This window comes from Mya arenaria, chromosome 6, assembly GCF_026914265.1.
Source record: "Mya arenaria isolate MELC-2E11 chromosome 6, ASM2691426v1".
Classification (NCBI taxonomy): domain Eukaryota; kingdom Metazoa; phylum Mollusca; class Bivalvia; order Myida; family Myidae; genus Mya; species Mya arenaria.
In genome coordinates this window covers 31,748,775-31,853,647 of record NC_069127.1, presented here as the reverse complement: position 1 = coordinate 31,853,647, position 104,873 = coordinate 31,748,775, and the positions used below count along the sequence as shown (strand labels likewise).

General features: G+C 34.4%; 2 protein-coding genes and 3 long non-coding RNA genes across 13 annotated transcripts; 2 read left to right on the top strand and 3 right to left on the bottom strand.

Moving 5' to 3' along the window:
* Positions 1-2,093: 2,093 nt before the first annotated feature.
* LOC128237361 (anoctamin-1-like) lies at positions 2,094-49,119 on the bottom strand. Of its 9 annotated transcripts, none has more exons than XM_052952812.1 (26): positions 49,010-49,119; positions 46,143-46,232; positions 43,316-43,390; positions 35,987-36,051; positions 35,127-35,291; positions 34,280-34,375; positions 33,689-33,733; positions 32,275-32,289; positions 28,137-28,285; positions 25,518-25,636; positions 21,814-21,869; positions 21,206-21,309; positions 20,361-20,495; positions 19,268-19,428; positions 18,436-18,518; positions 17,629-17,778; positions 16,579-16,779; positions 15,721-15,869; positions 15,093-15,147; positions 13,676-13,776; positions 11,377-11,519; positions 8,175-8,327; positions 7,186-7,238; positions 6,463-6,626; positions 6,120-6,243; positions 2,094-5,524 (listed from the first exon to the last, which is right to left on the bottom strand). In XM_052952812.1, the coding sequence occupies exons 2-26, from the start codon at positions 46,195-46,197 to the stop codon at positions 5,231-5,233; spliced, it is 2,910 nt and encodes a 969-aa protein (XP_052808772.1). In that variant the 5' UTR covers positions 46,198-46,232; positions 49,010-49,119; the 3' UTR covers positions 2,094-5,230. The 9 variants fall into 9 exon arrangements, with proteins under 9 accessions (XP_052808772.1, XP_052808770.1, XP_052808773.1 ...); XM_052952810.1 differs by lacking the exon at positions 13,676-13,776 and adding an exon at positions 12,825-12,925; XM_052952813.1 differs by lacking the exons at positions 13,676-13,776; positions 32,275-32,289 and adding an exon at positions 12,825-12,925.
* Positions 49,120-49,226: 107 nt separating this feature from the next.
* Positions 49,227-55,270, top strand: LOC128237363 (uncharacterized). The gene is made up of 4 exons (XR_008261586.1): positions 49,227-49,360; positions 49,746-49,813; positions 50,166-50,240; positions 50,557-55,270. It is a non-coding gene; the product is annotated as an uncharacterized LOC128237363 (long non-coding RNA).
* Positions 55,271-55,413: 143 nt separating this feature from the next.
* Positions 55,414-62,355, bottom strand: LOC128237362 (uncharacterized). The gene is made up of 3 exons (XR_008261585.1): positions 62,088-62,355; positions 56,344-56,496; positions 55,414-56,167 (listed from the first exon to the last, which is right to left on the bottom strand). It is a non-coding gene; the product is annotated as an uncharacterized LOC128237362 (long non-coding RNA).
* A 6,655-nt stretch (positions 62,356-69,010) lies between these two features.
* On the bottom strand, positions 69,011-71,732 carry LOC128238526 (uncharacterized). The gene is made up of 4 exons (XR_008261718.1): positions 71,600-71,732; positions 70,186-70,319; positions 69,508-69,605; positions 69,011-69,225 (listed from the first exon to the last, which is right to left on the bottom strand). It is a non-coding gene; the product is annotated as an uncharacterized LOC128238526 (long non-coding RNA).
* Positions 71,733-71,740: 8 nt separating this feature from the next.
* LOC128238525 (CUE domain-containing protein 2-like) lies at positions 71,741-83,483 on the top strand. Its single transcript, XM_052954529.1, has 9 exons — positions 71,741-71,864; positions 74,750-74,857; positions 75,692-75,835; positions 76,628-76,677; positions 78,199-78,335; positions 78,922-79,107; positions 79,318-79,388; positions 80,687-80,747; positions 81,526-83,483. Exons 2-9 carry the CDS (start codon positions 74,778-74,780, stop codon positions 81,670-81,672), a joined length of 876 nt encoding a protein of 291 aa, XP_052810489.1. The 5' UTR covers positions 71,741-71,864; positions 74,750-74,777; the 3' UTR covers positions 81,673-83,483.
* The last annotated feature ends 21,390 nt before the right edge of the window (positions 83,484-104,873 follow it).

The window sequence follows — 104,873 nt, the reverse complement described above, 5'->3', positions numbered from 1 at the left end:
CAATAGTCTGAAATTAAAAGCGTTCAAAAGTGATTTCATGATTGTTACTCCGAAATGTTATCGCCCCAGTTATGTTATACGAAGGGCCTTAATGGGACTTGCTCATGGTTTGTAAAATGCTCTTTTTTATTACGAAAAAAGTGTGGCAACTCATAAGGAGTGTTGAAACTAAGACACTGACAGATGAAACCCTTCAGCAAATGTTTATATTTTCCCACATATCGTCTTTGATGACCACAATTGCGTTATTACGGCATCGGTTTCACTGCTGCGTGATTGGTTGATTGACAGTATCATGTGATGTTATCAATGTATTATTAAAAAGGTCAAATATCCACCTACTGTTGTATAAGTTCTTTTGGCCGAATTGATAACGACAATACTTTTATTGTATTTTTTCTGTAATTTTGATATCATAGAGTAAAATAATGACAACATAAGTGTTTTCAGATGCATTCCCAGGAAAACTAATTTTGGTGTAAAACATGAGCGAGTCCTTTTAAGATGTTAAAGTTGATTTTACACTCAAAATGGTCTGTGATTTTTCTTACAAAAGTTCTTTGTCCAGAAATGATCGAATAATTCTCCGATTCTCCATTTCAAACAAGCTGTCTTTGAGATGCATAAAGCACATGTAAATAACATTAACTGAAGTAATTTGCAACCTGATATCGTCCGTGGAATTGCTATATCATCAGGAAACTCATCAGTTGTACAAGACGGATATTACTTTGACAGGCGAATGATATTTGTTATTAGCAGTAATTATGTTTTCAAAGAAGAACATTAAAAATTCATGTTAATACAATTCCACGTACACATGTACTGAAATCGCGCAAGATGCATACTTTAGAAAAATATATTTCATTACAGTTTCTTTAAATATTGCTCAAGTCCATTTATTTTATAGTTTCTTTGTGCAGTAAAAGACAAGGACTTAAAGAAGATATGAGAATAGATTGTTTGTCAATACCAGAGCTGATATGAATAAGAAGGACCGGGTGAACTTGGATTGGATTTACTTGAGACCAACAATTTGACCAAATTTCACCAGGATAGTGCCGAAGACTTCCCCTCTAGGGTTTAAAACTATTTTGTTGTATGATTTGATCTAAAGCGAAGTGACTCGGTATCAATTTTGATCGAGAAAAAAGACTCGACTGAGCAGATCGAACCTAGAGACAACAAAAGCGCCGCGGAGCTTACACCAACGCATGTCGTTTCAAGTTGAACAACAGCAACAGTTGGCAACGAGTACCAAGTTTATTTTGAATACCAACAGTTCTTAAGGCCAGAGTTGTAGCATGTGAACTTTGTTCTAGGCAACCTGTATCAAGTTCATTTTGGATATCTTGATCAGTTTTTTGAGTTATGGCCAACGTTAAAGAAAGCACACGGCAGACACCTAGCCTCTCCCAGCACATCTATCTCATCAAAATGCGGCGTCCATAGACATATATCATGGTGTAAACGAGGGTTTTCTCTTAAAATGTTAAATAATGACGATGTTTTTCGCCACAGGTGACCAAGTATTCAATACATATGCTAATGATATATGTTTGCTAGTCTATCAGTCAATCAAGGGTCATAACTGACATTAATTAAAACCTTAGTTACTGCCGTTGATTCACATATGAGCACATTGGCACACTGGTAACATATGTACCAAGTTTCAGAAGTTTTGAAGTAAAGGGTTATGACCAAGTATTTGCACAATCACTACGTCACCATGGCAATGACATCAACTTGCCTTCTGTACTTTGAAAACTGACGTGGTTGTCAGCAGGTTAGCGCAGTGGTTAATGTATTCACTTCTCAATTAGGGCGATCTGGGTTTGATTCCCAGCCTGGGCGCATGTGAGTTTAATTAGTAGATAAAGTGGGTTTTCTCCGGGCACTCCGGTTTCCCCTAAAACACAAGACCACACTCTCACGCAACATCGTGCCAACGAGAGTGACTTAGTACAAATTATCTTAACTTTCTTCAGAATCGTTGTAAAATATATAACGTTTAAACTAAAACCGCCACCGACAACCTTAAAATTTCAACCAAGCACTTAAAAGCTCATGAGACCTAAAAACAACAACACAAGTTTGCAATGTTTTTATAATTCTATTATATTGTATAAAATATAGGTAATAAATCCATTGTGGTAAATACGAGATTCATACACATGTAAAAATGGCAAAGAAGGCTTGCTATGGAAAGACAAATGCTTGGCAGAAGACCAATGGCCAATGCATGCTTAATTAAAGGCAGTCATTTTAATGAAATTCAAGTTGTATCTTGAAATTATCTTAGCATCATATATTTTATACTGCTAGTTCATGTGAAACTTAATCAATTAAAGTTTTTTAAAAATGAGGATATCGAAAAAAACAAAACTTGTTGCACCATGTGGCGTCCCTACAAATTTAGAGTATTTGAAGATACAACTAAAGATTATGTATTGAAATAGGGCCCAGGGCTCCATTCTGTAAGGACATGGGGGCCCAGGGCTCCATTCTGTACGGACATGGGGGCTCAGGGCTCGTAAAACAGTATCTTAATTGAAGAACTACACTTAAACACATTTCCCAAAATACTACGAAGGGAAAAAATGGTTTTATGCATGGACAAAGGTAATTCAATGTTTACAGAAAAATGTCAATGATTTAACATGCATACATTACAAATATTTCATAGCCTACTTACATGTATCTACCAGTTAAATGGTATTTAAAATACACATCTGTTAAAATCTACATTATAGTACAGGTATACTAAATTGAATACCATAATACATAATACAAGAAAGATAGCCAGTGCAAGAATGTCATTTTGGCAAAATTTAAGTGAAATTGTTTGTCTTAGACCAGGTGCATAGCTGACTGTACGCTAAATTGCAGATGCGAAATGAAATTTTGACAGGTTCAAGATTTTGTCCTACCAAAAACCCCAAATTTGGAATACCCCCTCAAACATCAACCTCCAAGACATCGATCTGCCTAATTTCAAATTGGCCCTAGCTACGCGCCTGTAGACAATATTTTGTTGTTCATTGGTTGATAACAAGAACGTACACTAAAAGTATGAAACTGTAGAAGACTATACAAATTACAAAAAGACACTGCTTTTTATTTCCAAGTTTCCATCATGCAGTGGTTAGCAAATGGGGAAGACAAATCACACACAATTGCTGAAATGCTGAAATCAAGATGGGAATTTAGGTATAAATTACAAAAAAAAAAAAAAAAAAAAAAAAATCAGCATAAAATTGCACAAGAATATTAAGCTGCTTTCAAAAAAATTACAACTTTTGTACCAATTCAAAACTGAACAAAAGAGGAAAGTATCACGTGAATGTATTTCACACTAACCTTCAACAATGTCTTCAAAAATGTGTTTTATTTTTACAAAGGTCAAAGCAACAAAAAGAGGACCCGTATCCAGCTTTAACCAGATTGCTAACAGAAATTGGAGCATTGCTTATTTGATCAATAAGGTCATACACAGTAAAAAACAATCAAATATTACTTAATCTGCAATATATTTTCCTCTTCGTTTGAACATCTAAAATCAAATAATTACGGTATAAAAAACGATATGGTTAAAATAATATTGCACATGATACAAGTATTAAATACAAGAGAGTTATATATAGACACTTTGAAAAATGAAAACATTAAAAATGCAATCAGAGTATCTAAATACCATATACAGGCCATTGAGTCAACTTAGCAAAATACAACAAAAAACACATTTGGTCAAAAAGGTTTTAAAGAGACTAGACACAAGATTGTCCAAAATTCCGCAAAAACATTATTTCCTCAATACAAGCCTAGAATTGTCAATTGGAGGAAGTAGAAGGCTGATAATACATCATTTTACATGATTAAAATAATAAATGCATCAATCATGTCACTGTCTCATCTGTGTTTTTCTTTCTTAAAAATAGCGCAAAATGGTTTCCCATTATATCTGTTTATGAGTACAAATAAATATGCCCATGCTATTTTTAAACTTAATGGAATTTACGTGGTAGACATTTATCCAGGTAAATTTCGAAAAGGAAAACTGCGCAAAAACTGCAAAGATCCATGTGTAATAAGCGATGTCGTACATCTGTAATTAAGATTCAATGCGTTGTACACAATGATGTCAATTTTATGTAAATGTTTGACAATTTTCCATTTTTCTTGCAATTGTATCATCTGGTGTCTAGTCCCTTTAACAGTGTTAAAAAATGTAAATATCAAAGGTAAAACTCAGTTTCCAACCCAAGAAATCTACCTAGTGCCATACATGTAGTTATGATAATATCATGAAAACAGAAGTTTTAAAAAGTTGACAGAAACATATAAATTACGAAGGCACTACCTATTCTAATCACAAACTTCATGAAATTATAAAGTCACATAACAATTGAAATTCACACTATCTGAATCAATTGATCCCACTTCCAGTTACAACACCCAACAGTGGATTAAGGTAAGCCATTCATCATTAATACAAAAAACTCTACTGGTAAAGTTGCAAAATGTTAAGTTTGAATATTTTAAAATTTTCACCAGAAGCTTTTATTGATATACTAAGGTTTCATGTTATTGAAGAAACAAATTCATTAAATTGCTTTATAACCATAGCAAAATTTTGTTTTGTTACTTCCCTTGAATATATCGTATCATAATTGTTGCGTCATTATGATGTCATTCAAAAATGTAATTCATGCAAAAATTATATAATGGTTAATCAACATAAATTAAACAAAGAAATAATCTCAATGTTAATATCTAATAAAATATATCTTTGCATCCTAATGATGGCTGGCTTATCATAAATGCACTGACACATCTCTGCATCCTTATAATGGATGACATACCTTTATAGACATAAGGACAGACTAAATGCAGCCCTATAATATCCACAAGACATGTACATTGTAAATAAATCGGTACAAGAACTTAATCTAAAGTATTATTACACAAATTAATTGTTCATAATATTGCCAATACGATATATATATACTGACTTATTTATAACATGGAATATTGGGTATAAACTGATTTAGACAACACTTAAAATACCTTAAACCTTACTCAACTTACTGTCATAAATTTCGCGATACCACACAACTTTAGGTTATCACACAACCCTGACGAATTGAGCCGTATCACACAAGGTATGGGTAAAATCGACTATAACAAATTCATAATGACCTAACAAATATCTCCTCCGCTACTCCTTTTATCAAATGTTCGACACAGATACACCAGTTTCATCCACAGTTTGAACCTCCCCTGTCTTTTCATTGGTGCGTTTACGTAACTCCGACCCGTTACCACTGCTCAAACCCTTCTTGAACCTAGCAGCGAGGCTTCCCAGCACAATGTCGTCAACGCTTTTGCCCCTCGCCTTATCCAATTCGGTCTTTATGACAATCTCACTGGAGACGTACGCCTCTCGTCGAATCTGCTTCTTCACCTTCGCTGGGACGTCAGGGATCGCGTATGCCACAAGGCTTGTCAGCACAACCACTAAATTCTGAACACGGGAGAAAGAATATATTAAAAAAAAAATCTGAAAACAATTACAATTTGAAAGATTTTTAAATTTTAAGAAAATTCTACAACATTATATAAGAATATCTTTAGCCAGTCATGTTATACAAGATAACTGTTTGTTTCAAAGTATGATTGATATGAGCAGCTAAGATTATAAATGTAATCTGCTTTTGGAAGCATGCATGCCTAGGGTTTTAGCCAAGTTTTATTAATAATTCGGACTATGAATTTGAAAGAACATGTTATTAAACTTTTTCTATTTAAAAGATGGTGCGACACACTTCCAGAACTTATTAGCTAAAGTGCAAATTCATAACATACATTTATAATGTACAAATTACATGTATAGTCAAAACTCGCTGGCTCAATATCCCAGGGTCCAGCCAAAAAAATTGTTTGAGCTTTATAATCAAGCCAAGCGGGAATACTAACAAAGAGTAGAGCAATATCGATCTTATATATCCAGTTCGAACAAACGATGAAATCTAGCAAAGAGATATTGAGCCAAAGGATTTCGACTGTACTTAGCCAGTACAATATACATGGGTCAGTCATTCACTTAGAAGTACACTTACTTCAAAGAGGATGACAAAAGCGAATCTAGCTGCAAGGACGTGCCAGTGTTTATCGGAATACTCGTACTGGTTCAGTTGCCCTGCGTCATCAACATGACCTGGAGGGTAGCGGAAATCCTTGTACCTGTGAAGCAATAAAATAAATATACTCATCAATAAGTACACAAGCTTTAACTAAACATGTTTTTTTCTTAAAGTATACTTGATACAATAATGTGAGTTTTGGATGACTTCTGACTCCATATTTAGGTTTCATTTGAAAGTGTGTGCAGAGTAGAAAAAGAAATATGTAAAAATTTATACTGAAAGTATGTCTTTTAGCACTATAAGTTGGTGTACTGACCAGCACATGTCAGCACCCGACACATATTTGTCCGGTTCAAAGTGTGACGTGTTGAACTGTGACAGTGACCACCTGGTGTAGCCAATCATGGACTTGTCCTCGCTGTACCCATACACATACACCAACCGTGGGATGAAGTCCGACGTCAACGCTATGATAAATGCCTGGTAGGGGGAGAAGTCAACATTTTAATCAAGCTTGTCAGACCTGTACCCATACACATTCACCAGCCGTGGGATAATTAAGTCAGACGTCAATGCTATGATGAATGCCTGGTAGGAGGAGAAGTCAATATTTTAATCAAGCTTGTCAGACCTGTATGCATAAACATTCACCAGCTGCGGGATAATTAAGTCCGACGTCAACGTTATGATAAATGCCTGGTTGGGGAGAAGTAAATATTCTAACCAAGGTCATCTGTATGCATACACATTCACCAGCCGCGGGATAATTAAGTCCAACGTCAACGCTATGATAAATGCCTGGTGGGGGAAGAAGTAAATATTTTAATCAAGGTCGTCTGGACGCATACACATTCACCAGCCAAATTTTTATTATGCTTTCTGAATGTTTCTTAAAATAAACCTGTATGATATAATTGATATCCTAACACTCTTGTCGAGCCATAATACAGCAAAATGCGCTTGGGCAGACCTTTATAATCTCTTAAACAACAATAGGACATAGGTAATCATTTAAATATAAACAGGAACAATTACTCACATTGGAGACTATGGCTAGCCGGGATATCGAGTAGAGAATCTCGTACCAGATACCTGCAATACAGAGCAATGGTTTAACAAAATTACTAAAAACATCATACAAAATTACCAAAACAAACATCAATTAACATATTTCACTTCGAAATTAAAATCATAATAAACAAGTGTTCAATTTAAACATCTTCATGCCAAAGATAACATAAACAATTTTATCAATGTTTCTTTGAAAGTCAGACAAGTTAATACAATACACTAAAAAATTGCAAATTGAAAATGCTGTTTCACAATATTTACTCTTATGAACTACCGTCCAAATCTTCTAATGTTAAAGCTACACTCTCAAAGATTGAACGTTTTGACAACTTTTTAATTTCTTGTCTTGGAACAAGCCAATATTTGTGAAAATCCATCAACCAGTTATATAAGACTGCTGATAAAAAATTAGATCGCAGATTTTCATATTTAAATTCAAAAATTGATGTTTTATGCATTTTTCTTAAACCGTTAGTAACAGTTTAAGCCATAAAACATTAGTTTTGGAACAGAAATATGAAAATCTGTGATCTAATCTTTTGTCAGCAATCTTATATCATTGGTTTGCAGATATTTACGCAAAAATTTGCTTTTTCCAAGACAAAAAATAAAAAAGTTGTAATAATGGTAAATCTGTGAGAGTGCAGATTTAACAATGGGCTGATTGTTTAGATCTTTGATAAAGTTATCAACATTGTTAACATCATCATTGTTAACATTTAAATCTGTATTGCTCTGGGAATTTCATGGATAAACTTATGATCTACAGATAAAAAAAATATAATGAGACAACAGTTACAGATTAAGCTGTGCTTGTTTTAATCAAATATATAAGCACATCATATCTTATTTCCCCTTTTAAAGATAACAACGATGCCGCTAATCATAGTTGTTAACTTAAACAAAATTCTGAACAATCGGCCCATTGCTACTTTCTATTCTATAAGCGAGGCTAACCTATATCTGAAGCCCTCTCAGCGAGAGGCCTGCGCAGATCGGTGGAGAACTTGAGAGCATCTGCTCGAATTTCAATGATGTTGTTTAACAAGCAACAAAGGGGACCCAGGGGGAACGCAGCCACGAATATGGTGAGGAAACCAAACTGTAGCACTGAAAATAAACAGAAGACATTGAAACAAGTCTTTAATGCAAGATGTTGTTTGAAGATCTTAGTCCATTTTAATTGTAATTTGAAATTACCTTAGTGTCATAGTTTCATTATTTTGTTACTTATACAAATAGTTCATATTTATTTTTTGGTTAATTATTTTTCATACATCACCTGTTCAACTTGCAAAAAATAATTTATTTAAAATCACTTGCTAATAAAAATTACATAAACATGTGCAGATTTTTATTTCCTTTCCAAATATGTAATCTTCATTGGGTCTTAAACCAATAATAAACAAGTAATCAGTGTTTATACAACACAAGGGTCATATAAAGTCAGATGGCTTATCAGTTATTGGAAAATGCCCAGATATTCAAGGTATCATATCTAACTGGGTCTCAGAATGAGATGGGCTAAGCGAATTGAACTTTATGATTTATGATAAATGAACACAAAGTTGAGAAATATTAAAGAAGCCAGTATATTGCCATTTGTGACATCTATACAGATTTATGATAATTAAGTTCATTTTGAAGCCAAATATTTGACAGATTCCTTTAAAAAAAGTTTATTTGAATGTTGAAGTACATTGTACATTTAACTTTAAATTGTAACACTACTAAATCAGGAATGTGATTGACCTGGCCGTTAGAAGAGCTGAAACCATTTTGGTGATGGGTTTTAGCCAGACCTTCAGTCCCAAAAAGGGGTCAAAAGAGGACCCTCCTGCAGAAGCAGAACTGACTTTATAGAAGCCTTTTTGAGGGCTCTCCTGACTTCAAATTTGAATCCAACTGGAGTGTCTATCCTAACAAAAAATAAAGTATCAACCAAAATCTTCCTCTTTTTTTTTTATTAGTTTTTTTTTGTCCCTAGAGCCATAAGATCCGTGGAAATCCATGAATCTGCAGGCAAATCACTAGGCAAATCACATGCCTGTATTTTTATAACTCATATCTGTTGTATAACTTCTAACCCACCCATTTCTAGGTACTTATGATAGAGCGAGGTGTGTTCTCAACTGCTACATATATCTCATATCTGTTGTATAACTTCTAACCCACCCATTTCTAGGTACTTATGATAGAGCAGGTGTGTTCTCAACTGCTAAATATATCTTATATCTGTTGTATAACTTCTAACCCACCCATTTCTAGGTACTTATGATAGAGCGAGGTGTGTTCTCAACTGCTAAATATATCTTATATCTGTTGTATAACTTCTAACCCACCCATTTCTAGGTACTTATGATAGAGCGAGGTGTGTTCTCAACTGCTACATATATCTCATATCTGTTGTATAACTTCTAACCCACCCATTTCCAGGTACTTATGATAGAGCGAGGTGTGTTCTCCACTGCTAAATATATCTTATATCTGTTGTATAACTTCTAACCCACCCATTTCCAGGTACTTATGATAGAGCGAGGTGTGTTCTCAACTGCTACATATATCTTATATCTGTTGTATAACTTCTAACCCACCCATTTCTAGGTACTTATGATAGAGCAAGGTGTGTTCTCAACTGCTACATATATCTTATATCTGTTGTATAACTTCTAACCCACCCATTTCTAGGTACCGTAAATGACTGGGTATTGGACGCAGTTTTTCCCCTCAGATTTTGATGTAAAAAAATGCCTGCATCTAATAACCAGTAGCAAGCCTATAATTTTTTCTCAGGTCGATTTCAGGCGGAGTGTTTGTTTAGACTTATGTAGAAAGGGATGTTACTCGTGTCATATCGATCGAGTATATACGGGTTAAAACGGCAGTTGAAAATCGGGATACGGTATATCGTAAGATGTTTATAATTAAAAAAAAATATTGTATGATTAAAATTATTAAACATTATTTCAAATATAACAATAATTAAACATGCATATCAAGAAGCAAAGCTGTGCACTGTAAAAATCCTTTTTGTCAGTTGTATAATAAGGTGTGAAAAACTCGCACTGCCTTTAAGCTGTTTAACATACCAATACTTCAAACTGTTGTGATAATGGTCTTGTTTTTTCGCACTTTGCCACGTTCTTTATTCTTTTCTGTAGGTGTTGACATTTGAGAACAAACCCGTACAATATAAGGTTTTTCGCATTACTAAACTTTTCATTCTCGACAGGTTATTGGTTACGATAAACTGTCAGAAAAAAATCTTACAAATTGTCATAAAAGGTACTTTTCAGTGCCATTCAGATACAAATTTTAAATAATTTGTTATGTTTTTATATAACATGAAACAAATAAACTATGAAACATTTTGCTTTGTATTAGTATTGTAAAAAACATCACCATTTTCACGATTTTTTTTTTTCCGTTACTGTCAACAAACATGGTGGCCTCGAGGCAGACGATTTTGACATTTTTTCTATGTGTCCTTGAACCCAAAACATATATTAAAAGTTTTTGGCTGGGATTTTTCACGGATTTTTTTACCTGCATCTTATACACACTATCGTCTTATATCCAGTCATTTACGGTACTCATACTAGAGCAAGGTGTGTTCTCAACTGCTAAATATATCTCACATCTGTTGTATAACATCTACCCACCTATTTCTAGGTACTTATGATAGAGCGAAGTGTGTTCTCAACTGCTAAATATATCTTATATCTGTTGTATAACATCTACCCACCTATTTCCAGGTATTTGTGATAGAGCAGGTGTGTTCTCAACTGCTAAATATATCTTATATCTGTTGTATAACATCTACCCACCCATTTCTAGGTACGCATGATAGAGCGAGGTGTGTTCTCAACTGCTAAATATATCTCACATCTGTTGTATAACATCTACCCACCCATTTCTAGGTACGCATGATAGAGCGAGGTGTGTTCTCAACTGCTAAATATATCTCACATCTGTTGTATAACATCTACCCACCCATTTCTAGGTACGCATGATAGAGCGAGGTGTGTTCTCAACTGCTAAATATATCTCACATCTGTTGTATAACATCTACCCACCCATTTCTAGGTACGCATGATAGAGCGAGGTGTGTTCTCAACTGCTAAATATATCTTATATCTGTTGTATAACATCTACCAACCCATTTCCAGGTATTCATGATAGAGCGAGGTGTGTTCGGCCAGCTGGTAATCTTTCTCCCAGGCGGACATACGTGCCTTCTTTTCATCTGTCTCCTTCATAATCTTCTTACGGTACATACGCTTCAGGAACTTGATGGTCTTTCTGAAATATCAGGCCAGTCATCGAAATCAGAAATTTTTGAAGAAGAAGACTGAATTCATGTTCTAATGCTTGGCATTGATATTTATTAACAATCCGTGCCATATAAAATTGAAATCCAGAATTTGAACAAGTCTGTATAAGTAAATAATTTGTGTTGAAGTTGGACTTCTTTAATTATCACAACAAGTCTGTAGAGCACTTGACCATTTCAGGGCTTGCAGGTTTGTGCTAATTTCAATAACTGTCAGGCAAGCACACTCTTTACATTTAAAAAATTGTACCATTTTTTCAGATTTTCATATTCTTATACATTGCAAAAAACAAAACAAAAAACATTGTACTCATATACATGTATGACTTATCGTAGGCAAAAATTGTATCCTTGTAATTCACAACCAGTCAGGTAAAACATGTTAAAATATTAAGAAAATTGTGTATTACTAACCATATAAATTAACAAAAATATCAATTATTTGGACACATGCAGTTAAGATATATTTATTAGGGACTATGTTGAGGTGACATAAAATAACAGTCTATGATGACAGCATACATGTAGCATTCCTACACATGATAATAAATAATCATTCCAAGGCCTGAGTCAGGATTTGACCTACATTTTAAACTGATAGAATAGCTTATGTGACTATAATTTAAGTTTTAAGTTATCATTAATATATGTCAAAATACAGCCGAAAAATATCTATGATTACTCCAAATTTTTTACTTATTACCACTTAGAAATGTTTTATAGATAAAAAAAATTCAGCTTGATTGTTAAGACACATAAATGCCGACATGAATCACTTTTCAGTCCGTTTCCTCAATAGAAAACAGTACTGATGTCCCTTTTAGTTAATACCAATTTTCTTCAGCTTGATTGTTAAGAAAGCTCACAGCTTATCTTAAACACTCTGGAGTCCTGTTACTGGGTCATTCTCACCAGTAGAGTGTCCATGTGAGAGGCAACCAGAACATTCCTCGACTGGGGATCGAACCTGGAACCACTGCAGACGCTCTCCCTTATCTTAAACACGCTCCAGTCTGCTTACTGGGTCAAACTCACTAGTACTGTGTTTCCAAGTGAGAGGCCACAAGAACGTTCCCCAACTAGGGGTTTACCCAGGACCTTTGTTGGGAGGCGGACACTCTACCTCTGGGTCATCCTGACATGTCACATTTGAGAGGCAATGAGAATATAACCCTCAAACCCACAACCTCTTCAGTGAGGGGCGAACACCTGCACCACTAGACATCTCTCTCCCCTACATTTCTACTATCTCATTACAAACTTAGGTGACTTACGGCAGAACAATTTCAAGGAGATTATTCTGAATGATCTGTTTTCCAGCCATGATAATAGCCAGCTGTAGACACAGCTCAATCAGGCATCCTCCTGCACCGCACTGCAATGAAATACACCAAAAGATGCAATACTAGTGTACTATATAAAGTGGCAATCTATCAACTGTATGACCTGTCTGTTACGGCATATCTTTTGTGTGGATCGGTTTCAGTCTCTGAAAAGGGCCAGTGATTCATTTTCAAATCTGCTTGAATATGTCCCATTTGACTTGAATTTTTCTTAACAATGTGTCCTATGCAATAAACTGAGAGTCCCAGTTATAGTTTTATGCACAAGATGCTAGTGCATATGTTTAAGATTAAAATATCCCAAAGGGCCATATTCAATATCCAACTTATTATCCACCAGATATAACTTATGTTTACTGAGTTTTGATTGGACTGTAAATATAACTGGCCAATAGACTGAATGAAATCACTGAGGCATATCTAAGCAACAGGAAAAGAATAAAATTAAATACTACCCCTCAACCAGTATTCAATATTGATCTTATCCTTATCCTTAGACATGGCTCAGTGATTCCATTCGGCCTATTGGTCAGCTTGATATACAGGCAAACAAAACACTTAGTCTCTAATTTTAAATTCAAGTTGGATCTAGGTTGCTTATTAAATATGGCCCCTAGACATTGAGTATAGGACTTGGGATGCAGATAAAAATGAATCACTGTTATTTGGGGATTATTTTGGGATGCAATTAATATTTATACTATACAAAACTACATCCCGACCATCATGTTAGTGTGATATACAATAAACATGCTACATCGAGGGTGCCTGTCCAGACTTACGGCAGAATGAGTTCTTGCAGATTGTTTTTGATAATCTGCTTTCCAGCCATGATAATAGCAAGCTGAATACACAGCTCAATTAAGCACCCTCCTGCACCACACTGTAATGTTACACACGTGTTTTGAAGCACTGTTCACAACATAATGTTAAAATTAACATTAAAAACAAAAAGCTAACTATTCAGGGCTCTCACTAGGCTGAAAATTTTGGGAGAAGTGACTTCTCCCTTCAGGCAATTTAGGGAGAAGTGGGGAGACTTTAGGGAGAAGTGATACTTTTTATCGGCGAAGTCAATGTCGCTTTGAAGATACATATGGGCGAAGTCTGGGAATTTTAGGCGACCACTTCGCCCAAGTCGCCCCCCTCGCGAGAGCCCTGCTATTTATAAAGCCTTGAAATATTTAAATGTAGCTTACACAGCTTTATTAAGCACACTTAAGGACCACACTAAATAACACATTAATGTTTTTGTCTCTTGAAGCAATGTAAATAATACATGTAAAAAAAAGAAAATGACTTTTACCCCCTAATGCCAAATGCTTTTCAAAAATGTACAGTAAAGTACATGCATCCCTGGAAGCAGTGTTATTAACATATGTTTAAATGTTTAAAAGCTTTTAACTTTTTTCCACCCAAAAGGTACCGGTAAACCATTTCCAAAAGCCAGTGGTATTTCGTACATTTTTCAACACCACCACAGAATACATATCTCTTGAAGCAGTGTTAATAACACAGAAGTTAAAACATCTTAAAATCTTTTAACTATCTCCAACCAAGAAGCAAACCATCTCCAAAAGCCAGTGGCAATTTGATCAAGTACATTTCTCAACTAAACCACAGTATACATCTCTCTTTTAGCAGTAATCATAACATATCTTCAAACGAAATACTTTATACAGAATTTATCCTGAAAAATATTCATTCCAAAACCTTTTTCTGCCATGAAAGATAATGATATCAAATTTCATCACTTCTTTGAGCCAGTCATGGGGTGTAACCCAGTAAATACTTGAACAATATCATTTTTAAATCAAGGCTCATATCCTAACAAAGCCAACTATGATGCCAACAGCAAAAGAACAACAGCAGAAGATATGCGTATTAGCTATGTACATGTATCAAATTTTCCCAAGAGCTTACCATTTCCAAAAGCATTTAAACACAGTAATGTTTTTTGTAAAACATATCAATTTCATATTTGATATTGTACTGGTGATATTTTAATACTTCCACATAAAATTACTACCAACAAATACATTAATTTTTTCATTTATCTATTTAATGAACTAATATTTTTTATAAGCATATATAAAATACCTGCTTTGAAAATCTATTAAGGTTAAAAGACACTATATCTCAATTACATTTATTTATTCACTTAGGGACGTAAGTTTTGAAACAAAAGAAATCACATACCTCTTCCTGTCGGGCACCAAACGCCATGTTGTACATCCCTGGTCTGCCAACAAGTCTGAAATAATGTGACAAAGGACATTAAATTAGGCCAAATTTTATCCTGAACAACTTCATTTAAACAGGTGTAAGGATAATGCCTCAAACATGATGCATACATAAGCAAAACGCACAGTGACCCACTGACAATTATATGTTGCAAAATAAAAAATAAAAATTGTAAACTAGAACACTTTCACATTGTGAAATTTGGTGATATGAAATTGGAATTCCAAAATTATTTACCTTTCTTGTTATTTATATTACTAAAACCTATACACCATTCCGTACACTTTAATATTGGTGAAACATCTGCAACTCGTAGGTACCTTTTTCATTCAGACACTATTTCTGATTTTATAAACAACCAATTGACACTCTTTTTTACCACACACCTGGTACTAAAGCACTAGCATACTTGAAAATTTACCTGTTTCCCTGAAAACCCCAGGACCAAGCTTAATTTTGACTAAGTCTCTGTATTTTCCTAGCCACAAGCATGAATTTAAAAAAATCCCAGACATTGGTATTTGCCTGTGTCCCAGTTTGAATATAATTCTCCTGAACAAGTGACATGACCTTTCTTTCTTACCTGCCCTTGAAGAAAGCGATGTAGATGATGGAAGAGTAGTAGTTGACAAACTGGAGTGAGAACAGCTTGATGTTGATGCTGTTATCGTAAAGACTCTGGGTCCGCAGGCACTCAAAGTCTGTCAGCCAAACCGCCACACGTGAGTAGATCTGCAACCAACACATATTGGATTGACATGAATGCCTATCAGTCATAGCCACAATACTACTCAAACTTTATATAAAGCAATTCTATTTCTTTTTCAAGGTACAAGAAATAACAATCTGTATTTAGGAGATGGCTATATTCTAACAAGAAACATAAGCTCAATGAGCTATTTTCCAAAGGTATTCCCTTTCTTAAAAGTGTCAATTTTATACGTTAGTAATAGCAACAGCACCCTAAACCCAAGTTATCAAAATTATATATGCATGTGTTCTTCAGCTCAAGTATATTATTTCAATCACGAGGGAAGTGTGGGACTTTATGGTAATGGCCATTTTTCGAAGGAAAGAATTTGAAGTCTCCATAACTCAATCATTAGCAAACATCAGCAGCTAGTCTTCAACCAGCAGTTAAATCCAAATGTTTACAAAAAAGCTGTGCAGTCAAACCCTATTGGGTTGAACTCCCAGGGACCGGCGAAAATACCTCGAGCCTCGGAAAAATCAAGCCAAGCTGGAATGCTTACATTCAGTAAAATGAAATCAGTCCATAACATCCAGTTCGAGTCAACAAGGAATTCGAGGCAAGCGAGTTAGAGTCAACAGGGTTCAACTGTTGTTGATTTACATTTCACTAGATTTCTAATTCCTTATCTTGCCAAAATTAAACACTCACAAAATATAACAAATTCTACAGTAATTCTTACTAACATACCATGTTCAGAATGATAATGAGAATCAGGTTAATACACGCTGCTGTGATGGTGGTGATGATGCTGGCATTCTCCGTTATAAGGTGCTGAGTCTCTGCGAGCGTCCCATTAGTTTGCTCTTTAGACTCAAGCAGCTGTAGGGCAGCCAGCGTTGACACACGGTACGCTATCACTCCCACTACACCTCCTATAGCAATCGCCATCTACAGGAAAAATATACAGGATATTCCATGAGGTTAATTTTGACAGCTAATTTATTAGGTTTCCATTAAAGCAAACACGTGTCTGCAATAATTGCCCCTCTATATTCCCTTTGACTTTTACCTGTAAAATTGGGAATATTTGAGCTGTTTTCACAATATTTGGCTGAATATGCCTGAATATACTACAATACTGTTTTTTATACCATTTATCCTGTATTTGTAGGCTATTATAACTTCAACAACAATTAGATTCAGGTTTTCAAACAGAACTTCTTCAATAATAATTAAAAATAAAATATGTTTTACATTTGGGAAAAAACATACTTTTTGGTTTGGGGAACATAAATGAATATATAAAATTCACTGAAAACACAACCCTGCTCACCCAAATTTACCAAAGAGGTAAGATTCCAGCCTCACCAGGGTATATTCTCTTGGCTTCTCAATATCGATACTGGTGCACATTTCCTCTCCGGAATTGGACTCAAGTAATAGTTAGATGACATGAATAAAAGTCTTAATGATTAAGAATAGCCAGAATGAGCATAGTGAATGAGCCCTTCTTATTCATTAAGAAATTATTTCAGGTCGTCTGACTTAGAAAACAACCTCATTTGCTAATAAATTGACAGCACAAAATCTGACGCAGGGACTGTTTATCTGATGAGTGGCAGTGGGCGGACCTTTAAACACCACCGAGAGTTGAAATCCTTAGTGATTAAGGCTAGTACTTAATGATTGCTTATCTGCATTAAATGTAGCTTGTATTCTAAAAGTGATTTCATATCACCTTCCAGCTGTCATCATAACTGAGCTAGATTAAAACAGACTAAACTTATCTCTACTCACAGTGAAAAGCATGAACCCATATGAGAGCATGAAGATGGGTAACCGTCTCCTGAAGAAGGGCAGGTGGGGCTCCTTCATGCCGGTTATTGGGTTCACCTTCATACGCGGGTAGTTGGCTAACCTGGCCAGGTACTCAGGCCGCGGCGGCTCCTGTCAAGGGGGAAGAAATAAACTGAACATTAGTATATGTATTCATACACAGGCAGTTGGCTTACCTAGCCAGGTAATCGGGCTGTGGTGGCCCCTGTCAAAAGGAAGGTCTAAACATTAGTATTTGTATTCATACACAAGCAGTTGACCAGGCGAGCACGGTACCCTGCAGCTCCTGTCAGAGGGAGGGGCAAGGGCTAAAGCAATATGTCTCCCTCTGCATAGCATGGGTGTGGAAATGTTTCCTCAATTGATGTGATGCTGAACCACCCTAGTATAAATATTCATAAGTTGTACAGCCATGGACAGATTCACTTATCCCATGATAACTCTTGACAAACAAACGCACATGGACTTGGACTCAATACTATATTTTTTGTGATACAAATAAGGCAATTATCGACGGAGGTCATAATTTTAAGCGTCATTTAGATCACAAAGTGACCACATCAGATAGCCACTTAATATGAAAACTAGTAATGGTTTTCTACCGAAGTAATTCATGTAGACTCAAGTCAGATTCATTTAAGTATATATTTGTATAGGCTATCAAGCTAAAATCACAAGGGATTACAGCCTGAAGGTACAACGACCTAAAATATTTTTTTGTAACTTATTAATTTGGTGATAATCTAAATCAAGAAATATTTATCCCACCTCTTCCTTGACAAACTCAACAAGGTCCCAGTTGTACTGGATAACAGACTGCTTCCTCTTCCAGAACTCCAGGAACAGTGTACCTGTATGTAGAAATACGAGCAAAGGTTGGTGGGGAGGTAACAGGAGTTTGAATATAACATGTCAATTAATGAAAGGTTCAGGGGTTCAATAAGAATCCTAACTTTTTTCTTTTTTTTAACAAGTCCAAGATGTTATGCCCATAAACATTCAAATCGGTAATGGTTGTACAATGACTTCCAAAGTAATTGATTGAACCAGACCAAATTGAGGTTATTTCTGTTATAAAAGGGCGATAAATCATAAGTGAGGCGAGCAATATGACTGGTTATGGAACTTATCCAAGGTATTATATCAAAACACATCATGACAAAATTTTGATTGGACAAAATCTTTTAAAAATTTGACGGGAGAAGACCAATTTTAGGTCATTTCTATAATTAAAGAGTTGTAACTGTTGAGTGACTTAAGCCATATAGTTTGTTAACAAACTTGTCCCAGATATTATGCTTATACAAATTCTGATCAAATTAAATGATATTTTAAAGAAGGCTTTTAAACTTATTTATTTGCCCGCCCTTTCCTCCTTGGTAAAAAATCTCTCTTAGGATTTTTAAGAAATTCAATAAATATTTTCATTTTTCTTCATCTACAGAATCTGTATTTAATTAAAAATTGGAAAATATCATGAGTTTTTGGGGACAATGAACACTTTTTGGCAAGGGGAAACAGCCTATTGAAGACAGTAAATTGCACCAAAAAATCACTGCCAAGAAATAGCATAAATCTCCAGCCCCTATTCACGTCTTACCCCATAGGGCCATAAATATGGCAAAGAACACTGTGGCGTTGTTATCAAACATGCGGGAGTACGTGGAGTCTCCGCATGAGGCATTCAGCTTCCAGTAGCCACACTTGTAGTCACACAGCGGGCACATTGTCATGTTTAGGGAGGGATCACAAATCTCCTTGCTGAAACAGACAGACATACCACCTATTCATTGTTCAGTAATTTTTTATGATATTTTAAAAACATCCACTACATTATACTTTGTTTCAAATGGGGAAGGTCACAATTTTAACATTAGCATTGTCAAACTAGTTTAACCTAAAAACATATTCAAGTTTGAAACCAAGCCAGTTTGCTTTAATATCATAACATAAAGCAGTACTATTTTTTTACCCATTAAACTCTAACATGTACACATGCACAATTAACAGCCATTACGTTTTGTATTAATCAGGCATGAATAAATTGGCAGACAAAAAGTTTTGCCGACCTTTGCCTACCAATAGTGGCGCTTAACAAAGTCTCTTAATAAATGTGAAAACATTCCTATCTCGAGCAGTCTTGATATCGTAAGACAAAAGCTTTTTATTAATTTATCCTTATTTCTGTTTTTAAAATTGTGATGAAAGCCAATAGTGACTGAGTGGATATGAGTACTGATAATTTTGAGATGCCATTAGAAAGATGAAAATTGAACCCACAACTTTATGCATGAGAAGCAGACCCCTATAACCAATTCACCACTCTTATCAATGTTTTCTGCAATAAAACCTGAGTCCAAAATGGTTTGATAGAGTTAAACCCTTTTCAAGAACAGGTAGGGTAGGTAGGCTTTTTTTATTTTTCTATTAGGCTTTATGTGAGAATGTTATTGTCATCATTGGAGAATTGTGTTAAAGTAATACTCTGTATAAAGCTTTAAAGGTTTTAATCCACATATTAAAAAGACAGATTTTTTTTGCATTTTTTTTACCAACTGACTATAAAAATGGTACGGTTGATGCCTATTTCGTAGGTAGGGTTGGGTAACCTGAGCCAAATGTTTTGTTTTTTTAGGCCTTAGCAAATCAGCATACCTTACCTCATTGGTAAACCCTTAGAGCTCTTTGCTTACCTTGGGTAGCTGTCGTCCATGTAGATGATGCCGTACAGGAAAATGGCGAGGCCGAGAATTGATGGGGGAATGAGGAACTGGGTGTAGAAACCAAGCCAGGCGAAGTACATGGCTATCTGGGAACCGTAGTAGTTCCTGAAATATACCGAGTAGATAACACTTAAGATATAGTGATATTAAACAATGATGTATTAATTGATCTTTATAAATTGTTTATTCTTTGTTTAAACTCGTTATATAATATAATGTTTTATTAAAAAAAATTAAATATTAAAAATTTAACCTGATAAATTTTGCATTGGTCACAATGCCTAGATACAAAGGCAATGTTTAAATGTTTCATATAAAAAGACAGGAGAAAGTCTAACGCAACTAGAATAACGTTATTTACATGTATTATATTCTTTCTGGTGGTTTATAGAAATTTATAAAAGAAATAGAAATTATATTTTAATATTTCAAACAGTGATAATTTTAAATTGATACTTTCCAGATAGAACATTTCAGTCCGCTATCATGTCAAAATCGAACACCAGCATGCACAGGGCTTGGACACAATTTTAATAATGGTCTTTCATAAATGACATTAGTTTTACATTAGCCCAACAATTTGGCAAGCTTTTCAGCAAAATTACATTTAAATGTCATTTAACATCCTTTTTAGGCATATATGTTTTAGTGTAAGATCACAACTAATTTCACCTAGTGAACACCAAAAGTCAGGATTAAACTCATGGCATAGAGCACTGGTGAAATACTCATGAAATATATCTTATGGTGCTCAGTCAGTGAAATATATTGCAATCTTACACTGAACAAACAATCATCCTCTATATTTTACTGACCTGATGTATTCAAGGGGCTGCATCTTGAAGCCCTTTTTCCAATGGGCCCAGTTCTCATACAACAGTTTACGGGTGTTCATAGCTGACCCAGCTTTCCAGTGACCCTGTGTAAAAAAAAAGTTCATAGTTATATATATATACTGTATACATTTCAATATTTAATTGGAAAAAATCGAACCATTCTTTTTTTAAGAATAACCAATACCCTTGCTTTGTAAAAATTGAACTTGAATATCATTGAAATACTCATCTAAAATTTTATTTCCCATGACCAGTGTACACAAAACATCTCAAGTCATTTCCGAACTTAAGTTGATTTCTTCAAATGTTCATTATGGTCTAGTAAATATACATTAGTATACCGGTACAGTGTTTAATAATAATGTTTAATAATATATAAAAGTATGAAAATTGATAATTAAGTCTATAAATATAAGTAATTTTGACATTACGGAGAACTTACATCATATCACTAGTGAGACACTTAAATTAGGAAAAGAACTTAAGTTAAGGAATGACTTAAGATGTTTAATTAATAACCGCCCCTGTGCTTTAATGGAATAACTTTGATTTGGTGGAAGATAAAGCTTCACAATGCCTGTTCTCACCTCGTGTAGTGGGTAGGCAGCAGTGTAATATTCGTCTGATAACATCTTCTTGATGCCTGAAATACACATGTATATGGAATGTAAACAGTTTTTCAAACATACTTTACAATTACCTGTCTGCTGAGGCGATTGATAAAACACTAAAAATCAGATTACCACTGTTTTTGATAATTACCGACTTTGTTTAACAAAATAATATATTGAATTCATGACTACATGCAGTTGTTTGTCCAGAGCTGTTGGTGACCTGTTTAAAACTCAATTGGTTAAATAACAGTTATGAATATTTATATCAGGGTGGTTCGGTGTCATTTCAGTTTCCTGGGGTCAAATAAAAGATGAAATAATCTTGGTCTTTGAAAACTATTCCATACTAACGTAAATATAAACATATTTCATATCACGTGAGGTTTTTTTTTTCAAAATATTCTGGCAAACCTTGAAAATCATTCTATACAAACATTCATGCGAACATATTTCATATAACTGCAATGAGTTTTCGGCAAACATATATGGAATTGTTACTCATCTTCATTTAGGTCTATCTAATTAATGTGCAATTATAATAATTGATCTGTTTTACATTATATAGGAAATCGCAACACAAAGGGAACACCCTCTCTTTAAAGCCAAACAGCACTTTATTCCTGAAAAGTGATAATTGTAGTCGACGGAAAAATCCCGCCCCCTTGTAGACAAAATCCCCCTCAGCATAGGCAGACATTTTCATTTTCAAAGGTTATTTACCATACATTTTGTTTGATTTGTATTGCATTTCATTTTATAACAGTAAACAATTTTTATCTCTTTAACAATATTTAAAATAGAAGAAAGGTAGGGAAGGGGCGTATATGTCTATGCACAAATCTATGGGGGGATTTTTGTCCCACACTCAGGGATGGTTATGTTAATGAAACTAAAACTCAAAGAAATTCTACAGGCATTGTTTTTACAATAAAGGACTGAAAAATTGTAACACACACAAAAAAGAAATAGGTACATGATTATTCCGTATTGGCAACTATTTTCAATCCATGCAAAATCAAGACAACAGCAATTAACATACATGCCATATCCTGAAAGGATTCCAGTGTTGTTGTTTTTTGAAACTTCGGCTCCATTCACAATTCCAGAAAGTAAACCTTTTTTCACAATATTTACACTTAAAATTAGAAAAATTTATAATAATGTTTTATTTCAATCTCAGGCATTTAAAATTCCTCGAACTCAAGCTTAAACAGGGCTTTGCTCTTTTTTTGTTTGTTTGAAATACACTGTGGCAAACTCACAATTTTAGGCATTTTGCGGCCATTTCACAATTCTATGGGCTCTGCCACCTTTCACAGAGATAAAGAAAAAAAGCACACTGGATTTCCAGGGGAATTTGCTCAGAAACCCAGGGGATTTTGACTTTGACCAATGGATTTTCATCGAATGTCTTCAAACGCTCAGGCGGGGCGGGGATGGAGCATATTTCAAGGGACTTCCCCCTTCCCCCACCCCCATCAAGTGGATATGGCATGTATGCATTTGATGCAAAACAAGAAACAAAACTGTGGAGAAAAAAATCGAATAATGTCACAAACACATGACTGCGTGTACCACATATTTCAACAATAGCTGCGGAGATGAAAGTAACATGATAAAACATAAACTATTCTCTATGAAGAAATCCCTCTCAACAAAAATCTTTATTTGAAAATTTGCATGACAGGTGGACAAACACCTCTTTTTTCTTTAACATACAAAAACATATTAATGAGAACACAGAAAAATTCCTGTCACCGAAACATTCTTGTACACACTTTTTTTATGAGCAAGTTTCAAAATATGGTCTATAAGTGTGTTGTATCGGGGGGGTTTGAAATAAAATTTAGGACGAAAAAAAAATCACATTTCCATTTTGATCCATGAAAAAAAGGATATTTTGTATTCAAGGGATTCGTTCTACACATCAAGTATATAACCACATTTAAATACCTTGTAAATGAACTTCCGACGTTTCTCCAGAATGCCCTTTGCAGAAGGGAAAACTTATCTAATGTTATATTCCATACCATATCAATAATACAATGGAAACTACTGGGATCAGCCCAGAGGTGGGCTTCAATAAGATATCTATTTATAAACCTTATGCTGTTATTTGGGAAACCCGTATTAAATCGGGCAGAATCTATAAGGTAAACGATCCTACGACATTTTTACTGAAACACAGTTTACACCCAAAATGGGGTTATCCTTTGATATTTACAATCTTAAGCCTTTTGATCTTTATCAAAACAGGGCTCAGTAGGCTAAAATCTAACCATGATCCAGTTTTAGGTGATCTATCCATAATTGACGATATTTCAAATACCCATTAAACTAATTTTATTATATTTTCATAAACGCTATCGATCCAGTTTAAGGTACCATCCATCAATTGCTATATACTTGAAATTCACATAAACATGTAATATTCATAAATGCTATCTTATTACAAACTTTTTTCTAAAATTAAAGGAATTTTCAACTACTATTGAGCAAAATATGACAACTTTATTATCATAACCGTATATTTTTGAAAACAGAACACATTCATAATTTAATACCAGAGTAATGCTCACGTACATTATTTCCTTCTTTAAATAAAAAATATTCCATTTTTTATGGTTCTGTTAAGTCCATTGGGTGGAGAAATAAAATAGAAAATATAGACTCAAGGCGAAAGGTTCATCAGGTCACAAAGTTGTTAATAAGATATTTAGAAACTAAAAGTTACTGTTAGGGGTCTATCCATGTCAAGCAGGGAAAGCGTGAAAGCCTGCGAATGTCTACAAGTCCAAACTTTGTTTTATACCTATACGGTGAGATTCTAAATACCCTGCGAATGTTAATAAGATATTTAAACCTTTATTTCTACATAGACAAACAAATTTTCGAGTAAAATATTTTTTCAAGCTTTTTTTATGTTTACATTTTAATTTGGACAAACATGTATATGTGTTTTTTTTTGGTAAAAATGTGCAAGACTAAATACAGGGAAATCAATTAACCTAAGTGCATGTTAAATACACTTTTCTACATCAGTTAGAAAACAAATAGGCATCATTATTCATTCCATCATCTGATACCCCCCGGTACACTATAGCACTCTGCTTAACTGAGTTCCATGGGACATTTCTCTAAGAAAATCTCGTTATCGTGAATATTTTATGAGGCAGTTTCATTGATGCTTGATGGGGCCCTCTTCAGAATCTAAGCATATGAAATAATAGTGTGTGTTTTTTTTATATTTAGTAACAAAACCCTGTATTTAATCATGGTTTATAAATAATATTCTAAGTTTTGTTCATACTAATTTACTGTTGCACAATTGTGTATATAGACTGCTAATAGCTGATACGAATCACTATGGAGTCAGTTTCCTGGGCAGAAACCAGAACTGTGTCCTTCGTGGAAGGCCATGAAAAAGTACCCCTGGCGGGGTGTGAGGCAGACACCTAAACCACTAGACCACTCTCATCCCTATACCTTCTAAATTGAACAGTACTTAATTGTAACATGATATTTCATCTGAAGAAAAGTTTTCTCCCCTTCCTCACTTATATTCATGTAAACAAGATTTTGTCAGTCAATTTTCCCATGGTACCACTTGAGGGTAAATGTAAAGTACCGCAGTTGCCGACGATGTACTATCACATGTATTCTTAATCTCAGCTTACCAAATGTAAATGCCTCATTTTTATCCTCTCCGAAAGCTTTCCTTCTCAGGATGAAGTCAACAATTCTCGATCTTTCAGAATTGTTGAAGAACAGTTCACGTCGCTCCGGAATGTCAAACCTAGTAATAAGAAATATTGTTTGTCACAAAAAGTTATTGACTAACATTTAGAAGAAAAATCAATGGCTTAGGCCACAGTTAATAAAAATATTGTTAGGCAATGTAAAATCCACATTTTAACAGGTGGGCAGGTAAGTTTATTTTTGTGTTTTTTTACCTATACGGGGTTAATTCCGTAACAAACAACAAGAGGCACATCAGTGCCTGTGCTCCACTGGCCAAAAGGTTCAAGCAAAGACCACCTAACGAACATTTTCGTCAAGTTTCATAGAAATACAATCATCAATTTTTGAGGAGAAGTTATTTAAAAATTTTTTTTACTTTAATAGCTCTGGCTGCCATGTTGTGCAGTGGACCGAAATGATTTGGGCAATTTGAGTAAAGGAGCACCAAACAAACATTTCTGTCAAGTTTTATCGAAAAAAGGTCATCGGTTTCGACGACAAGTCGTATAAAGTTTTTTTTATTTTTTAGCTCTGGCAGCCATGGTGTGCAGTGGACTGGAACCATTTAACAAATTTTGGTTAATGACCATCCAAGGAACATTTCTGTTAAGTTTCATCAAAATCTGATCATCGGTTTCTGAGAAGATGTTCTTTAAAGGTTTTTCTATTTTTTTGCCCTGGCAGCCATGTTGTGCAGCGGACCGGAACCATTTGAGCAATTTTGGTTAAGGACCACCCAAGGAACAATTCTGTCAAGTTTCATCAAAATCTGCCTATCCGTTTCAGAGGAGATGTCGTTTAAAGATTTTGCTATTTTTAGCTGTGGCGGCCATATTGTGCAATGGACCAGAACCATTTGAGCAATTTTGGTTAAGGACCACCCAAGGAACATTACTGTCAAGTTTCATCAAAATCTGCCGAACCGTTTCAGAGGAGATGTCGTTTAAAGATTTTGCTATTTTTAGCTCTGGCGGCCATATTGTGCAATGGACCGGAACCATTTGAGCAATTTTGGTAAAGGACCATCCAAGGAACATTTCTGTTAAGTTTCATCAAAATCTGATCATCGGTTTCTGAGAAGATGTTCTTTAAAGGTTTTTCTATTTTTTTGCCCTGGCAGCCATGTTGTGCAGCGGACCGGAACCATTTGAGCAATTTTGGTTAAGGACCACCCAAGGAACAATTCTGTCAAGTTTCATCAAAATCTGCCTATCCGTTTCAGAGGAGATGTCGTTTGAAGATTTTGCTATTTTTAGCTGTGGCGGCCATATTGTGCAATGGACCAGAACCATTTGAGCAATTTTGGTTAAGGACCACCCAAGGAACATTACTGTCAAGTTTCATCAAAATCTGCCGAACCGTTTCAGAGGAGATGTCGTTTAAAGATTTTGCTATTTTTAGCTCTGGCGGCCATATTGTGCAATGGACCGGAACCATTTGAGCAATTTTGGTAAAGGACCATCCAAGGAACATTTCTGTTAAGTTTCATCAAAATCTGATCATCGGTTTCTGAGAAGATGTTCTTTAAAGGTTTTTCTATTTTTTTGCCCTGGCAGCCATGTTGTGCAGCGGACCGGAACCATTTGAGCAATTTTGGTTAAGGACCACCCAAGGAACAATTCTGTCAAGTTTCATCAAAATCTGCCTATCCGTTTCAGAGGAGATGTCGTTTGAAGATTTTGCTATTTTTAGCTGTGGCGGCCATATTGTGCAATGGACCAGAACCATTTGAGCAATTTTAATAAAGGACCACCCAAGGAACATTACTGTCAAGTTTCATCAAAATCTGCCGAACCGTTTCAGAGGAGATGTCGTTTAAAGATTTTGCTATTTTTAGCTCTGGCGGCCATATTGTGCAATGGACCGGAACCATTTGAGCAATTTTGGTAAAGGACCACCAAAGGAACATTCCTGTGTAGTTTTGTCAAAATCCGCTTATCAGTTTCAGAGGAGATGTCGTTTAAAGTAAAAGTTTACGCACGCACGCACGCACGCACGCACTCACGACGGACAATCTGTGACGACATAAGCTCCATGGCCTTCGGCCAGTGGAGCTAAAAATTAATAATAGAATATTATGACCACTAAAAATGCTATGAAAACTTTCCAGACGACACCAAGGCTATGGCAATACTTAAACTATGTACTGTATAGTTCTGATAAAGAGATAGTCAAAATTGAAACTCTGTGGACACTGCTGCCCCAAAAGACAACTTGGTGTACAACAAGTTTATAATTATAAGCCTTGGTGAACTGTTTCAATAAAGGTCTTTGTTGATTTTTGCCGATAATCATTCATCTCACATGAAGCGCCATATTTTTGTTCTCTTGTTACATATTTGTGCAAGTCAAACTTTAGCCAGTATTAAATATAAACACAATAATGACAAAATAAAAAAATAAAAACTTTTTTCCATTTGTAAAGTTTATACAGATTTAAGATTATTGAAATAACAACTTACTAAGATCCTTCAATAAAACAGAGCCCAAGCTTATGTCATTGTTGTACATATGAATTTATTTCATTTACTATTTTACAAGGAGCTGTAACTTACAAGTACTCCTTGTCTCGGGAGTACACGAGTGATGGTTCCTTCGTAATCTCGGGCAGCAGGGTTTCGTCCAGTTTGAACGGGGAGAGACAAACGTCTTTCACCTTCAAGACGGAGTTCCACAAGGTCGTGCTCACAGCCTTCACAGGATTCTGAAGAGGATGAGAAGGGTCAAGGTCAGAGGTCATTTTCAATCATGTGTGAAGACTTACAGGGTCTAGGCCATTTAAAAAACATCTGCACTTCATAATCTAATGAAATTATAGTAAATTGTCTAAAAGCAAAAGCTTGGTGGTGAAAATTACAGTATTTAATCATATATATATCAAAACATGCAAGTCTTATTTACATTTCTATTCTTATTTAGCTTATGAATATCAAAACAGTCTCATCCACAATTTGCATTTATTTTCAGATTACCATAAATATTGTAATAATCAATGCCGAACACAATCCTTGCACAATGCAGCCCAAGGTAAACCATCTTCTTTTTTTACGACAGCAATCAAGTTCTATATGTGCAATTAAAAGTGTTAATTCTGCACTATCTCTTAACTTTTGCAACAAGCTAATGTTATCTGGTGCCAATTAAGAATCAAAATGCTTTTAGGAATAGCTGCTGATATTTGAATTTTCTATATTATGAGTAGGGCCTAAATTAATTAATAGTTGGGCCTTTCCCCGACTGATTCACAAAATTACCCACCTCCCAAAGTTTTTTAGCTCCTCCAATGGTCATATTTTTATTTTCCATTAAAGAATTAAGGGGTATGGAAAGTACAAAAAATACCCAACAAAATTCATAACTGCCCTGCCCTACCCTGCCCTGCTCTACCCCTCAAAATGATCAGTGGGTAGGTCCAAACAAACTGTTAATTACGGTTGGTGTGGGCTAAATCATTAAATTTTGTAATATATATATATTTACTACAAATTCTTGATATATATTTAAGACTTCTATGAATAACTTTAACAAAAGAATTAAGTACATATATATTGGATATTATCTAAACTCAAATGTGTGCCAAAGTGTTAACACTCTTTTATAATACCCCGTGTTCATCCGTCTTCTACAAATCAAGACAACAGAACAGTGCATGACACAGTGAAAAAAAGCATAACAAAGTTTCAAAGTTCACTGCAAAATCATTCTAGCTAACAACATGTGTAAAACAGTGGAGTGAGAAAGTCAAGAATCAGAAATAATGTACATCATGAAAAGGAAAAGTTCCACAAATACAAATGCCTTCTAAAAGTGAACTAAATTGTTATTTTTTTTATTAAATATCAGTCTTTTTAATCAAAGGATACATATTAAGATAAAACTAGAAATGTGTCCATAGGACACGGATGCCCCCACTTCGGTTTTTTGTCACAGAAAATAAGCCATAATGATTTTTGAAGTATTTTTGGCAAAAAAGGGCCGTAACTCCTAAATGACTAAAGCGATTTCCATGACTATCGAACTTGATCAAGATATTATGGTCACAAACATGTGTTTAAAGTTTGGTGAGGATTGGACAAACAGTTTTCAAGAATTAGATCGGAAACAATCTTCGGGACGTATTTTTCAAGTCTTTTTTTGCAAATAAAGGGCCGTAACTCCTAAATGACAAAAGCGATTTCCATGGCTATCGAACTTGATCAAGATATTATGGTCACAATCATGTATGTAAAGTTTGGTGAGGATTGGACACATACTTTTCAAGAATTAGATTGGAAACATATATTTTTGAAGTATTTTTGGCAAAAAAGGGCCGTAACTCCTAAATGACTAAAGCGATTTCCATGACTATCGAACTTGATCAAGATATTATGGTCACAAACATGTGTTTAAAGTTTGGTGAGGATTGGACAAACGGTTTTCAAGAATAAGATCGGAAACAATCTTCGGGACGTACGTACGTACGTACGTACGGACAGACGTACGTACGGACAAGGGCAACCCTATATGCCGCCACTTTGTGGGGGCATAATAATCTATTCAAGAAATGGCACAGACCATTGAGAGCCTTCTAGCAGTATTATAAAGTGACCAGTCAGCTCACAAACATTGAATGGCTGAAGCAAATGGCTGTCAGGTCCATGCAATGCTTGTGGCCTGATTCTTGTTGGTCATCATAACTCTAGGAGGTCCAAAGTAGTCTTCACTTTTTTAAAATTAAACAGAACTTACAGAGAAAGTTTTTTTTACAATGAAAGACATTTTATTCTGTTGAACTCTCAAATTCTAATTCAGACTAAGTTCTGATTTGTAAAACAAACAACTAGTATCAACAATCAATTATTTTTTAAATAAGGCCACATAATTAAAATTATGCTGTTAAAGGCCCGCTGATACTTATAAAAGTAAAGAAGAAACAAAATTAGGGAAGGTATAATATAAAAAGTTACGAGGTTCATAAGTGACCCGATATGGAATATACAGGGCAAAGGAAACTACATTCCCTCTCGCCCAATTATGGTTTCCTACACCCTGTATAACCCAAATCGGGTCACCTACTAACTCCTTAGCGTAAATATCACGTCAACAAACTGTTTAAATTGAAAAATGTTTCATTTATTCATCAGAATCGGAAAAAGAGGCCATTTTGGTATGATATTAATATTAGTGACCCAATATGGAAAAATATGGGATTACCGAGGGACTCAGGGTCACCATGTGACCAGTCCTGGACCAATGGCAATGTGTCATTCATATTTGAGGCGTGATATAATATAATCATGTTTACTTCAAGGTACATGACATTGTATATGACTGTGAATATTAACATGCGTATCATTTTACAGTAACCCATTAATGAGTTTCATTGATGATTTCTATATTTCTATACAACATTTAATGCTTACAAAATACGTTGAGAAATAATAGATATATTTAAGGGCTTACCGGTATGTTTAGAAGGTAAAGTGGGAAAGAGAAAAAAACAAGGGAGGGATAAAATGGATTGTTTTCTAGCAAAGGGTAGGCTCTATTTCATTTCACTTTTAGGAGTACAGCTTAAACAATTTCACCACAGCTATATGACAATATCACTCCTCCTTATTATGTTATTCCAAATTTGGCACAGCAATGATTTAGTCACTCACTAATCATCAATCATACATACATACATACTACTGTCGAAACTGGTTGGCTCGATATCCCAGGGGCAGGCCAAAATACTTCGAGCCTCGCTAATATCCAGCTAAGCGGTAATGTTTACAAAGAGTAAAACAAAATCAGTCCTTAATATCCAGTTCGAGCAAACAAGGAAATTGATAAAGGCAATATCGAGCCAACAGGTTTCGACTGTATAATATACGAGCCAATCCATCCAGAATAAATATCATTACAAACAATTACGGTTACTCTCAATCTATATTTTAAACTTATAATGCTCTTTCCATGTCATACATATACTACCATTTACAAATGAACTTCATCATCATCAATGAATTAATGAAATCACGTTCACAATATAATTTTTTAGTACAAAGCGACAGTCGATCTGTACTGCCCCACAAGCGGTTCCGAACATTACCTTTTCGGAATTTCAGAGAATTCCTATGAACCTTGCTGTCCTTGTGAGTGTTATTTAAAGCAACCATTTAATTGGTCAGTTGGTTTAAATGAATGCAAGCTGTTCATGTATGGCTGCTTTGGAAGGGTTTGAGCCTGCCTCTCTAGTAGTTAGTTTATGATGATACATTCAGGTTAATGCCAAATTGCTTATGACAGCAGTTGGTTTCATTTGATGTGGGAATTTTGATCTAAGGCTTCAGATGTTTCTCTTGATTTGAAATTCATTTGTCAAATTTGGGCAGAATGAAAGCCACAATGTTTCAATGCATCGAAGACATTCAATGCTAAGTTCATTTGCAAACAGTAGTGTGTATGAACATGTACACATCAACCATTCCCATGCGAATATTTTACATACATGTTCTTTTGTTACTTCAATAATATTGTAGTTTCATTTACTTTTCGATTAATAAATATGAATCACATTCACATTACATTGCACATACATGTACATCCATATGCACAATGCCAATTTGCACGCATTAACCATTCACCAAGGTCAAACTCATTTAAAGGTCAAGGTCACACATTCAGAGCAAGGTTGGGGGGACTAGCATGGTTACTATGACAACTTACCATTTCAACCGACTCCTGTAATACAAAGCTTACACAATGTCTACACAGTAACAGCATTTATTGGTGCCCTTTGCCACAGACAATACAAAATACTTCATATAGTTATAAATATTAAAGGTCCATTAATCTGTCAGATTGATTAGGCCTAAAAGAACAACATTTGGTTCAGCGTTACCCAACCCTACCTAGGAAACAGGCACTGACCCTACCGTTTTTATATTCAGTTAGTGGAAAAATATAAAATTCTCCAGTGACAATAATATTCCCACATAATGCCTCAATTTACTACATGTGTTCAGATCTAACTCCATAAAATTGAAAGAAAAAAACATGTTGGATTAGAACTGTTAAGAGACACTTTTACCGATGGAAATGAAGTGCAAACATCAAAACAATATTCTTTTTTGAATTGTGACAAATATATTTTTCACTTGCATAATTATGCTCTGACAGAATGGACCTTTAATTGTGCAGCATGCTAAAAAGTTAAAAATCAAAAAGTGCAGCAAAATATAAAAAGAACATATTAACCAAAATTTCACCAAATCATGCTGCATAGTTGAAAGCCTATTTCTATAACATATGTCATTTGTAATGTTGACAAGCTGGTCCATGATCAATGTTTCACATAAAGTAAGAATGATAGTTCATTTGAATCTTAGTGAATATCTGACTCAGGGGTTAACACTGTTACAGTTGACAATTGTCAATCCTTAATAAAAGATTTGTATATACATGTATATATATATACCGGGCCCCGATTTCTCGAAACTTCTTAAGCTTAACAGGCTTAAGTAGCTTATTTCAAATAGTCAAAACACATACTAAAATGTGATTTTGGTAAATGAAATATGGTTATTTGTGATATCCATAAAATAAATTCCTATTTAAGGTTGAATAACTCTAAATGATGTTTATATTACGCGAATTATAGACAAAGAAAAATAGTGTGATTAGCTTAATCCTGTTATAAGGGACTTAAGAAGTTTCGAGAAATTGGGGCCGGTATATCATGTGTCCATAAAATTGTTTCCAAAGTTAGTTATATTTATTTCAAGGTACTTTTACTGTTTTTGATACAAATCTACGTTAGCCTTAAACTAAAAGCTTTCAATCCTGAGTTGAAGATAAATCCTTAACTATCAAATCCAGACTGACCCTTAAATCTGTAAAATAGGGTTGAAGGAAACCGAGGAACAAAGAATAAGGTATACTGTATATAGGTCAAACAACTTCAATACTAACTGAACTGGTATGTTCAATATCTATAATGCATTTCACCAAATTAGGGCATAATAATTTGTTTTAAATGAACTGAGAGAAAGGTTCACGGACGGTATTCAAGGATGTTTATACTATGTGTAGGTCCCTCCACATGTACAAGTAACTACATCCAACACCTTCATAGCCTTACCTCCCACTTGGAGTACTTCTGTCGAATGTCTTCCGCGATGATTGTCTGGAAATATAGCAGTGAAAAGTTGTACTGTTATTGTCTTGTAATTGTAGTTTAGTTTATGTTAAGTTATTTTAGCTTGATTGATATAGCAATGAAAGCTGATAGCTTATTGAATCACTCTTGAGTCTATTTCCTTGGCAGAAACCATTACTAGTGTCCATTTTGAGAGAGCACTTGAAAGTATCCCTGGTGGGGATAGAACCCCGTCTTTGTTGAGAGGAATTGTTGGTCTACTTTTAAGGGTAAAAAAGCCTTCTCAAAAAAGCTTTCTATGTTCAGCAAGAGTATTCTGTACTTACATACTAAATTCACATTAAACTAAACAGAACAATTTCTGAGATCAATGTATTTTAGAGATAACTCGTGACCATTTTCATTAAATCAATAACAGCTTCCTCAAAAAAGCTTTCTATGTTCAGCAAGAGTATTCTGTACATACATACTAAATTCACATTAAACAGAACAACTTCTGAGATCAATGTATTTTAGAGATAACTCGTGACCATTTTCATTAAATCAATAAGTCAGTGTGACAAACAATTATACCTTCTTCATCTTCATCTTTATTTTGAGGATCTCGGCGTACCTTGTGAGAACCTCATAGGGAGCGTGTACCTTCACAAATTTTACATTCTCTTCACTCTGAAACATGGAAAGATTACCATAACATACAAGATAATTACCTAACTGTGTTATCTATTGTTACAAAGACATACTCATTGGAAATCCATCATCTTGGTTAAAACATATTTTATTGAGCAAAATTAATCAACATTTCAAAACAAGTACATAATCAAATTTCAGGATTGGAATGGAAGAAATAAACTAATAGAGTTCCTTTCCCTGTTATGATAATTTACAATTGGCATTTGAGGTGGATATTAGTGATGAAGTTATAATTATATTAATATACAACCTAAATTAAATCATGTTTTAAATACAGGTGATTGAATGATAAGATGCAATTACCTATATTAAAGAAAACAATCTTTATTCTAAATTAATCAACTGTATTAAAGTATCATCTTCTTATACCTCATTATATATATAAATCATATATTTTTAATAAATATTTTCTAAGGTGAAATGAATTTTGTAAAAACATCTACATTATGAAAATAGTTTCCACCATTTTCTTTATAATTCATTTGGTTAACCAACAGCACAATACTACAACAGTGGCCATTAAAGTGTGGACAACAGCTTAATTATAAACAAATATTATTGCAGAATCATTCAGATTCAAAACATAATCCCAATACATTAGTTTACATCAGAACTACTCACTCAATGTTCTATACTAATACCACATTGAAGATATATCCTGCCTGTGTATACCTGTCAGCCTGCAAAAACAAAGGCATGTCATTTAAGTACCATTTACCCCACCCACCTCATTGTCATACTCCAATTGGAGGCCCTCCTCCACAAGGTTTTTTTCAAAGTTTTCCCGCGCACTCTGGGCCCTCGCTGATTTCTCGTCCTCTTTTTCCGGTACCTCCCACACCAGCACATAGTCCACTCGCTTCTCCCCATCTGTGAAAAACAGGTTACGACCCTGAAAACACGGCATTGTAATTATGTATTGCAAACACCTGTATTGCAAACACCTGGTATTACACCACATTCAATATCTAGGCCGACCTGATACCATACCATACAAATGTTATAATAGTGATAGCACTTTATACTAAGATAACATATATTATCTACAATGTTTTTGTAACTTTTATATAAAAACTTAGATGATTATCAAATGCAGGCTAGCCAACATGTACCTACAAATTCTTCTTTAAATTGAACAAATACATAAAACAAATCAAATACAATTTTAAAATTATGTTCTACCTTGGCTATTGCAAATTATGCATTTAATTTTATTTACAAGGATATTCAATAAGGATATCACTATATAATTTTGAGGTTGGAGACAAAAAAAAATCATAAAGATGGACAATCAGGGGATCTAACAGGTTATAATAATTGTCAATCTGGAAAAACAGCTGGGGATCTTTTTGAGTCAAAGGATTCATGCCCAAAACAGGGTTAAGAGAAATACTGTTTTGAAATTGTTTCCCAAATCATTTTTATTCATTTCAAGGTACTTCCTAATGTTTTTGATGCAAATGTCTGATCAAAAAACAATCCTTTCGACTTACTGTACAATAGTCTGAAGTTAAAAGCTTTTAGTCCTGATCTCAAGATTTATCCTGAACTTAAGTACCCAAGGACAATAGACATACTGCACAATACCTTTATTTTCCTCCCGAAACCACCCTGGCCGCTGGGGTCTGGAGACACACTGCTTGCACCATCATCTGAACACAGAAAATATACATCATAATTATCATGTGAAAAACAAGAGAAACACAAGTCAAGGTGCCAACACTCCTCCAGTCTATCAAGGGCCATAATTCATGATATATTTAAGCCACAGTTATGGGACCTTCTGGTCATGTGCCCATTGTTTATGTTAACATGACAGTGTACCAACTTTGATGTTTATATCAATTGTCAAATTATGGTTCTAGTTTTAAAAGTGTTTGCAAGGTGCCACTGTCCACATCATGCAAGGATAGTATGACAACGTCTCGATTTCTTTCCTAGAAAAACAGGCAAATAAAAACAATCAATGAAATACATATGTCCAGCATGGTCCCCAGTGCTGGGTTTCTTCAGCTAGTGGGTGATATGTTTTTGGCTGAAAAAAAACAACACTTTTAGATGATTTTTGCAAGAAAACATTCCAATTGACAAAGACAAGAAGTTGAGTTTGATTTTTTAAGATAAATTTAAAAATATAAATGTACATGAACTCTGGCAACAATTATTAAAAGTTGAATGCTTGGCTTTACTCGACCCTGACATTCCTAGATCTGGGTAGAACAGAAAGGATTTCTCTTAACTTCCTTGGATAATCTCTTAATTCCATAACAAGAAATGAAAATATAAAATCATGACCATCAGATGGACACAAAATCTATCAGTTCTTAAGGCGTATTTTTGTGAGTCGGTGACGAGTAACGTAAAACAAACTATTTATCAATTGTTGTCACAGAGCTTATATTTAACTGAATATGAAAGATAGACAGAAGAATGATTGAAGAGCTGTACTTAGAGAATAATAGCATGTACTTGAATGATGACAATATTCAAGTATAAAGTAAAATATAATGAGTACTCCTGATACTTGAATTGAAAATTATCACTGCCATAAAAAAAAAACACCTCACAATAAACAAGGCACAGTGGTGTTTAACTATTGATAACAGACAATGCACGAGGAAGTGTAACTGTTAATGTATTCGTTTCATTTGTAAAATCTTTTCAATTCTGAATAATTGACACAAAAAAAGCTATTTAAGGGAAACGTTATAATGTTAACTTCATAAAGAATAGCTGATCAGATAAATAAACAAAACAATATTATGTATAAAAGCACCTTGTACATACATGGTACTACTTTTTAACAATTTGACATGCAACACTTTTCATTATCACACATGACATACATGTACAATACAAGATGGACATGCTAATATCAGATGCAGGCACGAAATCATAACAAGCAGGTTAGGGAAATCAAGAAAACTTCCTTTCCCGCAATGTTCCGCTAGACTAGTTTAGCTGAACAAATTGTGTGTATTTTCACATAGAAAATGTTAAAGATGCACTCTCACTCCCAAACAAGATTCACCTTAATTAATGTGTTAATTTAAGTGTCTAAATATACCAAAAGGCTGAATAAATTTCAAAATCAATGGTTCTTATGAAGGATACCGCGTTAAATTTGATAGAAAGGTGCAGAAAACATGTACTTCTTTCTTATGACTATGAGACGATAGTAGGTTACATCAAATCTTTTAGCATTCATCAATCATTAATATTTTTACGTTTTCAGCTATGAAATACACATACACGTTCAATCACATTATCAGTTGTTTGTTTTTTTCCATAAATTCATATTTAATTAGTAGTTAAAGGTTTATCACCCAAAATTTATGTTGTTATACATGTGTATGTATTGATTTCGAATAAGGGTGTCACTTTCAAGATAAAGAAAGAAATTTGCAGTAAACCAAAATGATATATTCACTGAATTCAGAGCTGTTGAGAATCAGGAAGAAATCTAAAAAAACGATACAAACATTATCTCAATATTCCATCCTTAGCTGTACCTGCCTGCTGGATCCCTTCTTCACCATGATGAACAAGCTCTAACGTATCCATGGCAACAAATTCCACAAAAAATTGGGACAATGCAGTTTGACCCTGCTTAAAGCTTACGTTAGTTACCAGTACAAAGACAACCTAATTCAGAACTGTTGAGAATAAGGAAAAAATATAGAAAAACAAGAACATAAAAATGATCTTAAAATTCCATCAAGAACTGTACCTGCCTGCTGGATCCCTTCTTCACCATGATGAACAAGCTCTAACGTATCCATGGCAACAAATTCCACAAAAACTGGGACAATGCGGGTTGACCCTCTCCAAGGCAAATGTAACAAAAACCACTACAGAAAACCGCCCACATATTCCACCCTCATCATATGATGCACAATATAATTATGCAATCATCGTCTAAGCGTGGGCTGATAACATTGGGCATTGTTACTGTAATAACGCAGGTTTCAAGGTCTCGAATAACACCCGGCAAACACATAAAAAAAACACTTATACACCAATAACGTTTTATGCAAACTTCTATAACATGTCAGGCTTCACTTGTTTATAATGTAAATATAAACTGAATATACGATCGCTCAACATGACAAGAGAACTTAAAATACATTTTATGATCAAATGCAAGTTTGTAATCCATGATGTATAAAGCACAAAAACTTAACCCTCACTTTCCTTTACTTTATTACTTAACGTTCAATCTCGAAAATTCACCAGGTTTTGTTGTAATATTCGATATACAGCTGAAGTAACATATTGAGGCGATTCATCAAAATTCATGACATGGTATAATGGTATATGAATAAGATGTTCAGATTGATGAAATCAAACTCATAATTACATTGAACATATGATAAACAAGAGTGTTGCGGAGAAAACATCAACGCCCGTCTGTTTTAAACTGTTGAAAAGGGGCTTAACTCAACAATTATTACAGTCAGAGTTAGGGGCCTTGTTTTAAATGCGTGTATTGACTCTGGGGACATGCGTTCTAAGTTTTATTTAAATATATTGATTGTTTTTAGTTATGGCTACGGTTCAAATTGGACAGATGATAAACAAGAGCGCTGAGTGTTGAACATCAATGCCCGTCTGTTTTATACAGTTCAAAACGGGCATTACTCAACAATTATTACAGAAAGAGTTAGGGGCCTTGTTGTAAATGTGTGTCAGTCATTGCATAGAAATCATCCATTCTCAAATTTTACCAACAAACCAAAACACAGAACATTTTATCAAAACTGAGCATTCATCATGTGTAGCATGCATCCAACCAAATGAAGAAATCAAAGTTTAAGATGCAATATTACTCCCATATAAGATTTAAGAAATTTAATACAATTGTTTAAATATACCACAAAGGATGAACAAATGTCGAAAACAATGATGCTTATGAAGGAAACCGAGTTTAATGAGAAAAGAAATGTGCAGAAAACAGGGTATAGTTACCTAATGAAACCATAGTATATACTGCAGTAAATCTTTTAGCATTCACCAATCATTTAATATTTTTGCGATTTTCAGCTATTAAATGCAGGTTATAATATTGATAGTAGTGATTAATATTTTCCATAAATGCATTACTTAGTAAGTAGTTGAGGGTGTATCACTCAAAATTTATGTTTGTTATACATGTGTATGTATTGATTTTGAATAAGAGTGTCACTTATAAGTGTTTATAATTTAAACATTAGATGAAAATGAAGCTCATGGTTTTCTGGTTGTGCTTAATGCGACAAACAGAATGCCGTGTAATACTCCAAAATATCATCCAATGAAGATTTGAATAATACTTCATTCAAACACCCTATTTCAGAGTACAATAAGCCAACAGCGCTTTGTAAATGTCACTAAGTTATTTTAGGGACCAACTGACTATTTTATTGGCAAGTACCGTTAACTAAAATTGTGTAAATTCATTAATAATATATGATATTTATTGCACACAAAAGAGTATAATATAATGACACTGAAATGGTGGCAGCAGGTCATGGTTGTAGGCTTATATATATAATGGTGCATGAAAGTTTTAGGTTACATGTATTTCCATGTTGGATGTTGGTCAGTTACCTGAGGGCAGTGATAGTTTGTCCATATCGTCGAAAGTCATCATCTGTTTGTATGAGGTTCGGGCCCCAGGCGACCACTCCGCCAGGGGCTGAGTCCCCTCCCCTCTCGGCATGATGTGTTAATTCAGTTTTAGCTCACACCTTGTCCACAATACATGTAACAAAGTCCAGTGGTGTATGTCCACGGAGTTTTAAACACTACATGTCCTTTAATCCTTTTTGAGCTTTAAACAGTTGTGATAATTTAAAACGCTTTGTAAATTCCTTGTCATCAGAAAATAGCGTCAACTTCTTCACATTGATAACAAACTCTATAAACACGAAATCCGTTTTGCAAATACTCAAAAGTTTTGAGTATTAAGCAAATACTCCAGTCATAAATATCTTTTAAAGCCCAATGTTATCAGCCCACGCTTAGACAACGATTGCATAATTATATTGTGAGCTCAAATGACTCAAAAACATCGATGGAGGTGAAAGTTCAAGTTCAATTCACTTTGCTATTATTTTGTGCACTTTAGTTAACATTAATGAATCATTTCTAAAGTGAAAAGGTAACAATCAGAAAATGAAAGACCGTTTATTCGATGTATGATGGTATTTAAAACCCATCTCAAAATATTTTTGTTTCATAGGCAATGCTTTCTTGAAATGACTTGCTTTAATCTTGATGTATTGGATGTCAAAATTTCATATAAAAATATTGTACAAGGCAATGAGACCAGTAAAAAAACTCAAGTAAATAGGTCAAGCCAACAGCATCCATCTTCAGAAATATACAAAAAGAGGAAAATTAATTCATTAAACATCTACCTCAATCGATAAAATGTATTAAACAGTTTTCTTTAGAATAAAGCCTTGATATATATCATAATATTATTATTGATAAAATGAATATTATAAACCAGTCTGATTCACTTTTACTGTGTTAACATAGTATAGAAATCGATACATCTGAAAATTACTGTACCAATAAAGGATGATAGAAAACCTATTTTATAATTTATTAAAAAAACCAAGACATTGAATTTTAACCCTAATTTACCTATTCTACCAAATTGCAAGGTCAACTCAATACGTGAGAATGTGAATGATACATAATAAATTTAGCTGACCATATAAAATGACACCTGACCTGCAGTTTACTCCGTTCACTCATGTATATATACAACTATCAAGGTAAATAAACACAAAAATATCTAGCAACAACTGGAGTGGAACAACCATACTGGCTATCATGTGTATCACGATTTATTGCCCATAATATCATGTGACAGTTTTCATTTCATTGGCTGCTGTATCAATGTGAATAATAAATGTGAATTTGGACACCACAAGGGCATCAATTGTTAATGGCTATACATTGTTTTTGGTATACCGTGTTTAGTTAAAGCTGCACACTCACAGATTGACAGTTTCAACATTTTTTTTAATTTTTGTCTCAGATTCAGCTGATATTGGTATCAATGAATTTAAGCCAGTCTAACTTACACTAGAACAGATCTCAGCTGTCGAAAAAAAGTCCGAAATATTCAATTTTCTGAAAGCGTTAGTGACGCTTTTAGCCAATTTTTTATCATAAATATGAAAAACTGCAATCTAATCTTGAGTCTGCCTTCCTTTATCACTGGTTTTTAGACATATACGAAAATATTGGCTCATTGCAAGACAAAATTTAAAAAAGTTGTCAAAGCGATCAACCTGTAACAGTGCAGCTTTAAAGCTTTGAAATGATACAGTTTCAATCTAATTCATCTTACATTTTGATCTTAAATGTACTTGAAAAATAATGCTCAAATGGCATTGACAGTAAAAATGCGGAGAGAAAAAACTTTTTTTTCACATATGGGGATTGGGTATTTATAACCTTACAAAATATCACTTCAACATTCCATGTGTTTGACACAACAGGTTGCATTTATAATATACATCCTTTATGTATTTTGTGCATAGAGTAAATTTTTATCCCAAAAAGTCTCTGATTTCATCTTTACTTTAATCTTCAAAAGTATGTCAAAAGGCACAATAGCTATTATAACAGGTATGCTTGATATTTGGTATAAAGTAATTCAGATGATACTTGTCAGAGGCTGAACGAATAGATTTTTTAAGCAATAATTGCTGCATGCTTTTGTTTTAATAGAATTGTGATTGACAAGTTAGTCAACATTTTAATGTTGGACTACAGGTTCAACTTTTAATTTTTTTCCTAAGATAGTTTAGTGTGTTGTTTTTTAAATCTAATTTAGTTTTGATCCCGGAAAATTATGCTGAAATATTGATGCTCCAGACTCTTTAAATATTTGTTTTCATTAAAAAAAAAATCTGAACTATCAACCCCATTTTACTTTGCATAGCAAGCAAGCTATGATATTTGCATCACCTTAAATAGTTCACTCAGAAGTCGTAAAATGCAATAATCATTTATAAGCAGCATAATAAGATATTATTTGAAATAAGTATCTCTTTTTACCGGTATGTTGCAAAATTATTTCATTGGCAGACAACAACATTTCTTGTGCTAGGATGTAAATTTTGTTTTCGTGACAATGAATATGAGTATATATATATTGCAAGAAAGTATTAATGTATGAAAATGGTCCAGCTAATGATGAAATATGAAATGCTTGTTGTTGCTGCTGTCACTGCTGACACTGCTGCTGATAACTATGATGATCATACATATGGTCAGAAAGCTCTAAACACTATGAAAAGATGATATAACGCAAGTGAAGAACACAACACAATACATCCAAATGCTGACAGTCCGAATAAGTGCAAAAGAAATCACATTCACAATGCATAAGCTGGCATAAACACTGGGCCTCAATATGAATTTTTGTACCAATTATCTTTATGATTTGCCATTTGTTTACACAAAACGAAAAACTACTAAGTACAATTCATGAAAACTATGAATAAATGTAACAAGTGTACCCAAGTAGATGCCATCAATGCTCCTCCATTTTTACCTCATATTGGTTAAGGGGCATAAATTGAAATTCGTTAACAAGAGTTATTAAGCCCTTCTACAAAGACACGCTTTTCAGTTTTGTAATAATATATGCACCAAGTTTCATGTTATTATTTTGAATGTTTCTGAACTTAATCAAAAGGTTAAAGATTTTTCATGATAAGCCAACAATGATGACTTCCAGATCAGGTGACTTTTTACCTTCAAAAAAAGAGAAGATAATAAAGTTTGAAATAAAACAAGAGTGGCCAGCCTACATTAATGATTTGGTCGGTCCAGTGTTCAAGCCAGCGGGATTCTCTACAACACACAATGCACAAAACACAGAGCAGAAAGGGTGGGTGGGGTATTTACCCATGTAGGGGTCAGTGAAGACAAGACTTCCCGTTGAGCTGAACTGGGGCCCGGTCAGACTGCCGACATCTACATCTGAATAGACAACACACAGGCTAGGCCTTACTAGCAGAAACAAGCAGATAATCAAGGAAAAACTAGCAGATAATCAAGGACAATCTAGCAGATTATTATTTGACTACAAGGTTCCAAGAAGATAAAGTTTGAGGGAGAGTAAAAAAACAAGCAGAATCTGTACAGCAAAGTCATTCAGCACAATCATATATAAGAAGTATTACACACCACTGAGGTTCCTATGACAATATAAGGACAGGCCAGTCAGCCACTGTAGGTGTATATGGACTGAGGGATATTACACCAAACATTTCATATAAACCACTTTGCTTTTTTATTTAGCCTGACCTTGTTCACATGCGACAATTTTTCGTTGTTGTGAAAATCGCAGTTGTATGATGTCAGTCCATATTTTATTTTTTTGGACATCTCTTGACCAGCCAAAAATACTATATGGACTGCTGACATCATAAAACTGGATTTTTTTATTAAAATACATTGTATACAGACCGATCAACTTTATATATACAAAGAAGGGACACATTAATGTAAGGTATAATATATACATATATATATATAACATGACTCAAACTGTTTTTTTTACACAATTGAAATAAAATGTGTTAAGCCTTTAACCCCGAAGAAATGAGATTAATGATGTTATAACATTTACATTCCAAACACACATTTATAAGTCAATGGTAAAATTACGTGTGCAAAAAATATTAGAATTTAATCAAGTTTGCCTTGTATTCAAATAGGCAGGGTTTTTTACAAATAAACAATGGTGAAATATATCAGTTCAAGTCCTGTGATTATAAGAGTATAAGATTCAAAATAATTTAGTGCAAATTTGTCAATGTTTGTACAATCAAGCAAACTTCAGTGTCCTTCTGTTGTCTTCAAAATTGTTAAAGTGCATGTTATTTTTTCAGAAATGCGACATGTTTATATTTTCCTAAAAGGACACCTGATTTAATCATAATATCATTTTTGCCATTAATAATAAATGATGTAGTATCTGGCCTAAAACTGACAAGCATCTGTTTTAATCATTAGAAACAGGACAGTCCCAAATTAATGACATTGTGCCTTATAATGTAACACGTCCCTGACCGTATTTTGAAATGGGGCTATACAATAAAGCATTATTAATAATTCATACATGTATGATACTAGATAATAAAGGCATGCAGCAAGCAATGGGCATCTTCAATACCTTTAATTGAGGCCGAGTCAGCCTGCTTTACAACTGGCGATCCTTATAGAGAAAGCATGAAAGTATAGCATAATACATGTAGAATTCATAACAATTTGACAGAAAGCTTGGATATGTGAATTAATTTCAGATACAGTACACATTTGTTAACCTGTATTAAATGTATCTAAGCAAATATTAGTCACACTAATCCGACGATCGCATTTTAGGGCCATTTTATCCATCTTTGCCATAGCAGATACATGGCTACTTCCCCGAAGGCAAGAACCTGTTTTTTCCCTACAATAACCACTGAAATTTCCAATTTTAAATAATAATAAAAAATTTTTTACAGTATATAATGAAAATCTCACAATTTATAAAATGATGTTTTTGAGTGATATATTTACTGCCTTATTGATATTTTACCCCACTTGTTCCCAAAAGTTTGAAAAAAGTAATGTGTGTTTTTCCCCACAAAGAGGGCTATGGTGCCTTCCCCATAACTGGTAAAAAGGCCCTGCATTCTATCCAACTATCAATGTAAAAGCATTACAGAGGCATGTTAAACATGACCTATCAAAGCAAATATATGCTGAAATAGGATACTTCTACTATCATGATGACGCACACAGATTAGTATTATAAAATCTTTATATTAAAAGCTCATCCCTCTGTACCACAGTCAAGAATATTCATCGTGGATTTGAATTTCATCATCACTAATCAGTTAATATTAAACTATTTGAAATACATGTACATCTAGGTCTGCATTTTAGTGTCGCTAATGCCAGACAATTGAGAATCTCACATAGTACAAAATGTAAATGTCGGTAATTTGTTGTCTTTACCTTTATTTTAACAGATTTTAACATGTCAATTAATCAACATTATTGTTTCTACAATATCATAACTCTCCCATGAACAAAACCAAATGTTTTGTAGAGGAAATTCGACAAATTTTAATGTCAAGGTCATTTCAAAGTCGCTCACCACTGTCAACTGATTAAGCACAAAAATAAATGTTTTTAATGATCAAATCATGTCTCTAGGAATAAATGCTTCAAAGTCCATGTACATGTACTATATGGCAGAAAGTACATGTTCTTTGGGGGTAAAAGGGAAGACAAATTATGGTCACAGACCATCATTTTTTACTTATGCAGATCTTGGATTTACTCCCTACCGTTTAACAGAAATCAAAGTAACTTTTTCACATTTCATAGTGTCAGAAATTAAAAAATAAATAAGAAATTTGACAAAAGTACTTATTTCATTGATAAAAAGGTCATCGAAAATTTTCAATTAAGAGCTCATCAGTGTTCATAATTTATTAAAATGTGACTAAAAATGCTCTATTTTGCCCAAAACTTTGATACTCTGATCAAACTAGTATCTAGCAGATGTTGTTTAATATTTGATCATAAAAGTAAGAAGAATAAACTCAAATTCAACATCTTTAGTAACAAAAATATGTGCCAACAAAAGCTGTGAACGAGTCCCTTTCATATGTCGAGAAAGAAAGACTACATTGATAGAAAAACTCAAGGCTAAGGTCATGTCAAGGTCACTTACCGTCATCCTGGTCCTTGAGCATCTCCAGCTTCACATCCTTGTCCTCAGTTGCCATGGTAACCTGAGATCACTCCCCTAACCACTCAAAACCTGTAACAGTCAGAGGTGTTTTAAATGCACATCCAGAATATGTGTGTATGAATATATATTAATTTATCATATTGTAAGGTTGCTATGTAAGATCCACATCTGAAACATTACAGCGGTTAATTGTCATCTGTCAACTCCATGTAAATAATGACAGCCTTATAACTCTGTTAATTGCAAAAGCACATTATTGATAGTGTATGGAAAACCTTTAGCAATACATATTTCATTAAAACCATCCTCAGGGGTTCAAACAATGAAAATTGGTTTTCATCCTTTATTTATAATTATAATCCTAAAGCATTTTTTAAACACTTTACATGTATGCCAAAGTGACTCTTGACAAAATCATATTCAAAGTATCACCATATGCTGTTCAAGCACTCGGACCACAGATGTCCTCAACTGTAATAAGCAGTGTATGGCACACTGGTTTTCATCGGAATGGCAAAAATGGGGTTAAGCTATCAAATGAACCAGGAATGATATATTTTATGAATAAATAAATGTACAACAACTGTATCAAGGTGTATAGCGAGGTCTTTGTAAAAGGTGTATGGTTTATTTAATCTTATCTCCCAGTTCAAGTAGAAAAATGACAAGCGGACAAAGTTGATTTTTTATATGCTAACAGCCTAACACTAGCATTTATTTTGAATAAATTACCTCAAGCTCATCCTATGAAAATCTTCAAAGATCAGTATTCCTTTATATCCAAATGCTGAACAGAAAGCACCAAAACTTATAGGAATGTTTAAAGTTGCTTATAACATTTTCATTGATAATTATCTGAAACCACATAAGCATACTATAAGTATGTATAAGTGAATGAATGGATGTCCAGTGAAGCAGATCTTGTTTTAAGACGTCTGTGTCGTACAACATTGTTGACATAGCACATGAATAGAAACTTGTGTAAAGACTTAAGTAGCCAGTGCCTATAAAATGGTGTGATGTAACCTTATTATTACCCAGTCAGGTGTGATGTAACCTTATTATCACCCAGGGGCAACTGCACTGAATAAATTAATGTCATTTACGTGTGGATAGATTTTGTACAACATGGGGTATAATAGATAATATATTTTTTTAAATGTTGTGAATTGCCTTTGCATATGAAATTCCTGCATTCAAGGCACCAACTTCCAGGCAGATTCCAAAGTGCCAATCACCAATAAAAGACCAATAATAAAAAAAGTATTATTTTCACAACAAAATGTACTAATGTCTGCCCACCCAATATGATAAATGGAAGAATATAACATGGAATGTGTAAACATGGCTATGCTGAAAAGTTCGCAACTAATAGGGATGCATTTCATCAAAATCTGGCTACTTCAACTCGTTACAGGGATAATGACAGAAATGATCAAAACATTCTAAAATTTGAATTATATAAAAGCGATATTATAACTGTGAAAAAGTTAATCAACAAGCTAGCTGGTGATAATGATGTTCATTAATGTTTTTACATTTTAGCTGAATAAACAGAAAATAAGTCGAAAGTCATCAAAATGGAGGGTTTTTTTCAAGTGGAAAAGTCAAAGATAAGGGCCATAATGTAATCACTGTCAGTGCATATTCACCCAATTCAAACATTCAGTCAAGGAGTCGGTTATTAAATATGCCTACAAATTGATGAATTCAAATACATTGAAGATTTCAAAATGAATCAGGTTAACTTTATTTCATTTTATATTATACAAGAAGATATAAGGTTTCATGTGACACAGCCCAAAGTCCCCTTTCCTAATGCCATTTCCCCACTGACAGACACAATCTTAGCAAAGTTAAGCATATTACAACTGCAGTACTGGTAGGCCATCATAAAGAGTCACCTTTTGAGTGCAAAAGGGGAAAAGTTGATCTGACAATTAGATTCTGCAAAGGCTTTTTCCATTGGTTGGTTCCAATTCACCATATAGATCACAATTTTTCACAAAAACGAAACAGTTACTGTTGGTGACAGAAATTTATATAGTTAAATAATAAAATACATTATTTTGCCATTGCGATTAATACCAGGACTTATATTTGGAACGTTTGTTATTAAGTTAATGGCAAAAAGTTCATTCATAAAGAGCATTTTTATTTTTATGATGTACTTTTATCAACAAATACAATTCTTTGCAAATCATTTGTTCTCTAAATACTTCTTATAATTTACAAATTTATTACAAGTAGAAATCATATTCTATCAAGGTTGAAATTATCATTGTACATTGAAAGATTTTTTTACGATTTTTTATATGGCAATGAATTTTTGATACGGCAAATACTTCACTAAGATAGGGATTGGAAGAATCCTTTATACTAGCGGGTATTTAGATTAGTCATTCTAAAATGCCTGGACAAATATCATAAAAAAATGAAGCCTTGACGGCATTTTAGAATGACTTGTATTTAAATGTACCATGCTAGCATATGAATTCCTATTGCATTTGAATTCCTATTGCATATGAATTCCTAAGTCATTCTAAAATGCCGTCCAGGCTTTTTTTTAAATGATGGCTAAACATCATTAAAAAAAACCTGGACCGCATTTTAGAACGACAAATGAATTCCTATCATGATGATGAACTGTTAACACAATCATAAAATAATTAATTTCGATAAAACATTCACTCTTAAAAATCTGTTTGTTTTTTATTTAAAAAAAGTAAGCAGATATTGAGATAAGGTAACGTCTAACGGGACAGATTTAGGCCAGTGGAGAGGTACACTTTTTTGGCCTAATGTAGATTATCATAAAATAAGTTGTTTGAACAACAATCAAATACCTTTATCACAGTTTAATCATTTAAACAGTTACACAAGATATAATTTATATCGTACGGCGACAAGGTTGACAATGGTCGACGTTATATTCTATACACGCTCACAGTCTGACCATTGGAATCTATACAGCCTTAAATTTTTCCGTAAAGTAAACCAGGAAACTGTTGACTGTGACCATTTCAACTAGTTTTATTTCCGGATAGCACTTTAAGCTCCCGTTTTAGTATAATAACTCTTTTAAGGATTATAACTTGGACTTCCAATATGTCGACATTGATAAACAGCCTCAAGTCAACTTTGTAAGAGCCCCGTCACCATGATGTGTCGCTGTGGTACGAAAGGATTGGGATCAAGTATGCTATCAGTAAAAGATACATGATTTTACTTTGACGTTTGAAATATCAACGACGAATATTTGAATGATATTTTATGTATGTTTGGTTCATAATGGTACTTTGTCAAGTGTTTGTGGTTATAAATGACTGGTGCATAACATTCTAAACGCAATGTCAGATTCTAATTGAGAGAATTGCTCCCATTTGTCCTAATTTTATTTTCATCAATTGTGGCAATGAAAGCAGATCAGATGCATAGTTAAGATTTTCCTTTTCTTTTTGTAATATATCTTGAAGAATATCAAAGACTGTGGGAACTGAAAGGTTTTATACAAAGACTTACAGTCATAGTTGATAATGACAAAGTTATCAAGTATATTGCATTATTCAAATATAATTTCAGGTTATGCAGATTGTTGAGAGCAATATGATGAGGGAAGGCAGGAAAGAGTACCTGAGTCTTATAGTCTGGTAATGTTAACAAGAAATGTTTAAAACACCTTCTTTTTTAATCATGATTTTCCAATATGACATCAGGTGTATCGGATCCTAAAATTGGACTTTTCTCTTTATTGGATTTTTAGGAATATTTAACTGCTTCAGACTTTGAATTATTTATCATGACAGTAAAGCAAACCACAAAGTATGTTTTAATATATTTTGCCTAATACTATCGTACAGGCCATCCATATAGCATACTTTTGTTGTAAAAAAAAATTCTTAATATTTGCACAATAGGTTTTAAGACTTTGATTTTTTGAAGGTGATCAACAAAAGAAAGATTTTTCAAAGAATTTTCTTTTATATTATGATTTAATTACAGTATGTACTCATGGCAAAATGGTGTTCGAGTGGTGGCGAATAAGGATTTGCTTGCAGCATTGAAGAACAATAATATGTATGTTGTATTTGTTTTCTTCTATATATGTGAATACTGTGTTAAACTTTAAATCTTGCCATGAAATAAGTATCATGTATTCCAATTTCAATTTGCCAGTACTATCATATCATAATCCTAAAAGATCCTCTACAACTAAACTTTATGCAAAAATGTTTTTTATACATTTGAAATTCTTGTAATTTCCTGCTAACAGCATTTATTCCTGTATTGCATATAAACTGTTAAATGCCCAAGATTGCCAAAAAAATTTGCTAACTGCTGATCTTTGATAAATGGGGATGCTTTTAATCTATATCTTTATTTATTTTTTCAGGCAAAGAACAGAAAGAAAGGTTCTCTTAACATAGAAAGTAAAGAAATAATGAAGTTCACACTACAGTTGACAATCTGGATGTGTTTCCTTTGTTATTTGAACATGATTTATTTTAACTTAGGCCAGAGTTTTTTTATCTTTAGATTTACGGGAGATTTTTCAAAAAGTTGGGTAAGGAGGAGGAAATAAAAATAAAAATAAAATGCATAAAATGTCCCGAAGGAGAAATAAATAAAAATAAAACAGATTTTTCTTCGATTTTTTTTATTTTTTAAATCTTCTTATATCATAAAGACAAAACACACCTTACTTGTGTCAGTTTTTTCATAGGCTGAACAAAGGGTGAAAGATCACCATACAGTTTCAAAAGCATAATTAAAGATCCTTTTAAAGACTGAAAATATTGACCTTAACACAGTTCAAGCGCTTATTGAAATTAATGCACCAATCAATTGTAACCACGGCCCCTCAGGTCCGTGGAATAGCGGGGACTTTGACTTTCGGTCAAGCCAACTCCGGGTAAAATCCTCGCCCTGCGGGAACGAACTGATGGTAAAATCCCTGCCAAATGCCCCCGCACCCCAGGGACCCTACGTAAGGCCCATTCCCCGCTATATTTTGCGCGAAGACAAAACCACCGCATTCACCCAGCTGCGGGGCCACCTGGAAGGTAAAAACATGGCCCATTTCCCCGGCTATCCCCGGACCTGGGGTCGGGGGGTGGGGGTGCTGTGGTTACAATTGACTAGTGCATAATTGTTAAGTATATATTTGTTCAAATGCATCTATGCATTTATGCATACATGTGATGCATGTATTATCAACCCATTGATTTTATGAAACATGTCAGTGTAATAAAGAAGTTGAAATGGCCATTTCTAACCTGTTGCCCACAATATAAGCATTTCCTTTTAATAGTGAAGTGATCAAACATTGAACAAAGTTTAAGACACGGAAAGGAGGTCAAATGGTTTTTTATGTCTTTAACATATAGCACCGTGACCATTTACTGTAATGTGGTTTTCATATAGAAATATTACCAAATAAAGTCTAAGCCCTGATGGATATACCTATTCATTTCAAAGTTTGACAGGGCTTACGGAAGCATAAACAGTCAAAATCTGTAAACTACATTAATTTTATATACTTCACCAAAGAAAATGAGCATTAAAATAAACTTGCCAAGTGTAATATATTTCAAAATATCTGGTTAAAAACTGATTTTAGAATTGATCCTGAACAATATCCTTCTAATTCCAGCTATTGGGATGCCCTTTGACACATGAGCAACTGATCAGTTTGACTTCTTGCACTGACTGCCAAATATTATCTTATGTTCCATTTTTTTCTGTCTGGTCGGAACAAACACAATGTTATTATTAGCTCATTTTCAGTATTTTATAAATTCTTATTATTTATTAAACAAATTAACAACTACAAACGTAAGAAGATACCTTGTGTTTTTCGCTTCAAATATGTGACCGTGAGGCAGTGTGTTCAATGCTCCTCAGAGTCAAATTCAGAAATATATATCTATTTTGACTATGATGAACACGATATCATTTTGCGGTTTGTGTTTGTCAGAAGCTTTGCATATTTGCGCTGTAATCCAATTCATCCTTTTTAATATACGACGTGCGTCAACGACTTTTTTATTTACAAACACAACCCACAAATTTCTGTCTCCTTATTTTGACCGGAAGTTGCGCAATCATTCCACGAATCGCGAACAACATACTAGATCTACAAAAAATGACAATATACACGCCTTAAGTTAAGTTATCGACGGTTTGATTTAAATAAAGTAACATAAATATCGGAACGTCTTGGTAGTAAAACCTTTCTATAAAGCTGCAGATATTGCGAAAAATAAGTGATATGACATTGACTCGCTTCTTACACTTTTGACAGGACGTTGTTATGGTTACGGGTACCTGTTCTGTTTCCCGCGTATTTCCGACTGGTTTACGTATTATTGAAGTAAAAAGACCGATAATGAATGACAATTAGTACACCAGTTGCTTCTGAGATATGGGTTATAGAACACTAATTTTATTTTATTCGTAACATTGGATCAACGTTCGTCGGAAAAAATAAAACTAGGAAATTTTATTTTATTTTTATTTGGGTTTTGCAATATTTAGGTACGGCGCTCCCGTAAATCTAAAGATATGAAAACTCTGGCCTTACATAGCAAGTATGCACTACAATAATGAATATCTATATTAATAGTAATGATATTCTATTAAACATGGATATGGAAAAAATATTCTTTGACAGTGCAAGATAAGATAAATCCAAACATAGTGAAAGTCTTCAGTTAACTTGGATGTGTTCCATTTGTTTCATCCACATACTTGAAATTTGTCTTGTAACTACATGTATTTTTATGAGGTTAAGTGGTGAGTAATCAACCTTTATCATAACATTTTCTTATTTGGGGATAGTATGTATTTATGTTGACACTGTGTACCTTCATTCTCTTCATTTTTCTGTACAAAACAAGACCAAATGTGTCATTTTAGTTTAACCATTTTAAACTGTATTTATTATACTCTTCATTGAATACCCATTCGTATATTATCAAACATTTTAACAAATTTAAATTTGTTATTTTGATTATATTGTATTGGTGTCATAGGGTACATGTACATGTCCATTCCTAGCCTTCAAGATAGAACAGATATATTCTTTGTTGTAAAATGTGTTTTTTATGCATATATATACATATAGAGTGGCTACAGAGAACTCAACATTTTTCTTACAAAATATCTAAGAGTTTCCCTGCATGTGATTGCTACATTCAGTGTACCTCATGTTATATAATACATTATATATGATCAATAAAACAGATTAAGAACCAAAGCTGTTGCTAAATACTTTTTAAAACCTGTATATTTACAAGACAATACTGAGACTGTATAGACACCAATGTTTGTCCTAACTTGAAGATGTATTGATTCCAATGATTGCCTTGAGTTGAGGCTGTGTAGATTCCAATGTTTGTCTTAAGCTGAGCCTGTATAGATTCTAATGTTTGTCTTCAGTTGAGGCTGTATAGATTCCAATGTTTATCTTAAGGTGAGGCTGTATAGATTCCAATGTTTATCTTAAGGTGAGGCTGTATAGATTCCAATGTTTATCTTAAGGTGAGGCTGTATAGATTCCAATGTTTATCTTAAGGTGAGGCTGTATAGATTCCAATGTTTATCTTAAGGTGAGGCTTTATAGATTCCAATGTATGTCTTCAGTTGAGGCTGTATATATTCCAATGTTTGTCTTAAGCTGAGGCTGTATAGATTCTAATGTTTGTGTTCAGTTGAGGCTGTATAGATTCCAATGTATGTCTAAAGTTGAGGCTGTATTGATTCTAATATTTGCCTTCAGTTGAGGCTGTATAGATTCCAATGTATGTCTAAAGTTGAGGCTGTATTGATTCTAATATTTGCCTTCAGTTGAGGCTGTATAGATTCCAATGTATGTCTAAAGTTGAGGCTGTATTGATTCTAATATTTGCCTTCAGTTGAGGCTATATAGATTCTAATGTTTGTCTTCAGTTGAGGCTGTATAACGTTTGTCCAAATTTTAGGCTGTATTGAATCCAAGATCTCTCGAATTTGTAACTTATTAGGTTCCAATACCTGTCTTAATATAAACTGTATACGGTCCAATGTTAGTGCTACGTTGGAGTTGAAAAGAGTCCATTGTCTGTCCTACGGTGTAGCTGTATCGATTCCAATGTTTATAGAACTTAGGAACAGTGAGATATAATTGTTTATTTCCTCGAAAAGTATTTATTTTATTTAAAATTGTCATCTTTTCTTAATTATTATCTGAAATCTCAACAAGAGCACCGCGAAACGGAGCATTATACGCCCGAAGAAGATTCGGCTTGAGGTCTTTAATAAACATTTAGGCTATAAATGCTAGTATACTGCTTACTAGGTGTGAAGTGTTTACAACAAAGGCTTAAACTTCCAATATTGAAACTTTAATGATACTTAAGTTAGCAGTGCCTGGCCTGGACATGGAATTGCTTACGTCCCCCCCATGGTGATTCTAGTGTTTGAGGTATGGACCTGGAAATTGCGCGCGACACATCCTTTTAATGTAATGATGCTTTGTATAAAGTTATTTGAAAATGACTTTATTAGTGACCAAGTTGTGGCACGGACACGGATTTGCTAACGCACCCGCATGGTGATTCTAGTCTTTGAGGTATGGACCTGGAAATTGCGCGCGACACATCCTTTTAATGTAGTGATGATTTGTATAAAGTTATTTGAAAATCGCTTTATTAGTTACCAAGTTATGGCCCGGACACGGAAGTGCTGACGCCCCCCCAGTGAAATGAGCCTTTGAGGTACGGACCTGGAAAGCATGCTTGACAAATCCTTTTAATGCAGAGATGATTTGTATAAAGTTATTTGAAAATTGCTTTAGTGGTAACCCAGTTATGGCCTGGACATGGAATTGCTAACATCCCCCCCCCCATGGTGATTCTAGTGTTTGAGGTATGGACCTGGAAATTGCGCGCGACACATCCTTTTAATGTAATGATGCTTTGTATAAAGTTATTTGAAAATGACTTTATTAGTGACCAAGTTGTGGCACGGACACGGATTTGGTAACGCACCCCATGGTGATTCTAGTCTTTGAGGTATGGACCTGGAAATTGCGCGCGACACATCCTTTTAATGTAGTGATGATTTGTATAAAGTTATTTGAAAATCGCTTTATTAGTTACCAAGTTATGGCCCGGACAAAGAATTACTAACGGACGGACAGACAGACGGACAGACGATGGAGGCCATAACATAATACGACCCTTCGGGCGTATAAAAAATGTGGATAAAGAAATTTTCATATATTTTACGACATTTCAATGGGGGTGTATAGATTCCAGTAATCAGACCGTGAACGTGTATAGAATATAACGTCGACTGTTGAGACAATGAAGGGTAGCACTCAACACTTCTTACAAGTAGACGCCCTTCCGGTCTGATAACAGCAGCAACACCAACAAAGACAACAACAAAAACAAGAACACAAACAACAAAAAAACAAAAAAATAATAATAATCATCCTAATAATAATAATAGTAATAATGGCTGTCACACTATTTAACCCCTTGAAGGGCTAGACTAAGACCCCCCCCACATAAATCAACTTTTCAACCCCTAATAGATGAACACTTTTCAGCACCTAATTTCTCACCTTTTAAAGTTATTAACTGCGTTTACAATACTAAAATTGTTCTTTTTAATACGTAAATTCAGAAAAAATACACATGGAGATAAATAAAAAAATGTATGTCTGATCAATTAGCTGTTTAGACCGTCTTAGCCATAAATCTCCCCTATCTCCGAATGGAAATCCTCGCAAAAGATATCATGCACGTGTCGTACTGCTACAACAACTCTTGTTTGCGTGTGTCCATGTCTGAGTATACCTCACGCCTTTTTCGTTTAACACTACCAGCTTTGCCTGGAGTGGAAAGAGCTTCGCCGCGTGGAAAGAGCTTCGCCGCGTCCCTTCAGTAGAACCAAAGCGAAACGTTAAAGCCGGAGTTTTTCTCGACCTGCCCTCGAATTCATGCGTCGGTGCAATTCTAGATAAAAAAGAAATATAAATAATGTATATTTTAAATATGCATTTGTTTTTTTAAATGAACGATAATGGTAAAAGTAAGCATTGACCCAATGTGCACGTTAAATTAAGCTTAAATATAAAATTTATACATACTATGTATATTATTATTTATGTCGTTTAAATATAAAAACTAACCTTCGTTAACGCTGTTTGTCCGGACTTTTTCATGCAGACAGATCACCCGTCAAGTGAGTTATCAAGCCACTCGTCGCACACGTACTCGAACAGTTCCCGCAGCTTCTGAGAGCTGGCATCTGATGAGCGGTCCTGATGAACGCCTTGTGGACACTTTAAAAGAACGCAAAGTTGCTGAGGTAACAAAAACGTATTCCACAATATCCTAAGTTTTTGCTACACAGATCTTTTCCGAAGCGGGAAGATATAATCACACACCAAAAATATGAAATACTGTGTACATCATGTTATAATATTTCATTGAAACAGACTATCCTTTTTCTTTTAGAATGTCCAATAAACAATACACTTAAATGAGTTTAAATTCAAATACAATTCTTCATAATCATTCAAAATGTCTATATTTAGCAGACAAAGTTTTAAGTTTAGTTTCAAAGTTTATTTCCTTATATTCAATGAAAACACAGTTAACGGAGAAGAGGAAATTAAAAATATAATGTATAACGAGGCTTTATACAGGTACGTAATAAATACTAAAGTATTCACACAACATTATGAGTATAAATGTACATTGAGTATACAAATTATGTTAAAGTGATCCGATATAAATCATACATTGAGTTTCAAATGCTGTCAAATTACAAATATAATTTTAACAATAACATATTTATTTTAAGATGGTAATTTTACACAGTTGTATAGTCTAACAATACATATAAACACAGTCCAGTATTCAATAAAGTCAACATCTTAGTTACAATGTGGTCATCTATTTAAAACGAATAAAATAAAGTCAATCAACGAAGACAATACATTTTACATGGATTCTGAATAACATTTGTATGTACATAATATCTGTTGGTAATTAAATATATTTTAAAGTCGGTGATGTTCAATAAAAAAGAAATGTATAACAGCTATAAACCTATTTAAAATTGAAAGTTATACCAGTATTAATTTCACACAAAAAATAGTCACATTAACTAGCGGTCGTACGCATAATTAATGTTTATGGAGATTATTTTCTGGCATCTTTAAATTAAACAAACTGCGTATGTTCAGTAAATATTTCTTGCATTTTTATTTCTGCAGATTGCTTATCTTCAGGTAAAAGCAAAAAGAGTCTGCTATAATAAGTTAATGAGAGTTCAATGCGCTGTGTTTTACATAAATGTTTATGATACTACATGTATAATTTTATATGACACTAATTTTGGACAATATTGCAATATCCTTTGAAGTTGATCGTAAATTTCAATTTTCATTATTCGAGAAATTAATCAGATCTTTCATATATTCAGGTCATTGGTTGCTTTTAAAATGCTTCATGATGCAAAATAATGCCTGTATCTAGGAGTAGGATTAATTATTGGTCGAAGATGGTAGTTGATTCGGTTATCAAAAGTCAAGCAAGCCAAAAACATTATAATAGATCACATTTTATCAATTATAGATATGCTGATCACGAATAAAAAAATTTAATACGGCAAAGAATTCTTGCCAAGGGATTCGTAGAAACCCTAAAATTGTATGATTGTTTAAACTAATGCTTAGAGGGGGGGGGGGGGGGGGGGGGGTACCGAATTAAGACATACAATGTTAAGGTTTGTATCAGAGCATGAACGGGTAGAATTTAGACTGGGTACCCGTTCATCAATTATTCGCGGGTATCTGGGTACCCATATATGCATTTCAAACCGCAGAATAAACCCGTCATTTACTAGTAAATTTAATTACACTATTTGAAGTAGCGCAAAGTAACCATGACGTCTACAATAATAAAGTACTATTGAGTTTTTATCGTTTGTCAAATGACAAGACGAAATGCCTTCTCTTTTCAATTCAAACCGGTGGCGGAACTTCAACTATGAAAAAGCACGTGAAAAGAAACATCCATTCCATTCATTTCAACCTGCATCAGGCGACAAGATGGTAATGTCATATTGGTCGGGTACTAAAAAGCTACCCATGCATTCGCAACGTGACCACCCGATGACCAAGGCATTTTAAATTATACAAAAAATAAGTTAAAATATCTTTGTGTATATTTATCATCGATTGCAGGAACATTCCAAACCTATATCGCAAATTACTTTCAACCATATTTTATTAAAAAGGTTTTGGGTAACAGGCAGTAGAGACAAACAAATAGTTAAACAAATTGACGCAGCAAACCTATAAAAAAATATTATCACGAGTGGCGAAGTAGACATATAGTTTTTTATGATCACGAGTGAAATAAAAAAAAAATTCTAAATACCTCGTGTTATGTTTTAATAAGTGTTATCTACGCCGTTATTTAGATGCAAATACGCGGTGTCGTAGAAACTGAAACCGATGATTTTTGGCCAATTGTGGACACATAACTCGTCTAAGATGTATAAAAACTAATTGGATACAATGAAAAGTGCGATGATACCAATAACTTGATGATGCACTTTATTGGAAGAAAAACGAAAACTTTTGGTAAAAATATCCAAGGTTAAATTGAATCAATAGTGTTTTTGTATCTAAAGTTTATATTAGTGGGCAAGGGGTTAAAACCGTCTTGGAGGCTTTCTGTGTTCTTACGTATATGATACTTTTTCACCATCCCTCACAGATACTTCTATCCATTCGTATAGATTTTTAGACACCTCTCTTTGAAATGGCCAAACACCATACAGCAAAGCATTTTAGTTGTTACAATAAATGTATTATAATATAAAATTGATATCAGCAGACTGACGCCAAAAACGGGAGGCGGAAAAGTATTTTTGATTCCCTAAAATATGACAACTAACACAATTTTGATGAACCATTATTTCCTAACAAACATCGAAAAATATTTTATTATTTTGACATGTATGTTATTTTACCATTTCATGCATTTATTATTATTAATTATTGCATGGAAAGTAGAGAGATAACTGTCATATAAACCCAAAAGTTTGCATTATGATAGACAATCTCGCAGATTTTAACAAAACTGAGACACATTCGTATACGAACTGGCAGAGCTGGTTTTCGATCCGTCCTTAGAGCTATTGTTCGTTCGCGTGGTCGTGCATGGTACGAGATCATACATATTGTCTGTCGAACATGCGTACATGTATATGTATGATGTATGAGAACTGTCAACCCTTGTATCTACCCCCCCCCCCAACTTAAGTTTAACCATAAATTGGCATTTTATTAAACGTACTCTCTTCCAATACTATTTTCCCCTTCCCTCAGTCCATGCACATATCCTCCCTTTTCCAAATCTCTCTTTTTTCCTTCATTTGTTCACCGGGATTTTGATAGGTCTGGAGAAGCCGCCACCCAGGCAAAAAACCTGGCAGGATATTTTTCGTCAAAGGGTTTAATTGCATAGAATACTTCTAATAAAATGGATTTTTACGTGTTTGTCTGCTCTTTCGTTGAGATAAAGATGTGATTTATAATTTTATACCTCCCTGTTCGGTTTTTACGGATCACGAGATACAAGTTGTTTACTGCTTCATAAAATTGCGCATGCACATTCGACCGGTGCGGGGTCATACACATTCGGAGCTCCTCGGCCATTTAAAAAATATATATAATAATTTGTTAAAAATTAATGAGTTATGAGTGGATTTCACGTCTGAAAAAGTGGATTTCACTTGTCAAAATGTGGATTTCACTTCGATATCCGATCTTTTTTCAAAATAGGTCTACAACTTTCTTATTTATGGATCAGTTTAAATAAAATTTCTAATATAAATCCATTATGAAGCCTTTTCAATTATTTGTTTAACAAAAAAATAATTTATAAAAAATAAATGAGTTATGAGTCGATTTCACGTCTGAAAAGTGGATTTCACTTGTCAAGATGTGGATTTCACTTCGATTTCCGATCTTTTTATGCCCCCAAAGGTGGGCACATTAAAATCGCACCGTCCGTCCGTCTGTCCGTCCGTCCGACTCAATAACTCAGAATATTATGATCAGATTTTAAAATAACTTGCCACATGTGTTCGGCATACCAAGACGACGTGTCACGTGCAAGAACCGCGTCCTTACCTCTAAGGTCAAGGTCACACTAAGGTCTTTATTCCCAAAAGAATGCTGCATTTAAGGACATAGAGTATAGGTTGTCGTGTCCGGGCTGTAACTTTCCCTTCTATGGACAGATTTTAAAATTATTTGCCACATGTGTTCAGCATACCAAGACGACGTGTCGCATGCAAGAACCGTGTCCCTACCTCTAAGGTCAAGGTCACACTTAGGTGTTTATTCACAATGGAATGCTGCATATAAGGACATAGAGTATAGGTTGTCGTGTCCGGGCTGTAACTTTCCCTTGTATGGACAGATTTTAAAAGAACTTGCCACATGTGTTCGGCATACCAAGACGACGTGTCGCGTGCAAGACCCGTGTCCCTACCTCTTAGGTCAAGGTCACACTTAGTGTTTATTCACAATGGCATGCTGCATATAAGGACATAGAGTATAGGTTGTTGTGTCCAGGCTGTAACTTTCCCTTGTATGGACAGATTTTAAAATAACTTGCCACATGTGTTCGGCATACCAAGATGATGTGTCGCTTGCAAGAAACGTGTCCCTACCTCTAAGGTCAAGGTCACACTTAGGTGTTTATTCACAATGGAATGCTGCATATAAGGACATAGAGTATAGGTTGTCGTGTCCGGGCTGTTACTTTCCCTTGTATGGACAGATTTTAAAATAACTTGCCACATGTGTTTGGATTACGAAGACGATGTGTCGGGTGCAAGACCCATGTCCCTACGTTTAAGGTCAAGGTCACACTTAGTGTTTATTCACAATGGAGTGCTGCATATAAGGATACAGAGTATTGGTTGTTCTGTCCGGGCTGTAACTTTTTCTTATATGGACAGATTTTAAAATTACTTGCCACATGTGTTCGACATACCAAGACGACGTGTCATGTGCAAGATCCATGTCCCTACATTCTAAGGTGAAAGATACACTTTGTGTTTATTCACAATGGAATGCTGAATATAAGGACATAAGAATGTAGGTTGTCAAGTATGGGTGGTATTTTTTATGTTCAGAGGCAATTTAAAATAACTTGCAATATGTATTTGTTTGATCTTTAACTTTTCATGTACTGACCTTGTTCATAGGTCAATGTCACATTCGGGGGAATTCGTCACATACTGTGACAGCTCTTGTTTCAAAATAGGTCTACAACTTTCTTATTTTTGGATCAATTTGAATAAAATTTAAAATATAAACCCATTATGAAGCCTTTTCACTTATTTGTTTAACAAAAAATTAATTAGTTAAAAATAAATGAGTTATGAGTGGATTTCACGTCTGAAAAAGTGGATTTCACTTGTCAAGATGTGGATTTCACTTCGATTTCCGATCTTTTTTCAAAATAGGTCTACAACTTTCTTATTTTTGGATCAATTTGAATAAAATTTGAAATATAAACCCATTATGAAGCCTTTTGAATTATTTAACAAAAAAAAAATAATTTATAAAAAATAAATGAGTTATAAGAGGATTTCACGTCTCAAAAAGTGGATTTCACTTGTCAAAATGTGGATTTAGTCCAAAATTATAGACTCCAATCCCTAACGTCTAAACGGGAATGTGCAAAAAACGGGGGTGTTTTAAAAATATTGAAATTGTTTTAAGTGAAGGTATTTTATGGTTGAAATTGATCATAAAGAGTTAAATTAATATTTTACCATGTAAGTGAAATGTTATTTTGCACTAAACAAGCATTTAATGCATTAAAACAAGTTGATTACCTTTCCAATAAAACGAAAGTTGACTGACACAGGTAACAATTATGCGAAGGGGAACAACTCGATACAATCCCTGAAGCCTTGCAGGTGCCCTTCATGTATACAATCGTTATGTTTTGACAGAATGAAATGAAGAAAAGCCGTCAAACTCATAATCATCAGTTGGATATTTATTTTTTGTGTACGGAACTAATATAAAATAACATTATCTGGTAATATTTCTTGTTTTTATGATATTTTATAGACTCTATATACTCCTACGGTCAAAACGTCCCCATTTTGGTCAAAACGCCCCCACCTAAAGTCAAAACGTCCCCATTAGCTGGTCAAAACGTCCCCACCAGAATTATTGTTTTATATATATAATTATATAAATGTTAAAATAAAACTAATAAAAGAATTATGTTTCATATTTCAGCAAAACATGTGATCGCGATATAGTCAAGGGCGACACAACAGGCCATTATCATGGGCGACACACCAGGCTCTGTTCTTTTTTTGTATTATATATGAAATAAACGATTTATTTACTTTGTTTGTTTTTTCTTTTAATTTCTTTGATGTACCTTAATAAAATAAGTAATAAATAATATGTACCTTATTGATAATTATGTATCATTCAATGAAAGTAGCCGATGTGTTTGATGTACGTAATTGGATTAAATTAAAGAAGTGTGATTTATCTATTAATGTTAAATGACGTTGAAAATTACTGCGACAGGTGGGGATTAAAAATAAATGTATCAAAGACTAATGGAATTATTTTTGAAAATGGAAGTGCAACTCATATATAGACTTACAGATTTATGGTAACCCAATAGAAGTTGTTAATTCCTTTAAATACTTGGGAATCAATTTGTTTAAAAATGGCAACTTCAATAAGTCTCAAAAACTGATTGCTAAGAAAGTTATTGTTTCGTGAGATAATAGTTTAATTCATTAATGAACATGGTACGCAGATATCAATAATTCACCTAGATTAAGAACATACGCCTTATTTAAACGTTAAATAAATTTGAATCCATGTTAAGTTGAAACACGAAGAATATTATTTCTTTTATACCTGAATTGCTGTTATTTAATGTAATTATACTAACAAATTTAGCTATATTTCTATTTTTATAACGACACTTGAACAACTGTAGGATGTTATATCATTCATCTTAAATTTCTCCAGAAAATTGCGCGACCTCCTCTGTGACACGGCCGGCTACTCATATAATGTGAAAGTAAGTGTAAATGAGATCAAATTAAATGAAATCAAAAGATATAGTTTGTTTTGTATATTAATGTTTAAATACGTCGTTAAAAATATACATTTATGTACATAAAGGTATTATTGTATTGTATCGTTTTTATTTTTATGTACATAAAGGTATTCTTGTATTGTATCATTTTTCATCTGTATGTACATAAAGGTATTAATGTGTTGTATCTTTCAGGAACATTGAAGTTGAGTATAAATAAAAAAAAAATGGAGACGTTCTTGGGGACGTTTTGACCAGCTACTGGGGACGTTTTGACCAAAATGGGGACGTTTTTACCATAGGACGTTTTGACTGTAAATCGTTTTTATGATATTTTATAGGTCTACGCTATATGCTTTAACCCGGAATCCTGATCGGAACAACTACCCACTTTTGATACTAAACAATTTGTACGTGAAGGATTTGCCATATCAAAAATCTAAAAAAAATCCGTCAACGTACAATTATTTGGACTAAATGTGGATTTCACTTCGATTTCCGAAAAAATGCTCTAACTTCTTTATTTTTTGATATATTTCAATAAAATTTGAAATGTAAACCCTTTATTAGGCACTTTGCGAAATGTATACAAAAATAAACATTACTAATTAATATAACTGAGTTAGGAGTGGATTTCACCTCGATTTCCGATCTATTTTTGAAAAATTGCTCTTACTTCTTCATTTTTTGACCAATTTCAATAAAATTTGAAATATAAACCCTTTATGAGGTACTTTTTAATAAGTATACAAAAACACAAAATTATTTATTAAAATTAATGAGTTATGAGTGGATTTCATTTATCGGAATCTGGATTTCACCTCGATTTCCGATCTATTTTTCAAAAAAAATGAAAAATTGCTCTAACTTCTTTATTTTTGACCAATTTCAATAAAATTTGAAATATAAACCCTTCATAAGGCACTCTCCAATATGTATACAAAAAAAACAATAATTATTAATTAAAATAACTGAGTTCTGAGTGGATTTCACGTTTTGAGTGGATTTCACGTGAAATCCACTGGATTCCTGTATCGGCTACCAGACAAATCGGCCCCTTACCAAATCGGCCCCTAGCTCAAACGGTTACCTTTTCGGCCCCTTACCAAATCGTCCCCATCCCGTAGACGTTTCGGTCCCTGATCACCGAGACGTTTCGGCCCTTATTATTTTTTGTTTTTATTTCTAAATATTTTTAAATATAAGTAAAACATGTAATTTCATTTGTTATTTTTATAGACAAAGCTATATACATGCATACAAAGGTATAGATAAAAATAGATTTAAAGAAAATATCTGTACACTTGAAAACATTTTTTTTATTTTATTTCTAAATATAAGTTAGAAACTTTAATTTCATTGTTTTTTATAGACAAAGCTATATACATGCATACAAAGGTATAGATAAAAATAGATTTAAAGAAAATATCTGTACACTTGAAAAATATTTTTATTTTATTTCTAAATATAAGTAAGAAACTTGTAATTTCATTTTTTTTTTTATTTTAATAGACAAAGCTATATACATGCATACAAAGGTATAGATAAAAAGTTTAAGAAAATATCTGTACACTTGAAAACATGTAAAGATTTATTCACGAGATAATTTTATAAAACGAAATATGAAGAAGAAATGTTTAAACTTCATTTTTTTTTTAAATAATTTTTAAAAATTATACATAATTATGTTGCTAATGTTATGTATAATGACATGTCCATTGTCTAACATCAGTCTTGACCAAACACCTATCGCCCGCCGTAGATGGCACCAACATTTTTTCAGGAACTCCTCGCAGGCGACCCTATGGGAATCGTATGAGTCCCACTCATCCATGATCCTGGCGTTGATGTCTCTGTAACACTCTCGACATACGTTATACATTTTATGAAATTCAGTTATTTATATTCAAATCAGGCAAGGATGAAAATAACTCTTATTAATCTTATATTGAATACGTATGCAAAACCATACTGGCTTAAACGGTGTTTTTAGACAGACGGTCTTATGGCGAATTGTCACATTCCACAAAGGTATCAGGTGTTGGAATTGTGACACTTTGTCTTTACAAGCTTATAAATACGTCTACAAGGTTTGTTCCGACTTTCCCAACCGCTTATTCTCACACTTAAAGATTAACACAAATTATCTCTTCGCACCTCAAACAGAATATTATTTCACTTTTTTATTATGGATATATTGTTTTACTCTTTTTAAAATGCATATTTATTGTAGAATATCTGTAGAACTATCAAGTTGTCACTTGTTTGCAATTCATATCTATAAAACAAACATTATTTCCTAATTATGTATAGATAAAACACTAATTGTGAAAAAATAATAATTAATAATTATTCTGGAGCAATAGTATACCACATAGATAACAAATTAATGGTTGAAACGTAAAGGCATTTTTAAAAACGCAACACGTTTAAAACAAATGGTACCCAATTTTAGAAACGATTTAATATATATACTTACGTTCTTTATATTACTCAAATCTTCTTAAATCAACTGTAAATAACATTAACAAATTAAAGACAATTATTCGTTCACACGTATTTGAATGTCTTTTTCACACCCACAACACAAACAGTTTGCCTTGCAAAAAAGAACGCATGGTTCAAAGACAAATTTTCTTTGACGTCTTTAATGATCAATTAATAATTACTACTACTTATAACAGTTATAACAAATAAACTTTCTTAGATTTTCTAACATTTTATATCAAAAATCAGGGTTAATAGTTATTTAGATTTTAATTATATTTTTTATATCAGTCATATCAATGTTTTTTGTCTATTTGTAAATTTCAAGATTTTATTTACAACTTATTTACAGATCTCATTTACATTTATAAGACGACCTACAATGTTTTTCTTTATACTCAAGATAAAAAATAAAATAAAATTAAGGGGCCGAAATGTCTCAGTTGAAAATCACGAAGGGGCCGAAACGTCTCGAGTCATTTCAATTAAGGGGACGAAATGGCAGGGCCGAAATGTCTTAGGGGCCGATTTGGTAGTAGGCCGATTTGGTAAGGGGCCGATTTGTCTTGCTCCCCCTGTATCCGTAAACACTAATGATCATAACATTATTCGCTCAAAGATCATAATGTTTATAAACTGTTGTCTGCAGCTTGAACTCTTAGAAAGGAGGTTAAAAACGACGTTCATGGCTGCTTACAGTGTTGACAATGTTGCGGAAAATCAACTCCAACATTCAGGCATATGAAGATTTCAATACTTTGATTCAAGCATGCTTGCTTTTGCCAATGTTTTAGCCAACCATATGGTGATTTCACTGAAAGATTAGTTCTGGGCGATGAAAAATAGCCTCTACAGTGGTTGAAGAATGTCAAGCTCAATGTTTGAGCTCACCATTTATAATTATTTTGTTGCGACAGACTGTCATTGAGTGATGTTAAAAAAGACTAATGCTTTAGATAACCATATACGTTTTAACAGCATTTAAAAGCCCAAATTTATGATAACTGCCACTCGGAAGAAAATTATTATCACTTAATTGTGATGAGAGTGGGTTTGTTTGCTTGTCTGCATGGGAAGTGTTTTAAAGTACTATGGGAAGGATCTAGTCATTCTAAAATGCCGTCCAGGCTATTTTTTTAATGATGGTTAGCCTGGAACCAGGCTAACCATCATTAAAAAAAAAAAGCCTGGACGGCATTTTAGAATGACTAGGGAAGGATCTATGCATTATTTGATCAGTCATTTGTAACCACGGTCCCCCCAGGTCTGGGGATAGTCGGGAAATTGGCCGTGTTTTAACTTTTAAGGTAGCTCCGCAGTGCCAAGTGAATGTGTTATGCACCAGTCAGTTGTATCCACAGCCCCACCAGGTCAGGTGGTATACTGGAAATGGGTCGTGTTTTTACTTCTATGTGGCCCCGCAGTGCCGGAGGAATGCAGTGGTTTTGTCTGCGCCATAAAAGGTGGAATTTGGCCTATCCTAGGGTCCCAGGGGTGCGGGGCGTGGGCATTTGGCGGGGATTTCACTGAAGTTAATGATAAAGATAGTTTATATTGAAAGCAACACTATATAATCAACATGTTTATACAAAATATGTATATACATCGAAAAAACTTACTCCCGTAATAATATAAAGGTAAAGGATTTTGTTGGTTAAAAGTTTTAAATTAACAAATGTAAATGTTACAGATGGGGTCAAGTGCAAACATGCTGATTGATTTTAATTTTATTATTAGTCCTCAAATATCGGCAAATGGTAAATGCAGTGCCAGGGTGAATGCTGTGGTTTTGTCTTCGCGCTAAACATAGTGGCGAAGGGGCCTTTAACCTAGTGCCCCCAGGGTTCATGGCATTTGGCGGGGATCAGTTCATCCCCACAGGGCGGGAATTTGCACCCAGGGTTGGCTGGACCGAAAGTCAGTCCCTGCTATTCCCCGGACCTGGGGGCGGCGTGGTTACAATTGACTGATGCATAACATTCACTGGGAGTGTGAAGAAACACCTAAAGGAGAATGTCAGGACACTTTGTCTGCCGGGCATAAGTGTGGCCAACAAAAGTTTTTTCTGAACAGCAGAAACATTCGAAACCACCTTCTAAGGGCTAGAAAGAACATGGACCAGTCGCCTAATGATCTGGAGAATGTAGAAACATATGCTAGAAAGAAACTGGAAATGAAATTTGTCAAACAAAGGACAATATATCAATAATAACAAATTTACAAAGAAAATGATAGAATGGAAGGTATAAATAAAAGGTTACAGCTTTGACAGGAATTTTATGTTGATGTCGGTAGTAATCATGTTGGCAGTGAAAATTAGTTTTCCTACCAATTATGTAATGTACTATCTGCATTGATGATTCACCAGACAAGAAACTGTGAAGCTCGATGAAGTGGATGAAGAGGAAAATAACAACAAAGGAATGGAATTAAAGAATATAATTCAAATAGAAGTATTCACACTAGCTTCGTTGTTCAGATGTCCTTGCTACCTTACATGTATGGTATCGTAATCACATATTGTAAGAGGTAAAATGTATTATTAGCCGGATATTTTCCCAACTTCACTCATATGAGGAGCAGGCTCAACAACATTTCTTTGTACACCTTCTATTCATGTTTCAAATTATTGCTTCAACTGTTTGTGATTGTATACTGTTCCCCACATTTAGAATAAGAAAAAACAAATTTTGAATTTTATAGAAAACAATTTTGGGTAACAGTTTTTTCTATGATCTTCTTTTCATTTGTAATTGATGATGATACATTGGTATGCTTGATTATGCTTCATATCATTTGATACTTTTCAGAAATATTCTGTTTTATAATGATTTGTTTTAAAACCAACATACATACATAATATTGTATTTTCAGATAAATGTTTAACTACTGAGAAATAGCAGCCATCATTTCATTTCACATACATGATACATATTTCTCTTGAATTGTTATTTTTTTTGTTTAATAAAGTTAAAATTTCAGAAGCATCAGAAATTCATGTTTCTGATACAAACATAGCAAATGAAGTATCTGCTACATAAGTATGGAAATAAGGTGACCCGGATGGACATTTAACTTGACTATAAAAAAATCTCTAGTTTAAATCCAGATTCTGTTAATATTTCCATTGTCTTTATTTTTCAGAGGTTTTAATCCATACTGACATAGCAATTCAAATTAAAAAGATAAATGTAATAATTGATACTTTTATTGGAACATATTTTTACATATATATGCATATATATATAAATCATTCTTCAGGTTTATTGATTTTCTTTAGGAATTAAATCATGCAGAAAGAGTCTTTTTGTATTTCAAAGTATTTCACACAAATAATCAAGTGTTTCTAATGTTCTTTCAAGAGGAGCTATAGCCATGCCCTGGAAGTCCTGATGCTTTCTGGTATCCTGAAACACAAACAAAAGAAGATATAAAGAAAAATACTACAAATTTCCATTAGTTTGGCAGTTTTGGTCCATTCATGTATACTTAAGTATATACTGTCCATTTTGGTTGTTTTTGTATTGCGACATGTAAAATAAAATCTCAATGAGATTTATGTCTACCCGGTAATTTGTTAATGAAAATGTTCTTGAAAAGCACTGTAATTTCTCTATCAAAAAACATTTTTGCTAATTTTTGTTCAAAACTAAATTTTTAATATATATGCCAATCATGATGTACAATACCTGACTGAAACTATTTTCTGTAATTCAGAAAGTCAACGTCTGCAACTTGCCAATGTGCTCTTATCTGACAATATCATCCGTGAGTTGGAACAAACATTCTGTAAATATAGAGCAGAACATGACTTGCATGTGGCTATATTCCATGCTTGGAAGATAACAACTTTTGTAACTGATCACTTCAAGGTTATTATGCTCATTTATTTTTTGACTGACACTCTTTAAAATACAAACATTTCTTTCACAAATACATGGATGAATAGTATAAACCTTTGGCCATACTGTAGACGAATGAGCCATTACAGAATGCGATAAGGGCCCTGAATGATTACACATTTATGACTAAGGAAGCACTCAAAAGACATGTCAAAAGTCAAATGAAATGTCAATAATTATTAAAGCTAGTAATATTAATTTTTATAATAGAATCTTTATGGAACATAAATAAAGAAAAAGTTAATGATGCATTAAGGTATTATCAAACAATCAGGTCTTTTTAAAAAGACAATTGCAATGCTTTAAGGATGAGAGCCATGGTTGCTATAGAAACATGAGAATAGTTAAAGTATTAAATCTTCAAAAATTGTAACAATTATCTCCAACGCCAAAAGTTGCACAATGTCACTTGCACATCTGCATACTATTTTTTTCAAACAGCAACCTAGCAGCCATTTAACATACCTGAGTAAACTAGTTTCTGCACTGCTGAGTCTCCAACTATTTCCCAATACTCAGAACATGACATTGTTGGTGACATCATGAAGTATGATATTGTATAACATCTAGCCATTTCTCATTACTAGGAACTGTACAATCTGTAATAAAATCAAGTAAATCAAATATTGCACTTAAATATATCACCATTCAGAACATAAAAGTAAGAAAAATACAGAAAAATAGTATTATTGACCGGCTAATGATCATCACTCAGAACGTAAAATTCATAAATAACAAAAAATAGTAATATCGACTGGCTAATGATCATCACTCAGAACGTAAAAGTAAAAAATGACAAAAAATAGTAATATCGACTGGCCAATGATCATCACTCAGAACGTAAAAGTCAAAAATGACAAAAAATAGTAATATCGACCGGCTAATGATCATCACTCAGAACATAAAAGAAGGAAAAGACAGAAAAATAGTAATATTAACTGGCTGTTGATCATCACTCAGAACGTAAAAGTCAAAAACGACAAAAAATAGTAATATTAACCAGCTATTGATCATCATTCAGAATGTTTAAGTCCAAAACGACAAAAAATAGTAATATTAACTGGCTAATGATCATCACTCAGAACGAGAAAGTCAAAAACGACAAAAAATAGTAATATTAACCGGCTATTGATCATCACTCAGAATGTAAAAGTCAAAAACGACAAAAAATAGTAATATTGACCGGCTATTGATCATCACTCAGAACGTAAAAGAAGGAAACGACAGAAAAATAGTAATATCGACTGGCTATTGATCATCACTCAGAACGTAAAAGAAGGAAACGACAGAAAAATAGTAATATCGACTGGATATTGATCATCACTCAGAACGTAAAAGAAGGAAACGACAGAAAAATAGTAATATCGACTGCTATTGATCATCACTCAGAACGTAAAAGAAGGAAACGACAGAAAAATAGTAATATTAACTGGCTATTGATCATCACTTAGAATGTAAAAGTAGGAAACGACAGAAAAATAGTAATAGTAACTAGCTATTGATCATCACTCAGAACGTAAAAGAAGGAAACGACAGAAATATTACTATTAGTAATATTAACTGGCTATTGATCATCACTTAGAACGTAAAAGTAGGAAAAGACAGAAAAATAGTGATATCCACTATCCACTCAGAACGTAAAAGTCACTAACGACAAAAAAATACAATTATTGACTAGCGATTGATCATCACTTAGACTGTAGACAAAAAAATAGTATAACAGGTGGTAAATTGACTTTTGATCATCACTCAGAACTAGAAAGTAGCTACAGTATTTAATTTAAAAGTCTAGTAATTTCCAATACTTGGTAACCTTGCTGACAAGTTAAAAAACAAAATATGTAATCCAGTTACTCAGTATCTTATTTGTTAAACTTACCTGGTACATAAAAGATTTTCTTGCACATCCAAGGAATGAAAAGAAACATTTTTCATACATGTTTAGATTTATGGTGGCAGACAACAATTTTAATTGTATTTCCATCTGTATGATCTTTGCTTGTGTCGATTCGGTATAGGTATGATCTTTAGCGCTAACCCCCTGTATCAATCACCCTGTACCCCATTCGACTGTAAACAAAGTTATAAGAAGTTATGAAAGATCGATTAAGAAATTAAGAAATTCGATAGCAGCATATCAAAAAGTAACTTATTGTATAATTTTCATGCAAATTTATATAAATATCTACTCTTTATATTCTCCATAAAGAAACACATTGCTCGCTATATTTGTATGTTTGAATTTCCCTGATGGAAGTCAACTAAATTAGAAGTCGGATATGTATGTCCGAAATTTGATCGTTTTGAGCATCAGACCATGTTGCAATAATCTGTTCCTCTTTCAGATTGTACGATTTAAGATTTATGAAATACATTTCCGAAAAACCTACTTGATAACTGAATCCTGTCACTTACCCTGTTAAGTGACGCACCTTGGTTGCAACTCAGTAACTGTGTCCTCATAACCTGCTCCGCCTACTTTTAGCTACAATAATGAGCATCCATTGCCATTCAGGGATGCATTTTTATCACTTTAACTTTTTTATATTTATTGTATCTCTGTCTGAAACCTGCTTAGTACAAATATCATCAAAAGAATCAATAACGTCCATCTAGGTGGACTTAGCCTACTTCCAGAGGCGGGTTTGATTGTAAAGCTATTCCTGATGATCTTATTGTCAGAAGATATGATCATTAGCATTTGTTCAGAATGATTGACATAATCATCTCAGACATGTCCTGACTCCAACATAAACTCATGTGCATATCTTCTGTTAATGTTAAATCCCTCACAGGAAAATTTGAATTTGCTGGATTTTAACTATTACTCTGTGAACATATATTCCAAATTTCCCAGTAATACCTAGTGCCTCACTAAAAAGTTATAATTGGGACTATTTTTTAATAATTTTTGTTATTAACTCTACTGGTCAAATGCCAGAAGAGCTTATGCGATGGTAATGTGTATGTAGTATGTGCATCTGTGCGTCTGTAAACAATTGGTTGTGAACACGATACAGTCTTCAGTTTTGATTGTATCTCGATGAAACTTGTACAGTATCTAGATATCCATTAGAGCTGTGTTCCTTTCGAAAACCAGACAGATCCGCCCATGCATGCCTAGATTATGGCCCTTGATAGTATAAAAAAATGTTATTTTGTAAACAATTGGTTGTGAACACGATACAGTCTTCAGTTTTGATTTTATCTCAATGAAACTTGTACAGTATCTAGATATCCATTAGAGCTCGGTTCCTTTCGAAAACCAGCTAGATCTACCCATGAATGCCTAGATTATGGGCCATGAAAGTTTTAAAGAAATGCTTTCTATTTTAGCCAGGTCTGCATGAGCGAATTCTACATTTAGCCAAGTTTACATGCACATGTAAATTCAAGTCTAGAGTTAAGGGAGACAATTTGCAAGTCTAGGATTTTGAGAGACAATTTGCTTTTTGCTTCTGCGGTTGAGTTTGTGAATTACTCTGCCTTGTTCTTGTTGAAAGCCCAAAGGCCATTTTTTAGCTTTGAGTTCTGTAGTTTGCGCATTCATCTTAACAAAATTGGTTGTGAATGTTTAAGATATGCACCTGGTGTCATTACTGGCCACACCCAGGGTTCACAGGTTTGGTAAACATAAATCTGGAAAGGTTTGAAAATCTTTTTGTGTGTTTGTGCATCCATCTCAGCACAATTGATTGTGAATGTTTGTTCAAATTAATCAATGTTGTCCTAGGATGCCCTTGACTTTGACCTTTTGACCAACTTTTTTTAACTTTTAAAACTACAGAAATATTTACTATGAGTACAGTTTTGAAAGCATTTTTTTTTTGTCAGATGACTTTTACTTGGCACATATTAAAATAGTTCATGCAACTAATTAATCTGCTTACAATACGTTCTTGGCTCAGACGTTTAACTTGATACGTTTTCAGGTAACCCAAACACAAAACAAACTATATGTCTGTTGCCTTTTACCCATACATACATGGTCTGGATTGATATGACCACAAAAGCCATGCCAGTAGAGCATAGGCCCTTTTGGGCCTCTTGTTTTTATTTTGACACAGACAAAGCTTGAACCTGTGACCTCATGTAAATGCTTTACAATTGCGATATATGACATGAATGTGTTCTATGGGAACACTGACAGCTGTTAAATCCATTTATTATTTAGTCAATTACTTTGACAAGAACGGTCACTAGTTGTGTTATTTTTTGAGTGCCACCGAGTCTTACATATTTCAGCTTAAAGTAATTATTTCTATGACTTTGTCTTGTCTGTGTTGTTAACTCGTTTTTGTCTCTAGTTCATTGTTGTTTGGGACATTGCCTTGTGCTGCTAAACAGGGTTCATTTTGAATTTTTGAGTACTTGGATTGTCCTTGTATTTTTATGCCCCCGAAGGTGGGCATATTAAAATCAAACCGTCCGTCTGTCCTTCCGTCCGTCCGTGTGTCCGGCTCAATAACTCGTGTCCGGGCTGTAACTTTCCCTTCTATGGACAGATTTTAAAATAACTTGCCATATGTGTTCGGCATACCAAGATGACGTGTCGCGTGCAAGAACCATGTCCTTACCTCTTAGGTCAAGGTCACGCTTAGTGTTTATTCACAATGGAATGCTGCATATAACGACATAGAGTATAGGTTGTCGTGTCCGGGCTGTAACTCTTTCTTGTATGGACAGATAATAAAATAACTTGCCACATGTGTTCGACATACCAAGACGACATGTCACGTGCAACACCCATGTCCCTACCTCTAAGGTGAAAGATACACTTAGTGTTTATTCTCAATGGAATGCTGAATATAAGGACATAAAAATGTAGGTTGTCAAGTATGGGTGGTATTTTTTCATGTTCAGAGGCAATTTAAAATAACTTACCATATGTATTTGTTTGATCTTTAACTTTTCATGTACTGACCTTGTTCATAGGTCAATATCACATTCTGGGGCATTCGTCACATACTGTGACAGCTCTTGTTCATTGTATTATTGTGGGTTGTGAATACAATTGGTTTCCTTCTAGACGTGCACTGTGCAGACAGATGTCATAGATGGCTTGCAGCAGTGAAACCTCAGTGCAGTCAGCTTTAGTAAATTTCCTGAAGCAACACACATTTGAGCATCATGTGAGGTACATTGTAGAAACATATTATTAAATTGCAATAATTTGCAGTACATATAAATCCGTATTTTGAATACATTTTTTTCATATACATTACTTGGTTTAAAAACAATGTAAATATACAAAAATCATGGTTGTGTTCTAGTCTGTTCTTACTTATACTATATCAAATGTAGTTTATATTAAAAAAGATAATGTATTGTATTTATAAACAATTTGCATCACTTCTGGTTTAGCAGTTCCCATAGTATCACTTTAAACTATGAGTATCAAAAGTTTAAACAGACAAAATAGTTATCTTATCAGTTATCAGTGATATAATGTATCCCCCCTGCTATTTTGACCTCAGCTGGGGCACTGAGACGGAAGAGTACTGGTTTGCTTTTTGTGGCCATGAAAGTACTCCTGGAACGTGTGTGTGTGTGTGTGTTTGCATTTATTTATCGTCGCCACCTGTTGCCCATAAGTGCATTAGTGATTTTAGGTTTTGGAGGATAGTGCAAGATACAGAAGCACTGTTGGAAGCATCCCTAGTTCTAGTGCTGCCGGCGTAGAGCACCGTACACAGGACCTTGGTTTAAAGTCTCATCAAAAGACTGTAACTCCTGGGACCATTCTCAATAACATTCTTATCTTTGACCTTAGACATGCCTCAGTGATTCCATTCAGTCCATTGGCCAGTTATTTTAATGGTCCAATCAAAACACTTGGATTCTAATCTTAGAATTAAAAGGTAAGGTGGTTATTAAATATGTACAGCCCCTTGTGGAGATGGAACTAACAACCTCTTGGGTAAGTATACAACTAGATAACCCTCATTGTTATTTTATTTCTGATTGCCAGTGATGTTGACGAGATAGTACTGAGCTATGTGCTGAGTATCCTTGAGGACCTGGGAGATGGAGCGAGTCCGGAGGAGGATATTGACGTGGATCAGTTCATAGAGGTCATGGATGCATACATTCCAGGCTTCGGAGAAATAGACAGGTGAGAGAACATATAGTGTGTTTTTTTTGCAGGGAGTTTTAATTATTTGTCACTGCAATTATTTTTTCATGAGAATATACAGTGACTTTGTATCTCTATACATAACATTTTTAATTGATAGTGTTGTTTTGACAAGCAATAATAATTCGAAAAATAATCAGAAATGTCAAAAATTAGCATCTATTAATAGTTATTTTGCCATAATCGATATTTATAAATATACGAGTATACTCCGTGATGAGTTTACACTATTGATCAGTTTTCAATCTCACATAATTGATAGTAAAATTCTGTCGGATTACCATCAATAGTCAATTGTTAATTTAGTTAACTGCAGCGTATCAACGGAATCTAAAAAGTTTGGGTTCAAAAGATCTATATGTGGAAACTAAATTGTCTTTTTTATTACATTTAGAGTTAATAAACTTTGTGAATCATTGAGCAAAAGTGTGTCCAGGAACTGAAAGTGAGTTAGATAACTGAGTTAGGTTTTCTGACAGTGTAAACAGTAATGAGAAATGTGTCTTAACTGATATATTGATGTTTGTTTGAAATGCAGGTTATACAATGTAAAAATGATTTCCCTAGGTATTTCATTGTCGTGACTAACGCATGCTTTTGGCCAGTAGTCTTGTGACTAAGGTATATATATAAATAAACTGTAACAGTTAGTTTAACTTAAGAAATGATGATATTTGTGTAAATAATCAATTTCATTGAGAAATAAATAGATGCCAAAAATAAAATGCTGAAGAAAAGCTCCTATATAATGTATTCTTTTCTCTCTTTCAGTGTTAAAGTCTGTGAATGGATGTTTGAGCTGGCTTCAGCTTTAAAAAAGGGTAAGGTGGATGCGTTTTTAATTCTGTATTTTATTATGCCCCCGAAGGTGGGCATATTAAAATCGCACCGTCCATCCGTCCTTCTGTACGTCCGTGTGTCCGGCTCAATAACTCGTGTCCGGGCTGTAACTTTCCCTTGTATGGACAGATTTTAAAATAACTTGCCACATGTATTCCACATACCAAGACGACGTGTCGCTTGCAAAACCCATGTCCCTACCTCTAAGGTCAAGGTCACACTTAGTGTTTATTCACAATGGAGTGCTGCATATAAGGACATAGAGTATAGGTTGTCGTGTCCGGGCTGTAACTTTCCCTTGTATGGACAGATTTTAAAACAACTTGCCACATGTGTTCCACATACCAAGACGACGTGTCGCTAGCAAGACTCGTGTCCCTGCATCTAAGGTCAAGGTCACAATTAGTGTTTATTCACAATGGAGTGCTGCATATAAGGACATAGAGTATAGGTTGTCGTGTCCGGGCTGTAACTTTCCCTTGTATGGACAGATTTAAAACAACTTGCCACATGTGTTCCACATACCAAGGTGACGTGTCGCGTGCAAGACCCGTGTCCCTACCTCTAAGGTCAAGGTCACACTTAGTGTTTATTCACAATGGAGTGCTGCATATAAGGACATAGAGTATAGGTTGTCGTGTCCGGGCTGTAACTTTCCCTTGTATGGACAGATTTTAAAACAACTTGCCACATGTGTTCCACATACCAAGACGACGTGTCGCGTGCAAGACCCATGTCCCTGCCTCTAAGGTCAAGGTCACACTTAGGTGTTTATTCACAATGGAGTGCTGCATATAAGGACATAGAGTATAGGTTGTCGTGTCCGGGCTGTAACTTTCCCTTGTATGTACAGATTTTAAAACAACTTGCCACATGTGTTCCACATACCAAGACGACGTGTCGCGTGGAAGACCCGTGTCCCTACCTCTAAGGTCAAATAACTTGCTACATGTGTTCAGCATACCAAGACGACGTGTCGCGTGCAAGACCCATGTCCCTAGCTCTGAGGTGAAAGATACACTAAGTGTTTATTCACAATGGAATGCTGAATATAAGGTTATAAGAGTGTAGGTTGTCAAATATGGGTGGTATTTTTTATGTTCAGAGGCAATTTAAAATAACTTGCCATATGTATTTGATATGTAAAGGCAAGATCAACTTTTCATGTACTGACCTTGTTCATAGGTCAATGTCACATTCGGGGGCATTCCTCACATACTGTGACAGCTCTTGTTTTTATTATCTTTTCAAATAAATTGAATCAGAATGGATATATTCTTTTTATGAATTTATATGTATTATATTTACAAGATTAGAAATGTTACATTGAAGAAAACATACTTTAATGTTTTAATTTATACTGGTATATATATATTTTTATAAAAAAAAATTGTTCCACTTTGTATGTTGGATTACTGTTAACATGTTACAGTACTGTTAACATATGTTAATAATATATTGAATGTTCATAAGCAATAAGAAGTTCCATGTTTCTCTTGCAGGTATCTCTGGGTCATCAGAGGAGCCCACATCCCCCACTCTGAACTCAGACTTGATCTTCGGGGCCTGCAAGGTAGAGCCTGACACTAGAGCACAAGCGAGGGTCCGCAACCAGAACTCTACAGGGGACAGTGAAAGGGTGAGTGATATATAACTGCAGAAGATGGATTGGTTGATTAATTTAAGTGTGGATGATAGATGATGTTGATTTTTTTAGCTGCAGATGATGGATTTGGTTGACTACAGATGATTATTAGTTTAATTGCGGATGGAGGATTTGGTTGATTATTTTAACTGCAGATGGTAGATTATGTTGATTGGTTTAACTGCGGTAGATGGATTTGGGTAATTAATAAATTAATCTGCACACAATGGATTTTGTTGATTGGTTTAACTGCGGTAGATGGATTTGGGCGATTAATTAATCTGCAGACGATGGAGTTTGTTGATTGGGTTAACTGCGGTTGATGTATTTGGTTGATGGGTTTAACTTCAGATGATGGAATTGGTTGATTATTTCAACTGCAGATGATGGATTTCATTGTTTTTACTGTGGATGATAGATTTGGTTTATATGTTTAATCACGGATGATTAAATTGTTTATTAGTTAAACTGTGGATGAACAATCAAGGTCACTTTATAGTCAGCTATCATGTAGTAAATTATAGTCAGCTATCATGTGGTAAATCTTGGAATGAAAATATTCACCTTGTATTTGGTTCAGAGCTGCTCAGAGTCGTCACAAGAGGAGGTTGACAGCGTTCTAGACACACTGGTGGAGATGTTTCCTGGCACGCTGCGACTCGAGCTGGATCACTGTCTACAGGGGGCACAGGGGGATGTGGAGGCTGCTGTACAGCTAGTGCTAAACAGACAGGAGGCGGGTCTTGCAATCACACAAGATAAACAGGTCAGTTTCATCCGTTTCGCAACAAGTTCGAATCCCTGTGTCACTATTTCACATTCAGCTCTGATAATTGTTATAAAGTGTTTTATACAAACACAGTTAGGGGAGCTTGTACTTATTTTGATCACTTGTTACATAACATATTTATACTAATATAATTCATCAACAGATTTAAAAAAAGTGAGAAAAAAATGTATATTTCTATTTTAATAGGCAAAAGCGAAAAAATCTAGAGCCATTACACCGTTAGATGACAAAAAAGCAAAGGAAAAACTTATGGAAAGGTATAATTTAGTCATGTATGATACACATGTTTATGTATAATAATGTTAATGGTATTTTCTTGTAAATGTTATTTATGACTAAATAATTATACAATACATGTGTTTGATTTTGGTACGCTGTAACTCAAGAAACTCATGATTGGGTAAATTACAATATTCTTTATTACGCTATTTTTTCTGTTGATCCCAATTTATCTTAATGAAACTTACCATGGTTAATGTGAAGTTTGATTTCAATTCTTTGAGTAAAGAATTGAGGGAGGGCTTAACTGCCACTCCCTCCCACCCAAAGTATGTTTGATATAGAGAAATCACATTCAAACTTTTGTAGATGGAAGTAAGCAAAACATCTCAAGAAAGTCCTCTGCTCATGCACACCTTATCTTACAACAGTTAAGCTCGCCCTCAATTCTTTACTTAAAGTGACACTCTTATTCAAAATCAGTACATACACATGTACATTTTGACTGATAAACCTTTAACTTCTTACTAAATAATGCATTTATGGAAAATATTAATTACTGATAACAAGATTCATTGTAGCCGTGTATTTAATAGCTAAAAACACAAAAAATATTAAATGATTGGTGAATGCTAAAAGATATTTAATAGCAGAAAGTGCAAAAATATTAAATGATTGGTGAATGCTAACAGATTTACTGTGTTCTACTATACAGGGCTCATCCTACCAGGCGACTTAGGCGACTATAATATAGTCTCATAATGTAGAAATACCGTGTTTTATGTTCATTTCTTTCAAATCAAACTTGTTATCCTTCATAAGAAACATTGTTTTCGACATTTATTTATTCTTTTTGGAATATTAAAACAAAATTATTAATTGTGGTTAATCTTATTAAGAACTGAAATCAAATTTCTACTTAACCATGGTTCGTTTATTTGTTTTCATTTTTGTTCAAGCATGTTATTGGGCGGCATTAAATATTGTTAGCATCACACTATTGATTCTGATCATTAACTTTTAAATGACTAGGTGTCATTCAAACTTGGTATACACATTGGTCATGGTCAGTAGATGACCTCTATTGAATTTGAGGTCAAGGTCAAAGACCAAAGTAACCATTACAAGGAAAAACATGGGTGCTCCAGACAGGGGACACATCTGATTTACGAGATTTTAGTGTTACATATTAAACCTAAAAGAGAAGATATTTGCTAAAAAATTACTTCTTTCCATTTCTACAAAATGAGCAAATTGTACGCTTATAACTTCTTGTCTTGTAATGGTTCCAACATTCTGTATAAACTATTTTGATGTAGCTGATTTTTCAATACAGGTATGGCTTTATAGACGTGGATGAAGACAAAAGGCAACACAAACCATCCGCTCCAAAGACAGTAAGTCATAGCTTATAAAGGAATTCTTGAAATAGCAAAATGATGCACACTGCATCAAGTATGTGTTACAGCATTACGAAAAGATACATAATTACTGGAAGTAACATTTTGCACACCGCTATTGATTGTCAGCAGCGATTTATCGATTATACTCTATAATCGTTGCATCACTACTTTGTCTGGTGGCGAAGGTATCATACCTTATCTTCAATCAGTAATGACTTTCTATAAAGTCAAACTTGGTGTGCACATTGCTTATGGTCAGTTTATGACCCCCTGTTGATTTTGGGGTAAAGGTTAACTTACCTTACTACTGGTAGTTAAAACATTGGAGCTCTGGACAAGGCTATTTGCACAGTTCTAGTTTCTAAATGTAAAATTGTTAATCTATATTAGGTGCATATAAATCTGCTCTATAAATGGAACAAAATATTTGACAGTTAATACATATTGGCAGTAATTTTTTTGGGAATTATTTTTACCGCCTGTGCCTTTCGAATTGGGGAAAAAATTGACTTTTGGAAAAATACAAAATCAGGCCCCTTTTTTATGCATACATTATGCTGTGAAAGAGTTAGTCTTGTCAAGATTTTGTTATTTTCAAGAAATTCATTGCTTTTTTATTCATTAAAGTAGTATCGAATTGGGGAAAAAATGAGAAAAATTGACATTTTTTCGTAAGGGGAAACAGCCGTTAGAAGGCACTAAAAAGTAACTGATTGGTACTAAATTACTTATAGATATTTATTATAAACTCAATATTTAATGTACATTTCAGGAGTCCAAGAAGCTGGTCCGTTACCTTGACAGCCAGGTTGTGAACACCAAAGGTCAGAAGTTCACTGAGATTAAAAAAGATGACTCAGAGGAGATGAAAAAGACTTACATAAACCTTAAACCTGCCAAGAAATACAGATTTCACTAGTTTTTATGGCATTATTGCTATTTTTATGATAATGACATTTTGTGATATTCAGATAGGGATTCAGAATGTTCAAATGTGTAGTTTTTGTCCATTATTGTGTTGTAGAACAATGATATTTGTGAAAAAATAATCTAATGGTTATTTTTTTTATATCTTAGGGTAGGGTAGATATTTGTGAATAAGTTACTATGAACAAATAATCTGATTTTTACATCTTAGGGTATGGATGATTCTGTTGTTATTTTTTTACATTTAGAAATTGTGACAATTAAAGGTCGTCACTTTAACCTCGTCATTATTTAGATGTAGAAAAATCAACATTGTCATACCATTTATGATGTAAGGGACAACATCAAAACAGTGTTAGTGCATTTTTCTGATGCAAATGGGATTGCAACAAAGATGCAATCTTAACACAGCCTTTGATGGAAACAACTTCCAAATTACCATTAGAAATAAACCTACACTATAAGCCACTGAAATTGCAGATACTAGGCAGTCATATACTAGACCCAATCATTAAGAATTTCTCCTTTTGCTGTGTGTAAAGGTCCGCCTACTGCTACTGATTCGATAAACTCTCCCTTTGTTAGAATTTGCATTGTCAATGTATCAGCCAATGAGGTTGTATTCTAAGTCAGTAATTTGACCTGAAGTAGTTTCTGAATGATTAAGAATGGCTCATTCACTACGCTCACTCTGACCATTCATATTCATTTAGAATTTACTTCATGTCATCTAACTATTACTTAGTCATTAATTTGTTTCCTTAGTTAGTTCATAAAGCAGTCCATGGATTTTCCTCAAATGGAAGTTTATAAAAAAGTTATATTAATTTGTGTATTGTTTCAATTGACAGCACAACGTAGAAACGAAAGATATCATATTATAAATTATATAATAATTTTGAAATGCTCTGGTATGCAGCCATATTCTTGTAGACCAATTGAACAAAATTACAGCCACAATCTATAAATAGTTTGATAAGCCTTTTGACTGACCTAAAAAATACTCTCAACACGAACCAACTTAATATTGATCTTAAGTTTCAGATTAGAATTTAAGTGTTTTGATTGGCCGGTATATTTAGCTGACCAATAGGCTTTATAATGGAAACACAGGCATATCCAAGGATAAAGATAAGATCAATTTTGAATACTTCCTGTGGGCTTTTTTCTTTCTTTAATTTTTCATTACGTTATTAAGGGGTTAGGGAATAAATGAACAAAACTATCTACACCTACCTTCCCTTTAAAATGTGGGTCGGTAGGCCAAATAAATAATTTATTCATTATGTTTATAGCTCAATGAAATTCCTCCAATTTTGTTTAAAAATTATGAAAATAAAACCCACTTGTGTTCAAAATCATATCATTAAAAAAGTACTTGAAGTTATCATGTCCATTGTATGCAGATGTATGTCATGTCTTGAAAGAAGTACTTTTAAGTTAATCATGTCCGTTGTATACAGATGTACATCATGTCATTAAAAAAGAACTTGAAGTTATCATGTCCATTGTATACGGATGTACATCATTAAAAAAGAGCTTAACATTATCATGTCCATGATGTTTATAGTTAAAAATCAGGTCAAAGAAGTACATAACGTTATCATGTCAGTTGTACGTACTGTATATGCTTACTGTTTGTACATGTCTTTTTAGGCTTACAGTATATTTTACATTTATATAATCTTATTTTTTTGTTTTATTGATTACCGTCGCTACAGTCTGAGTCACTGTTAATGCCAAGTGATTTTAGTGTTAGTAATGTTTTATATAATTTCTTAATAAATGAAAGCAAAATGTTCATTTACTGTGTCTTTATCGTCATATGGGATGGTTGAAATTAGCCAAACGGCACAAGCCCTGCACTTGTAAAATGCATTATAGGCTAGCTAGAAGTATTATATAGCTGGGCTTGTTAAAAATATTTGATGCTAATAAGCACGAGTGTTAAACATTCATGCTTGTTCATCCAAGTCTAATTTCGATGACTGGATTTGTGAAAAAAAAGTTTTTGCTTGACATATCAAAGATGTTGATTTTTATAGTCATGCATGTTTGTTTTACTGTTGCAGTTTGGCAAGTTTTGCACACATACTCGAGTGACCACACCTAGGTGCTGATAAGCCCAATAGTCAAAGAGTAATGCAAGCGGATGTCAATGCGGGTCCATTTTTCTCTGACAATCAAGGGGCATAACTCAACAAATATAAAAATCCACAATCATGGGCTCGCTACATAAAGGATGGGAATCCTCAATGGTAATTTATGTACCAAGTTTCATATAAATATCTTAATTAGTTTTTGAGCTATGGCCGATGTTAGAGATTTTTGAATGATAAAAATATCTCATCATTTTTGTTAAGACACACCCCCCTCCCCAAGCTGAAATAATGACTTTTTCTGATATGATTTATGTCTTTTATAAAAAGATGTTATAAATGTAATAAATAATTTATTAAAATTATCATAAACTTCTCAGTAGCTTCCAAATGGCATGGGCAAACAACGGGAAAGATTCTGTCAAGTGTAGCAAGGAGTCCTCAAGCCTTTGAGTGACCAGTTCTCTCACACTACTGTCCATCTGGCTGACCACGCTGGTAATCAGAGCATGCTGGCAGGCAGAGAAAATGTAGTACATATTGTTAAACTTGAAAGGGTCAAGGGAGGCTTCCCCACGGGCCACCAGGCGAAGGTGCTGGGAGAAGGTGTAGATGCACTCACAGAGGTGCCGGACTACAAGGGGCTGGGTGTGGGGGCTGGAACCCATCTCTGACAGAAGGTCCACTATGTTGTGGTTTGCATCACTCTGGAATAAAAATAAGTGTTTAAAATAGTTTTATGTTTAATCATCAAGTGAACAGTTTCAACAAAAAGTTCCTAAATAAGAAAAAAACTACTTTGTATAAAATTTCAACTATGTTAACACAGAAAAGAACTAATATGTTCAATAAATATATAAAATATTACAGTTAACTCTTTCTAACTGGTTGTAATGAATGGAAATCTTTAGTTATAGAATTTCATTTTGTCTCTATTTAGTTCAAAATTGAAATTTAGTAAATATCATTTCATTTTGGAATAAATGTTTTTAAGTAATTGAATTTTGAACAAAAATATATAATACTTAGTGATGGTATCAATAATCATTTTGGCAAAAAGGGGAACAAACCTTTCATTCAACAAACTTTCGGACATATTCATGACTGGCACTATATTATTACAATTGTTAAATGTTACAGGTAAATGCTCCGAAAACAAAAGAGAAATAAAAGAATCTTTTTACCTGGGCAGGGGAAAAATCTTTACATTTTAGGAGGGGAATGAGGCCGAATTTCATCCCCGAAAAAATCCTGAAAACAATGTATGCCTACCCTGAAATTTCTGCCATCAAGTATTTTCGATATCAAGCATGAGGTCAGATCTGACATTCTCTCAAGCAACTGCATTCTGAGATCATCATTTACACCTTGAATCAACGTCAACACACATTTAAGGCAGTGTTTCTGTACATTCCAGTTGTATTCACCTTTGCCTAACTGCCTACTTAACAAGTGTAAACTATGTATAAGACTGTCTTTTAAAACATCTGATGAAAACTTATCAGCACTGCCTAATGAGAGAGCCAAGGAAGAACGCTTAAGCTGGATCAAATGATGAAGGAACTCTGTGTGTCTGTTGAGACTTTTTGCTGCTGCTGTTGCTGATGATGACAATGATGGTTCTTGAGAAGAAGGGGTTGGCTGTGGTTCGTTAACTGTGTTATCATTGCTTCCTGAGAGAGGTGGAGTGGGATGTGGCATGGTTACTGTGTTATCATTGCTTCCTGATGGAGGCGGGGTGAAAAACAGTGGCTGGCTGCCTGATGTCACTGAATCTGTAATGATAAAGAATAAAATCTATCATCATATGTATAATGAATATTAAGTAATTGAAATTCACACCCAGATCAAAGGCAAAAATGTTTTCCAGCAAGTAGAACATTTCAATATTACTATGTTAATAATTGTAGAGTTGGTCTTGTTTTATTTTTGGCACTTACTATGTATCTATAAATTGGGGCTAGTGCTTGAAAATCTCAAAAATACTTTTTCTGTATAGCATTAAGTTGTTTTAACTGAATAAATGTTATCAAAATTAAAAAAAAAAACACTCCCAGTGGCTATGTTGCTCTCTCTGTGAAAAAACAGAGTCAAGAATTCTGACTGACTTCACATTAAAGCTGCACCGCTCATTAAAGAAATAATGAACTTGCCAAAATTGAATTGGCTATCAGATGTTTGCTGTTGGTTTTTCTGAATTACAAGCTGCTGCCTCAGATGCAATATTTCTGACTCCGCCTCCCGACATCTTTGCTGCCACTGCAGCTGACCTCGTTGAAAGCCCTCAGCCAGCTGTCGAGTATACGCCTCACCGGTCAACCCTCCTGGTTTATGTCGCAGAATGGCCATTGCTACGGCAATCCTCATCTTTGTATCATTTCCTAGTGTAGACATAATTTAATCAACATAATTATAGAATAAACATGCAAATATTTCTACAGTAAAACTGCGATCGGTCGAGGACGCCGGGGTCCAAGCTGCAACGTTTATTTTTACAAAAAGCACATTTTCTAAACAAGCAACATTTATATATATATGACAGTACATATTATGGCCTTAGTCAGTTTTAAGTTTCGCAAAATCAAGGACTGATGATTGGGGCATCTTGTCTGTCTCGCGAAAATGTTCAAACTCATAATTATCTTCTCAAATGCTCTTATCAATTATTAGCGGTCATGCATAAACAGTGATAAATGGTTTTTCACACCTTATGAAATTTCCTTTCAACTGTCATCCAAAGTTTTACAACTTGCGAAAATTTGAACACCTAGCAATTGTTTGTTCATTTTGAAACAACCATTCAGGAAAAAGTGTGAAATTATTACCTTGAGGGAGCCATAAGGTTTTGAGCATGATTTGTGTAATTGGGACTGGATATTGTGCTCGACTCCTCGTATATACTACTGTATATCAATCTTAGATAATCATGCACTGAGATCATTGTCCAAAGAACCTTATGTATCCAGTTATGCAATAAGACCTTTGCATTTTATCTCCTCACAAATCCAGGGAAATCCGAGAGTGCCTACATCATTGTAGAATGTAGAACAATTTATATCCTAAAAACTTGCAACATTTTGTAGTTAAAAAAAACAGCATGAAATTGGTCTAGGGAGAGGGTTATTTACAATATTGTAGGGGCATTATCACTGCAAAGATTGCCCTGGTTTTGAATAGAGAAAAAATGAATACTTTCGATATAGTGCATCACTGTGAAGTTAAAGCTGGTTTTAAAAAGCATGTTTTATCTAAGAAGAACTGTTTCTTCCTAATGTATACTACTGTGGGCAAAAGAACTAAGCATTTCAAGGTTTTGAAGCACAGAGTGATTGTAGCCCAAATCTGCCAGTTAAGTTTAGTTTTAAATCAAGTGCAACATCCACAGCCGGTTTTTTAACTTCTCACATCAAAACAGCCGTCAGACTGTTTCCTTGACAATTTGTCATATACTTTAACACATCACAAAGAACTAACAACTGAAGAGGGGGCTAATTGCAACACAAAGCATGTACAGTTTGCATTGTTTGCAAGAACAGCATGGTGACAACTCTTTGAAGTCTTTAAACTACAAAACTAAATTTGCAGTCTCTTTGGTGAAGAAAAGCAATGCAGAAGTGCTACTTTTAACTGAATTTGCTAGCAGTAGCATGTTTGCATTTAAACATTAGAACCTATATACAGTATTATGAAAATGCCCTTTATTTTTTTTTAAATAAACTGGAGATTGTATGTATAAAGTTAATACAAAATTGACAAAAACAGAAATACCTTAACAAATGCATGACATTAACATAAAAAAGTAGTGAAAAACTTTCAATATATCAATAATAATATATCTATTGGAGATCATTTTAATAAGCGTCAACTGACCATGACTAAAGTTTTCGCCCGCCAAATTCAAGATAAAAATAAGATCAAACAATACACAATCAGATGGGGCTATAAATCAAACAACTAACAATAAAAATCTAATGACAAACCTTTGAACGACATTCTTTTAAATAAAAAAGTTGTCAATTATAAAGCAAATCAACAACAAAATACAATCCATGTCGCCAAGAGATTGAATTTGCTTTTCTCATGAATGAAAATTTTACAGAATCACCCACAGGAAAATCGAAAACAAAACAACGGAAAATGTGATTATTCTCTCATGACAGTCGTGGAACTCGTATTTACACAAGCCTTTTAACGAGTATGAATATGTTTTTATTATATTTAATTACTAATGGTGTATTTTGATGCACGTGGTACCGTTATATAATTTACTACCGTTATCTTGCGATAACTGCCAAAAACTCTCAAAAAAGTTACTTCACGAGATTTCCATCTAAAATCAAAGCAATATTACTTTAATACTAAGATAATACAGTTGTTTTTATAAAAATAATATCAAATCAATCTACTTGATGGGATAATTCTGCTTTCCAGGAAAATGTCTAGTCCATCTGCAGTCCAGCTTCACGAAATGTCGGACAAAGATGACGATGATGATGAGCTTGGACTGCTGGTGTCAATCGAGGCATTGTTTGAGGAAGTGGATGATGTCTCCAGGAGATTTGAGGATACCTGCTCTGAGATTGCACGACTTTCACAAGGTGACACTTACTAAATTTAATGCTTATGTTATTTGGTCCACCTGAATGGCTGCAACAAGTCTTTTGATGATTTTATGACTATGGCAGACTTGTTACAGGGATACATAAGAAATGCTAAAACAATATAAATAAGTATCCTTGAATGCTCATTATTGTAGCTAATCGAGAATGTACATGTAGCTAGACTAGAATTGATAAAGAGGCACTGTAGTGGTGTTTCCATTCTATCTTGGAATAAAAACAACTAAAATTAAGAAGAACTAAACTTTCATACTCCCACTTAAAACAAAAAGTATAAAGCTATTCCCAATTCCTTTTATATCCCTAAGATTAATGGCGTAATTTTTACTCAAATCACAGTTTTGTCTGTGGCGATCAAATCAATCGGGTTCAATGTCAATATCAATTTAAATGTATAAATTGTGTTTTAAAAATCACTTTATTATGACATTTATTGTTTAACATATGTCTATATATATATATATATATATATATATATATATATATATATATATATATATATATATATATATATATATATATATATACTATTTATCAACACTTCATACATAAAATGTGCAATAGTTTACTTTCATCAATTCATTAACAGTATGATAAGCAATAAGTCTTATTTTACAGATGACAAAAGCAGTGAATCAGTGAGCTCCACTCTCCTTACCATTGATACAACCAGCAGTAACCTTCTTACTAGTGATACAACTGTGTTGTCAGTCACATTGGAACGATCAGATTCAGAGGCTAACAGGGAGTATAATACTTTGATTCAATCTAACAGGACGCAGACACCTAGTGAATTCTCTGCGTCAGTTGCTAAAACATGGCTGAAAAAGAAAAGACAACTAATCTTACCTGTTATAAGTGAAAACACTCCAAAGCGAAAAAAGTTGGTTGATCTTTTTGAACCACATTATATGGAAAATGATTTGATTGTTTCTCCAATTGCAAAGGACAGTTCTTTTTCTACATCCAGTACAAGTGTACTTAATGAAACAACTCCAATTATTATGTCCAAATTTAAAGAATACGACAAAAACATGGCAAATAGTACTCCAATCCAGATAAGTATGAAAGACAAATTGAAAGCTAAGACTAATCTTAACTTTTCCTCATCAAAAACACTAGCAGATGAGATTGACTCTTTAATATCTGAGATAACCGCAATTTGTGAAGAAGGCATGGCCAATCCAGGATTAGACAGAGAGGCAGACTTGGATGATGAAGATGGGGAATGCCTCATTGAGATCAAGGTCTTGGATAGGGATGACCATTTAGAGAATACGGATGATGATGCTAAATCCAGCAATGATGAAGATACCTTGCTTTATGTTGATGATACGGTTGATTGGACTAAAAAAACAGGAAAGTTTAAAGACATGGATTGTACAGTTGTGAGAACAAAATGTGATTCATTGGGTGAGGACGAACTGGATGGTGAAGTAGAGGATGTACTTGGTCTGAATGACTATGATGATAATAATTTTATTAATGAGAAACAGATGGATACACTGTCCAAGACTGGAATACTTTCAAATTCAAAATGCATTGTAAAACTGGAAGATACACTGATAGACTCTGCAAGTTTTACGAGAGAAAAAACTAGCCTTGACGTGACTGTAAAAGATTGTAAAGTTACTTCACAAGTGAAGAAATTCATTGAAGAAACTGTGAAGAAAAATTCACTGGACAAGGACCAGATTATTATGTCACAATTTGACACAAGTCTGTACCGGCTGGAGGACAATTCAGAGGAGATGAGAGCGGCCCGTCTTCGCTGGGGGTCGAATGGGGTGGCTAACCCAGATGTCAACCTAACTGTGGCCACAACATACAGGTGAATGAATTAATTGGTTAAGTGGTGAAAGTGAAAGCGCACCCCTTCTAATTCACACATTCAAATAAGCCGTCCTCTTTTTAAAGCTGCACTCTCACAGATTGAACATTTTGACTTTTTATTATTTTTTCTTGGAACGAGCCAATTTCTAAGCTCAAAAATTGATGTTTTATGCGTTTTTCTTAAACCATTAGTAACGGTTTAAGCCATAAAACATTAATCTTCTAACAGAAATATGAAAATCTATGATCAGATTTTTTGTCAACAATCTTGTATCATTGGTTTGAAGATATTTAAGCAAACACTCGCTCTTTCCAAGACAAAAAAAGTTGTAAAAATGGTTTATCTGTGAGAGTGCAGCTTTAAAGTCTTTAATCATGAGAAGTGGTTTTCATTTCAATTCCTGGTATACAAAGGTTGTTCCTTTGAATCTGTAATCAGTGAAAAGCGTTTTTAGCCAGGTTTTAAAAGACCAGGGTGCTGAGGGACAAGAGGGTACATTTTATCGAGCAGTGAATAATTTAAGCATAGAAAAGGTTAGAAATGATGCTTTTTTTAATAATATTAGGTTTCAACTACTTAATATGTAGAGTTGTTCTTTTAATTCATAATCCCATTTCAAGCTTTAATGAAAATAAGAGAAATATTTGACCAACTTAAGTATTTAAGAGGGTGCACATTCTGGTCTCCATGAGGGCAGAAGGGTTCTCCCAATAAGACAAGGTACAGCTCCCTTCCATAACCCTCGAGCTTGAACCTTAGTAAATTAACAGATTATTGATTTCTTTTGCAGAAAGGACAACATGGATGATGGACGTGTTTCGCCAGTTGGGTTGTTGGAGGGGGAGCGATTGTGCTGTCTGGATCTGGCAGATTTTGAGCAGCCTGATCACCATATGACCACCGTGGCCGAGGTCCTGAGCCGGCTACACCGGCAGCGTGACGTCCAGGACTGTATGCGATACAACGCACTGCGGGACCTCCGTGCACAAATGAAGCAGGACCTTGATAACATGATCCACCAACATTCTCTGGAGTTTAAAAATCTTAAACAAAGGTAGCTCATATGTAGGGTTGACTGCATATGGAACAACCTAATAGTCTGCTATTATAGAAGTGCTAAATCATTTCAAAAAATGGTTTACAAATCAAACTTCCTAATGTTCATTATCACAATTGTATCATAATTTTATCTGACGGCTAGTGATGTTCCGATGATCGATTATAATCGAAAATAGATTGGTTAGGGCTGAAATCGGGGACAATTGATTGTATTTGGTTATATAGATAGAAAAAAAAAAAAAATATATATATATATATATATATTAGTACTGTGTTGAGAAGTTATCTTTAACAAAATCGCTGATGATAACCGCAATGAGCAAGAAAATGAACTATTTTTTATACAACAACACTTTAATAGCTTCAATCATAGACAAAATGTATATGCATTAATATATATAATTAATGATTATGAGTTTAATACTGAACATAAATAAAACTACAAATCAGGTACTATCTAGTATTACAAAACAAAATTACTATCGATAATTGGTTACTTGAGTGGAACTGATTATCGGTAGAAAACTTGGAACCGATTCCCAACACTACTGCCGGCAAACATGATCATAAGAGATAAAGCATTTTTAACAGGGATTTAACTGCAATTTGAAAGATCATTTAGACTAACTAGGAAAAATTTGATAAAAATCATGTATCCTCCAATAAAAAATCCCCTCCCTCGAAATACAGAAGATGCAAACTTCTTTTCCTCAAATCTCACAACAACCGCGATCCCTTAATGGTTGATAAATTAAAGACACTTTTAAACAACAATTGATTATACTTATCACTGTTCAATGATATGAAGGCAGGAGCATCAGTGGAAGACCGCTCGCGGGAGGGCTGCGCACATGTTAGCCACGGTAGCCCAGGCAGCGGGCCTTCAATTATCCCAGGCCCACGAAGCGCAGCGGAAACGCCTGAAGCAGAACCAGCAATACACCTACCACAATCTCTGCTCCTCATGGAACGAAACACTTCAGGTACAGACCAGACTGTCTTTTGATGAATTTTGGGGGCAATATAAGGCCCCATTCCCCAAGCCAAGGAATATACTCTTTTTTTCCCAAATCTTTGTAAAAATTCCACTCCATAATCTTAAAAGTTGAAACAAGGTCAAATGATAATCAAAACATTTATTATTGATGCTACATTATGTGTTTTGATACATATATATATCACATTTTTTGTTGTTGTTGTTCAACATACAAAATTCCCCTTTTTAGCAAGGGTCCCGGTCCCATTCCCCATATATAGAAAGACAGCCTTAGGTTCAACCTTCAACTATGTGCATTGTGTCAATTTCTTTTTACAATCATCACAAAATTTGGTCTGAATGTGTATGGTCATGTGCAGAATATCTTGGGCAGATTTGCTTTTTTGCAGAGTTATGACTTTTGAATCGGCTGTATATAGTGTCCGCTTTCTAAATTTTGCTTATTGTTCAACCACTTATCACCAAAATTTTTTCATAAAATTAGGACAGACATATTTTGTGACAGTTGGCGCTGTTGTTCAGGGTTAAAACAGAGTTGCTATTCAGGAGCTAGAATCATGTTCACATAATGAACATACTATGGTCTTATTCAAATTTCAGAAGAGGACTGAGGGATACAGACGGCAATCTGAGCTTCTCCAAGAGCAAATACAGATGATGGAAGAGGCTGAGGGAGTCCCCTCCGTGTCCCCACAGAAGTATGGACCCCCGGTCATGGTAACCCTCAGGAAGGGGCCATGCAGGGCGTCTGGGGGGCTCCCAACAACCGCCAACGTATGTCTGTCCGCCCGCATTGCACAGGCTGTGTCCTTGGAGGATGACATTTATGACCATTTCTACTCCTACAAGTGATTTGAAGTTTTATCAGACAGAGAAAGGAATACTGGATCCCTGCCTTGTGTTCATAATTGACAGTTACACATTATCAAATCATGAATCAGGAAAATGCAGCATTATATACCAGTAGTCGTCAGCCATAATCTCATCTGTGTTTCGAAGAAACAAGATCGAGGTAATGTGATAGCATTGGTTTCATTGTCACAATTGGCATCATAGTTATAGAAACACTTAATCCTTGACCATGATTCAAAAGTCATAATCATTTTATTCATAATATTCAAACAAAACTTGAGAGACAAAAAAACACATGTATGCAAGCAAAAGGAGGGGTTTAACTCTGACTGTAATAGTTATTGATTATATGCCCCTTGTTTGTCTGAAAAAAATCAGACGAGCGTTGATGTTCGCTTATTCATTTAATCTATCTTTTTGGAGTAATTTTCCATCCCTGCATTGAAAACTTGTGACTTTTTAATTCATTGACTTGTTGTTCAAATGGCTAATGGTATTATAATTTTCACAGAATTGAAGACATTGCAGAATTGAATATATCTTAATGTGCTATTTGTGACCAATGAGGTTTTATTGCTTAAAATAACATTTTCTGTTTTATTCATCAGCACCGACATTAGAATTGCTGTCAGAATTGATAAAACTTGTTTAATGTTTGCAAATGAGAATGATTTTCATTATAATTAAAGGTGTGGGACAAATGGCCATGCAGATGTATGTGCAACAAGTTGCATCACTCTGCTAATTTAAAATTATTTTTGAGTTATGTCCCTTGATTAGGTGTGAGAAGAACTGCAAGAAATGCTCTTGTCTTAAAGGGACTTGCTCATGTTTTTGGATCAAAATAATTTTCCCGGGAATGCATCTGAAAACACCTATTTTATCATTATTTTACTCTATGATATTGAAATTGCTGAAAAAATTACAAATTTAGTCTAAAAAAGTATTTGGGTTAAGTGGGGTGCCAGTTAAGACAAGAACAAATTGGAAAACTGTGAGACGCCTTAACCACTAGGCCACAAGGACTTGAAAAATTCGAAGGATATTTTGACCTTTTTACAATACAACAATAACATCATGCGTTAAAGTCAATCAACCAATCACGTAACTACAAACCTGTTATTAATGCTAATGTAAATAGTGTTCTTCAAAGACAATATTTGAACAAATATCAACTTTTGCTGAAGAGTTTCAGCTTTTGGTATTTTAGTTTTAATACTCCTAATGATTTGCCACACTTTATTTTGTCATACAATCCATAAAAGGGCATTATACAAAAACATGGTTGAGTGCCTTAAAAGGGCAATAACTCGTGAGATTAGTTTCCCTTCTACATTTGATGGAAACAAAGTATAATAGTTTTTATGTTTTAAGCACAGGGTCTGTGTTTTGACTTGTATCAACCTGAATGAGGCCCCGTTGAAATTCCCTTTTAAAAATTGAACTCTTGATTCCATTTTTCCATTGTCTGATAAATGTTACATTTGTCCATTATTTAGGTAAATAATGAAATCGGAATAAAACAACTTGCGGGGCCTCCAATGTGAAAGACGCTGAATAGAACAGTGCAATTAATTCCTGAGGACATCCTCATACGTAACAGCAGAGATATTTCCCTTTAACAAATGTGATAAAGTATTTGACTTGAGGCCAACCATTTTTTCAGATTCATATAATTGCAGCATATGTTGGACTACATCTTTTCAGATAAGCTGGTTAATTTATCATAATGCAAAATGATATATGATTGTAAATCCCCCAGTATAAACCAGTGGTTTATTAGACAGCTTAACCCTGGACCATTTATTACCAGGGGTAACTCTGTTTTTCATTGATTTTTTAGCTCACCTGTCACTTTGTGACATGGTGAGCTTTTGTGATCGCCTTTTGTCCGGCGTGCGGCGTCCGGCAACAATTTACTTAAAAGACATCTCCTCCTTAACCGCTGGGCCAATATTAATAAAACTTCATAGGGATGTTCCTTGGGTGGTCTTCTATCAGTTGTTCAAAGAATTCAATTCCATGCAGAACTCTGGTTGCCATGGCAACCAAAAGGAAAAACTTTAAAAATCTTCTTCTCCCAAACCACAAGGCTTAGGCCGTTGATATATGGTAGGTAGGATCACCAAATGGTCCTCTACCAAGATTGTTCAAATTATGGCCCTGGGGTCAAAATTGGCCCGCCCCGGGGGGTCATGGGTTTTCTCTATGTTTCTAGTGAAAACTTAAAAAATCTTCTCCTCTGAACTTACTTGGCCTAGAGCTTAGATATTTGGCATGATTCATTGTCTAGTGGACCTCTACAAAGTTTGTTCAAATTATGGCCCTGGGGTAAAAATTGGCCCCGCCCGGGGGGTCATGGGTTTTCTCTGTATGTTTATAGTGAAAACTTAAAAAATCTTCTCCTCTGAACTTACTTGGACTAGAGCTTAGATATTTGGCATGATTCATCGTCTAGTGGACCTCTACAAAGTTTGTTCAAATTATGGCCCTGGGGTCAAAATTGGCCCCGCCCCGGGGGGTCAGTGGTTTTCTCTATATGTTTATAGTGAAAACCTTAAAAAATCTTCTCCTCTGAACTTACTTGGCCTAGAGCTTAGATATTTGGCATGATTCATCGTCTAGTGGACCTCTACAAAGTTTGTTCAATTTATGGCCCTTGGGTCAAAATTGGCCCCGCCCCTGGGGGGTCATGGGTTTTCTCTATATGTTTATAGTGAAAACTTCAAAAATCTTCTCCTCTGAACTTACTTGGCTTAGAGCTTAGATATTTGGCATGATTCATCGTCTAGTGGACCTCTACAAAGTTTGTTCAAATTATGGCCCTGGTGTCAAAATTGGCCCCGCCCCAGGAGGTCATGGGTATTCTCTACATGTTTAGAGTTAAAACTTCAAAAATCTTCTCTGAACTTACTTGGACTAGAGCTTAAATATTTGGCATGATTCATCGTCTAGTGGACCTTTACAAAGATTGTTCAAATTATGGCCCTGGGGTCAAAATTGGCCCCGCCCCGGGAGTCATGGGTTTTCTCTATATGTTTATACTGAAAACTTAAAAAATCTTCTCCTTTGAACTTACTTGGACTAGAGCTTAGATATTTGGCATGATTCATCGTCTAGTGGACCTCTACAAAGTTTGTTCAAATTATGGCCTTGGGGTCAAAATTGGCCCCGCCCCTGGGGGGTCATGGGTTTTCTCTATATGTTTATACCGGGTAGTAAAAAAAATCAAAAATCTCCTCTGAACTTACGTTGCTTAGAGCTTAGATATTTGGCATGATTCATCGTCTAGTGGACCTCTACAAAGATTGTTCAAATTATGGCCTTGGGGTCAAAATTGGCCCAGCCCCGGGGGGTTAGGGTATTCTCTATATGTTTATGGTTAAAACTTAAAAAATCTTCTCCTCTGAACTTACTTGGACTAGAGCTTAGATATTTGGCATGATTCATCATCTAATGGACCTCTACAAAGATTGTTCAAATTATGGCCTTGGGGTCAAAATTGGCCCCGCCCCCTTGGGGGGTCATGGGTTTTCTCTATATGTTTATAGTGAAAACTTCAAAAATCATCTCCTCTGAACTTACGTTGCTTATAGCTTAGATATTTGGCATGATTCATCGTCTAGTGGACCTCGACAAAGTTTGTTCAAATTATGGCCCTGGGGTCAAAATTGGCCACACCCCGGGGCTGATGGGTTTTCTCTATATGTGTTATAGTGAAAACTTAAAAAATCTTCTCCGTACTCACAAAGACAAGTAACGTCTTAATTTAAACTGGATAACATATTTAGTACACATACCAATTTTCAATATGGGCCACATACAACAATTAATAACAAATATACATATATAGATACACAATAAAAATCAAGTAGTGACAAGAGCTTAGATATTTGGCATGATATATCATCTAGTTGACTTGTACCAATATTGTTCAATCTTTGGCCCTGGGGTCAAAAAATGGCCCCACCCGGGCGGTCATGGGTTTCCTTATATATGTATATGATGAAAACTTAAAAAATCTTCTTCTCCGTAACCAAAAGGCGAAGGCCTTAGATATTTGGTATGAAGCATCGTTTATCGGACCACTATTAAGATTGTTCAAACTTTAGCCCTGGGGTCAAAATTGGCCACGCCCCGTGTTCATAGGCTTAGGTTTTCAATATTTGTATATAATGGAAGAATGTGCAATATATGACAGGTGAGCGATTCAGGGCCATTTGGCCCTCTTGTCTTTGTTTCCCCTTTCTTGATCTTTCAAATGATCTTCCTTTTACACACTAGGAACATATAGAATAATGCCATAAATATCATATCACAGTAAATTTACATGTTTTCTTCCAGACATGTTGAAGTTTGAACATACATGTAACTTGAAGGTCTCATTTAAAAAAAATCAAAAAAATCAGATGTACATTTTTTTTTTTTTTTTTTATAGGAAGTATCGAACATATTGGGACAATGTTATACATTGCACAAAGATATATCACTGTAACTATTGTTGATTGGCAGTGTGTTTGAATTTGTGTAAGGTTTAGGATGAATTATGTACATAGAAATTAATTGGTATTCAGCTATGATCAAGAATGTGTTCATGCAGAGCTTTAACTATGATGGTGCTATTAATAATCTTGTAGTTGTTAGATACTTCATATTATATTATTTTCATTATTATCTGTGACAGTGCTATTAATAACGGTAATCATGATTGCAGTTGTTTGATACTTCATATTATTTTCATTATTATCTGTGACAGTGCTATTAATAACGGTAATCATGATTGTAGTTGTTAGATACTTCATATTATTTTCATTATTATCTGTGACAGTGCTATTAATAACGGTAATCATGATTGTAGTTGTTTGATACTGCATGCTATTTTAATTGTTTAATATAAAGTTTGCAAGTTTAAGGCTGAAAAAAGAAACATTGATAGTGTACTGGAATAGTGCTTTGACATTTTATTATTATTTATTATTATTATTATTATTATTATTATTATTTTTATTATGCCCCCGAAGGTGGGCATATTAAAATCGCTCCGTCCGTCCGTCCGTCCGTCCGTCTCTGTAACTTTCCCTTGTATGGACAGATTTTAAAATAACTTGCCACATGTGTTCCACATACCAAGACGACGTGTGGCGTGCAAGACTCGTGTCCCTACCTCAAAGGTCAAGGTCACACTTAGTGTTTATTCACAATGGAGTGCTGCATATAAGGACATAGAGTATAGGTTGTCGTGTCCGGGCTGTAACTTTCTCTTGTATGGACAGATTTTAAAATAACTTGCCACATGTGTTCCACATACCAAGACGACGTGTCGCGTGCAAGACCCGTGTCCCTACCTCAAAGGTCAAGGTCACACTTAGTGTTTATTTACAATGGAGTGCTGCATATAAGGACATAGAGTATAGGTTGTCGTTTCCGGGCTGTAACTTTCCCTTGTATGGACAGATTTTAAAATAACTTGCCACATGTGTTCCACATACCAAGACGACGTGTCGCGTGCAAGACCAGTGTCCCTACCTCAAAGGTCAAGGTCACACTTAGTGTTTATTCACAATGGAGTGCTTCATATAAGGACATAGAGTATAGGTTGTCGTGTCCGGGCTGTAACTTTCTCTTGTATGGACAGATTTTAAAATAACTTGCCACATGTGTTCCACATACCAAGACGACGTGTCGCGTGCAAGACCCATGTCCCTGCCTCAAAGGTCAAGGTCACACATAGTGTTTATTCACAATGGAGTGCTGCATATAAGGACATAGAGTATAGGTTGTCGTGTCCGGGCTGTAACTTTCCCTTGTATGGACAGATTTTAAAATAACTTGCCACATGTATTCCACATACCAAGACGACGTGTCGCCTGCAAGACCCGTGTCCCTACCTCAAAGGTCAAGGTCACACTTAGTGTTTATTCACAATGGAGTGCTGCATACAAGGACATAGGGTATAGGTTGTCGTGTCCGGGCTGTAACTTTCTCTTATATGGACAGATTTTAAAATAACTTGCTACATGTGTTCCACATACCAAGACGACGTGTCGCGTGCAAGACCCGTGTCCCTACCTCAAAGGTCAAGGTCACACTTAGTGTTTATTCACAATGGAGTGCTTCATATAAGGACATAGAGTATAGGTTGTCGTGTCCGGGCTGTAACTTTCTCTTGTATGGACAGATTTTAAAATAACTTGCCACATGTGTTCCACATACCAAGACGACGTGTCGCGTGCAAGACCCATGTCCCTACCTCTAAGGTGAAAGATACACTAAGTGTTTATTCACAAGGGAATTCTGAATATAAGGACATAGCAGTGTAGGTTGTCAAGTATGGGTGGTATTTTTTTTATGTTCAGAGGCAATTTAAAATAACTTGCCATATGTATTTGACACGTAAAGGCAAGATCAACTTTTCATGTACTGACCTTGTTCGTAGGTCAATGTCACATTCGGGGGCATTCGTCACATACTGTGACAGCTCTTGTTATTATTATCTATGCATATGATATGTGTTCTACCTTTGAGTATGATGGATAAACATGAAATACTCCAACTGTATTGTATGTGCCTGGATCTACCAGGGTTTTATATAATATAATTTTGTAAATCACTTGGACATGAATGATAATGAAACAGTGGGCATTATTTCATGAACAACCAGTATATATAGCTGCAGTGGTCATTTTTTCATAAACGACGCATATAACTGTTAACTGTTAATAAAACATTGAGCATTGTTTAATGAATGACTCTGATATTATGTCCATGTAATAGTGGGCATTGTTTGATGAACATATATTACTGTTAATTTAACATTGGGAATCATCAACTCATATAATTGTTATTAAAAAAGTGGGCATTCACCATTGTTTCATGAACGACAATAACTTCTTGTCCATTTTTGTAAAGTTGTTTTATAGAGAAGCAATCTGAGTATTGTCTTATATGATTTAATGGTTGCCATTTATGGCTTTTCTGTTGTTGTTTTTATCTAGTCATGCTCTGCTGCCATTTTATGAATTTAAATCATGTTGTATCCAGCTGCAGTTACTAGTCCAATTTGTCAAATATTCAAGTCTAAGTTTTACGTCATGTTCTAATTGCTAAATGTTCACAGTGTGTTGTTGTTTTCTAGTCAAAAATTAATGTATCTGTTAAACAGTGAACCCCAAAAGTCCTTGAAAAAACACACCAGTTATATTTCAATCCCTGTTTACTCCCAGCTTTAAAAATTCCTTCCCATCTTCATTTAAAGTTACAAATTGTGTTTCTATATATGTACATTGATTTCTACTATTTCTATTATCACCACACACCTAGTTTTAAACAATTTATGGCACATTTATACATTTACAATACAGATATAACATTAAAAAAGTATTTTGGTTTTAGTTGGGTTCGAACCCACGCCGGTAAAGTAAAGAAAAAATAGAAAACAGCCGACTAGTCAACACGGCCACTGGTACAAATTAGTTGGATATTTTGACCTGTTAAGGATACATTGATAACATCACGTGATAATTCAACCTATCACGCAACACCACAGCCGTAATAAATTTTCAATCCCGTTATAAATGCTTATTAAAATTGTGGTCTATAAAGACGATATTTGAGCAGATATCAACATTTGCTGAAGGGTTCCAGCTTTTGGTATTGTTTTATCACTCCTTATGATTTTCCGCACTTTATTTCATAATTAAAAAAATGCATTTTACAAACATTGAGCAAGTCACTTTAAACATAAAAATTAATTCGTCCGGTTTGTGATGACAGCTACAAGCTGAAATAGATACAAAGGCGACCACAGAATTGACAACATTGAAATGTTTATGAAATTATAACCAATTTATATAGCTTGGTGTTACATGTCTTTCAGAGGATGTTTTGATTTGTGTCAAGACTTTCGGGTCCCTGTATTATCCTTTTATAAATTTTCCATTCAAACTTTTCATTGTTTCTTGTATTGTTTTATGTCAATCAGCAGCCATTGTAATTTTGTGAGAAATGTTGGACATTTATTATGTGAGCTACTCGGATGATACAAACAAAATAAATATCTTGGCTGAAATTTTTATTTGTTTGCCTTATTGTTTGGTTTGAAAATTTGTCCCCCCTTCAAAGAAGTGGGAGTTTATTGATTTGAATTTGTCAGTCAGTCGTTACACCAAACCTTGTCCAATTGATAATTATTTCTAAGTCCGCTTGGGTCTAAGGTCCTCAAACTTGATAGTGAGGTTGATCATGACCAGCGGATGACCCCTATTGAAGTTCAGGTCAATCGAACACAAAGGTCATGTCCGATGCCTGGACCTACGGTCTTCAAATTTGGCAAAAAGGTTTATCATAATGAAAAGATCACCATTTTTATCTTGAGGTTGCAGTGACCTTTGGCACATAAAGTTTGTCCGGATTATAACAAGAGTATGCTTGGTCCTACGGTCTTCAAACTTGGAAACGACTTTCGGTTGGCCGTAATTATTGTCAGGTCATGGTCTTGGTGACTTTGAACAGAAAAAAAATGATAGCTACAGTATGTTTGGTCCTACTGTCCTGAAACTTGGAGGTTGGTTATGACAACAAAATGACCCCTATTGACTTTGAAGTCAGTAGGTCATGGCGATGACCTTGGACCAAAAAACGTGTCCGATTGATTATGGTTTAACATACGGTCCTCAAACTTGGTCGGGAGGTTGGTCATGACCTGCTGATGATCCATATTGATTTTGGGTCAGAAGGTCAAAATTCAGGCCACCAGTGACCTCGAATACGAAAACCTTGTCCCATCAAGAGAAAGAGACGCTTGGAGCTACGCTTGGAGAGTTTGGTCACTTTGAATTACCTCACATGCATTTAATGCGACATGACTAATTTGCTGCCACTAGCGGGGCATAGTGTGGGGTGTTTCAATTCATAAAAATGTATTTATTGTAGAATTATACAACTGGAGGTTAGCAAACATAACGACTGTCCTTTATTGTGTCTAAGCTCGATTTTTATGAATGTCTGACCTCAGTCCAACAGTCCGCCGTCCATTATTATTTTAATAATAGTTGCCACAGTTTTACTCAAAATCAATGCAATTTGTTTAAAATGTTTGTCTTAAAAGTCTAAGTAAAGTTCAATACCAAACCATGTCGTTTAAGGTCAAATATTAGGTCACTAGGTCAATTAAAAGAAATAATATCGTAATAACACTACATTCTTGTCATATGGCTCAACATGACTGTCTTAATAAAATATAAATAATTGCTTATTCCCAAACTAGGTTACTAGGTCAAATTTTAGAAACATATTGTTAACCCTTAAAACCACACACTTTATATGTTTCTAAATAAAATGAAATTGGTCATTGTCTCTTCATACAATATAGGCGAAGTTCTGTGCTGGGTTATGTGGGGTGAACAATGAAAGACACAGAGCTTGTCTACAATGGCACGTCTAAGAAAGACTTGTTAATACTTTAGATGCTCAGGATCATATATACGTGATCAAAATGTCTGTCTCCATAAAATTTAGGTCAAGTTATTTTAGGTCACTAGGTCAAATTAAAGAACAACTTTGTTTACAATTAGGGACCTTATGTTTGGCCCTATCTCAATAAAACTTATTCAGAATTTTTGTCTCAACAAAATGAAGATATATTTTGGTACTGGGTCAGTTATATAGTAGGTCTGGTCACTAGGTCAATAAGAGAAACACCTTTGAAACACTCTAAAGGCTATAGATTTCGCCCAAGTACAAAGAAACTTGTAGCGATTATTGTTCGCTATAAAACCTAGCTCGCTTTTGAAAAAACATCTTAGCATTCTAGAGACCAAATTTTAGTCCGAAATTCAGTAAAACTACGTCACAGTGTCGTTGTTGTTGTTGTTTTCTTTTTTGACATATTGTTGTAGTTTTAAACTGGTTTTTGTGTCGTCAAGGTCAAGGTCAAACTTTGAAACATTTTTTAGAGCAGTGGTGCTCAGTAGAGCAATATAGGTACATGCTGGCCCTCTTGTTTTACACTTTTACATGAATCTTCTATATACGACACTAATGCAGAAGACTACTAAGTGACAAAATGAAAATAAACGAACGTAAAAACTAGATCAATATTTAATGTGATTGATAGCATAAAATCTATCGATTACACATACAAAGTAAAACTGATTGAATACATTTGAATGACATGATATATATCTGTTGTGGTCTGGCCTATACGTCGTTAACGCCAATACGTCACGTGATTTTATGTTATCAATAAAAATCAATTACAGTCAGAAATCTCAATAATCTTCTCTTGTGTATTTTTCAGAGTTGTTTTTTTTAAATATCTAGAATCAATTTATTATCTTTATTGAATACTATTTCTTTACCCTACAGTATGGTTTATTTTATCGTTTTATCTTTTTGATCTGTATCATTAATATTCATCACCACGCGGGTAACTTTGAAGTGCTTAAAATAAAAGAAATAATAAGTACGAACTTCAGCAATTTTGGAAACTTAACATTCTAGTGCGTCTGCCGATAATTCACATTTTCGTAAGCACACGAAGGTCACTCCGCAGATATGTCAATGTTTTATTACAGCAAAGTGAGCCGTACCGTCACTTAACGTCACCATTTTTATATTATAACAAGGTTGTTTACGGTCATTTTTAAATAGTATTATCTAGTAAGCGAAAATAATACCAAAAATACACAAGGTCAGCAGATCTCAAAATTTAACATTTTGGTTAATTGAGACTTCATGAGACTTAAAGGTTTTAGACGAGGAGTGGAATTAGCTTAATGTCATATTTTAGTTAATTGGCAAAAATTTAGTATGAAACTCAGTTTAGCCGGTATTGTAGTTGAAAACACGGCAGAAGGAAACACATAGTACCATGTATACAGTCGAACCCCGTTGGCTCGAACTCCCAAGGACCGGCCAACATACCTCGAGCCTCGGGAAATTCGAACCAAGCGGGAAGGCTTACATTCAGTCTAAAGAAATCGGGCCTTTACATCAAGTTCGAGCCAACGAGGGAATCGAGCTAAACGAGTTCGACCCAACGGGGTTCGACTCTTAAAACTTAATGCCATCTGTGATTTTATTACAGATTTAATATTATAGAAGTTACGACTAATATCCTAAGTTGAAACGGGCCCTCCTTTCTAAATGGCTTAACGTTTATTAGGGTATGAGCTTCACTCTCACAGATTGAACGTTTTTACAAGTTGTTTTGTGTGTGTGTGTGTGTGTTGGAACGAGCAATATTTTGCGAAAATCTACGGAATCGAGTTACATGTATATTAGATTGTGACGAAAAAATCACAGATGTTTATATTTATGTTCAAAAATTGATGTTTTATGCATTTTTCTTAAACCGTTAGTAACGGTTTAAGCCATAAAACATTAATTTTCGAACAGAAATATGAAAATCTGCGATCTGATCTTTTGTCAGCAGTCTTATATCAGTAGATTGCAGATATTTACCCAAAAATGCCCTTTCCAAGACAAATAAAAATAAAAAGTTGTCAAAACGGGTAATCTGTGAGAGTGCAGCTTTAATCGGATAGGCTATCCACAAAAACAACATTCACATGTACATACCATTGAACGATTTATGTAACTGCTGATGGTATTTATAGCCTTGTATAATATGCTTCTTGTCATTTATATTGGTGACCGAACCGATCAATCATAGGGTTTACTGTATGTATAATTACGCTGATTTGTTCATAATTATTCATGTCGGTGTCTAGC

Excerpts from the sequence above, each read along its gene's own strand:
- LOC128237361 (XM_052952812.1), bottom strand. The coding sequence starts at position 46,197 with ATGGCAACTGAGGACAAGGATGTGAAGCTGGAGATGCTCAAGGACCAG. Across the intron at positions 20,496-21,205 it reads CAGCCCCTTGAATACATCAG|GAACTACTACGGTTCCCAGA; the intron begins GTCAGTAAAATA and ends GGTATATTTCAG. Across the intron at positions 5,525-6,119 it reads CTTTTGTCATCCTCTTTGAA|AATTTAGTGGTTGTGCTGAC; the intron begins GTAAGTGTACTT and ends TCCCGTGTTCAG.
- LOC128238525 (XM_052954529.1), top strand. The coding sequence starts at position 74,778 with ATGGCTTGCAGCAGTGAAACCTCAGTGCAGTCAGCTTTAGTAAATTTC. Across the intron at positions 75,836-76,627 it reads GGCTTCGGAGAAATAGACAG|TGTTAAAGTCTGTGAATGGA; the intron begins GTGAGAGAACAT and ends TCTCTCTTTCAG. Across the intron at positions 78,336-78,921 it reads CTACAGGGGACAGTGAAAGG|AGCTGCTCAGAGTCGTCACA; the intron begins GTGAGTGATATA and ends TATTTGGTTCAG.